Raw genomic sequence first — 108,151 nt, 5'->3', positions numbered from 1 at the left:
CGCTTGCTTGAGGTGATCAACACTTTGGTATTTTTTAGTGCCGATGAAAATAGGGCTCGCTGTGATCGAAAACAGTACTTTGCTCATGTATTTCAAAATTCAAATAGCGTCGGTGTATCAGAACTTTTACATATAGAAAATTTGACATTACATATGTACAGAGTAAGATAAAAAACTGCAATTAAGTCAAACGCCATAATTTTTACATTTTTTAAAAATTTTATTGAATGAAAGCAAAAAATCGGAAAATAACGTCAAATTTTAAAATAAGCTTAGATTTTTTCGAATTGGTCACCTCTGGCCTTCAAACGACCAATGAAACCGTCACACGCTGCCCGAATGTTGCTCTGCGGTATTTTGGCCCATTCCCGGCGAAGCACTTGCTTGAGGTGATCGACACTTTGGTATTTTTTAGTGCCAACCTTGCTTTCCGGATTGGTATCCGGAGATTTTGGTGCCATTTTGTAACGTGCTAAGTGCAATGGTGGTGAGTCCTGTTGGAATGTCCAAGGTCTGCGGCCAAAATGTTTGCGTGTCCAAGGCTTTTATACACCCTCCAGAATATTTTTCCGATAATATTCGGCATTTATTCTGATGCCACCGTCGATTAATATGAGCGGAGAGCGACCATCGGCTCTTATGGCGGTCCACACCATCACCATGACCGACGCAATGAAAGCACAGAAGAAAAGATAAAAAACAGCTATAAATTGTAAACAAATTTTGGCATTAAATTTAATTTAAAAAATTTACATTAATACCTTGTTATTGTACCATGTACTGACTTATATATTAGATCATCCGATATGACCAGTTGATTTTATCCGTATTGTTAAAATGTATGTAATTTTTAATCGGACTTATGAAAACGTAAACGAAAATGTTTACCTGATTGGTTTAATGGACTTTGCACCATTCAATATCGACCCTAGGTTGTGGTGCCGTTCTTGTGCACATAGCTAACAGGTGCGTTTAAAAGTTAGCTATTGAGTCGTATGATTTATTTGAATTACATGTTCACACACAGATTGATATAAACACAGAAGTAATTGGCAACATTTCACTGTGTGACCATGGTAGAAGAATACAGGTAGTCGCATCGACACAGCTGCTTGGACAATGAACTGTCAAACCGATTTTAAAATTGAAAATAGTGAATGAACAATTATTGAAATTTGTAAAACTTGTCGAAAAATACATAGTATTACAACCTCCGATTTGCGTCATATAAGAAAACATATAAAAATCGACTTATTTTTGACAAAGCACTTAAAAAATTTTGACATATCAATGTTCCCAAGCGTTGAAGCATCTACCTATATTCTTCTACCATGGGTGTGACCAAAGTGTAACAGCATATATGACTTATGTGGTTCTAAATAGACATTTATTGCTTTTGTAATATATATATATATATATATATATATATATATATATATATATATATATATATATATATATATATATATATATATATATATATATATATATATATATATATATATATATATATATATATATATATATATATATATATATATATATATATATATATATATATATTTATATACCTATAAAAATACGTCTAATTTCAACATGAATTTATCTTCATATCCACGAAATGTTGTTTTCAAACAATTCTAAAGAAATCTATATAAATTTTCCTTGCAAATTCTTTTCTTATTTAAAATTAACGAAAATATACGGTCTTTACTTTCTTTGCATTTCAGGCCGTTTGACCATCTTGTTTGTTTGCGTGTCTTGCATTGCCAAGTCGCTCGCAATTCTGTCACAATGGAGAATAATAACAATACAAATTATGTAATTTACCGGTGTAAGCGTGTTTTGCTAATTATTTTTAGCTTAAACGCGGTCTTCAGTGTTTGCAGACCAACTTCCAATAATTTCATATAAGTGTCGGTTAATTTTCCACTCTTTATTTCAAGAACAAGAAAAAGAAAAAATCCCCAAATTCGCATCAAACATTCTTAATTGGTTTGGTTGTTCGTGCAAAAAAGTGCAGGTTGCAAAACAAAAATCCCCAGCCAGTTACATCCAACATGTTGTTAGCATTGACCTTTCGCATTGTTGTCGAGCAACTTGTTGTGTTGGGATCATTTGTATGGATACAGTAGGCGGATTTAGTTAGGGATGACAGTATGGAAATTCACACATCATGTTCTCTGCCATAAGGTGGAGATTATTTTAATTTTGGTACCATCAAAATAGGTAAGTAAGTTAAAGTAAGTAAAAGTTAAAGTACCCAACATACCAAAAATACAATACAGCTTGAGAATAATATTATGAAAACAGTTTATCACAAGAATTCTTCAACAATGCTAGAGAAAAACTTTTTTTGCACAAACTTTTCTCAAATCTGTCCTTTGTTCGTTTTGATTTTTTTTGTGAAAATTGTCGACAAAATAATATTTTCTTTGGTTAAAATCAAAATCACGCGAATTAAGGACTCATTTCCGGACGAAACTCTAAGGTAATGATGAATAATAAATCTGGGAATCTGTAGTATATATTATTGCAATCTCATTTCAGAATAGAGGCGTCAAAAAGTTGCAAGAATTTAAGAGAAGTGAAAAATTAGTGGAGCAGATGCAGAAGCTCAAATTAGAAAGCATCTAGGTATCAATGCAACAGGAGGCAGTGACAGCTGGGATGGCTATCAATGAATGAAATGTGTAAAATAATTTAAAAAATGGAAAAATATATATTTTATACCATTGAAAAAATAAGCTTGATATAATATTACTTTCGTAAGCTTATTCTGCAATTACAAGAATAAGCTTATGAATAAGGGTTCCGTTTCGATTATTCTATAATTGTTAAACAAGCATTTCTCAATACATTCTTAAGCTTAAGGCTTATGTTTGTAGGCTTTTTAAAGTATTCTTCTCAAGACAATTTGTTATGTTGGGTATATCGATCATTGAGTTTGTAAAGAACATGCAATAATATAATATCAAAGTTGTCGATATTACGGAACTAAGAATAATCAGCTAGTTATTTTGCCGTAATGCTACTCATTTCAATAAGTGGTCCCAAATTCAACTAAGTGTTCCTTCTTCTCAAAAGTAAAAATTTGCTTACTTTGCTTTAAATTTTTTCCTTGGATGGACGCTGATGAGATTAATATCGATTTTTTGGTCTAATACTTTTTCGTACTAAGTACGGATTTTTTGCAGACAGGAAAAAAAAAACAATTCGGTGTTTTGACCTGCGGACTTTCCACTTTATGTTTGAATTGTTTAAACGATCTGTCGAATTTTTTCATAATTTGAAAACCTTCTGTGTCCAGCAGTTTGTAAACAAACAAAATGATCGTGTTTACTTGCCAAAGAGGTCAGCTGAAAATGTGCACCTTCGGTTGGCCACCAGAACTCAAGCGCGGGTCATGGTGATGCGGTGGGCCACCATAACAGCCGATGGTCGCTCTCCGCTCGTATTAACCGACCGTGGCATCATAATAAATGCCGAATATTATCGCGAAAATATTCTGGAGTGTGTATAAAGCCTTGGGCACGCAAATATTTTAGCCGCATACCTTGGACATTCCAGGAATCAGCACCATCGCACTTAGCACGCGCCACCCAAGAATGGTTACAAAATGAGGTTCGTCGCTTCATTTCCAGCGCACAATGGCCACCAAAATCTCCGGATACCAATCCGTTGGACTATTGTGTCTGGCGTATTTTGGAAAGCAAGGTAAGTAATGTCGCTAATATCATCATAATACCGAATATCGGGAGGAACCGTTATATAGGGGCTATACGAAGACGTGGACCTGCACAGACAATTTTCAGTTATAGGCTGTAGTACTCATTACGAACTTTAAATACTAAATTTAAAATAGTTCCGGTAAATAATGTCGCTAAAATCACCAAAATACCGAAAATCCGGGGCTATACGAAGACGTGGACCTGCACAGACAATTTTCTGTCATAGGTTGTAGTATTCATTACGAACTTCAAATACTAAATTTGAAATAGTTTCAGTAAATAATGTCGCTAAAATCATCAAAATATCGAATATCGGGGGAACCGTTATATGGGGGCTATACGAAGACGTGGACCTACATAGCCCATTTTCTGTCTTATGCTCGAACTTCGAGTACCAAATTTGAAACAATTCCGGTAAATAATTTTGCTAAAATCATCAAAATACCGAATATCGGGAGGTACCGTTATATGGGGCTATACGAAGACGTGGACTTACATGGCCCATTTTCTGTTTTAGGCTGTAGTATCCATTACAAACTTGAAATACCAATTTTGATACAATTCCTTTAAATAATGTTGCTAAAATCATCAAAATACCGCATATTGGGAGGTACCGTTATATGGAGGCTATACGAAGATGTGGACCTACTTTGTCAATTTTCAAAGTCCTGCAGACATAATACACATTTGAGTAAATTTTTATCGACTTACTTCATTTCGTTCGGAAGCTAGAGTAACGGATAGACGGACGGATATAGAATTTTATGCTGATCAATAATATATATACTTTGTGGGGTCTGAAAAGTATATTTCGAGGTGTTACAAACGGAATGACAAACTTAATATACCCTCCATACTATGGGGAAGGGTATAAAAAACATTTCGTCTGATATAGCCTTAAGAACGGAAGAATTATGGAAATATTCTATAAACTTATGATTGTAATAAATTATAAACATTGTGTATCGACATCCCTATTTCTCCCAACACAACATGTATGAATCAAACCTGTCTGTTCTTTGTTGTTAACAGTTTGGTTTGATGATATGCTTTTTGTTCTGTGTTGGTATACAACAATATTTGCAGCCCTTTTTTGTTGAAGCAAGTTTTTTCACTTTATTTTTGTTGGTGTAGTTGGTTATTATTTTATATTACTGCTGTTGTTGTTGTTGGTATTGTTTGCGATTTTCAGCCGTTCAGCTTTGCTTTTGTTCTGTTTGCTGTAATTCTTTAAAAACGTTTGTCGATGGCAGTTAAACGATCAGTTCGAACTTTAAGCGCTTAGGAGAATCGTTAAGCTTGACTTGCGACCTAAGCGGAATATAAATATTATTTTTAATAAAATATATATTCAAGTGAATAAAGAGAAAAAACTAAGGAATAAATAATTTATGGTACAAAAAGTGCATTAATTAAACATTCATTTAAAGACTAATTATAAAACAATAAAACTATTTCTTTAAAAAGTGTTTTTTACTAGTGTTACGTTGACGTACAAATTTTAAAAAATTAAGTTTTAAATAGAAACGAAGAAGTGAAATAAGAAATTAAACACTGTTAAACAATTATTTTACATTAAAATATCTGCAGAGAGTGAAACAAAAGAAGTCATAAAATTATTAGTTACAAATAATTTTAGTGATTATTTTGAGCTTATTTGAAATAATATAAAAAAATAATTGAACAAGGTGAGTGCTAGAAGTGTTTATAGAAATATTAAAACAAATGTTTTTAAGTCTAAAATTTGCGTAAGAGTTGGATATACAATTACTAACAATTAATGTTTTGTGTAAAATGTTCTTATTATAGTGTGTGATAAATTTGTTAAAATCATTAAACATTATTAACAATAAAAATACAAGGACTTGAACAGTGGATAATGACGCTTAAGAAACAATTAATCCTTAATGAATGAATAATGAATACAAAATAAACCAAACTTAGAATTTCTTAAGGTGAGAATACATAAAACGCTTTTTTAACCGGCTTAAGTCATCGACTACCTTCTTCGAACTAAGTCAACCTAAAACTCCTGTGTTCACTGAATCCTAGTGTAATGGGTCACTAGATCGCGGGAAAAATTATAAGTGCTGGTTCCATCCATGGCACAGTCATGGTGGTGTGGTGGGAATTTCTTACGATTTTTTTTGAGTTACCGACAAATATCGTTAAAATTAAAACGCAATATTATAAATGAAAAATCCAAAGTAAAGTTGACAACACTGTTGCTACCGCGGTAGATGAATACAAGCTTGGGAACATGTCAAAAATTTTAAAATGTTTTTTTCAAATATAAGTAGATTTTTATGGTTTCTTATGCGACTTCAATCGGAGGTTATTACCTCCTGCATACGAAAATTTTCCCCATAGGTTGTAGTAACCATTGACATCTCCCAATATGAAATTTGAAACAATTCCGGTGAATAATTTCGCTAAAATAATTAAAATACCGAATATCGGGAGGTACTGTTATATGGGGGCTATACGAAGACGTAGACCTGCATAGACAATTTTCAATACCAAAAGTCCTGCAACCATAATATACATTTGAGTAAAATTTTATCAAGTTGTTTTATCAGTTGACAACACCTTTGCTATCGGTAGGACTTAATGACAGCTTCATTTTGGTCGGTAACTTAATAAAAAAATTTAGTTAATTTCCGAAATTATAAGCATTTAATTTTAATGATTTTTGTCAGTAACACCAAAAATGAGTTAGAGGATCACACTACCGATCATCTAAATTTGTTGTCAAAGCAGATACAAATAAGTACGCAAATATGCATGGAAAATGGGCTCCAAAATAAACATAACCTAAGGCTACATTTACATTGAATCTCTTACAGCAATAATTGACAAATTAAAATAAATTTGATTGAATAGTGTTTGCATGTAGTAGCATGGTACAATGATATCAAGGTAGGGCTATGATACCATATGATTTCAATTTTTTTTTATTTTCTTGGCTTAATATGTCATATTTATTTGTTTATGTATGTGTTTTCTTTTCAATAACAAAAAAATTGTTCAGAAAACATTCAAATTCGGGTGTTTTCAAAATGTTTATTTCAACGTATGCATCGACAAAATCTAGAGTTTTTGTAGCGAAATAATCCTTTAGAGATATATAGTACATGATTTTGAAAAGAAGTGTTGACCTTTCATTCAGTTATCGCGGTTTTCAATTATTTATTCAAAATATATGCAACAAGTTGTTTGATTTTTTATGGTTTTGATACTAATTCTGACATTACAAGCCAAACAGGTAGACCTCTATACTTGCAATTTTTTCAAAGTTGCCCTACCTTCTCTTCGTTGTACCATGTGTAGTAGTTAGTTGTTGGAAAATCGTTAGGCTTAATCCCATTATTGTTGTTTTTTATAAAAACAACTTTTGTTTATTAGTGGAGAACGATGGTAATGTTTACCAGGGGTAAAATTGTCAAATTGCTGTTAAAAGAAGTCTTCTTGTCCAACTTTATATAGGCCTTGGTTCGTTATTCTTTTTGTTTGCTTTATACAAGTACAATAAAAAATGTTGCGTAAAATTCGCTACAGCCGCTACCTTAAACAGCCAAATTCGCTACTGTAGCGGTTAAGAAAGAAAATCGCTACAACTCTAAAACAGTGGTTTTTATACAATCACCACAAGTAGCGGGAAAACCGCCAAATTGGCATCTCTGCTCAAAGACAACTTTTGTGAGAAATTTGGGAGAGAGAGAGAACAGAGGTGAAGGAGTTTAATATATTAATTTCTTCACAAATATAAATATTTCTTCACATTCAGACAGGTGGAGTTCTGAAAAAAAAAACATTTGTGTGCAAAATTCTTTTTACTTTCCAATAGCAAGTAATTTATATAATACCCTGTGATAAATACAAGTGCGCCCAAGACTTATTGGTGCACAAATTGTCAAGGCCACGTGTTTTTACTTCTTTATTATCATTCAAACTTGGTCATGCTGTTTAGCTCTTAATTGAATGAATTTAATTATTGATATTATTATCATACTAACATTAGCTGTTGTCGGCGAGAAGACAAAATAAAAAACGTGCAACCTATAATGTATTCCAGAACACAGGAAATAATCATTAGATGCATTTGTTGCTAAGCCTTACTTAATACACAATACATAGCATTTTCTTTATGTTCTTCACTTTTAACTAATAAATCACAACAATTCAATAAGAACAAGAATCGATGAACAATGAATGACGTGCATCTGTTTGGCAAATAAAAAAATTCTTTTGTTTTTTTCACGATTTTTGTTGTGTATTTTATTTGAAATGCTAATAATAAATATGCTATGTAATGACCGGATTATGTAATTACATCTTTTCATAAGGTCAGCAGGAGATTAGATGTTTGAGGGGAAATGTAATTCCCATTGCAATTTGCGAATATTCTTAAGATACGCTACTGTTTCTTTGGTGTTACTTTAGAGTTAAGTCGTTTTTCGTGTGGGTTGATTTTATATAAGCTTTCAGTAGTGTTTTTTCTAAGTGAAATCGTTGTCGCGCTAATGTAATTTATTCCGACATTTCAACTGTTCTAAAGTATTGAATTGAAATAATCTTAGTACTTTAGACTATGCGGTAAATGTTATAAAGACATTTATGGAAAGACAACTTTTTTGGAATCCAGAAAAACAAAACATGTGGAAGTTAAATAATAGAAATAAATTGTGTTTTTAAGAAAAAAAAAAATAAATAAATAAAAAAATAAAACATATGAATGTCAATGACAACCCTGTGTTGGGTTATGCAATTTGTTAATCCTTTATGTTTACCGTAAACGTAAACAAAGAGATCGATTGTCATTTGTTGCAAGTTAAGCAGAGTACACACCATCGTTTAATTTATTTTTATTGGATACCTTGTGTGGAATTTTACATTTATCTCCTTTACTAGATTTTATTTTAGCGTAATATTGAACATTTTTTGAGGTATATGGTTATTTGATTATTTATAAGCATTTATTTGAGGCATTTGCAATGGAATTAATAATTTAAATCCTCTGGGTTTAATAAAACCGGTAAATTGTAATCGCACTATAATTTTTCTGCAAGAGAAACATTTATATTCTATCTTTTAATTAACTAAATGCACGTTCAGATACAACATTTTATCCGGATTAACCATCATTATATGGACAATGAAATATCAAACCGATTTTGGAATTAAATATTTTCCATGAAAAAATATTGCAATAAAAAAAAATATCATATTAACCTCCGATTGGTTATATAAAAATCTTGTTATTTTTGATAAAACATTTTAAAAATGTTGACATATCAATGTTCCTGTATTCCTTATTCTCACCTGTACTGTCTTTTTTGTGTTCAGAACTGAAAAAATGTGCTAGAATTTACAAATATTTTGTATCTAGTAACCCATAATTACCAGGCAAATAAGTAGTAACAAAGGGTAAGGGTGAGAATACATAAAATGCTTTTCTGACTTCATCGGCTGGAGTCTTTGTAAAGGAGTTTTAAGTTAACTTAGTTTGATTTTGGTCCTATTTTCCTTAAAAAATTCTAATCTCTAGTCAAAAAAGCGTTTTAAGCATTCTCACCTTAAGAGTCGAGCTACACTAGCAGCGAAGCATGCGTTGCGACTTTAATTTAATTTTACCGTGAAATACTACTAACTTTCTATGCCGCTTATGAGTCTTGTGTAATTTTATAAATAACGTAGAAAAGTAGTAACCATGGCTCAACAAGAAAGGTTGCTCAACTTCAAGGAAACCAGAAAAATGCAACTCTGTACTGGAGTCTCATTATGTCAAATAGACATGCAACAATTAATTATACACTTTGCTGCCCGTTTACCTGGAAATATGCACTTTTCTTGTCCCTAATTTTGAAAAAATTACAAAAACAATTTTTGCAAATTTAAATACATTTTTTAATTCAACATTTTCAATTCTAACATTGGTTTGACAGTTCATTGTCTCATCAGCTGTGTCGATGCGTCTACCTATACTCTTCTACCATGCATTTTAGTAACCATGGTAGAAGAATACAGTAGATGCATCAATACTTGGGAACGTGAAATGTCAAAATTTTAAATTTTTTTTTTTGTATATAAGTAGATTTTTATATGTTCTCTTATGCGACGTCATTCGGAGGTTATTATAATTTGCGTTTTCTCATTTTTTTTTGTAAATTTAAATAATTTTTCATGCAAAATTTTAAATTTCAAAATTGGTTTGACAGATTATTGTCACATCAGCTGTGATGATGCGACTATCTGTACTCTTCTACCATGGAAGTAAGAAAGAAAAAAAGAGAAGTAAACAACTATAATTTTATTTTTTATTCATAATTTCTCTACTGTTTTAATATTTTGTTAAATAATAAATTAATTCAGTTTTCTTGTTTGTTTTAGTGTAATAGTATGTTTATATTAGAGTTTTTGATTAAAATCCTCTGTGTTCAATAAATCTTGTAAACGTACTATAAAATATATTATCAAGTGTTTGGAAAATAAAAGATTTAATGAACTTAGTGTGACTAAGTCAAACACGTGAAACATAACCGCCAAGTTGTCTTATCATGGTTATATTTTCAGTCCATTAATTTTGCGTTTTTCTTGATAACTCGAGCTCTAATTATTGTGGTGGCACGGCAAGCGATTGTTACAATTGAGTCCGTCGAAACCCCAATATAGAATCTCATTGTACGCTCAAATAACTTGTCCCTTAAAACCAAGAGTCATTCCAAATAACATTTATGTAATCATTATCTGTATATTTTCCCTAAAAGAGTATGATCTTTAGGCAAACGTTTCTAGATTACTCCCAGTAAACCCATATTCGTGTGCGCATACATATCTTTGAAGCCAAACAAAAATTACTCTTATATTGAAAATATTTCGTGTGTTTGTTCAACAATATGACATAAGAAGACACTTAAGCAATTTTTTTCATTACCAAATAAGGTTCAATAATTATCTTTACCAATGTTGACTGCTGCCTGGCTGAAAAAAAAAAAAATACTCAAACAATATCGATAGAAATAATTTATTGAACTTCATCATGGTTGATTTTTATGGTTTGGCTGGAAGAAATCAATTTGTGCTACATATAACTTATTATTATAGATATGTACAGGGTGAGATGAAAAAGCTGCAATCATCTTTTCTGCAATCTCATTTCTAAGCCACTCGTCCGACATCTGTTAAAATTATTCCAGTGACAGCTCATTATATTGTTTACAAGCGTACAAAAGCATTTTGGTAAGAATTTTTCAGAAAAAAAAGTTATTCGTGATGGAATTCAAGCGTGATAGTGCGAGTTCTTTATATTTGGCTGGAAAACCACAAATGGCTATCGTTAGAGCACTCCAGCATTTAAATGTGAATAAATCTTTTGTGTCTCGTACCATCGCTCGTTACCGTGATACTGGTAGCCTAGGCCGACGTCAAGGAAGTGGACGGAAGAAAACAGCAACATCAGCAGAAATGGTTAGAAAAGCAAAGAAGCGACTAGATCGAAACCCGAAACCCGCGTGGCAGTGGCCGAAAAATGGCTCGTGAGATGAACATATCGCAATATTCCATTCGGCAAATATTGAAAAATGAGCTCGGGGTAAAGTCATTGAAATTCCAAAAAGTGCAAGAACCTACACCGCAACAACAACCGAGAGAAAATAGACTCAAAAAAACTAAAGAGTTGCTTCGCTTGGCCGAAAGTTATGAACGTCCGAATTAGGTTTTCTCCGATGAGAAAACATTCGTTGCCCAGCAGTTTGTAAACAAACAAAATGATCGTGTTTACTTGCCAAAGAGTTTAGCGGAAAATGTGCAACTTCGGTTGACCACCAGAACTCAAGCGCCCGTCATGGTGATGGTGTGGGCCGCCATAACATCCGATTGTCGCTTTCCGCTCGTAATAATCAACCGTGGCATCAGAATAAATGCCGAATATTTTCGCGAAAATATTCTGGAGGGTGTATTAAAGCCTTGGGCACGGAAACGTTTTGGCCGCAGAATTTGGACATTCCAACATGACTCAGCACCAACGCACTCAGCACGCGCCACCCAAGAATGGTTATAAACTGAGGTTCCTCGCTTCATCTCCAGTGCATAATGGCCACCAAAATCTCCGAATACCAATCCGTTGGACTATTGTGTCTGAAGTATTTTGGAAAGCAAGGTTGGCACTAAAAAATACCAAAGTGTCGATCAGTTTTTTAATCTCACCCTGTATACAATGGAGAATAAACATTTCGACAATAAGATGTTGTCACGATTTTTTCTATGGATTAAAATATTTCTATGGTCTAATTAATTAATAATTTTGGAAACATTTTTACATATTTTCTGCAACAATATGCAGGATGTAATTTCTGCCAGAAAAAAAAAAACAAGAGAGAGTGTTGGAGCCAGCAAGAGAACTTAACATGACGTTGGTGTCAGCATTGGCGCCAAATCGCTACTTGTTAAAGACTGATGTGTTTGTCAACAGATCTTAACAAGGTATTATGTCAGTTACATAAATTGCGTAAAACCAATATTAACGGCCACAAACTATAAGTTAAAATCTAAATTCAACACCATGTTTTCGGGCTCTACAATATGAAAGGGGCTCCAATATCCTTAAAAATGAGAGATATTAGGGTTCCCCTCTTGGTTTTTTTTTAGGACGAATTAAAGAATTTTTTCCATAAAAATTAATGATTTTAAGGACAGAAGCTGAATTTGTTGAAGCTTGGAGGGTGTTTCATTTTTACAAATCTTCCAAGTCATCTACATGTTTCTTATTCGTTACCGGTTATTGTTCACGTTGACGATCTTCAAAAGATGCATACATCAAATATTTTCAAATGATGTAAGTTCTTAGGATTACTGCTGTAATTGATAATGACAATAAAGCTAAATTAATAAATATTAAAAATAGCTGAAGTTTGTGCAAAAAAAAAAACATGTGATTCTGTAATTGCTCTATCTTGTTTTCAACCCAACAAAATTGTTATTCAATCGATTTTAATTAAGAAAATATATTGCAACTTATGAGCAATGAAAACTGTTAGCTGTTTGTCTTCTCTACACAATTACGTTTCTAAAATTAATCACGAATTATAAATTTGTAAAAAAAAATGAAATGTTCTCTTCTAGGCGAAATGATTAAAGTGGGTGAAATTTTAGTTGGTGTAATTGAAATTAACAATGCCTTAATCATGTCACTTAAGTACATTTTATAACAGATGATTACAAACAGATTTGCAAGAGGAAGAGAGGCATCTGAGGAGATGTAGCAATTAATTAGAAAGTGCCTTTCAATATAAAAACTATAAAATAAATAGCAATGTGTGTGTGAAAATATTAAAGTTTGTGGCATGAAAACTAATTGCTGTCGGAATCAAAATGCCTATGAAAACAATTTAGAATTGAAGTTTTGCAAATTAATTCTGACAGCAATCATTTTTACAACACAGAAATTAAAAGTGGCAAAGCACAAAACTGAACACAAATAACCTGGCGTTTACACAAGAGAATTTGCCTTGAATTAGAATCGTATTTTACTACTGTCAAAGATACGAAATGATAAACATTTGATTTATGAAAGAAAACCAAACCAAACAACCAAAACTGTCTGGAAACCTTCGCTACCCAAAAAATAACTTTTTTGACAAGTAATAAACTCAGTTGTCGCGCCTTTGTAAAGCTTTGCATTATTGTATGATAAAAATTCTGCAGATGGGTTATTCAATATTCAATAAGGAACATATAATGATAAAACAACTAAAAAAGCTGTAAATCCGTCTGGGCCGTGGTACCGTTATATGGGGGCTATACGAAGACGTGGACCTGCAATTTTCTGTCATAGGCTATATTATCCATAGAATTTTTGAATTTTCTAATTTTTAAAATTGTATGCTGATCAAGAATATATATAATTTGTGGGGTCTAAAATGTATATTTCGAGGTATTACAAACGGAATGACAAACTTAATTTACCCTCTATACATTGACCCGGCTGATAGTACAATTTTGAGAAGGGAACATTGATATGTCAAACATTTTTAAATTTCTTTTCAAAAATAAATAGATTTTTATATGTTTTCCTATACGACGTCATTCAGAGGTTATTATAATACGCGTTTTTCAACAATATTTACAAATTTGTTCATTCAACATTTTCAATTCCAAAATTGGTTTGACAGTTCATTGTCTCAGCAGCTGTGTCGATGAGTCTACCTATATTCTTCTGCCATGCTTCCAACTTAATACCTCTCATGGTAGAAGAATATAGGTAGTCGCTTCGACACAGCTGCTGGGACAATGAACTGTCAAACCGATTTAGGAATTGAAAATGTTGAATGAAAAATTATTAAAATTTGTAAAAATTGTTGAGAAATGCATATTGCAACAACCTCCGATTTGCATAGTATAAGAAAATTTATAAAAATCTACTTATTTTTGACAAAACAATTTAAAATTTTTGACAAATCAATGTTCGCAAGCGTTGATGCATCTACCTATATTCTTCTACCATGATACCTCTGTTCGATAACACCTCGTTCACACTTTGCTATTTTTGCAACATTCATGCCACAATTACAGAAGGTAGGACAAAGCTTTATTCTAAATAAAAATTTTATATTTTGGTGCCCCTATTCTGTCAAAATATACGTACAGTTTGTATATGCGTGTGTATTGTTTTGAATAAAAAAATATTTGAATCTGAAATCAAAGATATAAAAAATTTTAGAAATGTTATGCTTTATTTACATGGAATTAGTCCACATTCACATCAAACAAAATAGAAACATTTACATTTTTGATTCAATTACATATCTGTCAAATAAATGACGTTTGAAATTTCCGTTAGTCAGGTGTTTAACTTATTATATTTGTCACCTTATTCAAGAAATATGACAACAATTTATTCATTAATGATTATAAACACATAGTTTATACTACCGGTTTACTTTACGATAATCCGTATAGCAACGTAATAATATTGTTAATGTGTTATAACAATAATTTAATTGCATATAAATCTGCACTTCGACTACATGTGAGTTCAAACCCATTAAGAATTTATTTTATAGTAGTAGAACAACTCATTTGACATATAATATTAAAATAAATAAATGAATAAATAATAACGAGAAAGTAAATATTTTAGTAATCAAACATATAAATTAAAAATATGAAAAATTTATATTTTTGCGCTGATTGTTGATACAATATCCGAGTAGCCCATGCCAACATTTATTATAACTTTTGTGACATGCATGATAAGAACCGATATACAAATGAATAATTTAATGATTTTTTTGTGAAAAACAAGCGAATGATTTCATGAAATTTAATTTCATAACACAGGACATAAAATGCATTGACTTTTCAGTGCAAAGAACTACAAAATAATAATGAAAATAACCAATTGCATACAAATCCATTGCAAAACAATAGAGGTAGAATCTTTGCTAAATCGAAGACGGCAACGGTTTTTCCAACGAACTCGACCTTGTTATGCTTTAACAATTAAAATTATTTATATATCTAAAGTACTACTACATATGGAAAATTTGACACTACATATTTAAAAAACATATCGTCTGATAGAGCCTTAAATATATATGTCCATGAATATTCACATTTCAGAGTTGGGAAACTGTTTTCAATGAAGTTAAATTTGACAAGCTCTATTACAGAAAATGCAAAGATGGATATTATATTTTGAAATGAGGTTACCTCGAGTTTATACAAGACAAATTATTGAAAATCATACTTGCCTACAATTTGTTATAGAGAGATTTTTGTGTATGTAAACACCTTTTGTTATGTAATGTGTTCTTTCCATTGGTGGTTTTTGACCCTAACCTACGATATAACGATTTAACTTCCCGTGTACATTTTTCTTAACAAACACCCTACACCACAAAGGGGTAAGGGTATTATGGCGTTGTGCATTTGTTTGTAACATGGAGAAGGAAGCTAGAGAGAAGCTTGTGAAGATCTTCATAGAACCACTTACTGATAAAAAAAAACTGCAACAAAGTCAAACGCCATTATTTTTACATTTCTTTTAATTTTATTGAATGACAGCAAAAAATGTCGGAAATTGCATCAAATATTAGAATAAGATTAGATTTGTTCGAATTGGTCACCTTTGACACAAATTATGGCCTTCAAAGCGCCAATGAAACCGTCATCCGCTGCCCGAATATTGCTCTGCGGTATTTTGGCCCATTCCCTGCGAAGCGCTTGGTCTTTGGTGTTTTTTAGTGCCAACCTTGCTTTCCAAAATACTCCAGACACAATAGTACAACGGATTGGTATCCGGAGATTTTGGTGGCCATTGTGCGCTGGAAATGAAGCGAGGAACCTCATTTCGTGACCATTCTTGGGTGGCGCGTGCAGAGTGCGATGGTGTTGAGTCCTGTTCGAATGTCTAAGGTCCGCAGCCAAAATGTTTGAGTGCCCAAGGCTTTAATACAGCCTCCAGAATATTTTCGCAATAATATTCGGTATTTATTCTGTTACCGCGGTCGATTAATACGAGCGGAGAGCGGCTGTCGGCTGTTATGGCAGCCCACACCATCACCATGGACGGCGCTTGAGTTCTGGTGGCCAACCGAAAGTGCACATTTTCAGCTGACCTCTTTGGCAGGCAAATACGATCATTTTGTTTGTTTATAAACTGCGGGACAACGAATGTTTTCTCATCGGAGAAACCCAAATTCGGCAGTTCGCCACTTTCGGCTACGCGAAGCAACTCTTTAGTTCTCTTGAGTCTATTTTCTTTCTGTTGTGGTGTAAGTTCTTGCATTTTTTGGAATTTCAATTGCTCATTTTTCAATATTTGCCGAATGGAATATTGCGATATGTTCAGCTCACGTGCCATTTTTCGGCCACTACGATGCCGGTTTCGATTTAGTCGCTTCTTTACTTTTTGAAGCATTTCTGCGGATATTGCTGTTTTCTTCCATCTACTTCCTTGACGTCGGGATACGCTACCAGTATCTCGGCAACGAGCGATGGTACGAGACACAAAAGATTTATTCACAATTAAATGCTGGAGTGCTCCAACGATAGCCACGCGTGGTTTTCCAGCCAAATATAAAAAAAATCACACTATCACGCTTGAATTCCATCACTAATAACTTCTTTTGTGGAAAATTCTCACTAAAACGCTTTTGTACGCTTGTGAAGAAAATAATGAGCTGTCACTGGAATAATTTCAACAGCTGTCGGGCGAGTGGCTTTGATATGACAGTAGTCTGAAGTTGGTTGCAGTTTTTTCATCTCAACTTGTCCTAGATGATCACCAGTAGCAAATTATTTCAGATATAAAAATAAATTTTATTTGAAAAATGAAAAGGTCGAGTACTTTAGAAGAGGGTTTGTCCTACTCGATTTAGAAAATTAGTCTATATATTCTCTCCTTTATGACTTCCCAGTGCGAATAATGAACCGAATTTGATCTATATCACCCTAAATGTCCATATTCTGTTATATAAAGTGTGAGCCGACGATTTAAGTAAGAAAATCCTCTTCTGTATTTACCCCTTTAGTTTTACAAAATGATTATCCCAATGCTATAATTTATACACTTATTTATTATTACAAACTTAACTGTAATTCTATAAAAAACAACAATTTAAAAATGTCAAAGCTAAATTATAGGTTGTAATTTTTTCTTCCATAAATACTATTATTCCTATAATTTCCTTTCATAGAAATGATGTAATTACATGAACATTTCTTTTTGCCACCTGCTGTCTGGCGCATTGACAAATTACCCTATTCTACACATAAAAAAAACTAAATTTAAATAAATTATTTCCAAATGAAAACTCATTGCACAGTGTGTATGTGTGTGTGAAAAAGCACAACAAACAAACATCTGGTTTATAGAACAAAGTCTCTGTTGCGAAGGAGAACAATGTGTTAAACCGGATTTATTACTAAAGATTTTTTATCTGACAGCTACATAACTGGCAAGTTAGCCAGCCAGGTCATTGGGCATATTTCAATTTGCATAAATCCCAAGCAAATGCCAATACAATAAATGCAAGTTATTTGCAATTTATGAATTTATAATCCCTACCTAGTTAGTATTTGCCGCCTTTTTGTAAATATAAGCGATTTAAATAAAAATTGTTTCTATGGTAAAGAACCTAAGCAGGTTTGAATAAAATAAAAATATCAAATTCATAAATATTTTTTTTTTAGTTAATGCAAAAGACACAATTTTGTGCATTTCCACCACTGGGTGATTTTTTTTTTTTTATTTTGAACAGAAAATAATAAAATCAGTTCTAGCGTTAAAATCAAAAACTCCAACAAATATTCAAGTATTATGGTCAGCTTGTTGTTAACCTTGGTTGCGGTTAACACGTTGTAACGCAAATGAAAATGAAACACGCTTTTACAGACACATGTATGTATGTACTCGCCTATCTGCCTGCTTTTGCCGCAAACTGACAGCCACAGCCAACAACTTTATTCAGCCACATGTTGTTCTTGTTGCCGCTGTTTTTAACAGCAACAATGCTATGCAATTTATAACAAAGTGCTTTATTATTATTATTATTGCATAGAATTGGATTGTTTGATTAGACGTTGTGTGTGTGTGCGTGTATGTACATACATTGCCAAGCTAGAACCTCTGGGGGTGGCCATTTTACCATAACTAGAATTTCGCACCAAAAAACACGTACTTTGTATTGTTTCTAGGCATCGAGCATAAAATTGTTGTAAAGTAACATTTTTTTAAATTATAGCTGTTGTTAGATTTCGGTGTATTGAACAGGGTCCTGGATGTTTTATTTGTGGGGTGTAAACGTTGTAGATTAATCATACGCAAACATGGCAGAAGAATAGAGGTAGATGCATCAACGCTCAGGAGCATTGATATGTCAAAAAATTTAAATATTTTTTCAAATATAAGAAGATTTTTATATGTTTTCTTATATGACGTCATTCGGAGGTTATTATAATTCGCGTTTTTAAACAATTTTTACAAATTTAAATAATTTTTCATTCAACATTTTCAATTCCAAAATTGGTTTGACAGTTCCTTGTCCAAGCAGCTGTGTCGATGCGTCTACCTACATTCTTAAGCTGGGAATACATAAAGCGCTTATTTGGCTGGCTTAAGTCATCGGCTGGCTTCTTCGGAAATGAACAAAGGAGCCTAGGGCCAAAATCGAACTAGGTCAACCTAAAACTCCTTTGATCATCTACGAAGAAGCCAGCCGATGACTTAAGCCAGCCAAATATGCGCTTTATGTATTTCCAGCCTTATACCATGATACGAAACATATTTTTGGACTCCTAAATTTTTCAATGATCACATCTAAGACTACACTTTCCAGACTCCTGTTTCGGCAGTACAAAACTTTACACATGGCAGAACAAACAAATTTTGAAACTGGAATTTTAAATAAAAATTATTTAAATTCGTATTTTTTTAAAATGCATTTCTTAACAACCTCTGATAGGAGTCGTAAAAAAATTATAAAAATATACTTATTTTTGATTTAATCATTCCGAAGTGTTGATGCATCTACCTATATTCTTCTACCATGGATTTATATAGGTAATAAGGGTGCAAGTACATAAAAAGCTTTAAGTCATGCCTAGGCATATTAATGTCAAATTATAATGAAGAACGGCGGCAGGATTTTAGTGCGGCTCTGTAATCCCTTTGTGAAATGTCACAAAATATGCCTAGCCATGACTTCAAGCTTCTTATGTACCATGGTAGAATAATATAGGTAGACGCGTCGACACAGCTGCTGGGACAATGAACTATCAAATCATTTTTGGTATTGAAAATGTTGAATGAAAAATTATTTAAATTTGTAAAAATTGTTGAAAAACGCGAATTATAAAGCCTCCGAATGACGTAGTATAAGAAAGCGTATAAAAATCTACTTATATTTGAAAAAACATTTACATTTTTTTGACATATCAATGCTCCCAAGCGTTGATGCATCTACCTGTATTCTTCTGCCATGTTATGTACTTAGCCCTTAAGTCTGATCCATGGTAAAATTAAGAAGGTAAAGCCATTGTCAAATTTCACTGCATAAAAACAGGTTTCCATCTCTGATTTCTGGGTATACAATGAATTTTATAAATACAAATTCTGACAATAAGGTGTTGTCAAATGAATAATTTTGAAAAAAAATTAAAAATATGATTGCATGACTTTACCATATAAAATCCTGATAAAAATATTTTAGTAATCGAGCTATTTGGTAAATTTATGACCATGGCTAAGGAGCGAAAATCCAGTTTAGTGTTTAGTGATTATCATATTATAAGTTCTGTTTAGTTCTCTTTCGAATGAAACGAAGTGATTAAGAGTTAAAGATTATTGTTTCATTGTTCGATCGCAAGAGAAAATAAAAATTAATTCAACATTTACATTGGAGTCGTTCTTGGTGAAGCCATTTATGAATTGTAAAACCAAGACTCTGTGTAAACACCAGATAAATCTCTCTTTTCCTCTCACAAATAGTATGTACAATAAAAGGAGCTTCCAGACTCTTTGTGTACACAAAGGTACATCTCATTTGTACTCTCTCACATAGCATGGTAAAAGAATACAGGTAGATGCAAAATGTTTTTATACCCTCCACCATTTAATGGAGTTGCAATCACGCTATCTTTCGAACAAATTGAGATAGAAGGCTAACATTTTGCATACATGCAAAGGTAAACAGTAGGCAGGTTAAGTTCGTAAGTGCGCCATGTCGGTTCACGTTTTCGTATAGCCCCCATATAACGGTATTTCCCGATATTCGGTATTATTATGATTTAGGCGACAGTATTTATCGGAATTATTTCAAATTTAATATTTAAAGTTCGTAATGGTACTACAGCCTATGAAAAAAAAAACATCGTATGTGGGTTCACGTTTTCGTATATCCCCCATGTAACGGTACATCTCGATATTCGGTATGATTTTAGCGACATTATTCACCGGAATTATTTTAAATTTCGTAATTCGATGTTCTAATGGGTACTACAGCCTATGACAAAAATTTTTGTGTACAGGTCCACGTCTTCGTATAAACTCCATATAACAGTTTTCATTTAAGTAGCAGTTTCCGGACGTCTTTTTTTTTTTTGAAAATTTTCAAGTTCCTTCCAAATGGTGCTTTTTTACTCGTTTTGTTTTTTTTTTATAACTAATGAAATAAGTGTAGTAGAATATTTGACAGAATAACACATTACTACTTAGTGGCATTTCCCTATTTCCATCGAAGTTAAACTACCTTTCTGGTTGTGCCATGGTTTGTCGTATGATCCTTCTAAAGGTGAGAATACCTAAAACCTTGTTTTGACTGGCTTAAATCATCGACTGGCTTTTTCGGAAAAGAACAAAGGTGCATAGGGCCAAAATGGAACTAAGTCGACCTAAAACACCTTTTTTCCTCTACGAAGAATCCAGCCGATGACATAAGCTAGTCAAAAAAGCGTTTTATGAATACTCACCTTACATTGTGTACATGGCACAATTACAAAGGTAATCTCATGCAATCATAACATCAATCGCACCTTTATGTCCCTTTATCACGGAAAAATATTATCCAAAGCCATGGTAGAAGAATCGACACAGCTGCTAGGACAATGAACTGTCAAACCAATTTTGGAATTGAAAATGTTGAATGAAAAATTATTTAAATTTGTAAAAATTGTTGAAAAACGCGTATTATAACCTCCTAATGACGTCGTATAGGAAAACATATGAAAATCTATTTATTTGAAAAGATATTTAAAATTTTTAGACATATCACTGTTTCCAAGCATTGATGCATCTACCTGTATTCCTCAACCATGTCTAAAGCAGAAAATTAAAATATTAGCCTCATAAGTTCTGTGAGGCTTTAAAATGGAAAAGAAGAACATCTGACTGTCATTTATAACATTATAGTACTAATCTAAACAATTACGATTTCAGTCCCACATTAAAAATAGGATTCCATTGATTTTGACTTAACCATTGTGTTAATCTACCAAAGGTTTTTTTTAAAATGTACCTACTTGGGTAAAATTAAATGGGGCGGGTTCATATAAGCACAAGTAATATATTTTTTTTACATACTCGTTTTACTTTCAATATTCTAGTTATGGGAATTTTCCAAATGAATCATGCGTTTAACAAGAATTACAACCTACAACAGTTTCAAAATCTTGTTAAAATTCACTTCATTTTAGTTTTTTCCCCCTAGATACTCAAAACTGCAACAAAGAAAACAGAAATCAAATCACGTGTTTTACGTTTATGGTCAATGCTTTGCCAGGTTTTTTGTTGCTGCAGAACAATAAAAACCTCAAATGGTTAAATCGTGATTACCGCAAACACCACAAATTCATTCTTACGCACTCCAAATTACCGGTTATTTTTTTTTTTGCAAATCATCGTTTGCGTCTGACATTGAAAAGCTAACAAATGTGTGTGTGTGTGTGTGTGTGCGTATGAATGTAAGTGTACACTTGTTACAGTTTTCATAAAACTGTCAATAAATTCCGCATAATCAAGACGTGTTTTTTTCTTGCTTCACTCACACAGAAGTCAACGCTATACGCATTTGTTTTGTTGTTGATTACAGTTATGACAGTTATGAATGAAACAGCTGGTTGAACGTTGAACGAGGGCTGCGTGGTAATTTTTTGAAACAAAAAGTTATTTAATGTGATTTACAATAGGACATTTGGAACGAATTTGGCAAAAAAAAATCCGTTAAAATATCTGTTAAAATCTTAAAAATACCGAATGTAGCGATTATATTAGGGTCAATACGACGACGTGGACCTGCATAGGCAATTTTTATCATAAGCCATTACAATTTTCAAATGCGAAACTTGAAAAAAATCGGTGAATAATGTAGCTAAAATCGTGAATATACCGAACATAGGGAGGTACCATTATATGGGGGCTATACCAAAACGTGGACCTGCTCAGACAAATTTCTTTCATAGGCTGTAGTATCCATTACTAACTGAAAATACCAAATTTGAAACAATTCCGATGAGAAAATGTCGCTAAAATCATCAAAATACCGAATTTCGGGAGGTGCCGTCATAAGGGGTATATACGAAGCCATGGATCTGCATAGATAATTTTCTGTCTCAGGCTGTACTATCCATTACGAACTTCAAATACCAAATTTAAAACAATTCCGGTGAGTTATGTCGCTAAAATCATCAAAATACCGAATATGGGGAGGTACCTTTATGTGGGGGCTATATGAAAACGCGGACCAGCACAGACGATTTGCTGTCTTAGGCTGTAGTATCCCTTATGAACTTCAAATACGAAATTTTAAATAATTCCGGTGAATAATTTCGCTAAAAACATCAAAATTTCGATTATCGGGAGGTGCCGTAACATGAGGGCTATACGAAACGTGGACCTACATGGCTCATTTTCAATATCAAAAGTGCTGCAGACATAATATACATTTGAATAACATTTTATCGACCTACTTCATTTCGTTCGGGAGCTAGAATTATTTCCACACCCGGACAGACGCACGGACATCGCTATATCGGTATAGGATTATATGCTGTTCAAAAATATACAGATTGAGATAAAGAAACTGCAACAAAGGCACAAATTATGGCCTACAATCGGCCAATGAAAACGTCACACGCTGCCCGAATGTTGCTATTGAGGTGATCGACACTTTGGTATTTTTTAGTGCCAACCTTGCTTTCCAAAATTCTCCAGACACAATAGTCCAACGGATTGTTATCCGGAGATTTTGGTGGTCATTGTGCGCCATAGTGGAAATGAAGCGAGGAACCTCATTTTGTAATCATTCTTGGGTGGCGCGTGCTGAGTACAAGTGCGATGGTGCTGAGTCCTGTTGGACTCTCTAAGGTCTGCGGCCGAAATTTTTGCGATCCCAAGGCTTTAATACATCCTCCAGAATATTTTCGCGATAATATTGGGCATTTATTCTCAAATCACGGTCGATTAAAACGAGCGGAGAGCGACCATCGGCTGTTATGGCAGCCAACACCATCACCATGGACGTCGTTTGAGTTCTGGTGGCCAACCGAAGGCGCACATTTTCAGATGTTTTCTTTGGCAAGTAAACACCATCATTTTGTTTGTTTACAAACTGCTGGACAACGAATGTTTTCTCATCGGAGAAAACCTAATTCGGCAGTTCTCCACTTTCGGCCAAGCGAAGCAACTCTTTAGCTCTTTTGAATCCATTTTCTTTCTGTTGTTGTTGCGGTGTAAGTCCTTGCACTTTTTGGAATTTCAATGCCTTTACCCCGAGCTCATTTTTCAATATTTGCCGAATGGAATATTGCGATATGTTCAGCTCACGTGCCATTTTTCGGCCACTGCGACGCGGGTTTCGATCAAGTGGCTTCTTTACTCTTCGAACCATTTCTGCTAATGTTGCTGTTTTCTTCCGTCCACTTCCTTGACGTCGGTCTACGCTACCAGTATCACAGTAATGAGCAATGGTACGAGATACAAAAGATTTATTCACATTTAAATGCTGGAGTGCTCTAACGATAGCCACTTGTGCTTTTCCAGCCAAATATAAAGAAATCATACTATCACGCTTGAATTCCATCACGAATAAGTTTTTTTTTTCTGAAAAATTCTCACCAAAATGCTTTTGTGCGCTTGTAAACAATATAATGAGCTGTCAGTGGATTAATTTTAACAGCTGTCGGACGTGTGGCTTAGAAATGACAGCAGTCTGAAGTTGGTTGCATTTTTTTCATCTCATTCTGTATATACTTTGTGGAGTCTAAAATATTTATTTCGAGGTGTTACAAACTTAATACACTCTCCAAACTATAGTGGAGGGTATAAAAAAATATCCATAATTTTTTCTACCACCCTCCAATTACATTTACATGCATACTAATCGTGGAAATTTACATTGATTAATGTTCAAATATATTAACAACAATTTTCAAATGAATACCAATTAGGGTAATATTTATTTAAAATGCCCCTTTAATAAGCTAAACGTTATGAATATTATAAATATTTATTAAAAACGAACAAATCTTTACGCACGCCAGAGAGAACATGAGAACTTTTCTCACTTTTTACTACAGCTGAAGATGACAATAAAGTGTGGGATAACTACCTACCAACGGTTATCAATGACAACTATAAGCAGTGTTGCCCAACAAGGGAACATTGGAATTGAAACACAACAAAGTGAAATCTTCAATCAAAAATTAACAAATAATTGAAAACATGTGCATGTCTAACGATTACCAACACAAAAAAAAACAACAACATAAATAACAAAGTGCTAATTTTATTTTAATTACACAGACAAAATGTGTATGAAAAACGCTTATCAGCAACAACAATAGCTTGAATGAAATAGAAAGAAACAAAAAAAATGTGGAAAAAAGCCTCCAACTTGATCTTCAATGTTAAAAAGAATATCTTATTTCATATCTTTTATTCTCTATTTTGTAATAAAAAGAAAAAAAAACAATTGAAATACTGCAAGAACATGCAAACAATAAGTTTGGAATGATGTTCATCATCATTACAGACTTCCAGCGATAACTATTAACAAAGACAATAACAACAACAACATTAACTCGATTTATGTGTTTATGTTTGGTTAAATGTCTTTCACCCTGACACGCTGTAACTCTAGAGCAGGTGCATGCATGTCGCACAACAAAAAACCCCCTGTCAACTGTTTTAAATATTGTCATTTAAACTGAAATTTTTAATTTGTTTTAATTTGACATAAATTTGCCAACACTAATTTAATTTGAAAATCAACATTTCAATTTAAATACATAATTAAAATGTGAATTGAATACCAAAACACCGCAGAAACAACATTGTCTAGAATTGTCAATTTGACACCGTTATTTTTTTTTAAGTTATTAAAATTGTTCTAATAATAATCGAAGTATGTTAATTGTCAAATCGAATGGAAGTCATTAAATATTTGCTTTGCTATTACTAGAATTCGCTGCAGGTCAATTAAAATTGTGAACAAGCAGTTGTGACAGTTATTAAATTTTACTGTCAACTATAAAATACAACAAATCATTGCAAAATTTCCATTTTATTTATGAACTGTGGCATATGTTTTGAAAATCTCGCTAAGTGAGTTCGTAATAAAATGCAAATAGGTACTTGATATTATTCTCTGGGCTAGGTGTAAAACGTATATTTAATTGAATTAATGAAGGACTTTAATTACTTTAATTACATCACATAGTGGCATCATGTCTTTGTGTACAGGGTTGTCCACATTCGACGGACTCATCTGGCAACGCCATAACTTTTGACAGAGATGTCACATCGCTTAATGACATACCGCGTTTGAAGCGTCAGTCCAAGCAGATTTTTACCATGAACCAATACAATACATTTACCATGAACTTCAACAGATGAAGTCAATTGTGAAAACTCAACGTGCTTTTAAAACATTAAAAAATGTGAGAAGTGCGCCTTCTAGGAACACCATTAAGCGTTTATACGAAAAATTTTTGACTGGTAAGGCTTTTTCTAATCCGAAGAGGCCATATAAAACTCGACCAAGGCGATCGGCCGAGAATATCGCTGCCGTACGAGCCAAATTCAATTGACGCAAAGAATGTTGACTGCGGACAAGCCTCGTCGATTGGAATGGCCCCAAAGAGTCATGGGTCCGTCGAATATGGGCAACCCTGTATTTGTTTGTAACATGAAGAAGGAAGCGAGATAGACCCATAGTTACTTTTGAGCATGGCTCAATAAGAAAGGTTGCTCTTCAAGGAAACTAGAAAAATGCAACTCTGTAACGGAGTCTTATAAGTGTCAAATAGACTTTTAAATATGCAAAAGTTGGTTTTGTTTATTTTTATTTTTTTTTTTTTTTTACAAAATTCGCATATTGTGGAAAACCCGCGAAATAAGAATGGAATTTCGGGGTTATTCCACAGGGCTGAATCTAAGCATGTGGGGCAATACAGTTTTATCACAAAATTATAGTATTTGTTACGTCGAAAAATTGTATTTTTTTTTTGCAAACAAATTAAAAATAATTTCAAAATAATTGAATTTTTTATTCAAAGCAATATACACACATACACAAAATGTGTATATGTTTTGACAGAATAAAGGCACCAAAAGAAAAAAATTGTGTTTAGGGGGTAGCTTTGTTCTACCTTCAGTTATTTTGCCATGTTTTTGAGGATCTTCCATGGTAGAAGAATATAGGTAGACGCATCGACTCAGCTGCTGGGACAATGAACTGTCAAAACAATTTTGGAATTGAAAATGTTAAATGAAAATTTATTTTTACTTGTAAAAATTGTTGAAAAACGCCCATTATAATAACCTCCGAACGACGTCGTGTGAGAAAAAATATAAAAATCTACTTGTATTTGAAAATACATTTAAATATATAAATATTTTGACATATCAATGTTCCCAAGCGTTGATGCATCTACCTGTATTTTTCTACCATGGGACCTTCATAGAATCACTTTCTGAGTCGATGTATCCATGTCAGTCCGTTTGTACATGTATTTTTGTGAACAAACTGCAGATCGCATTTATTATCCGATTGAGATTAAATTTTCCAAACAATATTTGTTTGGGCCAAGGACAAACGCAATTGAAATTGGTGAGAATCGGTTCTTATTTAGATATAGCTCCAACATATCATCAACCGATTTCGGGTTAATTGTGCACCAAATGACCAATATCAGAATTTTGGCAAATGTGGTAAAAATAGGTTCAGCTATATATGAATATAGCTATATACAGGGTGAGATGAAAAAACTGCAACCAACTTCAGACTGCTGTCATTTCTAAGCCACTCGTCCGAAAGCTGTTGAAATTATTCCAGTTACAGCTCATATATAGTTTACAAGCGTTCAAAAGCATTTTGGTGAGAAGAAAAACTTATTCGTGATGGAATTCAAGCGTGATAATGTGATTTCTTTATTTTTGGCTGGAAACCACAAGTGGCTATCGTTACAGCACTCCAGCATTTAAATGTGAATAAATCTTTTGTGGCTCGTACCATCGCCCGTTAACGTGATACTGGTAGTGTAGCGCGACGACAAGGAAGTGCACGGAAGAAAATAGCAACATCAGCAGAAATGGTTTGAAAAGTAAAGAAGCGACTTGATCAAAACCCGCGTCCCAGTAGCCGAAAAATGGCTCGTGAGCTGAACATATCGCAATATTCCATTCGGCAAATATTAAAAAAATGAGAACTTACACCGCAACAGCAACAGAAAGAAAATAGTCTCAAAAGTACTAAAGAGTTGATTCGCTTGGCCGAAAGTGGTGAACTGCCTAATTTGGTTTTCTCCGATGAGAAAACATTCGTTGTCCAGCAGTTTGTAAATAAACAAAATGATCGTGTTTATTGCCAAAGAGGTCAGCTGAAAAGGTGCACCTTCGGTTGGCCACCAGAACTCAAGCGCCGGCCATGGTGATGGTGTGGGCCGCCACAACAGCTGATGATCGCCTTCCGCACGTATTAATTGACCGTGGCATCAAAAGAAATGCCGAAAATTATCGCGAAAATAATCTAGAGGGTGTTTTAAAGCCTTGGGCACGCAAATATTTTGACCGCAGACCTTGGACATTCCAACAGGACTCAGCACCATAGCACTCAGCATGCGCCACCCAAGAATGGTTACAAAATGAGGTTCCTCGCTTCATTTCCAGAATCCCCGGATCCCAATCCGTTGTACTATTGTGTCTGGAGTTTTTTTGGAAAGCATGATTGGCACTAAAAAATACCAAAGTGTCGATCACCTCAAGCAAGCGCTTCGCCGGGAATGGGCCAAAATACCGAAGAGCATCATTTGGGCAGCGGGCCCGTTTTAAGGCCATAATTCATGCCAAAGATGATCAATTTGAAAAAATCTTAACTTTTTCTACAAGTTGATGCTATTTCCGACATTTCTTGCTTTCACTCAATAAAATTAAAAAAAAAAAATTAAAATTATGGAGTTTGACTATTTTGCAGTTTTCTTCTCACCCTGTATAATGTACTCTAGCTATCTTATTTAGTATAAAAAAGATTAAAATGTCTTCATCAAATTTAATGAAAATCGATTCAGAATTTGATATGCCTCCCATATATTAGTACCCTCTGTATGTAGTCAACTTTTAGTTTCTTCTATGCAAGTTTAAAAATTACCAATTTTATCGGCGACGCCTCTTCAGTATTGAGGTGAGAATACACAAAAGGCTTTTTGAGTGGCTTCTCTTTAAAAGAACAAAAGAGCGTAGTGTACACAAGTACAAATTACTGTTCGAAATTGAACTGAGTCAACCTAAAACTCATTTCTCTTTTACGAAGAAACCAGCCGACGACTTAAGAGTGAAAATACATAAAACGCTTTTATGATTGGCTTAAGTCATATGTTGGCTTCTTCGTAGAGGAACATAGCAGTTTTAGGTTGATGTGGCTCTATTTTGGCCCTACGCCTCTTTGTTCTTTTCCGAAGAAGCCAGGCGATGACTTAAGGGTGAGAATACATAAAACGCTTTTTGACTGGCTTAAGTCATCGGCTGGCTTCTTCAGAAAAGAACAAAGGAGTTAAATTCCAAAATCGAACTAAGTCAACCTAAAACTCCTGTACGAAGAAGCCAAACGACGACTTAAGCTAGGAATACATAAAGCGCTTATTTGGCTGACTTAAGTCATCGGCTGGCTTCTTCGGAAATTAACAAAGGAGCCCAGGGTCAAAATCGAACTAAGTCAACCTAAAGCTTCTTTGTTCCTCTACGAAGAAGCCAAATATGCGTTTTATGTATTTCCATAAAAAAAAATTATGTATTCTCACCTCTTACTCCGCTTTTCCATAGTTGTTGTTGATTTTCTTAAATGATAAATTCTTTTTAAGGCAATCATCATTTAGTATGCCCCACACACAAAGGTGTTAACTAAAACTCGAATTCATTAAAAATTAATTTGTAATAGCATAAAAATGTTAACGTTTCTATTTTTTTTACAACAAAGAAAGTGAAAGGTGTTTCAGTAAATGACACAACACGTAACCGGAAATTCTTTGCATTAAGCTAACAAGGTTGCCAACATCTGGAACAAAAGATCCATATTAATAACGATAGAGATCATTTAGGTGGGTATTATGAATGAGAATAGTTTATAACAATGTATTGTTCAAACAGATGATACATATTGTCTAAAACGGCAACAAAACACTTAACTGTAATATCAACTAAGAATACAAATTATCTAAATTAAGATTCAAGCAATAGGTGTAACAAAAGAATATTTTTTAATGATTTGGATGTGTGATTTTATATCCGCATGAGTTTTTTGTTTCTAGTTTCGTAATAATTCTTTGGAATTCGCTTGTGTTACCAGACTGACAGTCTGAAGTTTATTTTTGTTCATTTTTTACGATGCTGGTACATTAATGGTTTATTATTATTTTTATTTACTTAGAACAATTTTGTTCTTTTTATGTGCGCGTGTGTGTGTGTTTCAACTTTTACCAATTCTTACTGGTTTGTACCTCATGTCCAATCTTTGCTTGTCTGAGTTGTTATTTGATTGAAATAAACTTGTGGTTTTTGTTTTATTAAAGCAAATCCCAGTTCAATTCTCAACCTTGAATCGAACTACATACAAGTCCATAATAACAACAGCAACAAAAGAAAAAAACTAAAAATACTTGTTAACAACATCAATAATAGCAAAAAATCTCGGAAATCAATGATTGATTTGCTTCCTTTTCTTCATGGCAAAAAGCCAATGACTTGTGGGAATGAGAAAAAAATCCAAACACCTTTACTTCTTTCACATCCTCTTCTCGTGGAATTCCACAATAATTAGCCATAAAAAATCTCAAATATTTCGATAAATTGATTAATGGACCAAACACTTAAATCACGATGGACGGGAATCAGTTTTAATATTGATTTGAAGTGGTTAATGGAACACACCCAAATATGATTTGACAAGTGTGGATACAATAAATAGAAAAAAATTGAAGGTTTTTTTTTTTTTGATAAAAATTTAGTGGGCAATAGACGACCTTATCCACAAAAGACTACAATCCATATTAGCTAAAAGGTCCAAGCCTGCTATCTGCTCGGAATCAGACTAATAACGGGGTTAAACTATTGAAGATCAAAATAAATTGTCAATATTTTATCAATATCTATTTATTTTTTCTACTGTGAAATTATATAAGAAACAAGTAAAATACATTAAAATCGGCCGGGCCGAACTTTTAATACCCTACACCTTTGGGTAAAAGAAAACATTTTTACATAAAACCAGTAAGGAAAGCTCAAAAGTCGGGCGGGGCTGACTATATGATACCCTACACCACTATGCATATTCAGTAGAACTCTCGTAAAAGAAAGGTTTATATTGGGCATTTCTGAGCTCTATGAGATATCTGGTACAAAATATGACTATGGTAGAGTGCATATTTCGAAAGTTGGAGATTCAAACACCAAATCGGATAAAACATATATATGGTACATATACTGGTACTAAATATCATTTTTGTGGAGTGCATATTACGAATGTAAGGGACTTAAGCCCCAAAATCGGATGAAACATATGTATGGAAGCTATAGCTTTATCTGAACCGATTTCCACCAAATTTCAAGTACTTCAGTCGGAAGTACCAAAGTTCATACCATTTGGACTGATATTAGCCATTTGGTGCACAAGAAACCTAAAATCGGATGAAGATATATATGGGAGCCATATCTAAATTTGAACCGATTTTAACCAATTTCAATAGGGTTCGTCCTTGAGCCAAACAAATGTTATTTAGAGAATTTTATCTCAATCGAATAATAAATGCGACCTGCATTTTGTTTACAAAAATACATGGACAGACGGACGAACGGATGGACGTACATGCATAAATCGACTCAAATTGTGATTCTATGCTGATCACCAAAAAGAACTATGGGTCTAACTCCTTTCCATCTCCATGTTACAAACAAATGCACAAAGACATAATACCCTTATCACTATGTGGTCTGAATTCAAACGGGTTCCACTTCAAACTACAAATACCAGTAAGATCGTTTGGATAATGCTGTTAAACTTATTTAAAAAAAACATACAGTGGATGAGGACATTGTAAGGGGCCATACCAAAAGGTGAACCCCTATAGATAACTGTATACTTCAAGGATTATTATCTAGCAAATCTTCCTAAATACCCAATTTGGGTAAATGTGTCTAGGATTATCAAAATACCGAGTATCGATATGTATCGTTGTATGTGCGCTATAGTAAAACGTGGATCTAAATTTTCAGTGTTCCACCACAGGAGCTAGAATCCATTACGAACTACAAATGCCAATTTTTGGACAAATCCGTGGACAAAATGTGGCAAAAATCATCAAAACACCGACTATCCGGAGGTACCGTTATATGGGGGCTATACCACAACGTGGACCTTTCCGTGAAAAAAATGTGGCGAAAATCATCAAAATATCTATATATGGCGGCTATACCAAAACGTGGACCGATATATCTCATTTTCAATACCAACCATAGTAGACACAATACAAATTGTTCTGCTAAATTTTGAAGCTCTACGTCAAATAGTGTGGGCCGTATCGTGATTTCAATAGACAGACAAACGGACGACGTAGAATTTTATGCTAATTATGAATATATATACTTTATGGGTTCTAGGATGAGTATTTGGACATGATACAAACGGAATGACAAAGTTAATATAAGGAGGGTATATTAATAATATTAATATCAAGGTGGAGGGTATAAAAATATTAAATCCTCTCTGAGAGAACTTCTTTGTCCAGAAAGTATGGAAACGAAAGACTAGTAAACATTTTAATATTAGATGACAATAAGGCTGAAAATACATAAAGCGCATATTTGGCTGGCTTAAGTCATCGGATGGCTTCTTCGTAGATGAACAAAGGAGTTTTAGGTTGACTGAGTTCGATTTTGGCTTTAGGTTCCTTTGTTCATTCCCGAAGAAGCCAGCCGATGACTTAAGCCAGCCAGATAAGCACTCTATGTATTCCCACTTTAATAATGCTATGCTTTCGGCTGCAGAACCTTTTGTTTGTGCAAAAATGGTAAAAAAAATAGATTATTTCACGATTTGAAATAGAGCTAATGTATTTAGACATGATCCACTGCGATACTATATAGACCACATGGTAGAAGAATACAGGTGGATGCATCAACGCTTATGTCAAAGATTTTTCTATCAAATATAAATAGATTTTTATATGTTTTCTTATACGACGTCATTCGGAGGTTATTATAATTGCCGTTTTTTTTTTTAATTTTTGCAAATTTTAATAATTTTTCATTCAACATTTTTAATTTCAAAAATTGGTTTGACAGTTCATTGTCCCAGCAGCTGAGTCGATGCGAATACCTTTATTCTTCTACCATGCGCTTCTGCGAGAATCTATCAAAAACAAAACGAAAGTAGTTTTCATAATTGTAAAAATCTGTGCTCTATTTTCACAATAAAAATAAAAATATTCCAATATTTCGTTTTAGGAATAGAATAACATAGTGCCCATGTTAATGTAGTTCGAACACACCTGTGATGTGGGTGTAAGCTTCACTTGACAAAGTGTATTCCATCTTCCCTTATTTTTTCATACTTGGGGATGAAAAAGAATAAAGGTGGGAAAACATAAAGCGCTTATCTGGCTGGCTTCTTTGGATATTAACAAAGGAGCCTAGGACCAAAATCGAACTAAGTCAACCTAAACTCCTTTGTTGATTTCCAAAGAAGCCAGCCGATGACTTAGGCCCGCCAGATAAACGCTTTATGTATTCCCCCTTAACTCTTCCCTGGCACTTCTTTCTTTTTGAAATTAGTTTATATTCTTTAAAATAGGAAACATTTTTTTTTTCTTTTTATACAATGCAAATGCAAATAAATTTATACTTTTATTTCATTTTTGTATGCTATTCATCTTCTTTTTACAAAATTACCAAAAAAATATATTTTCGCATATCAGTAAAAATCATGTTTTGTCGTTTGTTTTGACGTTTCTTTCAAATTTAATTGACAGATCGTTTGGTAATCAGCTGAGCTGGAAAGGGGACCTTATACTTGGATCATGACGTAAAGTTTACTGAATTCATGTTGCCATATTTTATATTGATAACATGACAATAACAGCAAAATATATTCGAATAAAAAATCGTTTCTTTTATATTGAGAGCTGAATTGAGGATTTATTTCAAGAAAATAATTAGAAATTCGTTTAGGTTATTTTTTATTTACCTAAAACGAAGACGCCACTCTGAAAAACATGTAGTGATTATCAATCACATTTAGAAATAGGTTGCCATATCTCTGGAAAATGCATTTATTTCAAAGGAAAGATTTAATAATGAAACCCGGTTGCTTTACTAAAGACTATTTTACTTTTTCTTAAGCAAGGGATAACAAATCCGGACTATATAGAAAGGATATAAAAAGGGGCCAATTGTTTAAACCTGTATATGATAAACATATTTTAAGTGCTAAAAGATCGAAAGACTTTTATCTTGGCCAATGATTTATACCATCAGGTGTTCGATTATTTTGTGAATACGTGCTTAGCAATTCTAGAGACGCTCAATTGGTGATCCAACATTTTGACGATGGTGGCATGAATACAAAATCGTTATTTTTGCACTTCGGTTCTTTGATTACATCTCAAGAATATTTCACACTTGTGGCAGGCCAACATCGATCACTCATTTCAACGACGATTAACATCAATTAAAATGTACTACCACAAATTAAACAAAAAAAAAGCTCACCAATCGGTCCCCTAAGCAATTAGAACGTTTCAATTCATTGATAATTTAAGCAGCAATCATCTGATTAAGACGGTCACATGTAGAACGAATTGCACTATGGAATATCCATTAAAATCTTGGAATATTGTTGTGCTGTATTACTTTCAAATATTCTTGGTAATAAACGAAACGTTCTATTCGAATATCGTTAATTATACTGATCAATTGTTTAATTATATCCACCAAAAAAACAAACGACTTTTGCATGATTAACTTATAATAACAGATGATGAAATTGAAAATTCTTATTTTTTTAACTAAATAGTAGACAATAGTAATATTTGAAATTTTCTTCTTCTTCTTCTTCTTTTTGCAGATCACCAAAATGATACCAATTTTATCGAAACTAAGTGGCTATTATAGTTCCTATGTACTGGCCATATTGACGATTGGTTACATATTGGGAGAATTGGGCCATTATCTAATTGGTGTTACCTCCAAGCAAACGGCCATTGATTTGGAATATGGTGACATATCCTGCCAACAGAATAATACAATGTTCACTAGGGCCGAAGTGACACAACAATGTTCAGCAGTTCAAAACGAAACAAGGTAGGTTTATCATATTAATTGCAATTAAATTCAACGGGAGGTTTTAAGGTAATGGACATGATAGAAAAATAAAGGTAGATGCATAAACGCTTGGGAACATTCATATGTCAAAAATGTTGAAATATTTTTGTTTTTCAAAAATAAGTAGATATGCATATGATTTCCTATACGACGCAAATCAGAGGTCCTTACAATATGCATTATTGTAACAATTTTCACAAATTTGAACAACTTTTCATTCAAAAAAATTGTATTCCAAAATCGGTTTAAGAATTATATTAGGTATGCCATCCGGTCCTGGACATTTAATCGATTTTAAACTACGCAGACTATTGTACACATCCTGACGTTGTAGAAAAGGCATACAAATTTGATCAGCCTGTGACAACTTATAAGGATACGAATCTTTAATTTGGCAAGATGTACTGGAATAGGTTGTGGCAAAAAAATCTGCGAAACATTCAGCAATATCTGTGCCTGTGACAAATTCTTTATTGTTATATTTCAATACTGAGGGCTTTGAGGAAACTTTTCGTTTTAGATTAACAAAATCATAAAAAGATTTAGGATTGGATTTAAAATTATTTTTAATCTTGTCTAGGTAAAGATTATACAATCTACGAGACTCTAAAGTATATTTAGATCTAGCAACAGAGTAATTAGTGTAGTCTATTGTTAAGCCTGATATTTTATATTTACGAAAAAGCTTATTTTTAGAGTTTTTTAAACTTGATAACTCACAGGTTATCCATGGATATTTATTTGAATTTTTAACTCTAGTGGTTGGAACACATTCCAGTTTAAATCTATTTAAAATATCATAAAATTTATCAATTACATATTCTAAATCTGTATGGTTGTTACACAGGCACACAGAAGCCCAATTTACGGAGGAAATGAGAGTATTAAATTTTCGAAAATTAGTTTTTTTGTAATTAAGGACAGTTTTAAATGAGTCGGACTGACTTTCTTCAATTATATAACTGTGAGTCATGGAGATATATAAAGTTGGATGGTATATATCTTCAGGAGTGCATATTGGAGGAATTCTGAATATATCAAAATGCTGCGTTATATTTACAAACGCCAAATCAGGAATTTTGCCGAGGGAATTTTTCACACTATTTATTTGATAAAGATTTAAGTCACACAAACTGTTTATAACATCAAATGTATACTGGGTACTGTTCATTTCGGATGGCAAAGGAATCAAAGCTTCAGAATCTGGCATTGGAAGCCACCTAATGGAGGGCATATTAAAATCACCAAGGATCAGAATGCGATCGGAATCTTTCATTTTTTCAGTGATTAAATTTATTGCTGATAAATGCTGATTATAAATGTCAAGTGAAGATGAAGGGGGAATATAAGAGCAAGTTACAAACAATTTAGATATGCCCAATTCAATGGAAACACCAACAAATTCTATATCAAGAAAATCATTTAGATCAATTAAATTAGTGGTATATTTGGTATCAACTGCAATAAGGACGCCACCACCTTTTTTACAAACACGATCTTTTCTAAATATTTGATATTTTGAACATAAAATTTCACTATTTAATATAGATGTTTTTAACCAAGTTTCGGAGAAAACCAATACATTATAATTGAAACCAATGCTATCAGTATATAAACTGGTTAATTTTGTATTAAGCCCCCTTACATTCTGATAGCAAATAGAAAATGAGTCATTTAGTTTTTTGGCACCGAATCTGGTCTAAGAGGCAAATGAGCTAAATTATCGGATCTCTCCACAAACTCTTTAATAAATGCCCTAGCAGGCCAAAATTCTTTTAAAATCAACTGTACAAAAATATTTTCAGGCACAACGATTTTGAAAGAAGATCTACTTTCAGAAAATGCAGATCGGAGCTTGTAGCATCTCAAAAAGTAATCTCCCTCAATTTTTGATTTTATATAATACATTATGTCATCGGCCGTTGTTTCTGGCGCAAACCTTGTTGCAAATATCATTTTCATGGCGGGAGCCATAGATAAAGATCTTTGGACAGGTTGAGTTTTGCCAGTAGCAGTCTCGGGACGATCACTAGTGATAAGTGAAGGAAGTGATAATACCTGTATGTTACGAGTAGATTGGGAGGTTTTCTTAGAAACCTCACTATCAATACTCATAACTTCAGGATTATTAACCCCTTTACCTATACCGCTGTTATCTACCGGAACTGGGTGTGTAACAACACTGGCATACGACTGTTCACGTCCAGTCTCAGTTGTTTCAGTGATATTAACTGATACCGGTTGTGGAACAGTGTTCTCCACAGAAACTATTGCTTTGCGACTAGGCATTCCCTTAGTTGGTGCCTTTTTCGCAGCCCTTTTGCGTTTCTGGCCAGAAACTGACGGTGACGACACAAACTCATCTAATTCTTGGTATTTCTCAAACAATGTAGAGAAATTCTCAAATCGGAATGATAGTGAGGAAAAATCTTTTTTCATCGATGTCAATTCCGACTGCAAATCCTTTACAAAATTATAAAAGTCTGCAGAGAGTTTCCTACATTGCACACAACACCAACGAACACCAACATTATTTCTAATTGTGTCTACAACTTTTGCATTAATCCTAGCACACTTTGCATGCCATTGATTAAGACAAAACCAACAGGTAACACACAATTCATCCTCTGCAACAATGTTACATAATTCAAAAGGGCACGACATTTTTTTATTTTAATTAGTATTTATTTTAATTATAATTATTTATTTTTTAATACACAAGTTACAGCTATATTTTTCAAGATTAGATCTGTAGCTGGAATTTTTTATTTATTTTATTCTTTTTTAAATTCTTTTTTTAAATGTTGGCAACTCTATGAGATGACAAACAAAACAAGACGATATGTTACAACAACTAATTAGCTAATGTAACAAAAGAAAGAGGATAAAAGGAGAATGTACAACTACACAATTTAAAAATTAATATTACTTTAAAAGACAAAAACAAAATTTTAAAACACTACACCAATTATCACTTTGAGTTACAAAATCACTATTGAACACTTTAATACACTTTTTTACCAGATAAATTAATTAAATAAAACATATAACTTAATTTTTTTCAAAAGCACGGAGCACCACAATTTTTTGACATTTTATATGATATACGTGATGTATGTTTGCTAAGGTTGATTCGACTCATGGCAGAACAAAAGAGGCAGTATCTTTTACAAACCGTTGTTGGTAACCCTTTAAATGTTTGCGTGCCCAAAGCTTTAATATCCCTCCAGAATATTTTCTAGATAATATTCGGCATTTATCCTGCTGCCAAAATGTTTACATGCCCAAGGTTTTAATACACCCTCCGAAATATTTTCGCAATAATATTCGGCATTTATTCTGATGCCACGGTTGATTAATACATGCGGAGAGCGACCATGGCGGCCCAGACCATCACCATGACTGGCGCTTGAGCTCTTGTGGCCAACCGAAGGTGCACATTTTCAGCTGACTTCTGTGGCAAGTAAACACGATCATTTTGTTTGCAAACTGCTAGACAACGAATGTTTTCTCATCGGAGAAAACCAAATTCGGCAGTTCACCACTTTCGGCCATGCCAAGCATCTCTTTAGCTCTTTTAAGTCTATTTTCTTTCGTTTGCGGTATAAGTTCTTGCACTTTTTGGAATTTCAATGGCTTTATCCCGAGCTCATTTTTCAATATTTGCCGAATAGAATATTGCCAAATGGAAATCGGCAGCTCACCACTTTCGGCCAAGCGAAGCAACTCTCTAGCTCTTTTGAGTCTATTTTCTTTCTGTTGCGGTGTAAGTTCTTTCACCTTTTGGAATTTCAATGGCTTTACCCCGAGCTCATTTTTCAATATTTGCCGAATGGAATATTGCGATATGTCTAGGTCACGAGCCATTTTTTGGCCACTGCGAAGCGGGTTTTGATCAAGTCGCTTCTTTACTTTTCGAACCATTTCTGCTGCTGTTGCTTGTTTTCTTCCGCCCACTTCCTTGACGTCGGGCTAAGCTACCAGTATCACGGTAACGAGCGATGGTACGAGACACAAAAGATTTTTTCACATTTATATGCTGGAGTGCTTTAACGATAGCCATTTGTGGTTTTCCAGCCAAATATAAAGAAATCACACAATCACGATTGAATTCCATCACGAATAACTTTTTATCTGGAAAATTCTCATCAAAATGCTTTTGTACGTTTATAAACAATATAATGAGCTGTCACTGGAATAATTTTAACAGCTGTCGGACGAGTTGCTTGGAAATGACAGCAGTCTGAAGTTGGTTGCAGTTTTTCTCTCACTATCTCACCCGTATTCTTCCATACCTTTTATTCATTCACGACATATTTCGACCAACCAAAATTTTTGACTACTTAGTAGCATGGTACAATAAAAAGGTAAGGTAGAGCGATCAGCTGTTTATAATTTTTTTCTAAGTGTTTCAATTTTGTGTATGTATTTATTGTTTTGAAACTGAAAAAAAAAATATTTTCAAAACCAATGATTGGAAGACATGTACCTTGCGGCTCCCGCATTAAAGTTATTAACCAGTTTAGCCATGAAATTGAAAGATTTAAAAGTTTGGATCATGTTTTTGTGAAAAAATTCGGTCAGGGGAAGTATAAAAAAAATGAAAACAACTTGATTCATAAAATTTTGAATGAGTCTGACAGAAAGCGGGCATAGCCTCAGAGCTGTATTTCTGTAGTTTTACGAAGCTGTTCTACCTCATTATTGTACCATGTTTAGTAGTAGACTGATGTGACTTTTTTTTGTTGATCAACTGAGAGTGGCAAGGACCACCCTTCATCCGTCGAGCCATAACAGCGCATAACGCCACGGTTTCATGACAAATATTTTGTGTTCCTATGCATTTTTAATATTAAACATGTAAAAGAGAGAATTTTTTAATTTACTCTGAGAGAACTGCATAGCCCTTAATAGAGGGGAACGAGTTTGTGCATTTAAAGTCTTAACTCAGAGTTGTATTTTACTAGCACATACCATTAAATTCATTAACAGTACGTTTACATTTTAGCAGATTTAGTTAACACAGTGAATTCTATTGCCAATTCCATGGCAGAAGAATACAGGTAAATGCATCAACGCTTGGGAGCATTGATATGTCAAAAAAATTTAAATGTTTTTTTCGAATATAAGTAGATTTTTATACGCTTTCTTATACTACGTCATTCGGAGGCTATAATAATTCGCGTTTTTCAACAATTTTTACAAATTTAAATAATTTTTCATTCAACATTTTCAATTCCAAAAATGGTTTGACAGTTCATTGTCCAAGCAGCTGTGTCGACGCGTCTACCTATATTCTTCTACCATGGCCAATTCCATGGCATATACCTCAAATAAATTCTCAAGTTAAGCCGGCAAAATGCTCTGGTGTAAACATACTATAATACTTTCTAAAAAAGTATTTTTCTTAACATATTTTTATTACAATAATTTCTATTCTCTCTCACCCTTGCTCGCAAGTTCTGCGTGTTTTCTTTCCATGTAGTTACACCATTTTTAATTCAATTAACCTTTGCTTTTCTTTCATTCCAGCTGTTATGCTCTGGAGCACAATGGCACAACCTATTGTGAGTGGAATCGTAATGGTTTGGGTATTGAATATCAGATATTGGCCGGGCCAACATTCATTTTGATTTTTACCATTGCTGGTGTTTTTATGGGCGTGGCTGCTGATCGTTATAATCGTGTCAAAATGTTGACCGTCTGTACCTTTATCTTTGCGGTGGCTATCATTTTGCAGGGTACCGTCAAGGAATACTGGCAATTGGTGTTGTTGAGAATGATCATGGCTGCGGGGTAAGTTGAGGACAATGGAAGGGGAGGTTGGCGGATAGTATTTATTTCATTTTCATTTTGTTATTCCTTTAGTGAATCGGGCTGCAATCCCTTGGCAACCGGTATTATGTCCGATATATTCCCCGAGGATAAAAGAGCCTTGGTTATGGCCATTTTCAACTGGGGTATTTATGGTAAGATGTCTATTTATCTGAAATCTATGACATGAATTCTAACAAAGTTTTGGTTCCCTTCATTTGCAGGTGGTTATGGCATTGCCTTCCCCGTTGGTCGCTATATAACCCAGGCAAATTTCTTTGACATGGGCTGGCGTGTGTGTTATTTGGGCGCCGGCATCTTAGCTGTCATTATTGCCATTTTGACTGGCACCACACTCAAAGAACCCGAACGCAAATCAATCTCGGACGATTCGGTGACAGTTAAGGATGGCAAAAAGGCCAATCTATGGTCAGTGTTGAAAAATCCCGCCATGATTATGTTAATGATTGCTGCCTCGATCAGACATTGCGGTGGCATGACATTTGCCTACAATGCCGATTTGTATTACAATCAATATTTCCCTGACACCGATTTGGGCTGGTGGCTCTTTGCTGTGACAATCGGCATTGGCAGTGTTGGTGTGGTGGTCGGAGGTGTTGTCTCCGATAAGATTGTTGCCAAAATGGGTATACGTTCGAGGGCATTTGTCTTGGCCATAAGTCAATTGATTGCCACCCTGCCGGCCTTTGGTTCGGTGTTCTTTGAACCATTGTGGGCCATGATTACATTGGGCGGCTCGTACTTCTTTGCCGAAATGTGGTTTGGTATTGTTTTTGCCATTGTTGTAGAAATTGTACCGTTGCACGTTCGCTCCTCCACCATTGGCGTTTTCTTGTTTGTCATGAACAACATTGGTGGTAACCTGCCAATTTTGGTTGATCCCGTTGCAAAGGCCATTGGCTATAGAGGTTCAATTATGATATTCTATGCTGGCATGTATGGCATAAGTAAGTATTTGCAGATTTATTATGTGAATTCATATTAACATGGTGAACATTCTTTGCTTTAGGTTCCATTCTCTTCCTCATCACCTGTTTCCTGTTGGAGGGCAAACCAAAGACTTCAGACACTGAAAAAGGTGAAAATCCCGGCATGGAAGTCCACACCCGTAACATCCAGGGTCATGATAACTCAGTTTTCTCTGCCGATGAGCCACCAGCATACAATGGCATTGCCAAAAAACCCTCAGCCTTGACGAATAATTTGCAAAACGTTCCCTCATACAAAGCTCAGATCCATGAGAGTAGTAGACTGTAGTGTTATGACAAGTTATTATTCTGTATGTACCTTTTTCTACTTGTTTTAAATCTGTCCAAATTTGTTATAGGCCATAAGACTACTTCATATGTATGTATGTGAAATCGCGGAACACACTTGAATACTCATACACCAGTGCTGCTAGGATTTCAGGCGTATGGTACTAAATGTCTCGAATAATTTACATAATTTGAGTACCATCTCGGAGGTCTTAGAAAACGAACCTAACCTAAAAAAAGCAATTATTTTTTATACTTTTGTACCTTTTAATTTCCATCCCGCAATCCCATTTTTTAGTGTGTGTTAACATTTTCCCATCTTTACGAAGTATTAGTTATCTCTGTAATATAAACAAAAACATAATAGTCATTAGAAATGTGTTTAAACAAATTACCACTTATCGCTACTTAGAATATCTTCTCTGATCGTTTTGTACAAATAAAAGAATATTAAGTATGTTAAAATAAATATTTGTTATAAAATAAATGATTTTTTTTATGAAAAACGAAAACTAACTAAAAATTATGGTTTTTTGTTCTATATAAAGGTGAGATAAAAAAATCTGCAACAAAGTCAAACACCATAATTTTTACATTTTTTTTTTATTGAAACAAATAAAAAAGCTGTAAGTTCGACGGGGCGCAACTTTGAATCCTCCTCTACCATTTGGAACGAATTTGGCAATTTTCAAAAAAAAAAAAAAAAAAAAAAAGAAACCGTTAACAATTTTCTTAAAATCTTCAAAATACCAAATGTAGGCGTCATATTATGGTCTAAGCAATCTGCCTAAGCCATTACAATATTCAAATGCGAAACTTAAAAAAAAATCGGTGAATAATGTAGCTAAACTCATCAATATAGGGAGATACTATTACATGGACCAAAATGTGACCAGCACAAATAATTTTCTGCCTTAGAACTTTGGATACCCTCCACCATTTGGTACAAATTTGGCAATTTTCAAAAAAATAAAATCCGTTAAAAATTATGTTAAAATCCTAAAAATACCGAATGTAGCCGTATATTAGGCTACGACAACGTGGACCTGCATAGGCAACTTTTGTCACAAGGTATTACAATATTCAAATGCGAAACTTGAAAAAAAATTTGTTTATAATGTAGCTAAAATCATCAAAATACCGAATATAGGGAGGTACCATGGGGGTTACAAAACGTGGACCTGCACAGACAATTTTCTGTCATAGGCTGTAGTATCTATTAAAAACTTCAAACACAAAATTTGAAATTGAAATTTGAAATTCCGATGAATAATGTCGCTAAAATTATCAAAATATCGAATATCGGGAGGTACCGTTATATGGGAGCTATACGAAGACGTGGACCTGCACAGACAATCTCCTGTCATAATATCCATTACGAACTTCTACTACCAAATTTCAAACAATTCCGGTGAATAATGTCGCTAAAATCAACAAAGTACCGAATATCAGAAGGTACCGTTATATGGGGGTTATAAGAAGACTTAGACCTGCATACAAAAAATTTTTTTCATAGGCTGTAGTACCCATTACGAACTTCAAATATGAAATTTGAAATAATTCCGGCAAATAATGTCGCTAAAATCATGAAAATACCGAATATCGGGAGGTACCGTATATGGGGGTTATACGAAAACGTGCACCGATATGGCCCATTTATGAACTTAACCTGCTTACTGGTAAACCATGCATGTATGCAAAATTTTAGTCTTCTATCTCAATTTATTCGAAAGATAGCGTGATTACAACAGACAGATAGACAGACAGACGGACATCGCTAGATCGTGTTAGAATTTTACGCTGATCCAGAATATATGTATTTTGTAGGGTCTATTATTAATATTTCGAGGAGTTACAAACGGAATGAAAAGTTAATATGCCCTCCATAGAAACTGAAACAAAGTCAAACTCCATAATTTTTATAGCATCAAATTTTAGAATAAGTTTAAATTTATTCGAATTGGTCACCTTTGCCACGAATTAACGGCCAATTAAACGCTGCCAGAATCTTGCTCTGCGGTATTTTTGGTCCAAACTACTCCAGACACAATAGTCCAACGGATTGGTATCTAGAGATTTTGGTTGCATGTTGTAACCATTCTTGGGTGGCGCGTGCTGAGTGCAATGGTGCTGAGTCCTGTTGGAATGTCCAATTTCTGCGGCCGAAATGTTTGCGTGTCCAAGACTTTAATACACCCTCCAGGATATGTTCACAATAATATTCGGCATTTATTCCGATGCCATGGTCGATTAATACGAGCGGAGAGCGACCATCGGCTGTTATGGCGGCCCACACCATCACCATGGCCGGCGCTTGAGTTCTGGTTGGTGGCCAACCGAAGCTGCACATTTTCAGCTGACCTCTTTGGCAAGTAAACACGATCAAGTTGTTTATTTACAAACACGGTTGTCACTGAGTAAAAAAATTTCCTACCCAAAGTTCCGGAAAAACTTACCAAAAAGTTACCAACAATTGTTTATTATTATAACAAAAAACAACAAATTCTGTTAATAACAAGACATAACATAAATGATTTCAATTCATATCAGAACAGAAATATTTTAATTGATTATATTCACGAATTTAAATATAATTTTGCAGTCAGTTTCTAAAATAATCTTTTTCTGACCAAACATAATATTGGTTATTAGCTAAAGCCAGTTATTTAGCCATCATTACATTGTTCAAAGAATTAAATTTTATTCTATTTCTAAGTTTGGTTTTTGTTAAACTTAAGTTAAATATGTTTTTTCTGGCACATTAAATTAAAAAAAGTCAGTCAATTATTTAAAGCTAAATTCATTAATTCCGTTTTTTTATGGAACTTATTTTTTTTGCCAGAATGATGATGAGTATATGGCTTTCACTTTCCGAACGAACCTTTTTGGTTCTCTGCATTTTTCTCATAATGTTCATTGGTTCACGTTACTAGCACTGAAAAAAGTTACCCATTTTGGTAGAATTCTACCAACTGTGGCAACCGTGTTTACAAACTGCGGGACAACGAATGTTTTCTCATCGGAGAAACCCAACTTCGGCAGTTCACCACTTTCGGCCAAGCGAAGCAACTCTTTTGAGCCTATTTTCTTTCTGTTGGGGTGTAAGTTCTTGCCCTTTTTGGAATTTCAATGGCTTTACCCCGAGCTCTTTTTTCAATATTTGCCGAATGGAAATTTGCGATATGCTCAGCTCACGAACTATTTTTCGGCCACTGCGATGCGGGTTTCGGGTTTCGATCAAGTCCCTTCTTATTTTTCGAAAAATTTCTGCTGATGTTGCTATTTTCTTATGTCCACTTCCTTGACGTCGTGCTACGCTATCAGTGTCACGGTAACGAGCGATGATACGAGACACAAAAGATTTATTCACATTTAAATGCTGGAGTGCTCTGACGATTGCCACTTGTGGTTTTCCAGCCAAATATAATATCACGCTTGAATTCCATCACGAATATCTTTTTTCTGGAAAATGCTTACCAATATGCTTTTGTACGCTTGTAAACAATGTAATTAGCTGGCACTGGAATAATTTTAACACCTGTCAGACGAGTGGCTTAGAAATGACAGCAGTCTGAAGTTGGTTGCAGTTTTTTCATCTCACCCTGTACATATATATGGGGTGCTTTCTGAGTGTCTAATAAAAATGATGGACAAATACACCCGGTAGTCGTTTGGTTCGTTGTTATTATTCCAGAAGCAGCTTATTACGAGACACGCATACAGAATGTCCTGCAACTTCTCCCCCAAAGAGATCTCAAATAAAATATACATAAAGCCGCTGCATATGGCATACTAAAAACCAGTATTTCAATATTTTCACCATGGTAGTATTATGGAGTTAAAGTCATTTCATACAAGCATTTCCAGCTCTGCATTTTTTGCAATTTACCTTAACAAATTTAACTGAATAGAAAACAGGTTGCCATCTCTGGTCCTAATCCTGGATAAATAAATCATCTTCACCTTTAAAGGCCCAAACAAACAAGGAACATAGGAGCGTAGAGCGAGTAATTATAAATTTTTGGTCAAAATTGAACAAAGTCAACCTAAACCTCCATTGTTCATTTACGAAGAAGCCAGCCGATGACTTAAACCAGTAACAAATTCTCTTTATGTACCGGCACCTTTTTCTTAAAACTAAAGTATTAGTCGATGACTTGGCCAGAAACATCCTTTTATATATTGGCGCAACCCTTCACCATTGGGAAGGAACTTGCAACATGTCAAAAATATTGTTTGAATGAAAAGCATTATATGGGCAAATACGAAGACCTGCTGGGCTGTAGTACCCATTAGGACCAATCAAATCATATGATCAAATACGAAATGTAAAACAATTCCGTAGAATAATGTCACAAATATCATCAAAATACCGGAAAAAAGAGGTACCGTCGTATGTGGGGTATACGAAGACGTAGATCATACAATCATTTGAAGTATCCTTTATGAACTTCAAATAAGAAATTTGAAACAATTCCGATGAATAATGTATCTGAAATAATCAAACTACCGAAAAAGGGAGGTACCGTCACATGGTGGATATACGTGACGTGGACCTGCATACGTAAATTTTTGTCATAGGCTGTAGTACCCATTTCAAACTTTAAATTCGAAATTTAAAACAATTCCGGTCCATGTCGCTAAAATCCTCAAAAACCGAATATTTAGAGGCATCGTTTTATATGGCCTATCGGAAAACGTGAACCTGCAAAAGTATTTTTTTATCATAGGTTGCAGTGCCCTCTAAGATCTTCCAATACGAAATTTGAAACAATTCCGGTCTATAATATCGATAAAATTAGCAAAATACCGAATATTTAGTTAAGAACTTCAAATACCAAATTGGAAACAATTCCGGTAAATAATGTCGCTAAAATAATCCAAATATCCAAATATATGAGGGCTATACGAAAACGTGGACCGACATGGCCCATTTTCGAACTTAGTCTGCCTACTGACAAAATACATACACATGTGCCTACTTTTTTAGCCTTCTATCTCAATTCGTTCAGATGTTAGAGTGATTACAACAAACAGACCGTCAGACAAAAAGACAGACAGACACACATCACTAAATCGACTTAGAATTTTACGCTGATCAAGAATATATATACTTTGTTGGATCTGACAGGAGTATTTCGAGGAGTTACAAAGGGAATTACGAAGTTAATATACCCTCCATAGTATGGTGGAGGATATAAAAAGACAATTTGCTTTCAATGTCGCATATTTAATTTCTTACAACGGTTTTCTGGTAATAGTTCATAAACAAGAATTTATTCGTTTATAAACGTTCCCCACCGTTTGTTTTTCAGTTACCCAGGAAAGCTCCGTATAAATATTTCCTTCAGATTGTTTTTAAAATCGTATTTCTTGCTCCAACTCTTATGTTAATATTTTACTAAAGTAATTATTACAACATAAACCTCCTTGTTTTACTTAAACTTCATTCAATTTAACATCAACAGTTCATATTCTTTGAGTGTATTTTCGGTGCTAAACTCTATTATGGCAATGATTTCTTTAATAGCGATAATAAATGGGTGATTTGAAAAAATAGAAAAATATTAGTATCTATACTGAAGTTGATAACTGTGAAAATTTGTTAGTGCATACATGAACCAAAAAACAGATTTATTAAATGGTAACACCCTAGAAGTATGCTTTAGATTGTATTACTCTATAAACTGGGTGCCTCAACAAATGACAGTGATTTAAAAACACAATTTTATCAAAAATTTAGTTTATATATTACGAATTCAGAAGATTTCAGCGGTAAATTCCTTTGTGTGCGGTGGAGTTGATAGTTTAAATACTTTGTATTTATTACATGTGAACATGTTTTAAGTTAATGCATTGAACATGGTAGAAGAATACAGGTAGTCGCATCGACACAGCTGCTGGGACAATGAACTGTCAAACCGATTTTGATATTGAAAATCGTGAACGAAAAATTATTGAAATTTGTAAAAATTTTTGAAAAATACATATCATTACAACCTCCGATTTGCGTCGTATAAGAAAACATATAAAAATCGACTTATTTTTGACAAAGCACTTAAAAAATGTTGACATATCAATGTTCCCAAGCGTTGATGCATCTACCTATATTCTTCTACCATGGCATTGAATTTATGAATTGAATGAATAATACAAGGTGACGCAAACGTAATCTTTTGATGTTTTTGGCTTTATTGAAAAAAAAAAAAAAAACTGAAAAACTTTGATTCTTCTTGTGGATTATTCTTATTTGGCCTCTAAGGTTTTTACATGAAGTCGAGAATACGATGTCATGTAAAAGGACGCCGCCACAGTTTATTGGCAATTGAGCCCTTTTTATGGCATATTCCATCACTTTGACCAAAACTTCCGGCGATAGGTCCTCACATTCTTGACTGATATTGTCTTAGGAGCTGAAATAGTCTGAGGCATGGTACAGTAAAAAGGTAAGGTAGAGCTACCAGCTGATTTTTTTCTATGTATGCCTGACTTCTGGCAATTTTATGTAGGTATTTATTGTTTTGAAAAATAAAGATAAAATATTTTCAAAATCATTGATTGGAAGACGCGTAAATTGCGGGACGCGCATTGAATCTACTTGCGAGTTTTGCCATGTAATTGAAAGATAAAACTATTTAGATGGTATTTTTGAAAGAAAGTACAAGCATGTCATTCACCGCGCGCTGTTTAACCGATTTTAAAAATGAGGAAACTATGGATTAAATGAAAATAACTTGTTTGCATGCAAATTTGACAGGAAGCGTGCATAGCCTCAGAGCTGTATTTCTGTAGTTTTACGAAGCTGTTCTACCTCCTTATTGTACCATGGTCTGAGGCCTGTTAACATAAACCCGCGACTTCAAAATGGCCCACAAAAAGAAGTCTGGAGCGATCAAATCACGTGATCTTGCTGGGCAGTGCAAATCGCCAAAACGGGGCACGTGCAGTGTGTACCGTTGCACCATCTGTTGGAACCACATGTTTTCCAATCCCAACTTATCAAATTGTGCCAAAAAGAAGTCGTCTAGAGTAACCGTTTGGCCCCGACGTTTTCGAAAGAATGGTCCGATGACTCCTCCAGCGAAAACAGCACACCATACAGTGACTTTGAGCAGATGTAATGGTTCTTCGTGGGTTACGCGGATTTTCAGTGCCCCAGAAGCATTAATTTTGCTTATTTACGTACCCGTTAAGATGGAAATTGGCTTCATCACTCATAATTATTATAATCTTCACCATAGTATTGAGGGTATATTAAGTTTGTCATTCTATTTGTAACACCTGGAAATATACATTTTAGACCCCACAAAGAATATATATTTTTGATCAGCATAAAATTCTATGTCGATTTAGCGATGCCCGGCCGTCTGTGGAAATCACTCTAGCATCTGAACGAAATGAAGTAGGTTGATAAAATTTTACTCAAATGTGTATTATGTCTGCAGGACTTTTGGTATTGAAAATGGGCCATGTAGGTCCACGTTTTGGTATAGATACCATATAATGGTATCTGCTTTTTTCGGTATTTGGTGAGTTAAGCGACTTTATTCACCAGAAATGTTTCAAATTTGGTATTTGAAGTTCGTAACGGATGCTATAGCCTATGACAGAAAACTGTCTGTGCAAGTCCACATCTTCATATAGCCCCCATATAACGGTACCTCCCGATATTCGGTACATTGATGATTTTAGCGACATTCTTCAACGAAATTGTTTCTATGTTTGTATTAGAAGTTCGTAATGGGTACTACAGCCTAAGACAGAAAATTGTCTGTGTAGGTCCACGTCTTCGAATAGCCCCTATATAACGATACCTCTCGATATTCGGTATTTTGATAATTTTAGCGACATTATTCAGCCGAATTGTTTCAAATTTGGTGTTTGAAATTAGTAAGGGATACTACAGCCTATGACAGAAAATTGTCTGTGCAGAAAGAAATTTTAACGTTCCAAATAGTGGAGGGTATTCAAAGATCGGCCCAGCCGAACTAACAACTTTTTTACTTGTTCGTTTTTAAAATGTCATGTATAGCTTAGGAATCGAACCCAGGTGTTCAGAGAGCAAAGCTGGCATGCTTGCCACTGAGCCACAGTTTCTTATTTTCCTCAGATTGAATAAAGTCTTAGGGTGGGAATACATAAAGCGCTTATTTGACTGGCTTAAGGCTGGAAATACATAAAGAGCATATTTGGCTGGCTTAAATCATCGCCTGGCTTCTTCGTAGAGGATCAAATAAATTTTAGGTTGACTTAGTTCGATTTTGGCCCTAGGCTCCTTAGTTCATTTCCGAAGAAGCCAGCCAAATATGCGCTTTATGTATTCCCACCTTTATTCTTGTTCAATTCGTCTGCACACGCGACACCTTATTTTATCTTCCTTGGCGCCACTATGTAGTAACTCCGTGACGATAAAAAGAAGACAACAGTAGTTTTGTTATTATAAATGTATATACTATCAGCATATTTGACTGGCTTAAGTCATCGGATGGCTTCTTCGTAGATGAAGAAAGGAGTTTTAGGTTGACTTAGTTCAATTTTGGCCCAAGGCTCCTTTGTTCATTTCCGAAGAGGCCAGCCGATGACTTAAGCCAGCCAGATAAGCGCTGTATGTATTCCCATCTTAAGGATTACAAGCGTCGCAGAAGTGGCATTTCAAAATGGGAAAGAGTTACTCACTACCAAGTGCTTTCAGGGTGCTAATTAATAACTTGTTGGTATTGTGTTTTTTCAGCAATGCAATAACGCTAAAATATTTTCCTAGAGGCAGCATATTTTGTCTCATAACAAAAAGGATCATTATCGGATGATTATCAGTTTCCAATCCTCGTTCGGTGGTATGTTTCAAAGCCGAGGAGAAATAAACATAATAAATAATATTAATTACTCCCAATTTGTATGCGATATCCATATCCTTAATAAATCATCCTCTAACTAAAAAAAAAGTATTATAGCTTTAAAAGAGAATCGAGCGTAATTTATCCAACCGCCTTTGCGATTTGAACAATACATTTATACCTACCCTTGCCATCCGAAGTACGGAACAACCTCACAATAACCTGTCATCGAATGATATACAGCATTCATCTAATATGCACAGCAATGGTGTGGATGCAGAGACACAAAAACTGTAATTCTACCTTTCGCCCTTAACAGAGTATAATACATTCGTACGCACACCTAGCGGGGTGGATGTAGTCCAAAAGTGTCTAACAATCATACGAAGGACATGACATAAATCGATGTGGTCATATTATGTCAAAACTTTTTGGAAAATATGTTTATCATTTTCGAATATGATGCAGCTGGGAGGGCAGCAGATCAATGGAAGGAAATTGTCGGAAACTGATAATATTGGTGTGGGTAGAATAAAGCATAATGGCATACGTATAAATGACTATTAGATGCGTTTTCATAATAATAGGAAGAGTATGCGAGAGTGAGAAGCCCATTTGTGTGACCTCCGCCACAATATCGTGTCGGGTTTTACCTCTTACAGCAGAATTTCGGATATAGATTTTAAAATTTTTTTGAAGTTAGCTCTACACATATCAACTGGAAATAAGAAACTCCCCGCTAATAATATGATTTGATATGGAAACATTTTATACCCTCCACCATTCTATGGAGGGTATATCAGCTTTGTCATTCCGTTTTTAAGTTCTCGAAATATTCAGAATAGACATGCAAAGTACACATACTCTGGATCAGGGTTGAATTCTAAGATAATCTAGCAATGTCCGTCTGTCTGTTGTAATCAAGCTATCTTTCGAACAAATTGAGATAGAAGGCTAAAATTTTGAATACATGCATAGTTTACCAGTAGGCAGGTTAAGTTAGTAAATGGGCCATCTCGGTCCCCGATTTCGTATAGCCCCCATATAACGGTACCTCCCGATATTCGGTATTTTCATGATTTTAGCGACATTATTTTCCGGAATAATTTCAAACTTCGTATTTGAAGTTCGCAATGGGTACTACAGCCTATGACAAAACATCTCGTATGCAGGTCCACGTCTTCGTATAGCCCCACACAACGGTACCTACCGATATTCGGTATTTTCATGATTTCAGCAACATTATTCACCGTAATAGATACAAACCTCGTTTTGGAAGATCTTAATAGGTACTACAACCTATGGAAAAACATTTCGTATGCAGTTCACGCCTTCGTATGGTCTACATACATAAAATGCTTTTTTGACTGGCTGAAGGGTGGAAATACTTAAAGCACATAATTGGCTGGCTTCTTCGTAGATGAACAAAGGAGTTTTAGGTTGACTTAGTTCGATGTTGGCCCTAGACTCTTTTGTTCATTTCGAGCCGGATTCTAGAATTGAAATAGCACCCTAACGAAGCGGTCGGTTTTATTTTTTCTCAATTACACCACGATAATTTAATACGATCGAAGAGCGACCATCACCATGGCCGCCGCTTGAGTTCTGGTGGCCAACCGAAGCGGCACATTTTCAGCTGACCTCTTTGGAAAGTAAACATTTTGTTTGCCTACAAACAGCTGGACAACGAATGTTTTCTCATCGGAGAAAACCAGATTCGGCAGTTCACCACTTTCGGCCAAGTGAAGCAACTCTTTAGCTCTTTTGAGTCTATTTTTTTTTCTGTTGCGGTGTAAGTTCTTGCACTTTTTGGAATTTCAATGGTTTTACCCCGAGCACATTTTTAAATATTTGCCGAATGGAACATTTTTCGGCCACTACGACGTGGGTTTCGATCAAGTTCGATCAAGTTCGATCAGCCGATGACTTAAGCCAGCCAGATAAGCGCTTTATGTATTCCCACCTTAAGCCATTGGCTGGCTTCTTCGTATATGAACAAAGGAGTTTTAGGTTGACTTAGTTCGATTTTGGCCCTAGACTCCTTTGTTCTTTTACGAAGAAGCCAGCCGATTACTTATGCCAGTCAAAAATGCCTACTATGTACTCTCAAGTTTAAGCCAGTCAAAAAAGCGTTTTATGTATTCTCACCTTAAGACCCATGGTAAAATTAAGAAGGTAAAGTCATTTCAAATAAGATTAACCATCTCTGCATTTTCTGTAATTACAAATTTCACTGCATAGAAAATAAATTCCCACCTTTACATTTAAAATACCTCAACGATCTTTCTTTTTTGGTAATTCTTCTCTTATTTTAAATAAAAGCTGCATTTCTCTGCTTGTGGTGAGTCTCTTACCACTGCTGGGTGAAAAACCTTACTATTTTTTTCTCGGCTTGAAAGGTGAGATGGGAAAAGACCTTAGGGTGGAAACACATAAAACGCATATTTGGCTGGCTTAAGTCATCGGCTCGCTTCTTCGTAGATGAACAAAGGAGTTTTAGGTTGACTTAGTTCGATTTTGGCCCTAGGCTCCTTTGTTCATTTCCGAAGAAGCCAGCCGATGACTTAAGCCAGCCAAATATGCGCTTTATGTATTTCCAGCTTTACCATCCGGATGTAGTTTCAAATCTATCCGGCTCGAAGGACCAATGTACAAATGAGAAATTAAACGACCGTTAGGTTTCATTCGAGACTGTTTTTATTTAAAAATATAAACATAATAAAAGTACAACAAAAACTAATCAAACTTAAGCTGGAAATACATAAAGAGCATATTTGGCTGGCTTAAGTCATCGGCTGGCCTCTTCGGAAATGAACAAAGGAGCCTAGGCCCAAAATCGAACTTAGTCAACCTAAAACTCCTTTGTTCATCTACGAAGAAGCCAGCCGGTGACTTAAGCCAACGAAATATGCTCTTTATGTATTTCCAGCCTTAGGGTGAGAATACATAAAATGCTTTTTTAACTGGCTTAAATCATCGGCTAGCTTCTTCGGAATAGAGCAAAGGAGCATAGGCCCAAAAACGAACTAAGTCAACCTAAAACTCCTTTGTTCCTCTACGAAGAAGCCAGCAGACGACTTAGGCCAGTGGAAAAGCTTTTAATCTTCTCCCACCTTTACACTAATCGTAGCCACACAATTACAGGGTGAGATGAAAAAACTGCAACCAAATTCAGATTGCTGTCATTTCTAAGGCACTCGTCCAATAGCAGTTAAAATTATTCCAGTGACAGCTCATTATATTGTTTACAAGCGTACACAAGCATTTTGGTGAGAATTTTTTAGAAAAAAAGTTATTTGTGATGGAATTCAAGCGTGATAGTGTGATTTCTTTATATTTGGCTGGAAAACCACAAGTGGCTGTCGGTAGAGCACTCCAGCATTTAAATGTGAATAAATCTTTTGGGTCTCGTACCATCGCTCGTTACCGTGATACTGGTAGCGTAGCCCGACGTCAAGGAAGTCGACGGAAGAAAACAGCAAAAATGGTTCGAAAAATAAAGAAGCGACTTGATCCAAACCCGCGTCTCAGTGGCCGAAAATGGCTCGTGAGCTGAACATATCGCATGTTCCGCAATAACAGCCGATGGTCGATCTCCGCTCGTATAAATTGACCTTGGAATCAGAATATCGAAAATTATCGCGAAAATGTTCTGGAGGGTGTATTAAAGCCTTGGGCACGCAAACAATTATGCCGCAGACTTTGGACATTCCAACAGGACTCAGCACAATCGCATTCGGCACGCGCCACCCAAGAATGGTTACAAAATGAGGTTCCTCGCTTCGTTTCCAGCGCACAATGATCACCAAAATCTCCGAATATCAATCCGTTGAACTATTGTGTCTGGAGTATTTTGGAAAGCAAGGTTGGCACTACAAAATACCAAAGTGTCGATCACCTCAAGCAAGCGCTTCGCCGGTAATGGGCCAAAATACGGCAGAGCAACATTCGGGCAGCGTGTGACGGTTTCATTGGCCGTTTGAAGGCCATAATTCGCGCCAAAGGTGACCAATTCGAACAAATCTAAACTTATTCTAAAAGTTGATGCTATTTTCGACATTTTTTGCTTTCATTTAATAAAATTAAAAAAAAATGTAAAAATTATGGCGTTTGACTTTGTTGCTGTTTTTTTAATCTCACCCTGTATACTTGTTCTTTTGCGATGAAGCCAGCCGAGGACTTAAGATGGAAATACATGAAGCGCTTATCTGGCTGGCTGCTTCGGAAATGAACAAAGGAGCATAAGGCTAAAATCGAACTAAGTCAACCTAAAACTCCCTTGTTCATCTACGAAGAAGCCAGCCGACGACTTAAGCCAGCCAGATAAGCGCTTTATGCATTTCAACCCTTATGTCAGCAAAAAACTGTTGTAGCTGTAACTTTAAGGTGTGAATTCATAAACAAATGAGTTGTAGGTTGACTTAGTTCAATTTAGGCCCTAATTTATACTTGTACGCTTCTTTGTTCTATTACGAAGAAGCCAGCCGATGACTTAAGGTGGAAGTACATTAAAGGTGGGAATACATAAAACGCTTATCTGGCTGGCTTAAGTCATCGGCTGGTTTCTTCGTAGATGAACAAAGGAGTTTTAGGTTGACTTAGTTCGATTTTGGCCTTAGCCTCCTTTGTTCATTTCCGAAGAAGCCAGCCGATGACTTAAGCCAGCCAGATAAGCGCTTTATGTATTCCCACCTAAGTCATCGGCTGGCTTCTTCGGAAATGAACAATGTATTATGTATTTCCACCCTAAGGGTTGGAATACAGAAGCTCATATTTGACTGGCTTAAGTCATCAGCTGGCTTCTTCGGAAATTATCGAAGGAGCCCAGGGTCAAAATCGAACTAAGTTAACCTAAAGCTTCTTTGTTCCTCTACGAAGAAGCCAGCCGATGACTTATGCCAGCCAGAAAAGCTCTTTATGTACTTCCACCTTTATTCACCATCATTACACATTATTTTCCGCTAAAAACATACATACTTACTCCTTTTCAGATGTGTGAGTACGTTATACATAATTTTCCCGAATGTATGACACCTCTACAACGTTGAAAAATCTAAATAGGACGTCAGAATGAAAAACATCCCCATTTTATAATGAACAAAATCACAATTTCACACAACCATCCTGCCGAACGGCAAACAATACCATCCAACGGCACAGCAAGCGTAAGCAACACACCACCCAAGCGTTTATCAACCAACTGAGACTGTTTGTCATGTTAGCACTGCTATTTAAAGATTTTCTGCGGGCCAAACGAAACGGGCAAACCCCCCGTCCGTACCACAGCAACGCGCTTAAACTGATATTCACGGCAAATTCCAAATATATACAGCAAAAAAAAAAGGCTTCTTGGTTGTGAGTGAAAATAGCTTCGCCTTGAGTGTTTCCCAGACGAACGAGTTGAGTGGAAGAAGGCAGGTAAGACACGAAGCCGTATCCATGAAACGAACGCATCCACGAACGGCAACGGCCGATGTTCTGACACGATATCTACGTTTAGCAGCAATACGCTATCATCATTCAGTTGAGATTTGGGTTCCCGCATTGACGAACGGAAAACAGTACGTACAGCTACATATATTTTGTGATTATTTCTTTTGTAGTAGTTGTTATTTGTTTGAAATGTCTGTACATAATATACATCTAAAGTAGTTCACTTGAGGAGGAGGATGAAAAGAAAAAAAAAAAGAAGTAAATGAATCGAAATCGGATGTTTTGTAAAGTAAAGCCACTACAATTTCTAATTTTTCTAATCCAAATGACATTGGCAAACTGCAGTTGTGGCAAAAACATTACTTTCTCTCTCTCACACTGTTCTCATATATAATGATGTAATGTTTCTATGTGCATGTCTTTTGCGTTGTGAAAATTATTTGATTTTGTTATTGATTTTCAATTGCGATGCAAAAATTAAGGAATATATTGTCTTAAACCATGTTGAAACTCGATTTTTTTGCTTTGTTATGGAAGATGTAGCCAGGCCAGCTGAAATATTACGTCAATATGGCGTGGATGTGGTGACGACGGGCAAGTTCTGTCTATGTACATTGGTGTGCGTGTGTTTGTCATGTTTAGCTGGTCGTGCAAAACTTGAGTTCATGGGTTTTGTTGCTGAAACGGAGACGGGTAGTTCATACATAACAATACCGAAAAGAGAACGTTTGTTGGGTTCTTTAAGTGCCCCTTCGATTAACATTAAAGAGGAAAATTTAGATGAAATTACAGACATTCAAAATGTAGGGGATGAAGTTTAAGATACAGTTGGCAGAGGCTTTAATTAATAATTGACCGAAAAAATATGTTTAAATTTAAGCAAGAAAAAAAAAAACAAATTATAACGAAGCAGTGTCGGGCCAAATGAAATACACAAAAGAGAATGTGGACAATGACAAGTAAAAAACTGGCTGGCTACCATGTGAAGTTACAATAATGCCTTGTTAATATCGGTGACATTGGCAAATAGAGTGGATATGCAGAAATAAAATAGACGTCATAAGGTGTGTATAAGCAAACATGAGACTGGACTAGGGAGATAAATGTGTATAGCTTATACCACTTGCTATTTTTAAATGGCTGTCTACCTATCATAAACCAATTAAAAATGCAACAGTTCAATAAAGAAATTGTATTACTGAAAGGTCAAATGCCATTCAGGAAACGTGGTGTGTATCTAATAAAGGTCAAGAAAGTCACCAAAAACGAACGGAAAGTTTATACAAATATAACTACCTGGAGAGAGAGATGGAAAAATCAAGGCAAAGCAGAAATATTAAAATATGTACATATGTTCGCCACAAATGCATCGACACAAAAACTATGGCGTTTCCCATGCAATAAAACCGAGAAGTCAAGAACATTACCAAAAACAGCTGCCACTATTTCCAAGATGCATAAACATGGTGCTATTTGCAAGGAATTTGAAAAATTCAGCCTTTCCAAAGGAACATTTGAGTAAATCATAAGGCGAGAGTCAATCCTCGGAAAATATCGATAAATTGCTTGATTAATGTGCCGTTACCAAAATCCCAAAAAGAAAGAATTTAAAAACGCAAATCTGTACAAAATGCTTTTGACATTGCTTAAGGATTACCATACTATTACAAAAAATAATACAGGGTGTGATAAAAAAACTGCAACAAAGTCAAACGCCAACATTTTTACATTTTTCTTTAAATTTTATTGAATAAAAGCAAAAAATGTCGGAATTAGCATCAAATTTTAGAATAAGTTTAGATTTGTTCGAATCGGTTACCTTTGTCACGAATTATAGCCTTCAAACGGCCAATTTTGGGTCATTTCAGGCGAAGCGCTTGCTTGAGGTGATCGACACTTTGGTAGTGTCCAACGGATTGGTATCCGTAGATTTTAGTGGCCATTGTGTGCTGAAAATAAAGTGAGAAACCTCATTTTGTAACCATTCTTGGGTAGCGCATGCTGAGTTCGATTGTGCTGAGGCTTTAATACACCCTCCAGAATATTAAGAGCAAAGAGCGACCATCGAATGTTATGAAGGCCCACATCATCACCATGGCCGGCGCTTGAGTTCTAGTGGCCAACCGAAGGTGCACATTTTCAGCTGACCTCTTTGGCAGGTAAACACGAACATTTTGTTTGCTCACAAACTGCTGGACAACGAATGTTTTCTCATCGGAGAAAACAAAGTTCGGCAGTTAACCACTTTCGGCCAAGCGAAGCAACCCTTTAGGTCTTTGGGATCCATTTTCTTTCTGTTGCGGTGTAAGTTCTTTCAGTTTTTGGAATTTCAATGGCTTTACCCCGAGCTCATTTTTCAATATTTACCGAATGGAATATTGCGATATGTTCAGCTCACGAGCCACTTTTCGGGGTTTCGATCAAGTTCTTTGCTTTTCGAACCATTTCTACTGATGTTTCTGTTTTCTTCCGTCCACTTCCTTGACGTCGGGCTACGCTACCAGTATCACGGCAACGAGCGATGGTACGAGACACAAAAGATTTATTTACATTTAAATGCTGGAGTGCTCTAGCGATACCCACTTGTGGGTTTCCATCCAAATATAAAGAAATCACGCTTGAATTCCATCACGAATAGCTTTTATTCTGGAAAATTCTCACCAAAATGATTTTGTTCGCTTGTAAACAATATAATGAGCTATCACTGGAATAATTTTAACAGTTGTCGGACGAGTGGCTTAGAAATGACAGCGGTCCGAAGTTGGTTGCAGTTGTTTCATCGCACCCTGTATTTATATTCAGCATGCCCAAAGAGCAGACAAAGAGTTCTCAGTAAAAATGAACGTGCAAAAAGAAAATTTGGATAAAACTGTGAGCAAGAAGTTATAGAAGCATTATCTCTTCAATGTGCCTTACAGGAACTGAAATGATATGAATGAAGTTTTGATAACAGAAAAGAAGTCAATGAAAATAAATCTTCAAAAAATGGTGCGTCCATCAAAGGATCATATCATTGATAACCCCAAGAAAATTTAAAAAAACGAGCAGTGAAGACTTCAAATTCCAAAACAATTTTATTAAAATAATAGGTATGGCAGAATAATACACATACCGAGAATAATGACGCCGTCTTTAAAGTTTTCGTATAATTATATCCTTAATAACATTGCATATACACAAATGATGGGAACCCTTTTTCTATGAAGTTCAACTTGACAAGTGCTCTGTTCCAGAACCTGCAAGAATATACTAGTTTTGCAATTTTCCCCGATATCATTAAGGAAAAATCGGTTATAGTAGTAAAAAGTTTTACATTCTGGCTGTAAGCAAAGCAATGTTATCTTGTAGAAAATGTCGAGCTGCATAAGTTTATTTCATAATTCTACCATGGTTGATACATTGAAACATGCATTAAGGTGAGAGAAGATAAAAGGCTTTTTTGACAGTCTTAAAGGTTGGAATACATAAAACGTTTTTGACTGACTTAAGTCATTGGCTGCTTCTTCGGAAAAGAACAAAGGGCCAAATTCGAACTAAATCAACCTAAAACTCCAGCCGATGACTTAAGCTGGAAATACATAAAGCGCTTATCTGCCTGGCTTAAGTCATCGGCTGGCTTCTTCGGAAATGAACAAAGGAGCCTAGGGCCAAAATCGAACTAATTCAACCTAAACCTCCTTTGTTCATCTACGAAGAAGCCAGCCAAATATGCTCTTTATGTATTTCCAGCCTTAAGCCAGTGAAAAAAGCGTTTTACGATGAGAGTACATTAACAACATGGCCCAATTATAAGGTCTTCCTTCGAGCGAATCAATCTAAAAACAGCTGTTATTTTACCAGATGAGGCGAATATAAATATTTTCGCATTGACATGATTTTTTGTATGTATAACACATGGTAGAAAAATACAGGTAGACGCATCGACGCAGCTGCTGGGACAATGAACCGTCAAACCGGATTTTAAATTAAAAATGTTAAACGAAAAATTGTTGATATTTGTAAAAATTGCATGTCATAACAACCTCCAATTTGCGTCGTATTAGAAAACGTATAAAAATCTACTTATTTTTGACAAAAAATTTTAACAATTTTGACATATCAATGTTCCCAAGCATTGCAATAATTTTTTGAATAATTTTTCATTTTAAAATTTTAACTTAAAAATTGGTTTGACACTTCATTGCCACAGCATCTATGCAATGCGACTACCTGTATTCTTCTACCATCGTTTTGAAGTTTGTTTTTGTTGCAGCGAATTCAAATTTAATTGACAGATCGTCTGGTAATCAGCTGAGCTGGAAGGGGGACCTTATATTTGGATCATGACAAACAACTTGAAGTCTTCGCCTAGACATAACGAACCATCGACTTTGGCATTTTGATATGTACAACGGCAGTTTTTTCTATTATTAGAAAAAAAATATGTTCACATTGCCCTGCAGTGAAATTTTATATCAAAAAAGCGTCATATCGAGTTTGACACTAGTATTACTATAGAGTCAAATCAGCTGGGACTTGCTGTTACCTGTAATAATAATACCATGTTCGTAGAGGGACAAAGGAGTTTTAGGTTGACTTAGTTCGATTTTGGCCCTTGGCTCCTTTGTTAATTTCCGAAGAAGCCAGCCAAATAAGCGCTTTATGCATTTCCACCTTAAGTAAAAAAGCTGTAAGTTCGGCCGGGCCGAACTTAATACCCTCCACCATTTGGTACGAATTTGGCAATTTTCAATCAAAAAATAAAATCCGTTTACAATTTTGCCTATACGACTACTTGGACCTGCATAGGCAACTTTTGTCATAAGTTATTACAATATTTAAATGTGAAACTTGAAGAAAAATCTGTTCATAATGTAGCTAAAATCATCAAAATACCGAATATAGGGGGAATCGTTATATGGGGGCTATACGAAGACGTGGACCTGCACAGACAATTTTCTGGCATGGGCTGAAGTATCCATTACGAACTTCACACGCGAAATTTGAACTTTATGAACTTTAAATACCAAATTTGAAACATTTCCGGTAAATAATGTCGCTAATATCATCAAAATACCGAATATCGGGAGGTACCGTTATATAGAGGGGCTATATGATAACCTGGACCTACATGGGCCATTTACGAACTTAACCTGCCTACTGGCAAAATATACATGTGTGCAAAATTTTAGCCTTCTATCTCAATTTGTTCGAAAGATAGCGTGATTACAACAGACAGACGAACAGACAGACAGACGGACATGGCTAAATCGTCTTAGAATTTTCGCTGATCAAGAATATATATACTTTGTTGGGTCTGAAATAAGTATTTCGAGGAGCTACAAAGGGAATGACAAAATTAATATACCCTCCATAGTATGGTGGAGGGTATAATTATGAGTCATATGTAAAATAGCAATTTTGACATACACACGTGAACACGTGTATAATAAAAGTGACAGAAAATATGCAAAACCATTATCGTCTGATAGCAGCTCTACCTTCTCGGAAAGAAGCCGCTGGACAATTCTTACAGGAAAAATAATTAGGGAGGCCGTATATTTCCCTTCCACCTTGGACTTAATTGAGTGGAATAACCCTAACGTTCCATTCATTATTTAATGTATTTTTACCAATTCAATATCAACTAATTGTTGCATACTTAAAATGTCCATTTGACACTATACGTCTCCAGTACAGAGTTGCATTTCTCATACATCCTTCGTTGCTACTTAGCTCGTTGCGCCATGGGTGTATATAAACACACTAGGTAAACCCACAATATCTTTAATAATGTAAATACTTAACCCCATGACTGTCCTTGATGACATCTGTCGGAGGTTAAATACTAAAGGAGGAAAGACATAGAACAAGTTATTTGCTGGCTTAAGTTATCGGCTGGAGTCTTCGTAAAAGAACAAAGGGGCGTAGGGTGAACAAGTATAAAGTATGTTCCAAAATGTAACTAAGCCAACTCCTTTTGACTTAAGCTGGGAATACATAAAGCGCTTATTTGGCTGGCTTAAGTCATCGGCTGGCTTCTTCGGAAATGAACAAAGGAGCCTAGGGCCAAAATCGAACTTGGTCAACCTAAAACTCCTTTGTTCATTTACGAAGAAGCCAGCCGATGACTTAAGCCAGCAATATATGCGCTTTATGTATTTCCAGCCTTAGTTCGATTTTGAACCTGCGCTCCTTTGTTCTTTTACAAAAAAAAAGCCGATGAGTTAAATCAGTCAAAAAAAAAAGGTTTTATCTACTTTCACCTTAACTTTTTCTATGTGTTCTTATCTTAAAGAGGAACAAATCGAGATAAAATAAAACAACATTTAGTTTTGCTTGGTTCTTTTTTTTTTTTTTTTTGGAATGTTAAAATCGCATTTAAAACAAATAAAAAGACAGCGTGATCTCCTGTTGATTAATTAAATGCTGTTCACCTAGTTTTTGTATGCGTATTCGTGCACATCCAAAAAAGAATGCCAAATATACCCAAAATTGTTATAGCGAAACCCTAATGTGGAGACAATTGATGTTGATTAAGAAGTGTTTATTCACTTGGTGAACATTGACGCGGAAAACTACGCATCATTCAATGTATTATTATCACGAACAAATACAATTTTAAGTTTTTGTTAAGGTTAGGATTCAGAATGTAAACAGGGCATTTCCGGAAACAATTGCGACTTTGTAGTGTACCGCAGTACCAATATCAAAACCCGGTGATGATTTCTCTTAGAATATAGACTCCGCATTTGTATGTATTTCTACATGTTCAATAATCTTCAAACATTAATTTTTTATTCGAAAAATATTTTACTACGCAAGATTGCAGTGTCCAACCGCACTATATTTCAACTGTCAATTCCAATGCGTATACATCAAATGTAAACATTATTTGAGAGTCGATTTCATTTGACGTATACGCAATTGAATTGACAGTGGAAATTTCACTCGATTTAGTAACTCTAAGCATAGCATAATCCACAAGAGACAAGGATATTAAAGTCATTACTTGTCACAAAAACCTTTTTTATATGTGGAACCATTGCAAAATTAAGAAGATTTATATTTGTAAATCTATTGTATACCCAGAAATCAGAGATGGGAACCTGTTTTTTATTCAGTGAAATTTGACAAATAAATTGCAGAAAGTGTAGAGATGGGAATGCTTGTTTGAAATGACTTGACCTTTTTAATTTTTGCCATGATGTGGAACATAGGCTGCAAATACATAAAGAGCATATTTGGCTGGCTTAAGTCATCGGCTTGCTTCTTCGTAGATGAACAAAGTAGTTTTAGGTTGACATAGTTCGATTTTGGCCCTAGGCTCCTTTGTTCATTTCCAAAGAAGCCGGCCGATGACTTAAGCCAGCCAGATAAGCGCATTATGTATTTCTACCCTTATCTATCATTTTGAAATCATTTCATAGCAATTTACGTAAGGCGGCTGAAAAACATAGAATACAAGTGTGTCCAAGTTCTGCTAATGTTTGCTCTGTTCCAATTGACAATTGAGTAGAAATATATAGTGCGTTTACAGTTTATCGGAATTAGCAAACAAAGTTTAAATTCCATTGCATTTACGTCAAATGGATCCTCAACCTGACAATATAGGTGAGAGAACGTAATAAGCTTTTTAGACTGACTTAAGTCATCGGTTGGTTTTTTCGTAGAGGAACAGAGGAGTTTTAGGTTGACTTAGTTCGATTTTGGGCCTACGCTCCTTTGTTCTTATCCGAAGAAGCCAGTAAAAAATGCGTTTTATGTATTCTCACCTTAAGTTCTAATGTAAAACTCTCTTAAGGTGCAAGCACATAAAAAGCTTGAAGTCATGGCTAGGCATATTAATGTCAAATTATAATGGAAAACGGCGGCAAGATTTTAGAGCGGCTCTCTAATCTCTTTATGAAATGTCACAATATATGCCTAGCCATAACTTCAAGCTCTTTATGTACTTGCACCTTTAGTCTTTAACACAATGATGAGATACCAAAATATAGTGAATTTAGAATCATTGTCGTTCTTTCATATCACACGTCATCGTTACGACAATACGATACGAGAAGTTTGAATCGATAAAGCAGTTTCCCTTTGTTTGTTATTTTATAGATGAAGCGTGACATGAAAAAATGCTAGCTCGTTCATTCTGTTATGGCATTCAATTATATTTAATACATATTTTACGATTTTTATACAAAAACAGCCGGAATCAAGGTTTGGGCCTCGTTTGCGTTTAGTGTTATCAATAAGGAAACAACGGAAACAACGTTACAAAAGGCGCTTTGTGTTATGTACTTTACAAAATTATAATTACTTACAAGCTTTTATATCCATTTCACTAAGTTTAAACATATATAAGTAAAATATGGTACAAAATTTAATTTCTAATTATTAAGTCACAAGGTCAAGGCCTAGATAAGGCAGGACAAGAAGACTAGGTTTGACAAAAATCTGGAAATAAACTTAGTAGTTTTTATAACCTCCATCTTTGCAAGAAGGGTATATTAACTTTGTCATTCCGTTTGTAACATCCCTAAATATTCGTCGTAGACCCCAAAAAGTATATATTCATAATCAGCATAAAATTCTAAGTCCATTTTGCCACATTTTTTCACGGATTTGTCTTAAAATTGGTATTTGTTGATCAAAATGGGTTCTGGCTGCGGTGGTGAAACATTGTATAGGTTCACGTTTTTGTATAGCTCTCATATAACGGTACCTCCAGATATTACGTATTTTGATGATTGTTGTCATATTTCTTCGCGGATTTGTCTAAAAATTGATATTTTTGTGTCCTAATGGTTTCAAGCTCCGTTGCCGAAATATTGTATGTATAGGTTCACGTTTTTGTATAGCCCCATATGGCGGTACCTCTCGATATTCAATATTTTGATGATTTTGCGACATTTTCTCACGAATATGTCTAAAAATTGGTATTTGTGGGACACTGTGGGTTCTAATGTTTCCTTTACCCTAAGGTGGAGGGTATTAAAAGTTTGGCCCGGCCGAACTTAATGTTTTTTTAATTGTTTACAATTATCTTTTGACAGCAAACAAAGTTGTCACATAGGCTTACTGGACGACCCTCTAAAGGCCATGGCTAGAGTTATGTTTTATTTAATGGTTAGCAACTAATTAAAGTTTTTGTCAGTCTTGCTCGCCATACTTTTGGATAATGTGATTCCCTCAAAGCAAATGTGACAGTTCGCCATTTTACCTGTTTCGCCATTGAAACGTCATAAAACAAGCAAATTTCATATTTTGTAAATTCTCGTAGATATCAGCTATTTTTTAGTGCAACCCTTATTCTCTTATACAAACAAAAATGTAAAAATAGGAGATAAAATATAAGGTAGCGTGTATCTTGTAATTATCCAAGTAAAAAATGCTTAATTGTGCATTGTAATGCAACACATCCGAACATTTCATCAGATACGAGAAGGAAACGATCGCAAAAGTAAAGAGAAAAAAGTTATTATGTTACCGGGGTTGCCATGCGACTTTTAAATACGAGTGCTTAGAGTATTAAGATAATCTGACAGGGTAAAAAATATCTACGGTGATAAATTCCGTTTTATTTTTTAATGAAGTGATAAAAGAGAAAATATAATTTCAAACCAACTGGATAGCTAATCGCTACTTAAAATCATGCCACTATAACAGGAGGTAGAATAAAGCTACCTCTTATTTTTTTTTTTTTTTTTTTTTTTTGGTGCCCCTCATGATAAAATTACAGGGTGAGATAAAAAATTGCAACAAAGTCAAACGCCATAATTTTTACATTTTTTATTCAAATTTTATTGAATGAAAACAAAAAATGCCGGAAATAGCATCAAATAAGCTAAGATTTGTTCGAATTGGTCACCTTTGGCACGAATTGGATGCCCGAATGTTACTCTGCGGTATTTTGGTTCATTCCCGGCTTGAGGTGATCGACACTTTGATATTTTTTAGTGCCAATCTTGCTTTCCAAAATACTCCACACACAATATTTCAACGGATTCGTATCCGGAGATTTTGGTGGCCATTGTGCGCTGGAAATGAAGCGAGGAACCTCATTGTTTAACCATTCTTGGGTGGCGCGTGCTGAGTGCGATGGTGCTGAGTGCTGTTGGAAGGTCCAAGGTATTGCGTGCCCAAGGCTTTAATACACCCTCCAGAATATTTTCGCTATAATATTCGGCATTTATTCTGATGCCACGCTCGATTAATACGAGCGTAGAGCGACCACCGGCTGTTATGGCGGCCCACACCATCACCATGGCTGGCGCTTAAATTCTAGTGACCAACCGAAGGTGCACATTTTGTGACCTCTTTGGCAAGTAAACACGACCATTTTTTTTTTTTTTTTTTGGTTACAAACTGCTGGACAAGGAATGTTTTCTCATCGGAGAAAACCAAATTCGGGAGTTCACCACATTCGGCCAAGCGAAACAACTCTTTAGCTCTTTTGAGTATATTTTCTTTCGGTTGCGGTATAAGTTCTTGCACTTTTTGGAATTTCCGAGCTCATTTTTCAATATTTGTCGAATGGGATATTGCGATATGTTCAGCTCACGAGCCATTTTTAGGCCAATGCGACGCGAGTTTCGATGAAATCGCTTCTTTACTTTTCGAACTGCTGCATTTCTGCTGATGTTGCTATTTTCTTCCGTCCACTAGTATCACGGTAACGAGTGATGGTACGAGACACATTTAAATGCTGGAGTGCTCTAACAATGGTCACTTGTGGTTTTCCAGCCAAATATAAATAAATCACTCTTGAATTCCATCGCGAATAACTTTTTTTTGGAAAATTCACACCAAAGTGCTTTTGTAAATGAGCTGTCACTAGAATAATTTTAACATCTGTAGGACGAGTGGCTTAGAAATGACAGCAGTCTGAACCAACTTCAGTTTTTTCATCTCACCCTGTAAACATAAGTTACATGTGAAATAATAGTAAAATAACAGGAGGTAAAATAAATTCTGTTGCAAAAAAAATCATATTTTTGGCGTTAATTGTGGATAAATACATCATTTTCAAAAACAAAACTCAGTTCTTGAATTTAGTTCTGTGAAAACCCCAACTTTTCGTTTCTTGTTTGTGTGTTATAAGAATTGTTAGACTTTAATAAACAAAACCAAAAGTTGCATGCTTTTGAAGTGTATTTGACACAATAATACATTGCCACAGAGTTGCATTGCCGTATACCCTTCGAAGTTAAAGTTCTCGACTTTTAAAAGGCTTTTTTGAATGGCTTATGTCATCGGCTGGTTTCTTCGTAATAGCGTATAAATGCGCTATTGAAGATAAATGGATGCATGGCATAATTACAGAAGGTAGAACAAAGCTACTCCCTAAATTCTTTTGGTGCCCTTATTCTGTCAAAACATATACACATTTTGTGTATGTGTGTATTGTTTTGAATAAAAAATACAATAATTTGAAATTTTTTCGTAAATAATTGTACAATTTTGTGATAAAACTGTATTGTCCTACTATTTTAGATTCCATCTTATGGCATAATCCCGAAATCCCATTCTTTTTTTCGCGGGTTTTTCCCAATATAAGAATTTTGTTAAAAAAAATTAAAAATAAACAAAGCCAACTGTTGCATACTTAAAAGACTAGTTGACACTATAAGACTCCAGCACAGAGTTGCATTTTTCTAGTTTCTTTGAAGTTGAGTAACCTTTCTATAGAGCCATGCATGGTACAATGAATTCAAGGTAGGGCAGAACTACCATATGATTTCAATTTTTTTATTTTTCTGGCTTAATATGTCAACTTCATTTGCTTATGTGTGTGTCTTCTTTTCAATAATAAAAAAATTGTTCAGAAAATATTCCAATTCGGTTGTTTTCAAAATGCTTATTGCAATGTATGCATCGACAAAGTCTACAGTTTTTGTCGCGAAATAAACCATAAGAGATATATAGAACATGATTTTGAAAAGAAATGTTGACCTTTTATTCAGTTTTCGCGGTTTTAAATTATTTATTCAAAATCAATGCAACAAGTTGTTTGCTTTTTTTATTGTTTTGATAGCAATTCTGACATTACAAGCCAAACAGGTAGACCTCTATACTTGCAATTTTTTCAAAGTTGGCCTACCTTGTATTCATTGTACCATGGAGCCATGCATGTGTCTATTTATGTAAATGCACTAAAAATAACTTATCATGTTCTCTTATCACTTTATCGGTAAAAATAATAAAATGATAATTTTCTCTATTCTACAATCCCCATTGTTATCGCGAGTATAGGATCCGGGAATTTCAAGTCATAAACAATATTGCATTTTTTCCGACGTAACTCAAGTTGTACGTACATTTCGAAGAGGACATTTTAATTTTTTATTTGAAAAGTTGGATGTCGTCAATGAAATATAATAATACATGTAACAGCAAATGTTGTTGGACAACAAAGGTAACAACAACCACAAAAATTGTTATTGTACGTAATACAAGTGTCAGAGTTATGTGTCCAAATATGCAAACAAAACAATTCATTTTCAATAAATTATTTTAATATCAAAATTGCTCAATTTTGGAATAAGTAAAGTATTCTACATTTTGCAATTTTAGAAAACATGAAATTAAAATACCGCTACAAAAGTTTCCGCACCGTCGCTGTTTTTGTTGTGTAAAGTATAACAGCGTTTTTTTTTTTATTATTAGGCAAAATAATGTTCACATTGAACTGCAGTGAAATTTTATATAAAAAGGGCATATCTTTGGTATGTAAAAAAATGGATTTAATTAGTATTACCATAGACAACTAAAGGTATAGACTAAAAAGTTGTCTCATATGTGTCGTTCATGCTGCGAGAGAACATTCAATTCTCTCAAAATACAAAATATTGAATATTTTTATGATTCGATTTTTATCAATTGAAAATTACCAATGTCAATTGACATTACCCAACTATATCATGAAATATAAAAATAAAAAACTTAAATAGCAGAAAAATGAATAAAAAGGAGCCTAGGGCCATATCCGAACTAAGTCAACCTAAAATTCCTTTTTTCCTCTACGAAGAAGCCAGCCGATGACTTAAGCCAGTCAAATATGCGCTTTATGTATTCCCACCCTGATTTTACTGGCCCAAGATCAACCACAGTGACATCTGCCGGAAGGGGTACATTTTTAACGAATTTAAATCATTTTTCATTCAAAATTTTCAAGTTCAAAATTGATTTTACAGTCTATTGTCCCAGCAGCTGTGTCGATGCGACTACCTGTATTCTTCTACCATGGGTTTGCTGCTACCTATAATAATATCATGATCATATGTTAGCATGAGATAACATTGTATAATTTTTCAATGCTACAATAAGGAGGTAGAACAGCTTCGTACAACTACAGAAATTCCATATATTTTGATCATTTATCTCATACCTTTTGTCCATTTAAGGCAAATAGCGCGAAAGATAAATAAAATTCTCGGATGATCTCTCAAAAATACGATCCTACGTGTTCAATCTTTCAAATTCCATGGCAAAACTGGTTATTATCTTTAATTCGCGCCCCGCAATTTTAATTTCTTCAAATCCTTAATTTTAAAATATTTTGTTTTTATTTTACTTATTTTATATAAATACATACACAAAATTTGCAGAAGTCGGGCACACTTTAAAAAAATTGTAATCAGCTGTTGCTCTACCTTACCTTTTTATTGTACCATGGTACTATGTTACAATTAATTCATTGAAAAATCGTTCCCATATCAGATTTGTGTACATATAAAGGATTTTTGAATATATATATATATTTGACAATGAGGTAACCATAATTCAACCATGCGTACAATTATCGGCTGGCTTCATCGTAAACGAACAAATATGTATTATATTGTACCTTAACATCCAGAAAAAAATCTTCTTTACATACGTCACTTTAGCGCTTTTATCAAATGAAACTGTCGGCAACATTGTTTCGTTGACATTTGTTTATTCTCTGTCAGAGAGTTCGGTTGTATTCGGCACTTTGCCTGGCATAACACGCTCAAATTTGAGTGAAAAAATAAACATGAAATAAACTATTATTTGCCTGCCAAATAAATAAATAAAATGTGAGCCAGTGGATGTGGTGAATAAAAAGTATATATTCGTACCTATTATGTTATTATTTGTGCAAACAAAAACAACTGAAAGTGAATGCAGTACATGCTTCTTTTCTTAAGACAGCTGCAGAAATAAATAAGCTGGAAAACAGACAATTTCGTTCGTCCATAATGAAAGAAATGTTCAGGTAGAATATGTTGCTTCTGTATGAGCGTGTATGTGAATGTTTCGCGAAAAGGGCGAGTTTTTGAGTCTGCTAGCGTTGTTATGTACATAGATCAATTGTTCCATTGGTATGTATTTAGTATGTTCTATATTTTTGCCGGATGCACTGCACGTGAGAGTCGCAATTGTTTCTGAATATATTTAAATGGTAAAAAGTCAAAGAAAAATTGCAAGTTGTCATTAATAAATTAGCATAAAATGCTGAATTGAAAAAAAAAAAAAAAATGATTGGAAATTAAATTGTGAAAAAGTTTTAAAGAAATGTTAAGAATATTTATTGATTTGCCAATATAGTTTGAAGCAGGAATGATTGTCAAGTAACAATGGAAATTGCCAGCGTTTTATCATTCGGATAGTTTGTTTTAACTTACCGGTAATGAAAACATAGTGCTCCTCAAAACATTTAGAAATGAATAAAACATTTTCGCATGTATTGGTGTATTCTAAACCGGGAACATCTCCAGCGAAATTAACCAGAACATCTGTTAAAAGCTTAAACAAACTCAATTCAGGATTGTTTAGAATACTCACCAATCTATAAATGAATGGAAGAACATTTACGTGACTGAAGATCTGATGTCGAATAAAATAAACACGAACCTCCTTTACATGAACATTCCGCGTTGAATATTAACGAGCTTTGTCAGTAGACAAAAATATATACAGTGCTTGTAAGATCAACCAAATCAATGTGGTAACCTATGGCAGACTCCAATACCGGGTTCGCGACAAAATCTCCTTTTAACCAATGAAGGCAAATGCAGCCCCGAGCGACTTAACTGAGCGTAATTCTCTCCACACTCACAATCAGACCATTTCGGGTCCCATAACTCAAAAATGTAGTTCTAGTAACTCGAACGAAAAATGCCTATCCAACAAGTGGTCATATGATATGTTGGTTTCAATCGGTTCCGGACTACCCCTTGTGCAACATTGAAAGCTACATACTACATTATAGCCAATACTCTGGTCTTTCCAAAATGGTACCATATGTGTTGATATCTTTAGTTCCGAAGATATTAGTGAAGAAAATCATCAATCATCATTTAAATTCGAAATTTGTTACAATTCCGATGAATAATGTCTTACAAATCATAAAAATAACGAGTATAGAGAGGTACATATGAGGGCTATACGAGGACGTGAGCCTGCATACAAAAATTTTTGTCATAGGCTGCAGTAGCCATTACGAACTTCAAATTCGAAATTTGAAATAATTCCGGTAAATAGCGACATAATCATGAAAATATCGAATGTCGGGTGGTACCGTTATATAGGGGCTATAGGAAGACGTGGACCTGTATACAAACATTTTTGTCATGGGCTGTAGTACTCAATATGAACTTTAAATATGAAATTAAAAAAAAATTCGGTAAATACTTCCGCTAAAATCATGAAAATACCGAATATGGGGAGATACCTTTCTATCGGGGCTCTACGAAAACGTGGACCGACATGGCCATTTACGAACTTAACCTGCCTACTGGTAAACTATGCATGTAAGCAAAATTTTAGCCTTTTATCTCAATTCGTTCGAAAAATAGCGTCATATCGGTAGGTCTTCTTAGTTCTTCTAATTTTACGTTGATCCAGAATACATATACTTTATAGGGTCTGTAATAAATATTTCGAGGAGTTACATACGGAATGACAAAGTTAATATACCCTCCATAGAATGGTGCAGGGTATAACAAGAAGCTAGAGATATACTATTTGCACAATGGCTAATGATATGGAATAACTGTGTAAAGGATAGGTAGACTTTCAGATAATAACTCAATTGTAAAGTTGGATAAATAGAAAACATGGTGAACTAAATTCCTTTTCAACTCAAGTCCATTAATAATAGCCATTAAATTTGGTAGTTAGCTGCATCGTTTTCATTTAAAAGAGGAAGCAACCTTTGAAGACAATCCGGAAAACCTTTTCTGGTGCAAACCCTGGAAGAACAAACCCTGTAACGCATCGTCTCAGTTGTCCGCTGAGGATATGGTTAAGCGTATGTCGGGAAGTAAGGATATATGATCGCAGTACTCAAAGTCGTTAGAAAAAGTACTGAGAGAAAAATGATATAACCAAACAAGTGTGCATCCAACCTATAAACACAATTGAATGGAAATAACCTGAATGTCGCGTGATCGTTTCGCGAACTTTACCACGAAGTAATGTGAAATTGGTCCTGGCTGATTGTTCCAGTATGGGACCATAAATAGTGGCATATCATTACGTTCATAAAAAATCTCTTCAGCAATTCCCTATCACATTACAGGGAGAGATAAATAAACGGCAACAAAGTCAAACGCCATAATTTTTACATTTTTTTTTTCAATTCTATTGAATGAAAGCAAAAATGTCGGAAATAGCATCAAATTTTAGAATAAGTTTACATTTGTTCGAATTGGTCAGCTTTGGCACGAATTATGGTCTTCAAACGACCAATGAAACCGTCACACGCTGCCCGCTGCCAGCGAAGCGCTTGCTTGAGGTGATCGACACTTTGGTATTTTTTAGTGTCAAATTTGCTTTCCAAAATACTACAGACAAAAAAGTCCAACGGAGCGGTATCCGGAGATTTTGGTGGCCATTGTGTGCTGGATATGAAACGAGGAACCGTTCTTGGGCGGCACGAGCTGAGTCCTATTGGAATGTCCAAGGTCTGCGGCCAAAATGTTTGCGTGTCCAAGGCTTTAATAAACCCTCCAGAATATTTTCGGCATTTATTCTGATCCCACGGTCAATTAATACGAGCGGAGAGCGAGAACTGAAATGCAGTTCCCTACTTTCGACCAAGCGAAGCAACTCTTTAGCTCTTTTGTGTCTATTTTCTTTCTGTTGTGGTGTAGGTTCTTGCACTATTTGGAATTTCAATGACTTTACCCCGAGCTCATTTGTCATTATTTGCCGAACGGAATATTGTGATATGTTTAGCTCACGAGCCATTTTTCGGTCACTGCGACGCGGGTTCCTTTCGAACTATTTCTGCTGATGTTGCTGTTTTCTTCCTTGACGTCGGGCTACGCTACCACGGTAACAAGCGATGGTACGAGACACAAAAGATTTATTCACATTTAAATGATGGAGTGCTCTAACGATAGCCACCTGTGGTTTTCCAGCCAAATATAAAGAAATTACACTATCACGCTTGAATTCCATCACAAATATTTTTTCTGGAAAATTCTCACCAAAATGCTTTTGTACGCTTGTAAACAATATATATATTTAACAGCTGTCGGACGAGTGGCTTAGAAATGACAGCAGTCTGAAGTTGGTTGTAGTTTTTCATCTCACCCTGTAAATTACTCATGAAAAGATAGGATATTTCTGATCTAAAAACAAGTTATTGTTTGTAACCATCTTAGAATGTAATAAATTGAATGAGTATTGTGGACAAATGCTTGTTTCTATTCTGAGATTAATGTAAACATATAGAAAATAAGTGAACCATATCATGTATCCTTTAGAGCTATTCACACAGGCTTTATTTATTTAAGATATTATTACACGTTTTATCCCATAAATTGTAAGATAAGATGGAGAGCTATGTACTTATTGATATCAGAATTCCATGCATGAGGGTATCACAAAATACCAATTATTTATCAGTTTCTGTACATGATCAAATTGCATTGTTTATATCTTGACTTGATTGCCAGAAATCTTCAAGTCAAGGTGGACTTTTAAAAACCATTGAATTTTATTTAATACTATATTTTATTTTGTTTTTATAAATTATTTTAATTTTTTTTTTCTTAATTTTATTTCAGACTTTCAATGATGAACTATGCAGCTAGAACTATGTATGCTAAACAAATATAATTAGATAGCACGAAGACACCAAGTTTAATTGATTATATATTACATTATTCTGAGTCAAATATATAACAAAAATAATAACAAAATGACTGATGCACAATATGAGGCCAAATTTCAAGAAATGCAAAAATATCTACCCTTCATACAGAAGGTCATTGAAAAGCTTAAAGTTAACAATGATCAACGTAAGGATAATCCGCGCAAAGCGCAATTGGAGAAAATGGAAATGCTACACGGACTACTTACAAATAAGGCCAAAAAGTAAGTAAACAATTGCCAATTATGAATCTTAAAATAGTTGTCTGAACCAACCGAAACAGCATACACACAACGTCCTATTTAGGTCATTTTTAAATTTAAAAGTCCCCAGGGAAAAAAGTTAAACAACAATAATAACTCATGTTATCTCATAACTTATACAGAGGGTGTTTTGCCATTTAAATATGCCACCATAATAAGCTAACATGTTAGCTTAATGGGACCACCTATAAGGACAAATGTGTGTTTGCCCTAACCACCCCTTACTTATTATTAAGTGTGGAAATATACAGCGTGAGATAAAAAAACTGCAACAAAGTCAAACGCCATAATTTTTTTCTTTAAATTTTATTGAAAGAAATCAAAAAATGTCGGAAATAGCATCAAATTTTAGAATAAGTTTAGATTTGTTCCAACTGGCCACCTTTGGCATGAATTATGGCCTTCAAACGGCCAATAAAACCGTTCCAACGGCCAATGACACGTTCCCCGAATGTTGTTCTGTGGTATTTTGGCCAATTCCCGGCGAAGAACTTGCTTGAGATGATCGACACTTTTGGTATTTTTTAGTGCCAAACTTGCTTTCCAAAATACTCCAGACACAATAGTCCAACGGATTGGTATCCAAAGATTTTGGTGGCCATTGTGCGCTGGAAATGAAGCGAGGAATCTCATTTTGTAACCATTCTAGTTGGCGCGTGCTGAGGGCGATGTTGCTGAGTCCTGTTGGAATGTCCAAGGTCTGCGGCAGAATATTTTTGCGATAATATTCAGCATTTATTCTGATGCCACGGTCGATTAATACGAGCGGAGAGCGACTATCGGCTGTTATGGCGGCCCACACCATCATCATGGCCGGCGCTTGAGTTCTGGTGGCCAACCGAAGGTTCACATTTCCAGCTGACCTCTTTGGCAAGTAAACACAATAATTTTGTTTGTTTACAAACTGCTGGACAAAGAATGTTTTCTCATCGGAGAAAACCACTTTCGGCCAAGCAAAGCAACTCTTTAGCTCTTTTGAGTCTATTTTCTTTCTGTTGCGGTATAAGTTCTTGCACTTTTTGGAATTTCAATGGCTTTACCCCGAGCTTATTTTTCAATATTAGCCGAGCCATTTTTTCGGCTACTGCTACGCGTTTTTCGATCAAGTCGCTTCTTTACTTTTCGAACCATTTCTGCTGATGTTGCTGTTTTCTTCCGTCCACTTCCTTGACGTCGGGCTACGCCACCAGTATCACGGTAAAAGATTTATTCACATTCAAATGCTGGAGTGCTCTAACGATAGCCACTTGTGGTTTTCCAGCCAAATATAAAAAAATCAAACTGTCACGCTTAAATTCCATCACGAATAACTTTTTTTCTGGAAAATTTTCACCAAAATGCTTTTGTACGTTTGTAAACAATATAATGAGCTGTCACTGGAAGAGTTTTAACAGTTGTCGGACGGCTTGGAAATGACAGCAGTCTGAAGTTTGTTGCAGTTTATTCATCTCACCCTGTAAAGATGGTGAAATTAATGTTTTATGTGGCCAATGATTTATACAATATTGATTTGAATGATTATCTATCCCTCTCTCTCTCTTTTCAGGCTTAAAATGGAAACTCTATTAAAGTGTGAAGGTGTTTTAATCAAATTACATACTAAAATTGAAAAGGTAAGTATTATATAACTGTTTCCTGTTTTTAAAGAAAAAAAATACCACTCATTTTTTTAAATTAGAACTACTAAACTCACAATTATTTACTCTTAATCCAGACATTATGCTATAGTTTCATTAACTTTTTTCCATAAGCCTTTCCTTTGATGTACTTTGTATAAGAAATATGTATAAATAGGGAAGAGATTAGAACACTAATTGTTACCAATGGGCTGTTTTTCCTCCAACGACCTCGAACTCATAACTTACAATGACTGACGAAGGAATTTGGGCTCCTTTGAAGTAGTTTCTCTTGAATTATACACCTCCTTTACCTTGGTAAGAAATTGGAGTTTTTTTTTAAGGAATTGAAAGGTGAATCTTTAGGTTTTGCCCTCATGAGGAACTCGTTAAGATTTCACAACTGATGTGTACTTTGAGATACCTCCCAGATTTTACTTTAGAGCCGCATATAGTTCCTTACGAACATCCAAAGACCTCTCTTTAAGATTTATTCAGATAAGCTGTAATTCTCTACCATTTTACCTATTCTTTTCCCACGTTTTGATCGTACAATGAGAGTAATGACGACATTTTTTTCGAGACACTTCTAAAGCAGATTGGTTTCACACTTTACATCTAGAGACGGCATGACAAATCTTCAAAGAAAATTATTCCTAAATATAGGGAAGAATGTCTTCTTTAAGTAGACGGAAAGTATTCTCAAAGAATAAAGGAAAAGTATTCTCGAAAATGACAGGGAATTTATAGCAATAAAAAATAAAAACTCTTTTATTAATTTATTTTCTTAGCGACGACGAGAGTTCCTAGTCCCCTCTCGTGTAGGGGCACAAGTGTATGCTATAATATAAAGCCAAAACAAAAAAGTCCTCTCTGAGGAATTTATTTCTTACAGTGTACAAAAGTCGTTATAGTATCATTTTTTATTAATTTTTTATTTTTTCTTAATTTTTTCGTTTCGTTTTATGTTCATCTTTATTTTCACAACTCTATCTTGGCGAAATACCTTTGCATAAAAAATATAAAGCAGTCATCAATTTTTCAGGGTGAAGATATTGCAAATCCAAATAAAGTTGCTAGCAAACCTTCCACATCTACGTCATCTTCGTCATTATCTTCAAATACATCCAAGAAAAATGAAAAAGTAATCTCCTCCGCACCGGCAAGTCCATCACCAGATCGTTTGACAGGAGATAATCAAGATATCGAACCAGTAGTTATACCAACTGAGAGGCGTTCCTCACAAGATTCACTCGAAAAGGTCAAGCCAGCATTAAAGAGCTCTGAAGAAAAATCTAAAGAACACAAGTCTCGGGCGAATGATTCCAAGATTAAGCCACATCACCCTGCTGCAGTGAAGCAACAACCGAGGCCTTTACAAAAACAACCCATTTCAAGGGATTCGCCAAAATGTGTTGAACAACAACAACAACAGAGAAAACTGCAACCTGAGAAAAAAGATGTTGGTCAAAATAAAAGTGTTGAAGTTCGGAATAATGATGCAAAAGTAAAATCCAATAACAGTGCCGATGCCACAACTCCTAGCTTAAACCGACTTCATTCAGTTCAGAGTACTACTCATGGTCGAAATTCTCCACAAATTTCAGAACATCGTTTAAATAGGGACTCACACAATCATTCCACTATGAAACATCAACAACAACAGCAAAATCCACCAAAAATACCCAATACACCCTTACCTTCTGTTTCACAAACCGTAAAGGTGGTCATCACCGAACCATTACCTGCCAGCATAGCTCAGAGACATTTCCCCCCTTATCATCAACATCGTTATCAACAGCAGCCGCCACAACATCACTCACCTCCAGTTAGAAATTTTAACAACATTGAAATAAAGTTATCAGACGAAAAGTCTGACGAAGCCTACAATCCTGACGAGTCTTGGGAAAAATTCAACGAGGAACAAAGAAACAAATCTTTGAAAAATGTATTCAAACGTTTGGGAGATAAAATACCGGACGATAACTTGCCAAGCAGTAGTAGTAGTAGTACTGCAAGAACAACACTTCCAAAGTCATCTCCAATATCTATTCCGATAAAACAAAGTGCTTCCATACCGGAGGTCTTAAAGAGTCCACCCCTTTCAGCCTATGACATAAACAATCTGTTCAAAGAATCTGGAGGTGATGCAGCTGACATATCTGAAATTGGTTCAAGAAGACCCAAGAAAATGGAGAGTGAAGAGACATTGCCAATGAAAAATTCTTTGGATTTTGTGCGTCAAAAATTGGCACAGATTGCCAAAATTGGTTCGCCTCAAAACCGGGAATGTAATTCACCATCCACGGAGTCAAAGAGTAACAATCTTCCAAACACAAATCATCCAGTCACTTCCGGTCTAACGCAAGAGCGGCTCGCATTAAAGTATAATCCGCATCCCAGACAGGAACGTTTGCAATCTCTGTCCTCGAACGAGGGAAGTGAATGCAGTCAAATGTCAGCCACAAAAATTGGTAGCAATAGCAACGATCCTCGTATAAAGTTGAAAATGCAAGTATCGCCATCTTCTTCTACAGTGATGCCACCAAGTGGTGTGAACGTTCTGCCTGCAATAAATTCTAATGATCCACGACTAAAACGGCAGTCTTCGGTAAATACAGTTCCCATACCTAGCCTTGTGTCGAGTTCGTATGGGCCCAGAAATGACCCCCGAATTGCAAGGCAATTTTCTTCCCAATCCAATGAATTTCACACAAAGAGATTAAATGTATCACAACCTCATGTTGCACCTGAAGAAAATCGGGATTCGGAGCCAGAAGATGCATACAAAAACGATGCCAGGCATTCTATAGGAAGTGGAATGGCATTTGCGGGACCATTCTCTACCAGTGAAGCTGTGATTAATAAGGACCCAAGAAACAGCTGGGATATGCAACAAAGACCAAATGCTGCACCACCTATGCGTAGGAAAAGTTTGGGATATCGAGAGCCTGGAATTGATCAAATTTACAATGCAAATGTGGGGCATAATCGCGATATGGATAGAAATAGGATTTCCAATAGTGGCGATTTATCCCGAAATTGCAATTCAGCATTTACGCCATATCCCTACGGTGGAGTATCAAAGTCATATACAATGGATTCTTCACCTCCGCCCTTGGTGCCATTTTCACATTCCTCGTTGAGTGGTAGTCGTTTTACCCCCTCGATAAACGATAGCAAAGAAAGAATGCGTTATTTTGAATCTAAAAAATCAAAACATCATGTACCACGGACATATAGGGAATTTAAAGAGGCCAAAGAAAGGGCCCATGCATTAGAAGCAGCGGCCAAAGAAAGAGCAAAAGCTTTGGAAGCTGCAGATGCTGCTAAAAAAACATCCGAGGAATCTCAATCTTCGACGAACGTTAAGAAATCAGATGAACCGACAGAAAGTGCACAGAACAAAATATCAGATGAAAACTCTAGAAGAGATGAAGAGAAAAATAAAAATAAGACTGTCGGTGACAAAAACAGTAAAACCGCATCTGAAAAGAGCTCATCTCTTAAATCCCACGATTCTATACCAACAGCGCCAGCCGTCAAAGCAGGAGAATCTACATTAGACAAAATGTATAGAACACAAAATTTTAATGCTTCTCAATTTCCCAAAGCTACTTTGAGTTTTAAAATACCCAAAAAGAAGACTGCAGAGGAGCTGATGAAGGAAAAAGAAAAGTCACAACCATGCAAGGACAACAATGCTCCAGTTGATAAGAATCAAAATACGAAAGATAATAAGTCATTCAAAAACTCTGCTGGTCAGAAATCTAAAAACAAATTCAATAAATCAATTGAAAATGAGGATCTGGTTCCTAATGCTCCCAAAGAACATGATGAAGAAAATTGGGACGATGAAATGGGACAAGAACATATCCCCAATGAAAATTCAAAGGAAAAGAAAAACGCAACCAATGACGAGAAACCAGCCAATTCTCGAGATCCTCGTTGCAATGCTCAGAAGAAGAAGAAAGAAACTGATAAAGACCAAGTGATTGAAGATAAGAACAAAAACGTAACAAATGAGAAAAATAAAACGAATGAACCAAAGGACACTGAAAATGAAAACAACAGCATTGCAAAAAAACCTAGCGATAAACATACCAATTCAAGAGATCCTCGTTGCAGACCCAGAGATATAAAATCAACTGACAACGAGGAAAGCAGAGAAGAACAACAAAACAAAGAAAAAAGTACGGAGAAAGAAGCCGATAAAAATACCGGTGAGGCTGGAAAACAATTGTCCAATACTCAAAAGTTTTTAGAGCAAACCTCAACACTATCATTATTCTCCATAAATGAACTGATGCCTAAACGTATTATGCAACGACGCTGTACCATGGTTTCCATCGGAAGTGCTCCACTTGTTGACAAAGATAGTCTACTCAAGGCCAATGCCCTTATGTTGGAAGATGTGGAGCAAAGGGAAAAATTGAAACGCCAAAAAGAAGAGGATGAAAAACAAATCCAGAGACGTAACAAGAATTTGGCCGAAATGTTTCGAAAAACTGATGACAATTGTACGGTGTCTACACAAAACATTATCACTGGCAAACGAAGGACCCGAGCCACCATTAATTTCAATGAAACTGAAAATGCTAGGAAAGTTTTTAAACATTTGCAAAAGAAGGACGAAAGTAACACCCCGCCATCATCTGTTGCAAAAACATCAAAATCGAGAGCAAAGGCCAAAACTGTCGACGATGCAGAGACGACAATGGATACTAGCAAGGACGGTGTTTTAGATGAAATAGATTCAAATGAAGAAACGCAAGAAGAAAACAAAGCTGCAGAAAAGCAAACGGCAGAAAATAAGGAAGAAATTGCTAAATCAAAACTATCTCTAACAAAAGCTAAGAAACCCGTAGTGAGGTTATCATCTGCCGGCAATAAAAAGTGTCCACAAGTTTCCGAAACCAGCTCCGCAAAATCCCCACTTGAAGATGAATTGCCTACAACTTCCAAGAATGCCACCACAACAACATCAACTTCTGCTAATGACAGCAAAATACCATCATCCAAAGACGAGGAAGATCATCAGATTTGTACGGTATCCAGCACTTCTGCTGAATTGCCAAATGAGGAACAAGTTACCAATTCATATTCCGCTGGTAGTTTGAAACAAGAAGAAGCCGATGACAATGAACCCAGCAGCAGTGGCAGTAAGTCAAACCCACAAACACCCACACCACAAGAAGATGAAACAAGTCGCCAAGCCTTTTTAGATGAATTCGTGCAAGAAATTATAAAACCCAATGCGGATAAAACGCACATTCTTAGTTTGCTGGAACAAATTCTAAGTGAGGATAAGCTACAGATCATAAAATCAGCCATCGAGTCTACAGCAAAAACCAGAACGGAGGAAGAAGAATCATCTATCAAAGAAGACGTTGATGAACCCAAAAAGCGTAACATAACAAAAAATAAGAATCAAAGGACTGTTAAGAAAGCCAATAAACCACTTAAAAATACAGTTGAAACAGATGATGATGAGGAGGAGGAGGAGGAGGAGGAGGGGGAGGGGGAAGACCATGACAAAGGTCATGAAGAGGATTCTCCAAAATCATCCAAATCCGGTAGAAACACACCCAGCATTAAGAAAAAACGCAATGAATTGGAGCGACTAAATGATGATATACGTGATATGTTTATTTGTGAGGGTGTCCTAACTGCAACCGGCAAACGTATGTGCACTCTAATGAATAATCAAAACAATGAAAAGGCAGAGACAACCAATAAACGTTTTGTCCAACCAGCAACTCCGTCAGATGCAAATGAAAACAATAACAAACGAAGATCTGGGCGACTAAAGCCACCAGCCACAGCTGTTGAAGTTGCACCAAAACAAAGGCAACCTCTGAGAAGATCTCTCAGAGGCAACACCAAAACTGCAGAGCAAAATGAAGACGATGATACTGAAACCATAAATTCCAACGATACTTCAGATGAAACGGAAAGCATGGCAGATGAAACGGCCAATCCCGAAACAACACCAACAAGAAGGAAAATGCCTGTACTTAAACCCAACACTCCGATAAAGTTGCCCGAAGAGGTTGAGGTAGAAAAATTAAAACAAGATAATAATGGCAACAAACGAAAAGCCGCTAACAAACCCTGTCCGAAGAGCAAGAAACTCAAGTCCAAAAATAACGAGCCCGTTAAATCTGAAGATATTGAGGCCTCCGGCAGTGAGGATGAAAATGAAGATGATGAGGCCAATAGCTCTGCTACTGCAGCAGCCTTAGATGTTATTAGAAACACTAACGTCCATTGGCACAACCAATCCAAGTACACCAATTGGTGTATGCTTTGCGACAAGAGAATATTGGCCAAAGGCAGCTCTTTCCACTACAAATTAACTCACGGAGAGTGTTATATCTCTCGCTTTGCGCCGGTTCTAGCAGAAAAATACAAACAAGGCAACTTATGTCGACCCATGTTTGGTGTTGATCGTGGATGCAAAGCACCCTCGTGGTTCCATAGGTGCCCATTTTGTTTGCTTTACTTCAATACTACGATTGCACTGTGGTTAGAACATTTCCAAAATCATACCGCAGAATTCCGCTACGAATGCTCCAAATGTCATTGGGGTAATAATCGGCCACCAAGTATTAAACGACATATTGCTGGAAAGTGTAAGGCAGCCACTGTGGTTCATTCGGTGGTTAAACTTGAAGTTCCAACTGTGATAAAGGCTTATGTTTGTCATTTGTGCAACTTTTTGCAATTAAAACGGCCAAATTTGGAGAGGCACTATGTGGAGCAGCATTTATTGGATCCCAAGAATGCAGATTTATTGGGCTATACAATTACCATGTTTGATTGTACGGATGTGGAGCGTGTAAGCGAAGAAGAACAAACCCGAGAGTTAATTGCCAAGGAGGAGAAAGTAATTGATATTGAAGTGAAGGAGGAGAGTAGCAATAACAGCGAAGAAACAGATGACTCGAAAAAGGAAAAGGAAGATGACAGCGAGGGTAATAATTCGGAAAAGGAAACAGTTTCTAGTGAAAAAATGGAAGATACGACATCAAAAGATGAACCGAGTCTGGAGCATAATAAAGTTTCTCAAGCCGGTGATGATAAAACTGAGAAAAATAATATGTCTAAAACAGAGAATGTAGACAATGGCCCGACCTTGACAGCTGACCTTGATGAAAAATCTAAAGAAAAAGACATCTCATCTGAAAGTATCACAGATAAAACTCCCAAGCACACTGTAGAAACCATTTTCGAGAAGAACACAAATGAAGATAAAACTACTACTGAACTACTGAAAATTGTAGATACTTCCAAAATCAATAAAGACGCCGAAGGAAATTCTAAGACACCAACACCGGAAAAAGATGAAACACACACGCCTTCCCCTCTACCGACAACTCCAACAAGCAATGCTTCCACTCAGGCCAAAGTTAAAGTTTTTAACAAAACCCCATCTCCCAGAACCACTAAAGTGGCCAAGGTGTTGTCACCAACAAAAGTGCAAATTGTCACAACTCCAAGTAGCAGTGGTGAAATGCCAGGCAGAATTGTGGCTTCTATGAAAATGGTATTAGATGACGGTCCTTCAGAAACTAGCTCTAAACGAACGCCCTCTAAAGAGAATGATGTTGATCCTTTGCAAAGTGTCGCTGAAGAGCCTATTTTTACACCTAACAAACCAATCCATAAATTATCCGAAATAGTCAGCCCCTTAAAGACAAATGAATCACCATCCACTGTACGCATTGCCGCCCGAAAGTATACCTTAATTTTCGATGAGAACAATCCACATACATTGACAGCATCACCCACAAAGGGGAACACCTCTTCAAATTTTGATTGTGAAATAATCAGCGAAGCTTATGAAGCAAAAGAAATCCAGGATGAACTTTTGTCCTTGGCTGCCATGGCTGCTGCTGGAGAGGAACCCGAACAGGAAATCTGTGATCCCATGGAAATGCAAGATGAACTTTTGTCATTGGCTGCCCAGGCGGCTGCCCAGGAAGAAGCATCAAATATACAAGATGACAATAATGTATCCACCACTTCCGCAATAGAGGAGCAGCCTGTTGCCTCAACTCAACAATGTCCAACAAAAATGTCTGAAATAGTATCGAACACCATAGATTTGATATTCCAAAGTAACAAAAGGAAATCCGATGATGCTGTTACGGAAGGTCACCAAGATCAGCAAAATACAAATAAAAAACATTGTCCATCCGCTACGATAAACGATAAAGAGTCCAGTGTGTTTGTAGCTTCTCCAATTGCTGGCGAGAAGGATTCATCAGACATAAAAGTTTTGGCTTCCTCAATTGTTAGCATTGATAATCATGCAGAGGAGCAGGAAAATACCAAACATGTTGCTGCAACTACATCTATAGCTGAACGGTTAAGTCAACGACTTAAAGATTTTGAAAATGAGGCCAAAAACAAAGCAAAACCACCTGCCAATGCTGATGTATCTCCCAAAGATCAAAAACCAGAGGAACAAGCTGACATAAAAGAAAAGCTCGAAGAAAAAGTCAATATTGTGGAATCGTCTCAATCCAGAGCCAGTCCAAACGTTACGGTTATAAGTGACGATGAATGGGAAGATATTGAAGTTACAGAATCTGCACCCAATACCAACAGTTCCAATCAAAAATCCAAAAATAAAGGTCTATTTCAAAAGTTTGGTCTGTTCAAACCCAATGCAAGTAAATCGAAAAAACATATGGCACCCATTATTTTCTATCCAAAAAAGAAACCAACCAAAGAGAAAACGGTACAGCCTCACTCCAATTCATCGTCTCCAATAACAACTGGAAAATCTATGGAAACTGCCGCTACTTCTTCGCCTGTCACACAATTGGGCTTTAAATCTGTTATCAATATTATGGATGATCTTTTGCCAGATTCTCCCTGCAATGATCCCATTGATTTGGTACCCGAGCTAAGGCCTTTGGAACCTTTGACCGATCTGAATGACATTTCATCCATACTGGACTCTAATCTCAGTGTTATGGGTGGTGAGGCCAGTATACAAATCGATGAAAGTCACACTTGCATACAGGACGCATTAGATTTCATTACGGAACAGGCAACACAAGGAAGCGAATCTAGCACGTTACCAGATTCCCTGGCCACTGGTGCAAAGACACCCCGCACAAAACGAATTGAAAATGTGGGCTACTCCAAGAAAGATGGTGCTATTAAATTCTATTGTTTGTTGGAAAATTGTTCTTTTCTGTTTTCGAGCGATGCTATGGGCCTGGAGAATCACTTCCTCTGTGAGCATTCGCAAATGAAGTGGAAAGGTTATTGCGACATATGTCAAAGCCAGTGTTTTCCAAATGATCAGGAACAGACAATAAGACAAGAAATTAAACATATGGTAGACGAACATGCAAACAAGCCACAAATTGAGGCAAACTCTGATTCTAGTCAGGGTTGCGCCACTACTTTGGGTGTTGAAGAAAGGCCACGCATTAAATTGAGACGAATGACGGGCGATTGTTTATCCACTTCCAATTCAGAAAGTCCAACACATGGAGTCTCAGTATCAACCCCACCAACGGCCAACGTTGAACAACCCAATTCTCTTTTGGGCGCTTTATTGAATGCTAAACCTAAACCACCTACCAAAGAAATGCCGCCACAGCCGGAGATGCCATTGACCGAGCCTTTGCTAATCGATGATAAAATAACAAATGTTTGCAGTGATTTTTTGATAACATCTGTTACCTCAGCTGCCCTTATAGAGGAGAGTCCCCTTCAGATTTCAAGCGTAGTTAGTTTAAGTGAGCAAAATGCCGACAAGGATGCGCCTGCTGATTCCGCATCCCCATTGCCGAAGATTTCCAATGTCTGCACCCTCTCCGCCAAGAGTGCAGGAAATTTGTGGGCCCAACAAATCGAAGAAGAGAGACAAGAGCTAATGGATGCAGCTGCTGCCTCTTTGGAGGTATCGAATATTTTGGCAAATGCTCGGACACCTACATATCAAAGCCGTCAACTTCCTTCTACAGCTGATTCACCCGAACCAATAGTTGTGGCCGAAACTGTACCTGTTGCCCAGGCAACAACCGGTAATTTTGTTATAACACAAACTGTATCCACGCAATATGGCGACGATGCATCCTCAGCGGCGGTGGGTTTCAATATTTCTATAGAAGCCTCAGCATTGACAAACACTGCGTCTGCAAACACCGCAGAAAACATTGGACCTTCGTCGCAAACTCAGTCACCGTTGGTCGTAACTGAATCCACACCACCTTTACAGCTACTGAGCATACCTTCTGTGCGTCCATCAAATACACCGTCACTCACATCAAGGCAATATAAATGTATGGCCAATGGTTGTAAATTTAGCACACGTGTCCCCGTGGCCATGAGTGATCATTTACGTTTCCATGAAAGACGTAATCTAACAGCCCGGTGTGATTACTTTGCTTGTGGCTTTTGTATGTATCAGGCCAGCGACGTAGAGGATTATATGAAGCATTGTGATCAATATCACATAATCGGTAAAGGGAACAAACCACCGCCAGGAAGTAACGACCAAGGAAGTCCGGCAACTACAAACATATGTGATATTCTCAGTCGTAAAATGGAAACCACAAATGCTGCAAATCGAAATCTGAACTCATTGGCCGCAGCCAATGTGAATTCTGCGGCAAAACAAAAGCAAAGCGATGAAGAATATTTGCAAAAGTTGAGATCCACAATTGAGGAAATTGTTGCGCCCACCGGACTTCCAGGTAATGTTTCCCATTTTTTTTTTTTCTACTTTAACTGTAGTCTCTAACTTTGCTCTGCTCTCTGTTTCTTTCCATAGATGACAAACTATATCGTTGTGTGGTAAAAAACTGCCGCACACAATTAACCGAAGCTACTTTCCACAATCACATTATATTCCACATATCAACGTTGGGCCTTTCAAATCCCAATAATTATATTTTCAAATGTCCACATTGCACGGCTCAATATCATCGACCGGCTGGTATAAAGGCTCACATTAAAAATCATGCCAGAAATCGCTATTTCTGTTATCTGTGTGAGGAGACCTCAGCAAACGCAGGACAAATGCTAAAGCATTTTTCTGAAAGACATTGGCACACGCTGAATTTGTTCACCAAGGAATTGTTGAAGGCCAAAGTCGTCACTAATCCCGATGGCACAGAACAGATACAGGATTCTTGTTACTATTTGGTTTACACACAAGAGTTGAGCGAATCTGAGGTCAGGACATATGGTGAGAAGTTGATATTGGAATGGCAACGTAAAAAATCCGGCTCAAAGACCCATTTTAAATCCACCGAAATCGACCTCTTGCCCATCACACCCATTTTCCAACGTGAAATTAACTGTGGAGAATGCGAATACAAGACCAAAGTGCGCACGAATATGTATCGCCATCTGCTGATGCACAAACAAAATCCTAATTTAATCAATAACTCAAGTGGTCAAGCAGTGGTCGCGAGTGTAGATCCTGTTAATCCTGTACCATGTTTGAATAGCAATGAAAAGTTTTTCGATAAAATGACAAACCTGGCATCGTCTTCACTGATACCACAGAGCTCGTCGCTTTCATCTGCTGGATCCAAAAATGCCTATAAAATTCCCCAGGCATTTGTGGTGGAATCGAATCGTTTCAAGTGTGGCATACCCGATTGTAATTACGTTACAATTAGTGAAGATATATTCCGTTCGCATTTATCCACTCTGCATGGTGCTGTCCAAAATTATCGTTGTCCATTTTGTCAAGAGGAAATATGCAAACGTGGCATGGCCGTGGACCGGGTCATTGGCCATTTACGTTTCCACACATCGACCATATACCGTTGTGATGAATGTAACTATATCCATTATCAGCGTTATGTTGTTGAGCGACATGCAAATGAAAAGCATGCCACTATGAAGGTGAATATTATACGGTATGATAGATCGGCCGAAAATGCGGAGGGTGTAATGTCGATAACACCGTTTGCAGGTAATTAATACAAATTAATTGAATTGCAATTCATTATGATATTTGTTTAGCAATATATTTGATGTTATACAAATATCTACTAAAATAGCTCATTATGTAGTTAGTAGTCCTTGTAGAGTGCTCGAAAAAGAAATGCTTATGAATTTTTCTGCTCATAAACTTGTTGTGCTTTTATAGTTTGAAATAAAAGCCAATGTTTGTTAATACTAAAGGTGTAAAGATTTATTGGATGATGAGCGTTCACAGCTACTAATTTAAAAAGAATGAAGAAGTTACAATGTAGTGAGTCAGACTCGAGTGACAGACAGAACAAGACTGAGCAAGCTGAAATGGCGGTAGCACGGCGTCCTATTATATGAGCGTTGCCGTATAGGATGTTGCAACATGAGATGCCATATTGTTAATGTGGGTTGCCCCAACAAAACTATAATGTAATCATTTAGTCTTACCTGATATTACGCATTTACCAGGTCACTCTTTTTATATCCTCAGCCATATAGCTAGATAGGAGGGTATATAGCATTAGATACGGTCAAAACGTGCCTAGTCGAAATAACGGTTTTAGACCCTAGGTCTCTTTGGACCAAATCCGTTTAAGAACATTTGGAGTCGATCTAGCTATGTCCGTCCGTGCGTCTGGCTGGCTGGCTGGTCCGCACGATAACTCTCAAAGGGAGTATCCGATTTGGTCCAAACTTGCCACATCGTAATATTTTTGTCAAAATTAGATCGAGTTCGGAGATGGGCAATATCGGTCCACTCCTTCTGGTCCCCCCCCCCCCCACACACAAAAGTTCGAAATTTTCAAAAAATATATTTTCTGCACAGAAAAAAGAAGCGAAAATCCATCAAGTGCCCCCTCCCCCCACAAAGGGTCAACATTTTGAATAATTACAACTCTTATAAAGTGTCAAACTTAGATCGAGTTCGGAGATAGGCAATATCGGTCCACTCCTTCTGGTACCCCCCCCCCCACCCCCCCACACAAAAGTTCGAAATTTTCAAAAAATATATTTTCTGCACAGAAAAATGAAGCGAAAATCCATCAAATGCCCCCTCCCCCCACAAAGGGTCAACATTTTGAATAATTACAACTCTTATTAAGTGTGATGTAAGAGTCCAATTGTCTTCAAATTTCACACATCCCAATAATTTTGTTAACCCAAGGACTGGTGTTAAGATGGAATATGTCGGTCCACTCCTTCTGGTAACTCCCCCACAAAAGACAAAAATTTAAAAAATATATATATTTTTTACAGAAAGAGAAGCGATAATCCGATTTTGCTCCAACTTTACAAATCCTTTTTTTCGTCAGTTCTAGGTCATGTGCAAAAATGAATAATATCGGTATACTCCATCAAGTGCCCCCTCCTCCCACAAAGGGTCAACATTTTGAACAATTACAACTCTTATAAAATGTGATGTAAGGGTCCGATTGTCATCTCATCTCATCATCTCATTTTTTTGATTGACCCAAGGTCCGGTGTGAAGATGGAATATATCGGTCCATTCCTTCAGGTACCTCCCCCACAAAAAGTCGAAATTTTTAAAAAAAAAATATTTTTTCAGCACAGAAAGTGAAGAAATGATCCAATTTTGCCCCAACTTTGCAAATCCTAATATTTAAATCAGTTCTAGGTCAGGTGCAAAAATGGATAATATCGGTCCACTTCATGAAGTACCTCCCCCACAAAAAGTCGACATTTTTAATATCCAGGGTTGTCATAAAACACGAAATTAACGTCCGATTCCATTTAGACTCTTCACATCTGAATATTTCTATCAACACAAGATCTGTTGTAAAGACGGTAGAGATCGGACCATTCGGTCGGTCAAAGTTTTGCATAACCAAAATGTTAATAAAATCCGAATTAAGCATTTGGTTCTCTTTATATTTCACATATCCCATTATTATTACTAACACAAGATCTGTTGTGAAGATGGGATATACCAGTCCACTGCTTCTGGTACCTTTCGCACAAAGGGTCAACATTTTGAATATCCATGAAGCTCATAAAAAGCGAAATTAACATCCGATTCCTTTCCAGACTTCTCCATATTTCCATCATCAATATGAATAATCATAACAAAAGTCGAAATTTATTTAAGTAATCGAACACAGGCTGAGGATATACATTTGTCGGCAAAACCGACCGATACTATTTTACTTGTTTATATTACTAACAAAACCCGGAAATCCCAGAAAACCCCAAAACCTAGATTTTGTTTCTAGCTACTAGATTTAAGAGAACCATTATTATTTATTAGTTGAGAATAGGAAATCTAAAGGTATATTATCACTCAATATTATTAGTATCATCATTGAGTTCGACATTCAAGTCTGCTTTTTAGTGTAGGTAATTTAATTTAACCCGCTGATTTAAGAAAACAAAACAAAATCACTATTGCAGTTTAGATCTCTCTTATGACAAGCAATTGTAAAATTTTCCCTTAAAGTTCCTGATGTAAATCCAGCATTCAATATTATATTTACACATTTCAAATGTTTCTAATCCGTTTTTTTTTTTTTTCTACATTTCAGGCAAAAAGTACAAAGAGAGCATTGATACAAATCAAGCCAATTTAACCACCTCATCAGCGACGACACCAACAACTGCATTACAGACTAATGAAAACACCTCGTCCGCATCTGCGAAATCCTCCAAAGGCAAGTCATGGAATTGTGATGTATGCAAATTTAAGGCCTCAACATTGACACAAATACAAAATCACTGTCAAAATGCCCATGGACAGAGTAATCCCTATCAGTGCATACATTGCCAATTCGGTTCACAACAACTCGTACAAGTTCTACATCATATCGATGACGTACATGCGGGTAAGGCAAGAAATGTTCGAAATATTTATCATCGGAATAATAATGATGCGGCGGGAGATGCTGTCGACACCAGACCTTTGTGGCAACGTAATGACCCAACACGCATACGCCACATACGCGGCATATTAATGGAAGATGAAGAGGAATCAGAAAAACATCGCAAAAGCTTGGGTCTAGATAAGGTTGCCGACGATGAGGACGACGAGGCGGAGGACGATGAGGAAGAAACGAGCCATAAAAACTTCATTAAGGGTTATGAATTCGGTTGCCAACATTGCCAATATAAATGCGAAAAATTCGATATTTTGTATTCCGATCATCACCGGAATGTCCATAGCCTGCCAATAGAATCTACTAAACCATTTATGTTTCGGTTATTGAATCGTGTTTGTTGCCCGGTTTGCCGAAAATTTACCGGCAATTTTTACGAAATGCAAGTTCATTTGCTAAACGTTCATTTCACACGCAATTATTATGCGGCCGACATATCCATTGCCGAAACTGATGACAATACCCAACGTTTAGTTTGTGGTTATTGCACAACATTCCACTGCTCCAAACCCGACCAACTGATGAAACATTTTCGCGGTAAAGAGGGACATGCTCCGCAGGATGTTAACATTAAAAATATGGACCATCTTGCTGATATTTTAAAGCTGGGTGGCAATGAAACCTACTATCAATGTACCCTTTGTTTCCAGTTGTTTGGTAGTCGTGTTGCCATAGTCCAGCATGCAATCACGGCGCACGCCAATGACGAGGGCTTCTCGTTTAAGGAACTAAATAAGGAAATTATCTATCAATGTCCGTTCTGTCATCACAGCTCTACCACGGAAATTGACCTATTGCGACATATGACCGATCATTATGGTAATTTTAAAAGATGCACTTTTTGCCTTGCTGAACAGGTGTCGTTTGAACGCTGTATGCAACATTGTTATGCCGAACACCGTGAGGAAATAAGCCGCTTCAAAGAAATCTATCCTTTGCATACACTGGAGCAATTTTGGGCAGATATGTTTGTTATTTTTCCGAATGGCTTGGTAATATCTAAGAAAAATCTGAAAAATACCAAATATGGTGATGTAGGAATCATACATAGGTTATATGAAGATTTGTATAAGATATCACAGCAGCCTCCCATACCACGTTTGTCCATAGCCCGGCTTGTGGCAAGGAAGTCCATAGAGACTCATCATAAACCAAAATCGGGAAATTCTTCACCACAGTATTCGGCTGCAGAGGAAGCGAATATTGCAGCACCGCAACCCCAGCAGCCAAAGAAAATAGCAAAACGTCGCTGTACAGTTATATCAACGTCCGGTCATTCAGAGGACATAAATAGTGGTGGTAATCGTTGTGGTGTGGCACCCAAACGTAAACCCGGTTCGGTCGAGGAACATGAAAGTTCCTCAAATCAATCAAGCGAATTTAATATGCCATCAACAACACAGGCTATGCGTATTAAGAAGCGACGTTGTACCATTGCCTCGGACAACAATGACAAATTGCCAACATCATCAGCATCATCCTCGTCATCTCCATCTCCATTTCCCTCACCGCAACATTATGCCACCGATGATGAGCTAGTTGTAAGCAAAAAATCAAAACTATCCATTGCCCCAGCTCAGCACAACTCCCCATCCCTAGATTTAGAACCATTTTCCTATTACGGTATTAAACCAGAATCAATAGATTTATCTAAAATCTATACCAAAGTAGCTATAGGCGGTATTAATACACCCTTAACCTTAGATAAGTTTAGACTGTTATTTAATATTGATTGTCGACTGAAACTTACAAAAGTCCAGTGTAAAAAGGACGATAATGATAATAACACAGTGCCGAACTATTTGGAATACAAACACGTTAAAAAAGCTTGTCCGGCTAGCCATAAAATGAAGTTTTCATAAAGAACTGGATCAAAAACAAACACTTTTTATACTTTTCAAATCGAGTCTAAAACTTTCCTGAATTAGTTCTACACACATTTTTTTTGGAATTTTCTTAGAATTTAAGACACAAAAATTCCTATGGAAAGGAGTTTTCTTTTTGTAGAAAAAACAAGAAAGAAACAAACCTTAGATTTAAGATGTTGTCTAAGAACAAGTGTATATAATCAAAATACATACAAATCATTATCGGATTAATATAATTATACTTTTTTAATTATTTAGATAATATTTCAGCATTGTTTTTTACCAGAACATACAATTTGTTTTTGTTGGGACTGCATATGTTAAAAACAAGTCCTGCTTTTCATGTTATAGTTTTTAAGTTATTTTTTATTATTAATTTTACTCACACAAAAAAGGCAACATGTCATTCTTGAATTTTTAGCAATTAATTTTATATTAAGTTTTTTTTTTATTTAAAAAAACATTAATATTTTATTGAAATAAATGTACATAAGTTATCATTAAAATGCAAAAAAAAGAATGTTTAATGTAATATATTATTCGTTATTTAAAGTTTTGATGGTGTGCTACTAACCCAGTTCCGTCTGATTTATATTCTGCAGACATTCTTAATGGCTCAGAGTAAACGTGGCAGTGTGTAAAGTGGTGTTGAGTATTGTATTGTTTAGTGTATCGAATAAAACGCATTCAAAATTGTGAAGTTAACGACAATTATATCAAACAAAAAATATGTGAAATTGAAAAGAAGTTTTTCAGAATCGTGGAACTATATAAACTTTATGTATGAAAAATCTGCACTGAGATGAAAAAACTGCAAACAACTTCAGACTGCTGTCATTTCCAAGCCACTCGTCAGACAGCTGTTAAAATTAATCCACTGACAGCTTTTTATATTGTTTACAAGCGTACAAAAGCATTTTTGTGAGAATTTTCCAGAAAAAAAGTTATTCGCGATGGAATTCAAGCGTGATAGTGTAATTTCTTTTTATTTGGCTGGGAAACCACAAGTGGCTATCGTTAGAGCACTCCAGCATTTAAACGTGAATAAATCTTTGGTGTCTCGTACCATCGCTCGTTACCGTGATTCTGGTAGCGTAGCCCGACGTCAAGGAAGTGGACGGAAGAAAACAGCAACATCAGCAGAAATGGTTCGAAAAGTAAGAAGCGATCTGATCAAAACCCGCGTCGTAGTGAGCTGAACATAACGCAATATTCCATTCAGCAAACATTGAAAAATGAGCTCGGAGCCTCAAAGCCATTGAAATTCCAAAAAAGTGCAAGAATGTACACCGGAACAGAAAGAAAATAGGCTCAAAAGAGCTTAAGAGCTGCTTCGCTTGGCCGAAAGTAGTGAACTGCCGAACTTGGTTTTCTCCGATGAGGAAACATTCGTTGTCTAGCAGTTTGTAAACAAACAATGAACATGTTTAGTTGCCAAAAAGGTCAGCTGAAAATGTGCACCTTCGGCTGGCCACCAGAACTGAAGCGCCGGCCATGGTTGCTCTTGTAGCAATAGTACATGGTACCAGCTCCAGGTTTAGAAATTCGGCTACTTTAATGGGCTGTAATCAGAGATCTTCTGGAGTGAGTTGGATAGGTTTGGCTGTAAAATTAAACAGGTACAGCGTATTGTGCGGGCCTGTATCACACGCCGGGCAGACGTCACGCACATCTTCATCAATTTGTGCCCAATACGAATTGAGGCGACTACACGATTCTGAACGAAATTGCGCCAAAACTACCCTGGTTTGTCTAGGCAGCTGATGTTCTTCAGCTGCATTGGATGGGGGTGAACTCCGAGAACGGCATTCATTTTATAACTGCTAATAGCATCTGCGACTGCATCGGTATGAATGCCACTAAGACCTGCTTGATAGGTTTTGATCTAGAGGTTCTCTCTTCGCAATTCCACGGCAGCGGGTTCTACGATACCGGATTGACTTGAAACAAACACATCCCAGTTTCGGCCAGCGTGGCAGCCGCTGTATGTACATGTTTGTGTTTGTTTATTTTTCTGCCGGCCATGGCGATGGTGTTGGCCGCCATAACAGCCGATAATCGCTCTCCGCTCGTATTAATCGACCGTGGTATCAGAATAAATGCCGAATATTATCGCGAAAATATTCTGGAGGGTGATTAAGGCCTTGGGCACGCAAACATTTTGGCCTCAGACCTTGGGCATTCTAACAAGACTCAGCACCATAGCACTCAGCACGCGCCACCAAAGAATGGTTACAAAATGAGGTTCCTCGCTTCATTTCCAGCGCACAACGGCCACCAAAATCTCCGGATACCACTCCATTGGACTATTGTGTCTGGAGTATTTTGGAAAGCATGGTTGGCACTAAAAAATACCAAAAGTGTTGATCAACTCAAGCAAGCGCTTCCCCGGGAATTTGGCCAAGATACCGCAGAGCAAAATTCGAGCAACGTGTGACGTTTTTATTGGCCGTTTAAAGGCCATAATTCGTACCAAAGGTGGCCAATTCGTACAAATCTGAAAAAATTCCGGTAAATAATTTCGCTAAAATCATGAAAATACCGAATATCGGGAGGTACCTTTATATTGGGGCTGTACGAAGACGGAATTTTTTTCCCATAGGTTGTAGTAACCATTAACATCTCCCAATACAAAATTTGAAACGATTCCGGTGAATAATGTTGCTGAAATCATCAAAATAACGAATATTGAGAGCTACCATTACATGGGGGCTTTACGAAGACGAGGACCTGCATACAAAAAATGTTTGTCATAGGCTGTAGTACCCATTGCGAACTTCAAATACGAAATTTGAAATAATTCCGGTAAATATTGTCGCTAAAATCATGAAAATACCGAATATAGGGGCTTTGCGAAAACATGGGCCAACATTGCCCATTAACGAACTTAACCTGCCTACTGATAAACTATACATGTATGCGAAATTTTAGCCTTCGATCTCAATTCGTTCGAAAGATGGCGTGATTACAACAAACAGACAGACGAACATCGCTAGACCATCTTAGAATTTTACGCTGATCCAGAATATATATACTTTGAAGGGTCTGTTATAAATATTTCGAGGAGTTACAAACGGAATGACAAAGTTAATATACCCTCCATAGAATGGTGGAAAATTAAAAATTATGGCGTTTGACTTTGTTGCAGTTTTTTTCATCTCACCCTGTATATCAAAAATGAGTTGCAAAGGACAAAATTAGAGTTTGAGTGGAGTGAAATTAACCGAGGCCTTGATATTTTGAGTGCTGTGAGTTATGTCCACATTTGAATTGAATCGTGGAAGTATGCAATCTCCAGAATAACAATTTATGCTGCAGCACCTACCACCACATATTGCTGTTGCAGTTCCGGAAAATGCACCATTTCTGCAATTTAGCTACAATGGTACAAGTAGTAGATCAATGAAAGTGAATATTATGAGTCCGAAGAATATCAAGGTCACTGCGACATAGGAAATAAAGCAATCTGCAGCTTCCTAAATTGAAGAGAAAGAATAGCTTCAGAGTTGACGGTGGGGATTAGCATTCCTATCGCACCATTTGTTTAGTATGGAACTATCTCCCGATGGTGTTAGAAGTAAGCTCAATGAAATATTGAACGTTATGAATCCGAAGAATATCAAGGTCGCTGCGATCCAGGAAACAAAGCAGCCTGCAGGCTCCAAAGTTGTGTTGGGTACAACGTATTGGAAAGGGATCGCCCCCAGAGTTGGGGGTGGGAATAGCATTGTGCTCCATTTCATGTCCTTAACATTAGTTCTCTCTTCAAAGATAAAACCGTATGGGGTATGACACTGATTGAGCATATCAATAACTCGACGTTTAGCACAATGAAGGAGGACGTATACACCACTACAAGGAGAGACTGACCTATCTCACTGGTCATATCCAAGTCTTGCGAGCGACGTATCCTCACAGTTCTCCTGCGTCAGACCACCTCTCCATTATCATCTCCATCAATTGAACACCGAACTACAAAATTTCTGAACGCCACACATACCTTAACCATGAAACAGCTAATTGGCAACAGGTAAAAAAACCCGCTTCAGAAAACCTCCCGACCCATCTGCTATTCTGGTAGCAGGTAGGTGTTTCTGGGAAATCATCACTGCTGTTGCCGCCTGTAATATTCCTGCTGTCTAATAATTAATACCAAATTTTCCAGCAAAGGCGGTGGGATTAGCAAATAAGCATGATGGATTTGTCGCACAACCTGAAGTTGATACGTTTGTGAACATAAGCGGAAAAAGTGTTTAGGCTATTTGATGGGTTGCAACAACAGTCGCTCTCGAACCATAGGAAACAGGATGATAGGAAGAATGTCGCTAGTAACAACGTAGAGGTGGCCGATTTAAAACACAGTTCATAAAGTACAGCGAGTTGTGTGCGACCTCTTCCAGTCGAGGAGATAACACTACAATTCATGTTTTCATATATTGCTGATATTGGTCGAAGCTTGTTGTTACCCACCTTATAGTTCCATATCCCTAAAATATGGTCAAAAGATGTTCTCGCCACTGAGGCTTGGAAAAGATACCAGCCAAGGAAACCCTTGAAAGCCAAAAGATGTTCTCACCACTAAGGCTTGGAAAAGATGCCAGCCAAGGAAACTCTTTAAAGCCTAGACCACTTGACGCTTTACTTTTTTCTACATCAGGAGAAAACAGCACAACAACATCTTTCCACAAAAAAATAAGAAGGGACTTAACCACAACAGGACAAGTGATGGGAGGCGCTTGTTTTATTATTTGTGAAAAGCATTGAAATGTTGGGCGCCAATCGTGTGTTAAACTTTGGGAGTTCGCCCATTCACTCCTAGACCACTTTTGTCACTTGACACTTTACTTTTTCTCTACATCAGGAGAAAACAGCACAACAACATCTTTCCACAAAAAATAACAAGGGACTTAACCAGAACAGGACAAGAAATGGGAGGTGTTTGTTTTATTATTTGTGAAAATCATTGTAACGTTGGGCGCCAATCGTTACTTTTGAGGGTCTTCATACAATCACTTTCTGAGTTGATTTATGCATGAGTTGATAATGCAGGTCTCATTTATAATCCGATTATGATGAAATTTTGCACAAATCATTTGTTTGGCCCAAGGACGAACCCTATTGAAATTGGAGATAATCGGTCAAAATTAAGATATAGCTCCCATATATATCTTCGTCCGATTTGCCTTTTATAGTGCACCAAACGTGATATATCAGCCCGAATTGTATGGAATTTTGCATCTACACCCAAATTAGGCCTGAAAATAAGTATGCCAAATTTGATCGAAATCGGTTCAGATATAGCTATAGCTCCCATATATATCGTTCATCCGATTTGGTATTTTTGTCCTCCGCAGTCGTAATATGCACTCTGTAACAACAATATTTGGGGAATTATATCAAATGCAGCTCAGAAATACATTTGCTAAATTTTACCGAGATCGGTTCAGATTTGGATATATCTCCCATTTATAACTTCGTCGGATTTACCTTTTATTGTGCACCAAACGTCTAATATTTGCCCAAATGGTGTGGAATTTGGCACTTTCGGCCTAATTAAATCTAGAAGCTAGTATGTCAAATTTGGTGAAGATCGGTTCAGATATAGCTATAGCTCCCATATATATTGTTCATCCGATTTGTTACCCACAGCCGCAATATGCACTCAGTAACAATGATATTCAGGGAAATAAATGAAATACAGCTCAGAAATATCTTTGCCAAACTTTATCAAGATCGGTTCAGATTTAGATATAGCTCCCATATATATCAAATGGGCAATACAAGTCCGAATTTAAAAGATACAAATGCTTCGGCACATTTAGTCCTTTGAACTTTAAATTATAATTATAATCATGGCGTGTATGATTGAATTCTCCCATAAAAACTTTAAATTGTTATATGGAGCTCTACTCTACTGGTGTAGGGTATCGTAAAGTCGGCCCCGCCCGACTTTAGGGCTTTCTTTACTGTTTTTTTTTTTTTCTTACTTCATGCCCCTGATGGCGTTCAGATAATTGTGTACGCTAATAATTGTGGAACCTGGCGTCCGGATCGATTATTGATAACACCGGTCGATCTTAACGCTTTCTTTACTGAAAGCATGAAAATATACCCGACCAAATCGATAGCTATACTACAGGGTGAGATAAAAAACTGCAACAAAGTCAAACACCATAATTTTTACATTTTTGTTTAAATTTATTGAATAAAAGTAAAAAATGTCTCAAATAGCAAATTTTAGAATAAGTTAAGATTTGTTCGAATTGGTCACCTTTGGCACGAATTATGGGCTTTAAACGACCAATGAAACCGTCACACGCTGCCCGAATGCTGTTCGGTAATTTGTCCCGGCGAAGCGCTTGCTTGAGGCGATCGACACTTTGGTATTTTTTTAGTGCTAACCTTGCTTTCCAAAATACTCCAGACACAATGGCCACGGAGATTTTGGTGGCCATTGTGCTCTGGACATAAAGCGAGGAACCTCATTTTTTAACCATTCTTGCTTGGCGCGTGCTGAGTGCGATGGTGCTGAGTTCTGTTGGAATGTCCAAAGTCTGCGGCCAGAATGTTTGCGTGCCCAAGGCTTTAATACACCCTCCAGAATATTTTCGTGATACTATTCGGCATTTATTCTGACACCACGGTCGATTAATACGAGCGAAGAGCGACCATCGGCTGTTATGGCGGCCCCCACCATTACCATGGCCGGCGCTTGAGTTCTTGTGGCCAACCGAAGGTGCACATTTCCATTTGACCTTTTTGGCAAGTAAATACGATCCTTTTGTTTGTTTACAAACTGCTGGACAACGAATGTTTTTTCATCGGAGAAAGCCAAATTCGGCTGTTTACCTCTTTCGGCCAAGCGAAGCAACTCTTTAGCTCTGTGTAAGTTCTTGTACTTTTTGGAATTTCAATTGCTTTACCCCGAGCTCATTTTTCAATATTTGCCGAATGGAATATTGCGATATGTTCAGCTCAAGAGCCATTTGATAGTGTCAGTAAATTCGTCAAACTAGTGGTGGTTATTTCAAGGGGACTGCGATTTTCGGGCCACGACTTTGTATTACTTAGTAGTCGGAACTAATTAATGAACCACCGACCAGCACATTAAATAATAACCGCATTTACCGTTCTTGTGGTAAATGCAGGATGATATGAAAAAACTGCAACCAACTTCAGACTACTGTCTTTTCTAAGCCACTCGTCCGACACCTGTTAAAATTATTCCAGTAACAGCTCATTATATTGTTTACAAGCGAACGAAAGCATATTGGGGAAGAATTTTCCAGAAAAAAAGTTATTCGTGATAGAATTCAAGCGTGATTTCTCTATTTTGGCTGGAAAACCACAAGTGGCTATCGTTAAAGCAATCCAGCATTTAAATGCGAAGAAATCTTTTGAGTCTAGTACACGTGCTCGTACCGTGATACTGATAGCGTAGCCTGACGTCAAGGAAGTGGACGGAAGAACACAGCAACATCAGCAGAAATGAAGCAGTTCGAAAGGTTAAGAAACGACTTGATCGAAAACCGCGTCGCAGTGGCGGGTTGAGCTCAACATATCGCAATATTCCTTTCGGCAAATATTGAAAAATGAAAATGAGCCATTGAAATTCCAAAAAGTGCAAGAACTTACACCGCAACAGAAAGAAAATAGACTCAAAAGACCTAAAGACTTGCTTCGCTTGGCCGAAAGAGGTAAACTGCCGAATTTGGTTTTCTCCGATGAGAAAGCATTCGTTGCGCAAGAGTTTGTAAGGAAACAAAATGATCGTGTTTACTTGCCAAAGAGGTCAGCTGAAAACGTGCACCTTCGGTTGGCCACCATAACAGCCGATGGTCGCTCTCCTCTCATATTAATCGACCGTGGCATCAGAATAAATGCCGAATATTATCGCGAAAATATTCTGGAGGGTGATTAAGGCCTTGGGCACGTAAACATTTTGGCCGCAGACCTTGGACATTCCAACAGGACTCAGCACTCAGGACTCATTTCCAGCGCACAATGGCCACCAAAATCTTCGGATACCACTCCGTTGGACTATTCTGTCTGGAGTTTTTTGGAAATCAAGGTTGGCACTAAAAAATACCAAAGTATCGATCACCTCAAGCAAGCGCTTCTCCGGGAATGGGCCAAAATATCGCAGAGCAACATTCGGGCAGCGTGTGACGGTTTCATTGGCCGTTTGAAGGCCATAATTCGTGCCAAAGGTAACCAATTCGAAGAAATCTAAACTTATTCTAAAATTTGATGCGATTTCCGATTTTATCCCTTTATGATATGTCACAAAATGTGCCATGTGAAGACTTCAAGCTGCTTATGTATCCACACCTTTAAAGGTGGGAATACATAAAACGCTTATTTGACTGGCTTCTTCGGAAAAGAACAAAGGAACGTAGGGCCAAAATCGAACTTAGTCAACCTAAAATTTCCTTGGTTCCGATGAATTAAGCCAGTCAAATAAGCGTTTTATATATTCTCGCCTTAAGTCGTTGACTGGCATCTTCGCAAAAAAACCTAGAAACGTAGGAAGAACATGTTAGAAAGGTGAGAATACATAAAATGTTTTTTTTTGCGACTTCGAGAAAAATAAACCATCGAAACAAAAATCCAGCCGACAACATAAGCTAGTTAAAAAAGCGTTGTATGCATAGATGTGAAAAACTGTCCAAAAACGTATGTTAGCGGCACTGCTTATACGCGTGTTCTCTTCTTTCTCTATTCATTGATTTCTGATAGTGAAATCGGGCTACGACCATGGAAACCTGTGAGTGTGTGTGCATAATTTACTGCAGTGCGCATGAATGACATGTCAAACAGATGTCAAGCATTTGGTTCCTCCTACATGCAAGCACAAATAGAAATGTTTTTCATCCCTAAAATAGATGGCTTGTAGTTTGAGTAAATGATTTTTAAGTTAAGGTGGAGTCAAGCTCGACACGATGCCGTGTCTGATTATTAATGTGGAGCAAGTACATCCCTATTCAAATGCCACTAGGTGTTGAATTGAAAGATGCAAAGAAGACGTTAATCGCGTTTGGCGTAATTGTACTCTGCAGCACTTCAAAAAAGTTCTTTTTCGATTTCATAATTTCTTTTTTATAACTTCTGGCAAAACTTCACTCAAATATATTTAGCTAATGACATAGCCATTTTCGGCGAAAAAGCGAAATCATGTGCTTAAAAGGTGAGAATTCATTGTTTTTTACCGACTTATGTCTTTTTGTTTTTAAGGTGAGAATACATAATATACTCTTTTGACTGGCTTAAGTCATTGGCTGGCAGAGGGCTGCAACGAGTATGCAAAAATTCAAGCATACTTGGTTTCTTACATGATTTTTGTTGATGCAGTCGTTTAGTTTGATCTGAATGAAATGAGCGTTTTCGCTTCTGATCGAATCGAACGCCCAGTTTGAATCACTTCACTCACAATCAAACATGAGCGTTCGAGACGGTTTGATGTGTTCAGCAGCATGAGCGTGATTGTCTTCTTTGAATCGAGTTCGCTCAGCGTCATTGTTTATTCAACCATTTAATCAAGTTGGGACAGTTTATTTTGACTTTTTTCAATATTTGAAATGGAAGAATATTGTGATAGTGCGACCGAAATTGTTGCAAGTAGAAACTACACAGGTGTAGGTAAACGAAAAGGTCGATCTTGACCAATATTGTAAAATAAAAAAAATATTTAAACATTTTTAGCTTTCTAAATACCAATGATGCTAGGAACACAATTGGAGCGAACGACGAATTTCGCCCTACGCGGCGACAAAATGAGCCGCGAAAATTCGTCGTATGGAACACAATACCGACGAAATTATAAAACAGCTGATGAAGTTGTTTACTTTTTGCTCATTTGTTGACTACAATGAATTATACAAGAACACATAATTCTTTACGTTCTCTATTATAATTTCACTTATGTCCATCTTCTCTATTATAAATTCACTGATATCCATCTTCACTCAGGCGCAAGTACACAAATAAATAAACAAATTAATTATGTTTTTTTTTATACGAGTAACAGATAGTAGAGTGACCATAACAAATTTTAAAGTAAAAAGTAACTTTATTTATTAAAACACATAAAATTCGTACAAGTATGGCCACCTTGTACTGTTTTGTTCGCCGGTCGCCGGCGTATGAAATAGAAATAAAGCTAATTGAGTTCGCGGATTCGGTTTTTAGAACCCTAACAGTCTAGTCGCAATTTTATTAGCGCTCTTTTTTTTACCCAAATATTAATATTAGCAGCAAGTGTCTACTAATTTTAGCAGGTATTCTATCAGATGCTACCGAATCTGATGATACCTGCACCACATACTTCATCAGCAATGGACATTGAAAATCCACTGCAACAGAACCTTACACCACCTGTAAAAATTAATTCCAACAACAACAACAATAAGCGTTTACGGCTAGAAGATGGATCCCTTCCGGCGGAGATTGATATCACAGGACTAAACTATGATCCTAACAATCAAAATAGATTTGCAATGTTTGCAGATCTAGAAATTGAAAGCACTCAGCAGCAACGTCCTCCCAATCGCAACATTGATGAGCCAAAAACAGTATCTGACAAGCAGAAATCAAGAAAAACGTTTTGTCCGCCAATTTTTTTATACAACATTAATGTAAAACGATTAGTTGAACAGCTAGAAAACATGGAAACAAAAATAGAATACAAGCTTAAAAATACGGGTATGAATAAATGCAAACTGTATCTTTCAGATCCCGAAGCTCATATAGCAATGATGGAGAAATTGCGCGAAAACCCAGTACAGGCGTATACATTCACCCCGAAGGAATTGAAAAAAGTTTCATTTGTACTAAGAGGTCTGTATCATGACATTGATGTAGATAACATTAAAACCCTGTTCGATGAAATAATTCCCAATGTTGTTTCGAAGGTTACCAAATTTACAACACCTAGGTCTATAAAAGAAAATATTGATACTGGTCTTCTCTTGATCACATTAGAACCAGGCAAATCTTTAAACGATATTTCTCACATTAAATATATACAGAAACAACCAGTTTTTTGGGAGAAGCCAAAAAGAAAGAATCAGGATATACAATGCCGTCGATGCCAAGCCTGGGGGCATTTATCAAAGAACTGTGCCTCAGTCCGCAAATGTGTAAAATGTGACAAAATTCACTTGCCAGGTGAGTGTCAGAGACTAAAATCCGATACTTCTGACCCATATTGTGTAAATTGCAAAGCAACTGGTCATACTGCAAATTGGAAGGGTTGTCCCGCTTACAAAAACTACGTTGCAGCTCGAAGACAACGTATTGAAACAGCAATAAAAACGACAGAAACTGCCAAACAAAATGTCAAACTTGCCCTATCAACCAGCTTAGTCTCACCAAACAAAACTTTTGCAAGTTTTTTACGACCCACGCCTTGCCACAGTACAAAATCATCCATCATTGACGAGTTTTTGAAACTATCCAGTCTATTCTTGCAGCCAGAAGAGCTCAGCTTGGAACAAGAAATTGAAATTTTCCTAGCTGAATACAACAAAATGTCAAAAAGTGAGGCAAAAACTAAGTTTATGAGCCTCTTAAAAAAAATTAAGGAAAAATATGGGCCATAGAACTCTTAATTTCCTAACCTTTAACGTACGTTCATTACTAGATCGTAGCCGACAAATTGAGTTGCAAAAATACCTCATAAATCACAAAATTGATGTTGCGTTTATACAAGAGTGCCATCTTCGCAGAAATAAAAGAATAAAAATAAGCGGTTACAACTTTATTTATGACTACTCACACATAGGAGTAGCCATATTACTAAAAAGTAACCTCAATTACAGACGAGTTGATATTGAAAATATTAATTTCAATACCGTTTTTGTAGAAATCGAAACAAGAGGTAATATCATACGAAAATATCTGTTGGGATCGCTCTATATCCCATGTAACTACAATTCTCTGCAACTTATAAACGGACTAAATAACTGTCTATCGGCAACATCACAATATGACGGGTTCATTCTTGGCGGAGACCTCAACTCCAAAAATATATCATGGGGAGATCTCATTGACAATACTAATGGTAAAGCTCTTTATAGTTGGTTGCTTGATAATTCCACTGATATTAGTAGAATTTGTTGCTCAACGCCTTCATACCCAAACGGATCCTCATTCCTTGATCATTTTCTTATTAGTCCCAATTTGATTGACTACAATGCTGCTAATTATAACATCTCATCGCTTCCCACATTTTCGGATCACTTCCCGTTAAAATTGGAATTAGCCTTTAACACGGCCGGTCTTGCATTGAAGTCTCCTCCAGTCTTTACATCTTATAAATGCACAAATTGGGTAACCTATCGTCGGGACTTTGACTCAGCTCTTCGCCAAACGTTGCCACCTAAAAATAGAAATTTAAATAACCAAGAAGTAGACGATTATATAAACAGATTCGAAAATACCTTCCACTCCATACACGATCAGCATTCCGAAAAAGTGGAGTTTAGAGATCATAAAATTGCACTCCCTGAAAACGTAAAGAAGATTCTTAAAATAAAACACCAGTGGCAAAAGGAGTTGAAAAATATCTTTCACACAAATGGAAACAGATTAAGCAGTGAGTACAACCTCCTATCTAAGCAAATACAATTATTAAAGATAATAATAAGGGATCTTATAAAAAACGAAGAGGCTAAATTATTTAACAACAAATTAAAAAATATTAAGCCAGGACCCTCAGCTTTCCAGCAAGTTTACCAAATCGTTGGAAAAGCAAAATCTTCCTTCTGCCAAAAACTACACATAAATAATGTAACTATTTCCAACGGTCCTGATATTGCCAATGCTTTTTATAGCCACTATGTGAATACATTCCGTGAAAACGTTCCCGATGAGCCACCGTCAGATATTGAAGAATCTATTTCATCATGTTTAGATCCTATTCCTACTCATATATACACATTTAATGAAGAATTTAACTCGCTGGATAATCCCGACACTTATCACTTCACTTCTACCTCCGTTGTTAAATCTCAAATTGCCTGTATAAAGAAGAAGAAATCAAGTGGGCTAGACGGCATATCAAACTATGTGATTAGAAATTTCCCAGATACAGCAATTAGTTTCCTAACAATAATTTTTAATAATTGCTTAAATAACGGATACTTTCCAGAACCGTGGAAGTCGGCGAAGATTATACCAATAAAGAAAAGGCCTAGCAGCATAAATCCTGGCGAATTTCGTCCTATTTCCTTACTTTCAAACATTGGAAAAATCTTCGAGCGCGTGTTACACGAAAAGTTAGAAAACGAATTTATTATTAACCCTATTTCCCCATTTCAGTTTGGATTTAAACCAGCTCACTCTACAAATCACGCCTTACTTAAATTTCACAATGATATAACGAGTCACCTAAGAGAGAAAATATGTACAGTGGCAATCTCTCTAGATATCCAGAAGGCATTTGATTCTGTATACCACAAAGGAATTATTTATAAATTAATTAAACTGAACGTGGATCCGTTTCTGGTCAAGATGTTTTCAAGCTTTTTAAACAACAGAAAATTTACTGTTATTATCAATGATTATATGTCCAATTTTGGCGCAATAGAAAGTGGTGTCCCCCAGGGCAGCGTTCTGTCACCCCAACTGTTCAACTTGTTCCTTCATGATTTTCCTCATGTTTCCGAAAATTCTAAATCTATTTTATACGCGGATGATTGTCTGATATATAGTCATAACAACTCACCAATTACTGCTCTCAATAATGCAGCGTACCATCTTCAAATTATAAAAGCATATTACACGACATGGGGAATTTCCATAAATGCTGCGAAGTCGGAGGCAATTTGCATTAGAAACGCTTCAGGAAAATGCCATAGAACAGTAGTGCCTGAATCCAAACTATTGAATCTCTCGCTTGATGGAACAGAAATCCCTTTTAGGAATACCTTAAAATATTTGGGAATAAACATAAATAACCTTTTTAAATTTAATGATCACGCCAGAGCCGCCCTAAAAATAGCCAAAATGACAGCTGGTCGTTTATCATACATCATGTGCAATACTTATCTGCCACAGAGTACTAAGTTGCTCCTATATAAAGTCGCCATTCGCCCAATTATGAATTATGGTTTCCCAATGTGGTTTTCAATTTCCCCGACAGTGGCAAATGAAATTGAAATGTTTGAACGAAAAATCCTTAGAAAATGTGTTGGAAAAAACTTCCAGAATCCCTCTAAGCGCTTCTCAAATCAGCACATTTACACCTGCGCAAACATTCTGCCATTCTGCACGTATGCTCTCAACCTCCAAAGGAGATTTGTGGAAAACCTAGCCGTACATAATAATGAACTTTTAAGTGAAATATATGCTGCTGAACAAAATATTTTATGGTCCGGCTCAACTTACCTTTCACCAGTAGGAGTTCTAAATGAAAATCTTGACAACAGTTCTGGCCAGTACCATCTACCTGATTTTTTTACCAAGGCGAGTCCCGAAACACATAGGGGATAAATGAATGCAAAAAACGATTCTGTGATATTCTTATATACATTTTAGACTTAAGTCACGTAGTACCTGAAAAATTACACATAAATAGATCATTTCACACCTCATGTTTCTTAACGTTATAATTTTACAATTAATATGTTACACAATTATTGTTCTCTTTACACATTGTATGTAATTGTCGATTATCACAATAATTGCTTTCGCAATTTTTTTTCATGTAAAATCTCGACATTACATTACATATGATCTCAATTCATATATACCTACCTAAAATTGTCACACTGTTCAAACATATTTATTTATTTTAGTATATAAGTGTTAACTAGTGTTTAAGTAGTTATGCAGATATTTACTCTGCACGCTAAAATATAGACCGCGAGCAAGTCTAAAAATCTCTTCCCATTTGTTTACATTTTGTAAATTTCTGTTTATTCACTTTGCATGTAGCATTAACGAACGTCAGTGTGCAGCAAAACAAAACTATTATAATTTTGCGTTTTTTGATTATCACCG

General features: G+C 36.0%; 2 protein-coding genes across 3 annotated transcripts; both read left to right on the top strand.

Annotated features, from left to right (window-relative positions):
• Positions 1-4,985: 4,985 nt before the first annotated feature.
• Positions 4,986-57,273, top strand: LOC101893567 (D-xylose transporter). The gene is made up of 7 exons (XM_005176596.4): positions 4,986-5,419; positions 34,838-35,073; positions 40,627-40,890; positions 40,963-41,063; positions 41,133-41,876; positions 41,939-42,172; positions 56,990-57,273. The coding sequence occupies exons 2-7, from the start codon at positions 34,847-34,849 to the stop codon at positions 57,271-57,273; spliced, it is 1,854 nt and encodes a 617-aa protein (XP_005176653.2). The 5' UTR covers positions 4,986-5,419; positions 34,838-34,846.
• On the top strand, positions 56,072-93,634 carry LOC101894899 (uncharacterized). 2 transcript variants are annotated; one of them, XM_011297907.3, is made up of 6 exons: positions 56,072-56,580; positions 74,470-74,779; positions 76,365-76,431; positions 77,465-87,158; positions 87,236-88,390; positions 90,933-93,634. In XM_011297907.3, the coding sequence occupies exons 2-6, from the start codon at positions 74,604-74,606 to the stop codon at positions 93,140-93,142; spliced, it is 13,302 nt and encodes a 4,433-aa protein (XP_011296209.1). In that variant the 5' UTR covers positions 56,072-56,580; positions 74,470-74,603; the 3' UTR covers positions 93,143-93,634. The 2 variants fall into 2 exon arrangements, with proteins under 2 accessions (XP_011296209.1, XP_011296205.1); XM_011297903.3 differs by having other exon boundaries at positions 77,462-87,158.
• The last annotated feature ends 14,517 nt before the right edge of the window (positions 93,635-108,151 follow it).

This window comes from Musca domestica, unplaced genomic scaffold (assembly GCF_030504385.1).
Source record: "Musca domestica strain aabys unplaced genomic scaffold, Musca_domestica.polishedcontigs.V.1.1 13, whole genome shotgun sequence".
Lineage (NCBI taxonomy): Eukaryota > Metazoa > Arthropoda > Insecta > Diptera > Muscidae > Musca > Musca domestica.
This window is presented reverse-complemented; position numbering and strand designations above follow the sequence as displayed.

What these genes read in the sequence shown, in the direction of transcription:
- LOC101893567 (XM_005176596.4), top strand. Translation starts at nt 34,847, where the DNA reads ATGATACCAATTTTATCGAAACTAAGTGGCTATTATAGTTCCTATGTA. An exon ending in TGCTGGCATGTATGGCATAA is followed by an intron (nt 41,877 to 41,938) that starts GTAAGTATTTGC and finishes TCTTTGCTTTAG; the next exon opens with GTTCCATTCTCTTCCTCATC. An exon ending in CAAAGCTCAGATCCATGAGA is followed by an intron (nt 42,173 to 56,989) that starts GTAGTAGACTGT and finishes TTGTTATGGAAG; the next exon opens with ATGTAGCCAGGCCAGCTGAA.
- LOC101894899 (XM_011297903.3), top strand. Translation starts at nt 74,604, where the DNA reads ATGACTGATGCACAATATGAGGCCAAATTTCAAGAAATGCAAAAATAT. An exon ending in CTTACAAATAAGGCCAAAAA is followed by an intron (nt 74,780 to 76,364) that starts GTAAGTAAACAA and finishes CTCTCTTTTCAG; the next exon opens with GCTTAAAATGGAAACTCTAT. An exon ending in TGCGCCCACCGGACTTCCAG is followed by an intron (nt 87,159 to 87,235) that starts GTAATGTTTCCC and finishes TTCTTTCCATAG; the next exon opens with ATGACAAACTATATCGTTGT.